General features: G+C 41.4%; 7 protein-coding genes across 7 annotated transcripts; 2 read left to right on the plus strand and 5 right to left on the minus strand.

The window, feature by feature from the left end:
• Positions 1 to 9,560: 9,560 nt before the first annotated feature.
• LOC102510547 (histone H3.1) lies at positions 9,561 to 19,080 on the minus strand. The gene is made up of 2 exons (XM_032477356.1): positions 19,032 to 19,080; positions 9,561 to 12,635 (listed from the first exon to the last, which is right to left on the minus strand). Exon 2 carries the CDS (start codon positions 12,120 to 12,122, stop codon positions 11,712 to 11,714), a length of 411 nt encoding a protein of 136 aa, XP_032333247.1. The 5' UTR covers positions 12,123 to 12,635; positions 19,032 to 19,080; the 3' UTR covers positions 9,561 to 11,711.
• A 14,536-nt stretch (positions 19,081 to 33,616) lies between these two features.
• Positions 33,617 to 35,119, minus strand: LOC102510785 (histone H2A type 3). The gene has a single exon (XM_006173127.3). The coding sequence runs from the start codon at positions 35,089 to 35,091 to the stop codon at positions 34,699 to 34,701; it is 393 nt and encodes a 130-aa protein (XP_006173189.1). The 5' UTR covers positions 35,092 to 35,119; the 3' UTR covers positions 33,617 to 34,698.
• Positions 35,120 to 35,365: 246 nt separating this feature from the next.
• LOC102511026 (histone H2B type 3-B) lies at positions 35,366 to 36,653 on the plus strand. Its single transcript, XM_014554908.2, has one exon. The coding sequence runs from the start codon at positions 35,398 to 35,400 to the stop codon at positions 35,776 to 35,778; it is 381 nt and encodes a 126-aa protein (XP_014410394.1). The 5' UTR covers positions 35,366 to 35,397; the 3' UTR covers positions 35,779 to 36,653.
• A 6,681-nt stretch (positions 36,654 to 43,334) lies between these two features.
• RNF187 (ring finger protein 187) lies at positions 43,335 to 53,090 on the plus strand. Its single transcript, XM_032468937.1, has 6 exons — positions 43,335 to 43,464; positions 49,629 to 49,870; positions 50,063 to 50,737; positions 51,731 to 51,823; positions 52,029 to 52,250; positions 52,756 to 53,090. Exons 1-6 carry the CDS (start codon positions 43,335 to 43,337, stop codon positions 52,756 to 52,758), a joined length of 1,365 nt encoding a protein of 454 aa, XP_032324828.1. The 3' UTR covers positions 52,759 to 53,090.
• Positions 53,091 to 66,314: 13,224 nt separating this feature from the next.
• Positions 66,315 to 67,541, minus strand: LOC102511739 (olfactory receptor 2T27). The gene has a single exon (XM_032468108.1). It carries the CDS (start codon positions 67,453 to 67,455, stop codon positions 66,520 to 66,522), a length of 936 nt encoding a protein of 311 aa, XP_032323999.1. The 5' UTR covers positions 67,456 to 67,541; the 3' UTR covers positions 66,315 to 66,519.
• A 30,173-nt stretch (positions 67,542 to 97,714) lies between these two features.
• LOC102509720 (olfactory receptor 2T27) lies at positions 97,715 to 99,165 on the minus strand. Its single transcript, XM_006193205.3, has one exon. The coding sequence runs from the start codon at positions 98,887 to 98,889 to the stop codon at positions 97,864 to 97,866; it is 1,026 nt and encodes a 341-aa protein (XP_006193267.2). The 5' UTR covers positions 98,890 to 99,165; the 3' UTR covers positions 97,715 to 97,863.
• Positions 99,166 to 110,690: 11,525 nt separating this feature from the next.
• Positions 110,691 to 111,626, minus strand: LOC102509961 (olfactory receptor 2T27-like). Its single transcript, XM_032468948.1, is given in 3 exon segments — positions 110,691 to 111,242; positions 111,244 to 111,443; positions 111,446 to 111,626. Coding segments are annotated over 3 exon segments (933 nt in total).
• Positions 111,627 to 125,944: the final 14,318 nt, after the last annotated feature.

Consider the following 125,944-nt stretch of genomic DNA (forward strand, 5'->3'; position numbering starts at 1 on the left):
GCAGCCTGGCTGCAAGTGTAGACAGCTGGCCTTCTCCCGCCTCCTCTCACCCCCTCCCCCTCACTGTGAGGTGGCTGAAGTGTACTTCTTGGGTGGTGTCTCTAGTAAAGTTTCTAGGACAGAGTCAGGTGGTTCATCCCTATGTGTGACTGGGCAGTGAGTGGGTATGGGAACCAGACAGCTTGCTGAATGACGGAACACTGGTTGCTCATTGGAATCCCCTGAAAGTCCCTAAGACCTCTCTTCTTGTAAGGTGACTATGGGCTGACGGTTTTGTGAGTGAAAAATCTTGCTGGCCGTATCACCAAACAAAGGATGCTGTGGCCATCAAGTCATCAGCCATTGCAGCCACACCCAACCGTGCCCCCTGAGGGGGGACTCAGGATGGGCAAGAACAGGATGCTGGCCCTAGAGAGCTAAGGTGCATATCAAAGGAATGGTTTCAATGAGCCCAGACCTTTGCACCTTCCCATACATAGAAAAGTGCTACATTCATTAACTTGAGATGTCTGATTTTCTTCAGTTAACAGTAATCTTTTGATGTTCTGACTACCTGGTCTTTGTTGCAAAAACTTCTGCATATCCTGGCTTCTCCTTTATCTCTTCAGAGCATTTCCCTCAGAGCTGTCTGAGAGGCTGCTTCCGGGGCTTGAAGTCCTAGAGGGTCCACTGAATAAAACATAATTATCAACCTTTAGGTTGTGATTTTTTTTTTCAATCAACAGCTTCTTTTAATTTAGAAAATAGAACCACAGAATTTTTTAAATATTAATAAAAAATTTCAAGAAAACACAGAGAACAGTGCAATGGACCGCATATATAAATTGCCCAGATCAGCATTTCACAGGATTTGCTTTAGCTGTCCTGTTGTTTTGTCTTGGCTGGAGAATCTGTCTTGAAGTGTCAACTTAAAAAAGATCTTCATCATGGAAAAAGAGGTTTCAGATGTGCCCTGCTGGAAGCTGGAGGTCTGGGGAACCAGAGCAGCTGACTGACTAGAATTGGGGTGTCCTGGATTGTCACTAGAGATAACAGCCTAATGTCCTGCAAGCCTGACTTGCAGTGGGCTGGCTTCCTGGGCTGGTTCAAGTACATGGTATGTTGGTTTCCTGGAGAGTTTACTATAGACTGAGCATATGCCCCTAAAATTCAACTGTTGAAACCTAACCCTTGGGAGGTGGTATTGCCCGTGGATGTGACAGGTGTTCCAGGTTCTTGTCCCATCCCAGAAAGAATTCAGAGACAAGACATAGTGCTTAAAAAAAGTAAACTGAGAATTTATTAAGGTATGGCTAGTACACTCTCAAGGGGAGAGCGGGCGGGCTCAGGTGAGCGGCTGCCCTGAGTTTCTTTGACAAGTTAGTTACATAGGGTGTAAAAATCAAAGGGCAGAATATTCACTGGGGAGCCAAGGGTCTGGAGTCGTAGTTCCTGATCATCATCCCAACTCCACCTTCCCAAAAGGAGGAGGGGTTTTTGTCTTTATTTAGTCTGGATCGGAAGTGTCACAGTGTCAGTGCATGATGGGTACTTCTGATCTGCAAGGCTAATTTTGTTACTGAAATGACAGGCCAGCCAAGAAATAAGCACCACTCGGAGGGTTGGAGTACTCAGATTGATTATGCCGGTGGGCTCAGAGGGGCTTCTGCTCCGAAGCTCTCAGCCCCTCTGAAACATGTGCATGAGGTTTTATAGGGTTAATTACAAGCTTAGGCTATTCGGCCAATAGGCATGGAACAGCTTTAGCAGCATCATTACCACAAAAGCAGAGGCAGGGAGGCAGCAAACTGACATTTCAGGGCCAGATATGTGTCTCTGAAAATTTAGCTGGCTAGCAAACAAAACAAAACAAAACAAAACAAAACAAAACAAAACACACACACACAAAAAAAAAACCTGAGCAGGAAATCAGCAAACTGACATTTATTAACTTAGATTTACCAGTTAGCCCAGCAGAACTCAGATCAGTAATCCGACACTTGTTACACTTAGATTTACCAGCAGGGCCAGCCCGCTTTTCCTTCACAAGTTTATTGAAATGAGGGCATAATGACAAAAAGATTACACTTGGACACTGGAAATTCCTGCCTTTTCTCACTTTTGTTTGTTGGTCTCCAGGACACTCATCACCCAAAAATTTGTGACCACTTCTCAACCCAAAGGTTCCTGCTTTCTTTCTCTGCCCAGGGTGCTTACATGATGTATGATTTCCTGTATTTGGCCCCGTGTCCCTCCTTTCTGCCCAATTCCTGCCATCTGGTCTGTGTCCCCCTTTCTCTGCTCATATCTAGCTATCTGCCTGCTCTCACAGTGGGACCTTTGGGAGGTGATTATGTCAGAAGGGTGGAGTCCTCATGAATGGGATTAATGCCCTTAGAAAAGAGACTCCCCTTTGCCCCTTCTGCTAGGTGAGGACAGAGCAAGAAGATGCCTGCCTATAAACCAGGAAGCAGGCCCTCACCAGACACCAAGTCTGCTGGCCCCTTGATCTTGGACTTCCATCCTCCAGCACTGTGAGAAATCAAGGTCTCCTGTTTTATAAGTCACCCAGTCTATGGTATTTCGTTATGACGGTCCTAGCAGATTGAGACAAGACTCCTGCAAGCTGTGGGTCAGAGTTCTATTTTTATATATAGCCTGGCCATTGTGTGTGTGTTCCGTCTCCCACTGGAATGAAGCTGCTGTTAGATCAGACCTTGTCTGACCCTGGGAAATTCCAACTTCTCACCCTGGCGGTGTCCGGAGGAACATTTTAAGGTAAATTTATCTTAAGGTAAACTTGTAAACAGTAGATACATAAGTTCTAGAGCATAGTGATTAGGGTCAACAATTCTGTATTATAAACTTAAAGCTGCTAAAAGACTAAGTCTTAATTGTTCCTTCCACAAACAAGAAGTGTATGATGCATTAGAGGTGTTAGCTAATGCTCCGGTGGTAATCGTATTGCAATATATAAATATATCTAATCAACATGCTGTATACCTTACATTTATGCATTGTTATATGTCAATTGTATCTCAGTAGATATAATTTTTTAAAAAGGTTCTATGAAGTCTCTTTGGAGTAAAAAGGAAGTGGCAGGTCATGACAGTGGGCAGCAAGTAACTCGGGAGAAGGAGAACCTCAAATTTTGGCCCCAAACTTGGTTTGGAGGAGGGCTTCATGGTGTAAATCATGCCTGTTATTCTGTGACCTCGAGGTGCAAGCTCTGTGCAGGTGCAATGCAGAAGTGGTCCATAAGAGCTCAGGGAGCCCTGCTAGCTGGGTAACCACTGGTGACAGTAAGGGGAACTTCAATTTTTATTTTAAATAACTTCATAGTGTTGTCTGTTAGACATAAAACAGGGAAAGAAGGAACATCTGGAAAAGTAGACATTGGCCTTTTGTTTAAAAATGAACCTGGAAGACTGAACCAAGAAGAAATAGAAAATCTGAACAGACCAAATGCCAGTACTGAAATTGAGTCGGTAATTTAAAAACTCGCAACAAACAAAAGTCCAGGACCAGATGGCTCCATGTGTGAATTCTACCAAACATTTAGAGAAGACTTAACACCTATCTTTCTGAAATGATTCCAAAAATTGCAGAGGAAGGAACACTTCTGAACTCATTCTATGAGGCCACCATCACCCCGATACCAACACCAGACAAAGCTATCACAAAAAAGGAAAATTATAGGCTAGTATGACTGATGAACATGGATGCAAAAATCCTCAATAAAATACTAGCAAACAAAGTCCAACAATAGATTAAAAGGATCATACACCATGATCAAGTGGGATTTATCTAAGGGGTGCAAGGATTTTTCAACATCCACAAATCAATCAGTGTGATACACCACATTAACAAACTGAAGAATAAAAATCATATGATCATCTCAATAGGCATAGAAAAAGCTGTTGATAAAATTCAACATCATTTATGATAAAAAAAACTTTCCAGGAAGTGGGTACAGAGGGAACATACCTCAACATAATAAAGGCCATATGTGACAAACCCACAGCTAACATTATACTAAATGGTAAAAAACTGAAAACATTCCCTTTAAGATCAGAAAAAGACATGGATCCCCACTCTCACCACTTGTATTCAACAGTTTTGGAAGTCCTAGCCACGGCAATCAGAGAAGAAAAAGTAAAAGGAATCCAAGTTGGAGAGGAAGAAGTAAAGCTGTCACTGTTTGCAGATACATAAAAAATTCTAAAGATGCCACGAGAAAACTAGTAGAACTCATCAATGAATTCGGTATAGTTGCAGGATAGAAAATTAATATACAGAAGTCTGTTGCATTTCTATACACTAACAACGAAATGTCAGAAAGAGAAATTAAGGAAACAATCCCCTTTACCATTGCCAAAAAGAATAAAATACCTAGAAATGAACCTACCCAAGGAGGCAAAAGAACTTTCCTCTGAAAACTACAAGACACTGATGAAATTGAAGACAATGCAAACAGATGGAAAGATATACTGTGTTCTTAGATTGGAGGAATCAATATTGTTAAGATGAGCATACTTCCCAAGGCAATATATAGATTCAATGCAATTCTTATCAAATTACCAATTGCATTTTTCACAGAAATGGAACAAAAAAATTAAAATATGTATAGAAACACAAAAAATCCCAAATAGCCAAAACAATCCCAAGAAAGAAGAATGAAGCAGGAGGAATCTCAGACTCCCTGACTTCAGACTATACTACAAAGCTACAGTAATCAAAACAGCATGGCACTGGCACAAAAATAGACACATAGATCAATGGAACAGGGTCGAAAGCCCAGAAATAAACCCACACATTTATAATCAACTAATCTACAACAAAGGAGGCAAGAATATACAATGAGGAAAAGACAATGTCTCACCTCACATCAGTCAGCATGGACATTATCAAAATGTCTACAAACAATAAGTGCCAGAGACTGTGTGGAGAAAAGGGAACCTTCCTACACCATCTGTGGGAATGAGAATTGGTGTAGCCACTATGGAAAGCAGTATGGAGGTTCCTCAAGAAACTAAATGTAGAGTTACTATACGATCCAGCAGTCCCACTCCTGGGCATACATCTAGAAAAGATAAAAACTCTAATTCAAAAAAAGTATGCACCCAAATGTTCACAGCAGCACTATTTACAATAGCCAAGACATGGAAGCAACCTAAATGTCCATTGACAGATGAATGGATGAAGAGGATGTGGCGTGTGTGTGTGTGTGTGTGTGTGTGTGTGTGTGTGTGTGTGTGAGTTATATGTATGAATATATTATATATATAATAGAATATTACTCAGCCATAAAAAAGGATGAAATAATGTCATCTGCAGCAACATGAATGGACCTAGAGATTATCTTACTAAGTGAAGTAAGTCAGACAGAGAAAGACAAATATCATATGATATCATTTATATGTGGAATTTAAAAAAAAATGATACAAAGGAACTTATTTACAAAACAGAAATAGACTCACTGACATAGAAAACAAATTTGTGGTTACCAAAGCAGAAAGGGGTTGGAGGAGGGATAAATTAGGAATCTGAGAGTAACAGATACACCCTACTATGTATAAACTAGATACACAACAAAGACACTGTAGAGCACAGGGAACTATATTAAATATCTTGTAATAAACTATAGTGGAAAGGAATATGGAAAAAAATATATATATATAATCAGTTTCATTTAGCTATAGATTTCAGTAATTTCAAGTGATACTTACCTTGTAACAGTAGAAATAAGACGTCTTGTAGAATTTACATTGCTGATGTTGCTTAAATTCTTTATTTTCAGAAAGGCAAACATGGAAATGGTATAAAATCTAAGAATTCTGAAAGATTTATAGTGAAATTTGAGTCTCCCTGAATTGGGAGTTTCCTCAGCCTTTAATTCCCTTTTGAGATTCAATTTCTTCTCTACACTTCAAGAGGTGTGTATTCAATCATATAATTATTATTTTCATGGAAATGATGACATTGTGCATGCCATTCTACGACTTGCCTTTTGTTAAACCTAACAATTTATCAGAACATGTCAGAGATCCCTGATTCTTCTCAATGACTTCATAATTTTCCCTTTTGAAGCTGTTGTTTCCAATTAGTTTATTATGAAGGTGATATATTTCTCAGATCAATTAGCTGGGGCATCCAAATAGAGCATAAAAAATGAATGTCTGGGACTGATGCAGCATTTTTACAAATACTTCTTGAATACCCCACATCACACTGGTATGGGGGCAACAGGCAGAGACCTGCTATAAAAGGGAAAACATAAATTAAAAATAAGAGGCTTAAATTCACTCTGTTGAAATTAAGGGGACACTTCCCCTCTTCTTCCTTTCATAATTTCTTCCTCTGTCCTTTTCAAATGTATGTAAATCTGTTAAGTGGCTAAACTTGCCAGTCTTACATCCCAGGAATGTTTCCCCAAGAACCAAGAGGCCACCTCTGAAATGTAATTATAGGGGAGGAAAAAACTTTTCCTCTACCCTGTTAGATTCTGTATTGGGGACCTGCAAATTAACATGACAAAAGACAGATTAACTTGAAAAGGCATACAAATTTTATTAATGTTAATATTTTTACATGCTTGGGAGACTCACAGAAAAGAAGTGAAAATCCAGGAAGTGGTTAAACTCAGAAACTTATACACCGTTTTATCAAAAGGTGTTAAATTTTGGAAAGATGAGTAGATGTATGGTAGATAAATGTTTACTAAGGTTTGTGTGTGCATTCATCTTGGTGCTAACTTTCCATCTTCTTCATGACTATAAAACTCCTCCAGAGAGGGGCTTTCTGGCAGTCCTAATTTCACAAAAGTCTCTGCTTTTAGTTAGATAAGGGAAGCTCCAAGAAGGCTTCTTTCTGCATCCGTTGAGCCTCAATTGCCTCAGCTCAAAATAATCCATATGCCAAAGTGACATATTTTGGGGTGGCAAATTCTGATTCTCTTCATAATCGTCAATGAAGATCATGTCCCATCTCCCAAGTTGCTGGGGGGACATGAGTCTAATTTCAGCTATCACCTGGCTCCAAATTGCAAAATGCACCAAATTACAAAAAGTATTGAATGAGTTGCATTCACTCAGCTCTGTAAAAGAGTGAGGTTGCTTTCTGTCTTTGCAATCTCTTAGCAGGTTGCCTGTGAAGCACATCACGTTCTGGTTTTGGTCTTCCTAAATATTAAAACTGTTTTCTTTCTCTTCTCACTTCCATTTTGTTTTTAACTATATTTCTCCAACAGGTGGAGGTGTGCATGTAGTCAGAGCGGACTCCTGGCATCACCACTGTCCTTCCTTTCATGGGTCCCTCCCGGCACTGGCCGCCTGGGCTCGTTGTAATAAAGTTAGAATGCATTTTAAGTCCTTTATCTTCTATAGTTGTGAATCAATCAGTAGAGTAAACAAATTCAGTCACAGTATGTCACAGAACTGTGTTATATTTCTTAGGACTCTTAGTTGCAAATGACAAACCACAATTCAAACTGTCTTTAAAAAGATGGCACGTTTTTTAAAGGATATCAGGGAACAATGAGTTCATAGTCCCTAGCACCAGCCTTCTCTGTCCTTTCTCTCCCACCTCTGCTGTTTCAGTGCCTGCTGTTTTATTCTGGTTTTTCCCTTATGACAATAAATGCTGTGGCCAACATCTCCAGAGTCTCATGCTTTTCAGCTTTATCTACCTAAGCAAGAGTAAAGAATTTCTCTTTTGCCCCCAAATCCAAAATCCCACCACTGGGTGGGAGGGAGAGAACTAACCAAGACTAATATTAATTTTACTGTATTAGTCAGCTCAGGCTGTGTAACAAATACCACAGAAAGGGCAGGTCAAAAAACAGGCATTTATTGTCTCCCTGTCCTGGAGGCTGGAGGCTGGAGGTCTGAGAGCAAAATATCAGCAACCCTGGTTTCTCCTGAGGCCTCTCTCCTTGGCGTGTAGATGGTGGTTGCTATGATAAAAACACACATCTCTGTGTTTCCTTTACTCTCAATTCTCTAGTTCACTTCTGATCACTAAATGTGTGTGTGTGTGTGTGTGTGTGTGTGTGTGTGTGTTTTTCCCCACGCCACCAAGCAATCCTCGACACCAGCTAGCATCCTACAATTCAACTCAATTCTGCTGCTATCCACCTGGAGATACTGTCATGCCACAGATTAAGGGCTTAGTCCTACAAAACTTCTCCCATTTCAGACAGCAATTGAAAGTCCAAGTTGTCACCTGTGCTTCTGACCAATCGACTGTTACCCGGCCCTGTCCAGATTCCTGGACAGCAAAACCAAAGAAATGAATATCGCCTCCATAAGACTCTTAGGCAAGCAAAGCTTTTTATTAAAAGAGATAGCCTGCGTTCAAGGAAGAAGGCGGAAAAAACGTGCCAGCCCTCTGAACAGAAGCTCTCTGAGTAGAAGAGGTCAGTTGTCTTTAAACAAAAGAAGTGAAGGTTTTTCTTATGATCAATGTTGATTTCCAGAAATCAAACATCTTTGTACAGCAATAAGTGGCTCCATGATGGCTACCAGGAAGAGAGAGTGTGTCTGTGAGGGGAAAGGGCTTCATGAGAATTTTCGCAAAAAAAAGTACCAGAACAGATAATGTTAAAATTTATAGTTGAGCTTCTTGTCTTGTGGCAACTAGGTATACTTGTTAGTAAAACAAAGATAAATTTCCTCTTTTACTCTTGTGAGCCTGGTTTTTGTCTCTGGGACTCAGCCCCCCAGGGCTTTGTTCTTCGGCTTCTAAGATCTGTTTTGCTCAAGGACGTTCCCAGGCACTTTTCCAAAATGGCTGTACTCTTGTTTTTCCTGTCTCATGGCTATAGATCAGAAATTCCCATGACCCCTCTTTGGGTTCAATTAATTTGTTAGAGTTGCTCACAGAATGCAGGAAACCCATTTATTCACTGGATTACTGGTTCATTGTAGATGTTAAAGGCGATGAATCAACAGCCAGATAAGAGAGAGACACAGAGTGAGGTGTCAGAATGCAGGATCTTCTGTTCCCATGGACTTGTTTGCGGTGTACCACCCTCCTCGCACCTGTGTGAGTTCTTGTTAACCAATCTGGAACCTCTCCAGTTGTACTATAGAGATTCTCTTGGAAGCTTCATTACACAGGCATGATTGATTAAATTATTGGCTATTGGTGGTTGAACTCAACCTCATCATTCTCTGCTTCCTGAAGGTCAAAGGTGGGAATGAAAATTTCAAACCTCTCATTGCAAGGTTGGTTTCTCTGACAGTCATTTCCAAAAATCACCTCATCGACATAAACTCTGTTGTGATCAAAGGGGCTTGTTATGAATAACAAAAGGCATCATTATCTCTCTAATCACTTAGGAAATTCCAAAGGCTTTAGGATCTTTGGGACGAATGGGGAGGAAAACATTTCTTAGTGTAAATCACAATATTACAGCTGTCTACCTTTGTTCTCACATGGCTTTCTATGTGTCATAATCTCTTTTTAGAAGAATGCCAATCATATGAGGTTAGGGTCCACCTCCTTCGTGACCTCATTTTAACTTGTTGACCTGAAACAAACTGGTAAGTATTTCTCCAGCAAAGATGGGTTTAGTCCAGATAAGCAGAGAATTCCAGTTCTGGCCCTGCACTCACGGAGAATCATGTGCAAGTCTTACACAAGGCAAGGGGAAAAGAGAATGCTTTTATAGAGAGGAAAAGGAAATTGGAAGGGCTATATTTTTAAAAGTCCATGTCTTTTCATTGGTTGAGTCCTTGTCGGGAAATATTAGCAGATAGAAGACTCCCCCTTTAGGATGGGGAGCCCACAAAAGGTGAGTCCTTGCCTGCCGGCTGGAAAGAATTCACAACAGTCAGAAGGACAGAGGGAAAAACTGCTTTATTTACTCAAGGAAATGGAAAAAAAAGGATACTCCAGTGGGGGAGCCGTAAGTCAATCCAGGTGGCTTAACTGAGAGAAGTCCTGCCCTTTGGGTCTTTCGGTTGAGTCCTCTTATAAGTTCTTTGAGGCTTCTTGTCTTCTTCTCATTGGCTGTCCTTTCCCGATCATTCAGCTCATTCTTCTCTGTGGTGGAGCAGGCAGTTTGCAGTAACAATATTAAGCAGGTGGGACCTTCAAACAACGTGGTCCAACAAGATTAAGCAGGCAGGACTTTCTGTTCCCTTAGGATAACTTTTTGTATCACTCAAGCAAAAGTATCGCCTCAGGCAGAGGTTAAATTTAACCTTTTAAAGGATTCTCTAGACAGAGTGTCTGAGTTCCCTGTCTCCTTCGGAAAGGAGTCTTTCTTTTTCCACTTAGGCTTTGCTATCATCTCAGGGCATGAGAGCTCCCCTTCTCGTCTCCCAGCTCTATTTAACTGAGGTTTCTGTTTGTCTTTTTCATTACTACTTTTTTTATCAATATCTTGCCCTAAAAGCATCAGTGATTAAAAATCAGGTTTTCTAGTTTCAGTGACTTTTTGTCTCAGGAACGAACTTTCGTGCGTGTAGTGCCTCACACTGGGAAGAAAGTGCACAGATCTATTAAGGTCATATTTGAATATGAAGGAGGGGTAGGAGGGAGAACTCTCAGAAACTTTTTATCTAAAGTCCCTATGTTCCCAAGATCATCGACATTGGAAATAATCTATAGTATGTCACCACCAAAGCCTTAGTGACAAACTTCCAACAGGCCTGATCTGGGCATCTTGGGAAATCTTCCATTTCAGATGCCATCTGCTTCATTCCAGGAAATCTTGTTTCAGATCACCAGGTGATGTGCAGATCCAGTCAGGGTCTGGTGCTTTCTTTAGGTGTGTCATGTGAATTCAAGTCTATTCCTTGCGAGAGGAAGACTTCATAAAGCACAGAAAAAGCACAAAGTGCAGACTTGAATTTAAGAGGAGTCTAATGTTAAAAGTTAGAACTGACTTCAGAACCAGTACATAGCTGTCCCTGGACACTCTTGGCTTTTTAGATGGCCCTTCAAGGACTTGTCACCCATTAACTTATATACGCTATGAAGTTTAACAGACTATTTTCAACCTTTCAACTTTCAATCTTTAAAAGTTTTGTGTACACTACTTCAATTGATGAAGATTTTGAATCTTAAACTCTCCTGGGTAAAAACCCACCCTTGCATACTAACATTGAGCTATCACCAAAGCACATTGCACAGTAACTTGCTTCTACATACAGGCTTCCTTCACACAGCCGTAAGCACCTTGAAAACACAGGCTGAGCCAGGACAGTAGGGGATGGAGTTTATCTGCTTTGTATGGCCAGTGCCTGGAAGTGCATGGCCTTTATGAACTTAATAAAACCTTAAAAACTTCCAACCAGCACCAATGGAGGATCAAACAGTCCTTCCTTACACTCTTTCCCTCAAAGCCATGCTCAGGTTATCTCTACACAACTCTACCAGGAGTACTGGTTAACCACCCTGGCTGTAGCGTTCCACAGCAACTTACGCTTCTTTTAAGAGCTGGAAAACCTGTTGACAAGTGCACCCACATTGTCCAGCTATTCTAAAAACTACCTTGCAAAGCAGGATACCCTCCCTCAAGGACTATACTAGGGACTAATCAATGATTTCCTTAAGTTAAATCCTTTTAAGGGGACGGTGTTAGCATGCAACCACATAGCTCCCTGGTTAGCTTAAGACAGAAGGAGCTAACTACAATCAAGTTGTGCACAGCACCCTTGGAGAGCAGGCAGTGGCTCTGAAAAGAGCCTTTGGGGTGAGCACAGAAGCTGCGTGCACAGCGCTTAAGCACGCTCGCCACGGATACGCCTTGCCAACCGCATGTCTTTAGGCATGATAGTTACACGCTTGGCGTGGATGGCACACAAATTGGTGTCTTCAAAAAGACCCACCAGATAGGCCTCACACGCTTCCTGCAGCGCCATCACAGCTGAGGTCTGAAGACGCAGATCCGCTATGAAGTCCTGGGTAATCTCCCGCACCAGCCGCTGGAACGGCAGCTTGCGGATGAGCAGCTGCGTGGACTTCTGGAAGCGGCGGATCTCGCGCAGCGTTACAGTGCCGGGCCGAAACCGGTGAGGCCTTTTCATGCCACAGGTAGCAGGTGCGCTCTTACGAGCCACCTTAGCGTCCAACCGCTTGCGTGGTGCCTTGCCGCCTGTAGACTTGCGCGCCGTCTGCTTCGTGCGAACCATGGCTCCGCCACCGCCCAGAGTATCACCGCTGTCACCTTCCCACCGCCGTCAAGCTCCACCGCCGTCAAGCTCCACCGCCGTCAATCGCCGAAGTGGCCCACTGTGCCCGCTTTTATAGAGGCTGCCGCCTTCCTATTGGCCAGTTGTCAGGTGGCCTGATGGCAGGCTGAGCTCTGATTGGTCCGTGGGGCATTCCGCTCAGCTGCCTGCCCTTTATCTTCACTTTACTGGCCTTGGCCTCACAGTCTGGTGTCTTGGAACTCACAGACCTGCTCACAGACTTATGTGTCGAAGCTGCCTTGCTGTGGGCGTCATCATAGGTGTTGCATTGCCATGGATGTTGTATCTTTGTGCCCAGCTCCCTTGTTTTTCCTCAGCAGTCTCCTTTTCCTCCCCCATGGGGGGGGGAGGGGCAGAAAGTTCCAGAAGCCTGCACTCCGCATTTGGCCCATAAGTAGTGACGTTTGAATTTTCCTCACTAATGGTTGAAGGAATTCTCTCATCCCTTGTGCCCTGGAAAGAACATTTCCCCCCATATGACTAAGATGAGACTCGTAATGTCCCCTTGTTGACCCATGATGGACCAAGCACAGACCCTGCAAATACCCATCCTTGCCTCATGCGTGATTACCTGAACTGTTTGTCCCGACTGATGGAGCTGAACAAGTTGCTCATTTGCTCAACTTTGATTCAGTGTCTATCCTTCCCCTCGACCCTGATCGTTGGCCCTTCCTGGGAACTGGCCAGCCTCAGGGTCAAGCCTCCCCTGACCCACTGTCCCATTGGCCGCCCTGTTATCTCACTTCCCCACACCCAGTTCTTTCTAGTCTTTTCCACTTCTCCCTATAAGAGAGAATCCCCCTTTGCCTAACCCTGCGAGATACTTGCAGATCTTAAAGCCACAGCTGAAGGGTGGCAGAATGTGCCATCCCAAAACATGCCATTTCAGTGCAAGGGTTATTTTGCGTTAAAGGCACTTGAAAAACAGCAGATGTAAGCTCATTCTTTTTCTTCCTGAAAACAGGAGTTAAAACTCCCACATGAAAGATGCCTGCCCTATACCAGGATAAGAAACAGTCTTATCATCCAGGACAGGGAATTAAGATCAAAGCGGATTCTGCACAAATTGACCTTGCTGAAATAATTCTTATCTTCCTGTAGCTCCCCCATATATTTTATTTATTTTTTCACAATTGCCTCTCTTTGTTCCACCTAACATAAAAGCATTCAGGTTTTGCCATTTCTGTGAGTCTTCATTTATTATCAAAATATGTATACATTTGTCATGCAGTTATAAATACGCAAGTTTATCAGTGCATTAAATAGCACGTTCTACTTGGGGAAGACTTGTAAGTACTGTCATTTCAAAGTGGTTATGAGTATTAAGGATTTTTAGAGATCTCTGTCATGGCTGTACTGTGATATGATTCCATGTCTTACCTACGTAGTAAACTAATTATGCTTCTCTTTAAACTTTAAAAAAAATGATTGCCCTAGAGTTTGAAATACATATTTATAACCAGTGTAAGTCCACTTTCAAATCACACTATTTTGCTTCACAAGTAGTGCAGGTAACTTATAAACAGGAATAACAGAGTATTACCATTTCTTCCCTCCCATGCCTTATAACATTGCTGTCATTATCATCCAATATATGGTTGCTGTTACTATTTTAAAAGTTATCAGATCATCTAAGAATAGAGAAATAAAGGATTTTGTTTTACTCTCACTTATTCCCTCCCTAATACTCTTATTTTCTTTATGTAGATCAGCATGTCTGACCTTCATCATTTCCCTTCTCTTTGAAGAACTCCTTTTAACATTTCTTGCAAAGCAGGTCTACTGGTGAAATTCCATCCATTGTTGTTTGTCTGAGAAAGTCTTTATTTCTCCTTCACTTTTGAAGAATAGCTTTGCTGGATACAGAATTTTAGGTTGGTGGGGTTTTTTATATCAGCATTTTACATATTTCATGCCACACTTTCTTGCTTGCATGATTTCTGAGAAGTCCAATGTAACTCTTACCCTTATTTCTCGATAGGTAAGGTGTTCCCCCTCTCCTGGTTCTTTCAAGGTTTTTTTTTCATCTTTGATTTTCTGTAGTTGAATATGATGTGCCTAGGTATGGATTTTTTTTTTTTTTTTTTTGCTATTTATCCTGCTTAGTGTTCCCTGAGCTTCCTGGATCTGTGGTTTAGTCTCCATCATTAATTTTGGGAAAATTCTCAGGCATTATTTAAAGATCTCTTCTATTCTCTCTTCTCTTCTCCTTCTGCTATTCTAATTGCATGTATGCTACACCTTTTGTAATTATCCCACGGTCTTTGGATAGTCTGTTTTCTATTTATTATTATTATTATTCCTTTTTCATTTTGGATTTCAGTTTGGGAAGGTTTCTATTAACATTTCTTCAAGTTCACTGATTCTTTCCTACACCATAGACTGATGAGCCCATCAAAGGCGGTCTTCATTTCTGTTACAATGTTTTCAATTTCTAGCATTTCCTTTTGATTCTTTCTTAGCATTTTCATCTTTCTGCTTACACTGCTCATGGGTTCCTGCATACTGTCCATAATTAGTCATCAGAGCTCTTTACATCTTAATCACAGTTTTAGATTTCTGGTCTGATAGATAATTCTAACACTCGTGTTATACCTGAGCCTGGTTCTATGCTTGTTTATCAATCTGGACTGTCTTTTTTGCCTTCTGGAATATCTGGTATTTTTAGTTGAAAGCTTGACATGATGTGCTGATTAACTATAGTTAATTGGCTTTGAATGTGAGGATATATGTTATTCTGGATTGCAGTTCAGCTGTGTTTACTGTTTATTGTAGCTCTCAGCACCAGAACCTTCAAATTCTCCTGAGGTCTTTATTTTCGTCTGTCCTGTTGTCATGGAAAACACTCTAGGTGTATTTCACAGTGGTTGCCTTTCTCCTCCCTTGGCCAGAACCAGGAGGAGATCTTTCTCCAATTTTTACAAAGAAAAATTGGTGAGATCCCTGAAAGGTAAAACCAATGACAGTGTGTGATCTTGTGATTTATTACAAAAAGTATAAATTTGGTCTATTTTTCCTGTTTCTGGCAAAGAGCTCCTAAAACACTTAGTATTTCCCATGGTAAGAGCACTAAAGGTGTCTTTTGATATCTTAATGAAGTGATTTTGGGAAGCCCCGAAGGATGGGGCTTCAGCCATGTGATTGCCAGGGGAACCAACCATGTGATTACAGAGTCCCGTTCCCCACCTCCTCCAGGGAAGGGTTGGGGGTTGAATCAGTTGCCAGTGGCCAATGATTTAATCACTCATGCCTAGTAATGGAGCCTCCATAAAACCCCAAAAGGACAGGGTTCCAAGAGCTTCCAGGTTGGTGAACACATGGAGATTTGGGGAGGGTGATGCACCAGGAGGGTGCACGTGCCTTGCCCTATGCATGTCTTCTATCTGGCTGTTCCCGAGTTCTATTCTTTCGTAATAAACTGGTAATCTGGTAAGTAAAATGTTCCCCTGAGCTCTGTCAGCTGCTTTAGCCATTCATTAAACCTGAGAAGGGGGTCATGGAAACCTCTGATCTATAGCCAGTGAGTCAGAAGCACAGGTGACATCCTGAAATTGTGATTGGTGTCCCAGGAGGGAGAAGCCTTGTAGGACTGCGCCCTTAACCTGGGGGAACTGATGCTCTGCCTAGGTAGGTAGTGTCAGAATTGAGTTACTTGCTTGGTAGTAGGGAAGAAGCCATGCCTCAGAATTGGAATTGGAATCCTAGTATGGGGCCTCCTAAGCCTGAGGGCCTTAGCGGCTATTTGCTCTCAGGGCAGGTAACATTTGGCCTCCAGCATTCATCATAATGACCAAAGGGCTTCTTCCTGTTTATGGCTCCAGCTGCCTCTGCCCCAGGTAAAGAGATCAAAGCTATGACTTTCTGCATATTCCTGTTTCTCCTGATTTGGGGGAGGCCCTGAGACCTCAGTTCTCTGATGGGTCCAAAGAAGTCATTAACTTTCAGTTTGTTTAGCCTTTCTTGCAATAACGGGAGGGATGACTCCAAGTTTTTTATGTGTGCAGCTGAAAGCTGAAACCTCTATAAGGAGACACAGAAATATCTGTGATTTTTCTGGGGGACAAACTCACAGATATGGTCAACATCAACCACCGTGTGGCTTGGCCCTAGTTTATCAGGGAGGGAATTGCTATCCCATGGTTAGGCATTAGTGAACATATACACACAGCTTTCCCTAAAGGTCGAAGTTTGTGCGTCCCACTCCAGGCAATGACTCTGTGCAACAGAGGACACTTTCTCCTCTTTGTCAACTTCCACCTTAAGGAAGACAACTGACGCCTGACATTTGTACAAGGCTGAAGATGGTCAGGATGTATCGTGAAGCAGGGGATGGATTGGGGGTCACAGCTCCTAGCTTTGCTCATTGCAGGCCTCCGATCCTAGGAAAACTCAGAGAATACACAGACACCTCAGAAAATAAAGAAAAGCAGAAAGCATCTTGTGATGATTAATTTGTGTGTCACCTTGACTACACTACGGGGTGCCCAGACTAAACATTATTTTGGGTGTGCCTGTGGGGTGTTTCTGGATGAGGTGCACTTGAATAGATGGAACTCAGAAAAGCAAATGGCCCTCCCCAAAGTGGATGGGTATCCTCCAATCCCTCGAGGTCCTGAATAGAACAAAAGGTCCAAAAAGGAAGATTCCCCCCCTTTGATTGACGGGCCAACTGGGACACCCATCTTCTCCTGCCCTTGGTCCTCCTGGTTCTCAGGCCTTCAGATCTGGACTGGATTATGCCATCTGCTCTCCTAGGCCCCCAGCTTTTAGACAGCAGACCCTGGGATTTCTCAGCCTTTGTAATCACATGAGCCAATTCTTTATAATCAATCTCTTCCTACCAGTTCTGTTTCTCTGGACAACTCTGACAAAGACACACCTTTTCAGAAGGAAAGAAAGAAAAGAAAAGGAAAAAAGCAAAAGCCTCAAACACAGGGGCTGTGGTGTTTGAGAACATGTTAAATGAAATGAAGGCAGCTGTCTTAGTGAGAGTATGGGAGGTGTTAATTGGAGAGAAATTTCAGGGCCGAGTGGTGAAGGAACCTTTTTGACAAGTTGGGGGCATTGAATTGGATCCTGTAGATTACTGGCATTCAAATTTGGAGGTGGGGGAGGTATGTTATTAAATCTTTTTAAAGAGAGACGAATTCTTTTATGAATGACATCTCCTTTTGAGCACACTCCTGCCTGGTGTCACTTCCAGAAAGGTGCAGACAGCACGCAGCTGCTGCCGCCCACTGAGCTGGCCAAGTACGCCATGTCTGAGGGCACCGAGGACGCCAGGTCCAGGCAAGCATTGGAACCAATGGCCCTCTGCTATCAAGAGAAAAACTGCGGTACCCATCAAACTTCATTCCAGTTTCTAGCAGGAAATGTAACAACATAGCATGTTGATTCAGAAAACAAGTTTAATATTGAGTTGTTTGTCTAGGGCAGTGGCTCTCCAATGCTAACATTCATCCAAACACCTGAAAAGCTTTGCAAAGCAGGTGGCTGGCCTCATCCTGTGCCTGATTCAGCTGGTCTTGGGTGGACCCAAGAGTTTGTGTCCCTAACAAGTTTGCAAGTGACACTGATGATGCTGACCCATACCATACCATACCTTGGATACACTGCTAGGGTTTCCAGGTATTAAATACTTTCAAATGCTTTGAAGTATATACCATTTGCCCCCCCAAAAACCCCCAAAACTTTGAAAAATCAAAAAAAAATCTCTTTTTCTACATTCTCCAATATTTTAGAATAAAGACCTCCTTGTCAGTCAGGTAATCACCATCATACGTCATGCTGGGCCTCTGGGAGCTACTTGTTTTATCAAGAAATCATGAATTGATTATTTTTTTTACTATTTATTAAAAAGATAGCTATCAAATTTAGTAAATATTTAAGGCAAGAACTATCCAATATTAGCAAAAATGATTTTAGTTATATTAAAAAGCAAAATTCAACTGAGTAAATTTGAAGATCTAATTGGCATATAGACTCATGCATCAGGCGGCATTCCATCTTGGCATGTAGAAACTCCAAGGGGCTGTACGAAATGGAAGTCTTTTAAAAGCAGAAGGAAGTGGGACAAGGAAATTATTCTAGCAAAGAGCTGATCATTTCGGGCAAGGTCACCTTCCTCTGGAGGAAGCGGGTGGTCTATCAGGCAGATGACCCCACTAGCGCTGACTGGGTAATTCTACATAGATTGTTGAAAGGTCACATTTTTGGGAGAGGCTGAAACTGCATTTAGGTTAGGGAGTCAATTTTGATATGTTGTCATGGGATCTAAGACAATTGGGGCCTGCTATTTCTTTTTTTAACAGTAATGATCATGAACTTATTTCATCTATCAACATCATGAGTCATATTTATAGATATCCCCATGTTGAAAAGTCTCTGCTTTCCTGTGAGTAGCCCAGCTTCATTGTGGTGACAAGAGTTCCTGGCAGAGGCGCCATCTGAAGGGCCTCTGGAAGTATCTGTGTTCTGATTGGTTGGCATCCCTGTTTTATCCAATTAGAAAGCTGAACTGCTGATACTTATTTAAATGTTCTCTGTAGTCCAATCAGATGTTCAATGTACCATCCACCTTTTCAAGGACCTGTGTTGTCTCCACTGGAAGTACATTTCTGCACTTAGGGAGGCTTAGCAGTGAGATGTGACTGATGTGCAGAAGAAGGAACACACAGGACCCAGTGACTTTGCATCCCAAGATGCTCAGATCTCTTCCAGGTTTACCAGCTGCAAAGGGGCTCTTATTTCTAAAGCAAATTCCAAGAGCCTCTCTATTAATCCAAACTCTCCCAGCTTTCTTTAAAACAGACTTCATATTAGTTTTCTTTTGCTGCTGTAACAAATTACCTCCAATGTAGTGACTTAAAACCCATTTATTGCGAGCTTGTTTGGAGATTCCAGCAGGGGAGCGCAGCTACTTGTATACCCTTGACCGAGAACTATCACGGATGGTCGTCCTCTTCCACCGAGCGCGCAAATCTTCCCAAGGGATGCACACAGAGTGGTGAGGGAGGAAGAGGACACCCGCCTAGCCAGACAGATAAGACGAATCAACCGTGGCGATCAATGAGGTGACATATGTCACAGCCAGCTCGCCCTCACATCTTTAAAACCCATTTATTATTCTGAGGTTCTGCAGGTTAGAAGTCAGGCATAGCTGGATCCTCTGTTGAGTCTCACCAGCTCAGTTCAAGGTGTCTGCATGTTTCCCTTTGGGGGATAATTGCGCCCTCAGCCTCACTCAGAATGTTGGCAGTTCATTGTGACTGTAGGATGGGTTTTTTTTTTTTTTTTTTCCCAGCTTTGAGTGCTGGGGTGTATTTTCCCCTAAAACCTGCCCGCACTCCTCCTCATGCTCTTCAGGTGATCCCTTCCAACAAGGGCAGGCCACGTCCTCTCCAACTTCCAATCTTTCTGACTTCCTTCCTATATCTTTCTTTACTCCAGCTGGAGAAAGTTCTCTGCCTTTAAGGGCTCTTGCAGTTAAACTGAAAAGCCCAGAATAATCTTTTATCTTAAGGTCTATAACTTTAATGACAGCTGCAAAGTCCCATTGGCTATGTGACAGAACTTACTGACAGGTTCTGGGAACTAGGAAGTGGAGATCTTGGGAAGGCAGAAGCTGCAGTCTGCTACCCCAGACTTCAAATTTCCCCTTAGGACCTATTTAGTTGCCCATTATTCAAACCACTGAGGAAATGTAGTCAAAAATGAAGCTCATTCCTTTACAAGTGGTAGGGTTCACATTCTCATCAGGGACATTCACAGATGGCTTAACAAAAGAGGGTATAACAAAGCTGGAAGTTTCTTTTGGAAAAAAAAATCACATGTTGAAACTGGGGTATGCCAGAGAACCCTAATGCAGAAGCAGAGGATACTATTATTTCTCTGAGTTTTTTGAGGGTAGGGGATTTTTGCCTGTTTGCATGAATGAATATGGCCATCACTGGAGACCTGTGGGAAGCTGGAGTGAGCAAATAGTATGGTGATATATGGATACAAAATGTGTTCAACTCATCTCTCAGTGCAAAGAAATGAGGACAATAACAAAATCATACCCTCCTTTGTGGGAAAAAAGGAACCCTCCTACACTCTTGGTGAGAATGTAATTGGTGCAGCCACTCTGAAGGACAGCATGGAGGTTCCTTAGAAAACTAAAAATAGAATTACCATGACCTAGCGATCCCACTCCTGGGCATATATCCATAGAAAACTGTAATTCAAAAAGACACATGCACCCCAATGTTCATAGCAGCACTATTTACAATAGCCAAGACATGGAAACAACCTAAATGTCCATTAACAGATGAATAGATAAAGAAGATATGATATACATATACAATGGAATATTACTCAGCCATAAAAAAGAATAAAATAATGCCATTTGCTGCAATATGGATGAACCTAGAGATTATTATCTCAAACGAAATAAGTACAATAGAGAAAGACAACTATCAAATGATGTAGCTTATATGTAGAATCTTAAAAAAAATACACATTTTATTTACCAGAAACCAGAAATAGACTCACAGACATAGAAAACAAACTGTGGTTACCAGGGGAGGGAAGGGGGGGTAACAGATTAGAAGTTTGGGATTTTATATACATTACTGTATATAAAACAGATAAACAACAAGGACTTACTGTATAACAGGGAACTATATTCAATTTCTTGTAATGAACTACAATGGAAAAGCAACTGAAAAAGAAATATATATATATATATATATATATATATATAAAACTAAATCATTTTGCTGTACACCTGAAACTAACATTGTAAATTGACTACACGTCAATAAAAATAAGAATAAAAAAACCCCCAAAATTACATCCTCCTAGAATGTATGCTAAACATATATATAAACCGTAACTTTGGTTATGACCATCTGATCAGGGTCAGGCCAAAAAAGTGACCTCAAAGTCTTTGTGGGTGAGAATCAAGGAGAACCAAAATAATGTATTAAATAACTGAGTTTTCTTTTTTTAAAAAAAGGGAAATTTGAAATATATACAAAAATAGACAAAATGGTAAAACGAACTAAACTTCAGCAATCAGCCTCAGACCAATTTTGACTCATTTATACCTCTACCCTTCTCTCACTCAGATTATTTTGAAAAAAAAAAAAAAAAAAAAACCTAAACTGTTGTATCATTTCACGTGTAAATATTTCTCTCAGTTCTTAGACCATCCCAGCTGACTGAAAGAATTTGGTTTAATATTTCAGGGATATAATCAATCACACTCATCAACAAATGACAACAAATGTCTTCCAGGTGTTTGTCACCAACAAAACTTCTCAAGAGTACCCTGCCCAGAGCTTATAAGCAATAGTAAAGCAATTTTATGAAACTGTTACCAGGAGCAGAGTGTTTATCCAGAGTCTTGGGATATTAATTTACTAGGGCCAGCAAAACAAAGTACCAGAGATTGGGTGGTTTAAACAATAAAAATTTATGGCCCCACAGTTCTGGAGACCAGAAGCCTGAGATCAAGGTGTGGGCAGGCCTGGTTTCTCCTGAGGCCTCTCTCCTTGGCATACAGACTCCATCTCCTCCCTGTGTCCTCCCATGGCCGCCTCTCTGTAAGGATCTGTGTTCTAATTTCCCCTTTTGAGTAAGGATATCAGTCATACTGGACTAGCCCACCTTGATGACCTCAGACTTCCTGGAGCCTGGACTGCAACACCAACTCTTCCCTGGTCTCCAGCCTGCCCTGCAGATTTCAGACTTGCCAGCCTCACAGTCGTGTAAGTCAATTCCTTCTAATAAATCTCTCTTTATATATGTCATTGGTTCTGTTTCTCTGGAGAATCCTGACTGATCACACCTGGAATCAGCCTTCTCTACTGTTTCACCCCTAGCTGTAAATGAGCCAAGTTCTTTTCTAAGCCTATCATTTTTTTTTTACTATTATTGGTAATACCTTATTGAATGCAGCTGCCAATTTCCACGTGTAGTAGCACAATCTATATGAAAACAGGCAATAATTATGCATTTGTCAAAGCTCATAGAATGTACAACATCCAGAGTGAACCCTAATGTAAACTATGGACTTTGGTTGATAATAATGCGTTCATGTTGGTTCATTGATTGTACCAAATGAGGGATGCCACTGATGAGGGATGCTGAGGGTAGGGGAGTATATATGTGCGGGTGGGGAGGGCTATGTGCGGACTCTGTATTTTCTGCTCAATTCTGCTGTGAACCTGAAACTGCTATTAAAAAGTCTATTAAAAACAAACAAACAAAAGAGCAGGCAGTGGTCTCACTCCACAAGGACGAGGGCTGGTTTCTGGCCTCTGTGACGTTTCCTACCATATGACGTAGGGACCACTTTCCCTGCTCAGCATTTCTTCTATAATAATGCCGCGTAAACACAGCCTTGGTGACTTTCAGCAGCAAGCAAGCCCCAGGGCTGCTGGGCACCGTGGCTGCTGGCTCCAGGTTACAGCTCCCATTCATTTTCTCTCTGAGCTGAGCAAGTCTCAGGGCGCAGGAGAGATGTGCAAAGCTAGAGGTAACTTTACTGCACCAGAAGCTCTTGTTCTGGAAATGGGCACTGTCCCTTCTACCCACCTACCATCAGCCAGTGAGAGCCCCCGGTGTGTTAGCTTCCCAAGGCTAACAAATCACTACAAATGGGGGTCTTCCCACAGGAATTTATCCTCCCAGTTTTGAAGGCCAGAAGTCTGAGATCAAGATTTTGACAGAGCCTCACCTCCTCCAGAAACTTGAGGGGTGGATCCTTCCTGCCTCTTCCAGCTCCTGGTGGCTCCAGGTGTCCCTTGGGCTCGTGGCTGCATCATTTATGTCTCTGCCTCCAACGTCACCTTCTCCCCTGGGTGTGGCAAAGCTCCCTCGGCCTCTCTCCTATAAAGAGACACTTAGGGCCCACATGGAGAATCCAGGATAAGCTCTTGCTTTCAAGGCCCTTTATTTACTCACATCTTTCCATGCAAGATAATATTTACAGACTCTGGGATGAGAAAGAAAGTATTTCATTGAGTGGCCACTTTTTGAACCACATGCGGCCCCAAATAAGTTCATGGGGCAGAGGAATTTACCCCTGGGAGTGAGGAGAGGGGCGTATGATTGGGAAATATTCATTAAACTCAAATTAGCACAATCAGATTTAGTTCAGGGCAAATCTGCCTATTATGACTGGAAACTAAAAGAAGGAAACAGTACATTGGTGACTTTTCTTAAACATGTGTTGCTAAATGGAGTAATTTGGATGGAAAAAAAATATGCATGTAACCCAGCTGGCTATGCCAAAGACAACGGCCATATAAGACTTATGCGGAAGAAAGGAATGTTCTTATCCTCAGTGGTGACACCAAAACCCACAGTTTTCCCCAGCATCAGTTCATGTTGGGTAAAACCACATAAATAGCAGAAAAACTGCCAAAGTTGCAGTGGTTTTCATGAAATAACACTAACATATTATTTCCCTTGAATTTTTTTTTGTTATTCACATGTGGAACCACTAGGCAGAGTCAAACCGGTGTTTTTAGAAGTATTTCTCCTTTGTTTCCACAATGTCCGCAGTGAGACAATCGAAGTCCTGGTAATTGTGCAGGACCACCAGTGATGACAACAGCTCTGAAGATCAAGCTGTCCCCACAGGATGGACACCTACCCACCACTGAAATAGAGAACAGTGAATAAGAGAAATAAGATGGCTGAGTCCCAGCTCTCCACGCAGACAAAACAGAAGCATTTGGTCCCCTTCCCCTGCAGCCTCCATGAGGTGTGCATCCAGCTCTTCAATTCTGTCTGTAATACTCATTTTCATAAAAAGCAAAGCAAATTATCCAAGGCTTGAGTGCAAACAAAACCAAAAACAAAATAGTTTTCTTAAGTCAAAAAAAAAATCCAATGTGTGTTTGCCAGAGTCACCAAACAGTTCTCCAGTTCTCAGGGGACACCGAGTGTCCCACAAATTAAACTCAATTCTGACATCACCTACCTGGTGATAGTGTCAGACCCCACAGGTTAGGGCTCAGTCCTACAAGACTGAAAATGAAAAAAAAAAAAATTTATCAATAGTCAATCTAAGAAAGAAATAGAGAATTTTATTTGAACCAGTCTGAGGATTATAACCTGGGGAGAGTCCCTCAGGAAGCCCCGAGGCCCATTCCACCTGTTAGAGATCAAAGCACAATTATGTAAGTTTTTGAGACAAAGTGTTACACCTCAAAGGGCTGTACGTCAAAGTAATATACTGACAGTTTATATGGTTCAACCAGGTGAGCAGTGGTTCCTCCTGACTCCTTATAGGATTAAGGAAGGAATGTTATCTCCTAAGGGACTACCATGCTGGCACTAGGAGGAAACTGGTCTTTTTTGTTTCTTTTGGGGTTTTGTTTTTCTTTTGGAGAGTAGGCATTCCTGTGTCTTCTCAGGGGATCTAGTTAGTGTATAATGCAGATGCACAATGCACACTAAAGGGGAGACAATCCTAGCTCAAACAGCAGAGAAGTTTTTGAGTTAAACTTCTCTTGTCCTGCCTTAACATAATTTTGTTTCATCACTACCCTCACTTCAAAAGCCAATTGCAAGGCCAGGATGTCACCTGTGCTTCTGACTGACTGATCAGAGGTTCCAATGGTTAGAGCAGGCAGACAGCTAGGTATGAGCAGAGAAAAGGGGACACAAGCCAAATGGCAGGAATTGGGCAGAAAGGAAGGGCATGGGGCCAAATACAGGAAACCCTACACTATGTAAGCACCAGGGGTCCCTGGGCAGAGAAAGAAAAGCAGGAACATTTGGGCTGATAAGTGGTCACACCTTAAAGGGTGATGGGCAGCCTGGAGGCTAACAAAGACATGTGGGAAAAGGCAGGACTCTCCAGTGTCCAAATGTAATCTTTTGCTCATTATGCCTTCATCACAATAAAATTAGCCTTGCAGATCAGAAGAACCCATCATGCACTGCTGCCATGACACTTGCGACCTGAACTAAATAGGGACAAAAATCCCTCCTCCCTTCAGGAAGGTGGAGTTGGGATGAAAATCAGGGAATATGACCCCAAGGAATATTCTGCCCATTCATTTTTATACTCTATGTAACCAACTTGCCAAAGAAATTTAGGGCAGCTGCTGACCTGAGTCTGCCCGCTCGCTCCTTGACAATATACTATCCACCCCTTAATAAACCTTCATTTTACTTTCTTAACCTCCGTGTCTTGTCTCTAAATTCTTTCTGGGATGAGACAAGAACCTGGACACTGGCTATATCTACCGGCAACACAATGACCCTCTCCTTGGGTTTGATTAATTTGCTAGAGTGGCTCGCAGAACTCAGAGAAACACTTGACTTACTAGATCACTGGTTTATTATTAAAGGATGTAACTCAGGAACAGCCAGATGGAAGAGATACACAGGGCAAGGCATGTAGGAAAAGGCACAGAGATTCCCATGCCCTCCCTGGGCATGCCACTCTCCAAACTTTCACGTATTCACCAACCTGGAAGATCTCAGAACTCATCCTTTTTTGTGGAGGCTCCATTCCTAGGCATGATTGATTAATTCATTGGCCATTGGCAACTGAGTCAACATCCAGCCTTTCTCCCCTCCTTGGAGGCTGGGGAGGGGGCTGAAGATTCCAACCTTCTCATCGCTTGCTTGGTTCTACTGGCAACCAGCCCCCATTATCAATACTTTCCAAAAAGTCACCTTATTAACATAACTAAAGACATCTTTATGGCTCCCATCACAGGAAATTCTAACCATTTTAGGAGTTCCTGTGCCAGGAACAGGTATAAAGACCAAATAAATAAGTTCTTACTATAAGTCACAATATTACACAACACAAAACAAAGCCCAAATCAAAATTCTGTGATGGAACCAAAATAACTTCTTGTCAGAAAGCAAACATGCTTTCAACAATGTCAGGGGCTAAGCTTAAAGAACAACATAGCCAATTTATTTTAAAGGGCCTCCCCGGGGCCACAGTTGAGAATTTGAGAATCACACAACAATAATAATGGTTAATTAGAATATGTTTAATTTATAAAAGAACAGAAGTTCACATATGCAGTTACAACCTTAGGACAATTAAAAGATGTAAATAATACTGTTGAATTTGTATAGATTTTGATAAATAAAGCCACTGACATATATACAAGTATTTGGTCTTAAGCATATGTCTGTAACATTTACATGTCGGCCTGTGTGTACATCTTTAAGAGGGGAATAAAGACCGACAAAAATGTGAGACAGCCCAGAACAGAGATCGCTTGGGCGCCAAGAGGAGGGGAGGCGGATGCACTTGGGATAGCAGGACGGGAGAGCGGCCTTTGCTGGCGGTACTTCCTGGGGGAACTTGGGGTGCTCCAACCGGGCGCGCACAGAACAACGTTGCCAAGTAAACTGCCACCAGACAAGGGAGAAAGGGCTTCCTTTTCAGGAAGAACACGCCGCCGTAGCCTTGATATTTCGGGACTGAGCAACCCCGTGAGAAATCGGTTACATCAGAGAGCGGCCGAGATTCTGAGCCCAGGGAAGGAGGAGGGGGGGGGCGGGGGGGGGAGGGGTCGCTGGGCGCAGGACAGCTGCCGCAGCAGGAGGCCAAGGGGGCGGATGCACGACCAACGCGGTCAGGCCGACAGCCTTTGAACTGAGCGACTAGGAAAAGCTCCCAAATGCAAACAAGGCAATAAAGGCTTCGGTGTTTCAAGCTTCGAGACCCCAGCACGGCGCGCAGGAATCAGATGCTGCAAATCCACCCCCCTCCCCACCTCGCGCGCCACATTGCGCCTGCGACCGTCCCCAGCACCCTCCGCTGCCTGCGCAGCGGTACCTCCACCACTCCCACCCCTACTCTTGCACTCCTGCATGCCCGCCCACTGTGACCCGCACACTAGCATGCCTGGGCCCACTATCCCCTTCTCGGTACCCCCGTACCCCTGCATTCCCCGCGTCTATATAATTCCGCCCCCTGTACCCACGCATCTCTGCACCCCCATGCTCCTGTATGCCGCACTCATTTGTCTCTGCACCTCTGCACTCCTGCGTCCATGCTCTCCTGTGGCCCCACCGCCGCTCCCCCCAGCCCCGCCTCCCCACGGAGTCAGCCGACCCTCCCTGTCACGCGCTGCCTCCCAGCGCCCTCAGCGTCCCACCACCTAGAACCCAAAGGCCGAGCCCCGCTGCTGTGGCGCCGCAGGAGGGGCTTCTGCAGTCACCCGGTGTGTGCGCCACCCAGCCCGGCTTGTCCCCGTCACGCCCAAGGATCCCCAGCTTAGGCGCCGCATCCGTGGGGAGCCGGCCGGAAACGGCGACCCGAGCTCCCAAGTGACATCAAGCCCACGTCCCTTTTTACCTTTCAATAAAAACGGCTCTCTCCCGGGATGGTCTCTAAAGAGGCCGCGCCTTCAAAGTCCCTGCAGGAGAGTGGCCCTCATCCTTGGTGTCTAATTTCCTCCCAACTAACCCGGGAGTCGGCTCAATGGCAGTTGTGGAAAAGGATCCAGTGCGGCAGCGGGTGGCGCCCAGCGAGGGACCGACGCGCCCCAACTCTTTGGCTGTGTGTCTTTTGGAGCTCAATTTCATTCTTTCTCTGCCTCCTCCCCCGCCTTCATCCATCACTTGGCACCTACTGTGTGCACACACCCCTTTATCCATCACTTAGCACCTACTGTGTGCACACACACCCCTTCATCCATCACTTAGCACCTACTGTGTGCCTGGCAGAGCTCTGAGCACGTGGGAGGAAACTACCTTCCTGGAGCTTACGTCTCGTTGGGAGAGGCGATGCTCAGTAAAGATGAGAGCGCGTCTAGAGGTTTACACGCTGAGCAGAAATAGCGCACCACTGGCTTGGGGCATTGTTGCCCAAGGCCGGGGAGACTTGAGTGGAGACTTGAGAGGACGTCGGAGTGGGGAGCCTGCTGCTCTGGGGACGGTGGGACGCCTGGGTTTGGAGGGACGGAGACTAGCAGAGGGTGGCGGGAGCTGGCGCAGGGAAGGAGGCGTCCTCGGAGGTAAATGGCTTCTACTGAGCGCTGCAAGATTGGGGCTTTCACGTTGAGGGCACCACGCAGCCCTTGCAGGGCCTGCCAGAATAATTGCCTTCAAGGGCTTTGCGATCCCTGTAGCTAAGGCTTCTCAGGCCACACGTGTGATGTTTAAAGGTGGAATTTTACAGATAGGAAGGTGGTGAGTGTATCACACGCAGCGTTCATTAGTCATCAGGCTCGAGGAGCTAGGTGCCCAACACAGTATGGACACTGGCTGGGCTGCGCCATTCCAAGTGTGCAGGTGTCCTTGGGAGTCAGGCCACCCACGGTTTCTCCTGTCCTGTGGGAGCTTGGCTTGAGTGTCACTACCAATATGCAGCGGTAAGGGGAAGAAACGGAGCTGTTCCATGGAAAGTACTGTGGCCAGCTCACCTGCTTGGGGTAGCCTTCCATGTCCCTAAGACGCTAGAGACAAACATACCCTCCAAGTTCACTACCGATCATGGTGCAGAAGGGCTCACAGGCTACATTAGAAAGTTCAAACTATGTAGTTAATATATTAAATTGATCTAAAACTGGTAGCAAGAAATAAGGGGGAAGAGATGGGGTGAGCTGACAAACTTAGGGCACACGTGGTCATGTGTGTCCTGTGGCTCTCTGCCGCCTGGCCTCCCTGCTGATGGTAAGATTGTGAGGAACAGGGCCCAGGTGATGCCAGGGCTCCTGGACCAGTGTGTACAGGTGCAGCCACACAGGGACAGCCAGCAGAGGCTGATTAAGATCTATGAAAACTGCCTCAGGGGTTCTGATGCTTTGTACCTATTGTATACTTAGTGAATATTTAAAGCTTCTTGTATACTTAACGATCACAAATATTTAGCGCTCAGAGGCCTCACATTTACTTAGCCTGTGTCTCAGCCCTCCCATCCCATTGATCAATTTCAGGAGAATTGGCATCTCTGCTTCATTGAGTCTTCCATGAACACGGTATGTTTCTCCATTTATTTAGATCATCTTTGATTTCTTTCATCACCATTTTTAATGATCAGCAGCATGCCCTGTACCCAGATTTATACCTGGGTTTCATTTTCTTTAGAGTAATTTTACACAGCATTGTGCCTCTAATTTCAGTTTTCACATGCTCATTGTCTGTATATAGAAATGCAATTGATTTTTGTGTTGATCTTGTATCCTGAAGCTGAACTCAGTGATCAGCTTTAGAGAGTCCTTGGGATGTTCTGTGTAGACAATCATGTCATTTGCAATTAGTTGTCTTTTTTCTGTTCTAATCTGTATGCCTCTTCCTTCCTTCCCCTCTCTCCCTCTCCCTCCTCTCTTTCTTTTCTTTTTCTTTCTTTTCTCTTTTTCTTCCTTCCTTCCTCCCTCCTTCCCTCCGTCTCTCCTCTCTCTTCTTTCCTTCCCCCCACCCCTTTTGTTCTTTCTCTCCTGCTTTCTGTTTCTTTCTGGCTTTATTGCACCAGCTAGAACTTCCAACACTACACTGAATGAGTGGTTAGGCAGACATCCTTTCCTTATTCCGATCTTAGAGGGAAAGCATTCAGTCTTTCAACCATTAATGATACTGTTATCTGTCAAATGCTTTTTCTATGCTTTTTCTGCATCAGTGGAGATGATCACATGATTTTTCTCCTCCTATTCCTTCTTTTGTTTCCCCTGCCTGTCGATATGGTGGATTCCATTGAGTGGCTTTTGGTAGATTTTAGCCTCAAGGAAAGAAACTGAAGTTTTGAGCCTCCCACTTATGTTGTAGTTTGGGTAGTGGGAGATTAATTAGTATGGAGGCCACTGAAGTAGTTCAGGTGAGGAATGATGGTTCCTGTAGCTGCAGTTGACAAATTAGCACAAGCTGGGGGATGGGGTGTGCTGTAACAACAGAAGTGTTTTTTCCTCCCAGTTCTGGAGGCCAAAGGTCCAAGGTCCAGGTGTCAGCAGGGCTGTGCTCCCTCTGGAAGAGGCAGGAAGGGGAGGGTCCTTCCCGCTTCTTCTAGCTCCTGGTGCCCCAGGTATCCCTCAGCTTGGGGCCACTTAACCCCAACCTCTGCCTCTGTTGTCACATGGCTATCTCCCTGTGTCTCCGTGTTTTTTCTTCTGCTTCTTATAAGAACAGTTGTCATGGAAATTAGAGCCCACCCCAATCCAGGAGACCCCATCTCAAGATCCTAAGTTACACCTGCAAAGACCTTTTCCAAGTAAGGTAAGGTCATGGTCATAGGTTCTAGTTCTGAGGATGTGGACATACATTTTTTTCACATTTTTGGGTGGGGGAAGTACCCTTCAACGCACTACAGGTGGAATCCAGGACTAGGAAGGTAGCAGCTGATATGGAGAGAAAGATCTGCCTCCCTGACGTTTACCAACTTGCTTCTTCATGTGGGTAACCATGGAAACGAATGAATCAAAGGTAGCCTTTATCTGTCTATTAATTTTACTTGAGTCACCAGAGGATGGTGGGACCATCTACCAACTGGAGAATAATGGGGAAGGTGGGAGTCTGTGTGTGTGGGGGGGTGTCAGGAGCAGAATGCAGTCCAACCACCACGAGTGGGTGGAAATCTCAAGCCGGAGTGTGGGAGCCTCTGGGAAGACATCTGCCATTGATGGTGTGTGCACCTCACTGAAGCCTGACCTAGATGAGATGGTGAGCAAAGAGGAAACCCCTGGGTGAACCATGGAACCTGTAGTCGTGGGCAATGTGGCCACTGCCGCTCCTGGCCTGGAGAGTGGAGGCTGTTGGTCCACACATGGGGTCCAGCAGGCCTTGTGATTTGCTCTGATCATCAGACTGGGGCATGAGTGATAGTGTCCAGGCCTCAGGGGTTCTGAGCACTTTTGTCTTCTTGGGACTGCGTAAGGTAGCTTGAATTAGCCATGAAGACAGACTGAGAAGAACCAAAGTGCCCAGACATGCGAGAGAGGCTGCCAGACCAGCGCCTTCCCAGGGACCTCCCCCCAACACTGACCCATGACTTGTCCACCAGCTGGCTCCCCAGAGGGCCCCAAATGTCTATGAGCCAGCCTCTGGCATGTCCACTAACCATCAGCTTTCTTGGGGAGCCCAACTCAAACTGCTGATCCACAGACCCACTAGAACTTTGGGGCTGCTGCCATCCTGCAGGAGAGAACTGAATGTGACCCCCAAAGGGCTGCGTGTGGCTAGCAGTGAGCTGAGGACAGGGCAGAGGGAGACAGAAGTGGCCTGGAGGCTCAAGGGCAGTGCTCAGAGAGGGGGCTGCCAGGTCCTAAGTTGACAGAGGAGGGAAGCCCCAGGACCTGATGCTCCCAGAGACCTGTGTAGGAGGCAGTAGGACCCAGCTAACCAGGAGAGAGGGAGGGGAGTGGGCAGAGAAAAGGACATGGTTTTAGAGCTTTTACTGGGCATGCACTGGAGAAAAGGAAAGCCTTCGTGAGACTGTGAGCAATGCATGGAAACAGGACCCTGGTACAGGTCGGGGGAGCATTAGGCAGATTCTGATGACCAGGACTGGGGCACCCATGTAACAGGGTGACATATGGGGAGAACAGCTCAGCTCAGCCCAGATCCGATAGAACTGGGAGCCATGTGACCTGGTCCTCCAAAAGATGGGTCACCTAACGTTCGAATCCAGAGTCTGAGGGAGCACAGAAACTCAAGCAGGGTTTGTGTGTGTGTGAGGGGTCCATTTTCTTGTTCACTTAGATGATTCTCGAATACGTTGGTGAGTGTGTGGAAACTGATGCAGCAGATTGGAGTGACCAGATGTGCAGCAGGGGCCGAGAACAGGCCACCCACCCAGGAGAGGGGTGAGGAGGGCTGTGGGACTAAGCTGAGAGTTCCGGAAACTGGCGACACTACCTGCAGTGGGCATGGAGGCTTCTGAGGCTGCCCAGGGTGCATTCTTCCTCTGGGACCTCCCACCTCCTTCCCCATCTTTCTCAATAAAGTACCCACTGAGGCAGGCAGAGGGAGAGGCTGTGGCCACCCAAAGGGACTCCAGACCCCTCTTCGCACATGGTCTCCAAGGGATGTTACTGTGCAGCCAGGCCAGCCCCTGTCCACCCCATCCTCCACGTACTGGATAAAACTGTGGAGACACCCAGTCTCCTCCTCTTCTTTTTGGTGCATATCCATGTATTAGGGTCACATTTCTTTTTAAATAAAGATGAAATTCACATGAACATAAAACCATCCTAAGGTGAACAATTCAATGACATTTAGTGCATTCACCATCATCTCTTTCTAACTTTGAAATGTTTTCATCTCGCCAATAGGAAACTGTCACTCCGCATTCCTCCCTCTACCCCAGGCCACTAATCTGCTTTCTGTCTCTATGGATCTGCCTGTTCTGGATGTTTCATATAAATGGGATCATACAATACATGACCGTTTGTGTTTGGCTTCTTCAGTCAGCACAACATTTTCCAGGTTCATCCATGGTGTGGATGTCAGTACTTCATTCCTTTTATGGCTGAAAAGTATTCCACTATATAGATAGACGAATAGATAAACAAAAATGTGGTCTGTTATGGACATTTGGGCTGTGTCCCACCTTTGGGATGTTATGAATAATGCTGTTGTGAACGTGATGTGGGTGCATGGGTATCTGAGTCCTCGCATATACCTGGGGGTGGAACTGATGGGCCATGAGGACTTCCTTCTTTAAGCATGAGTTTGACAAGCTTTCTCTTGCAGAGAGCAGGCAGCTCTGAATATTTTCTCAAGTTTTTAAACCTGATAAGCCCGACAGATGATCAAACTTTAAACTAGAGCTGCCCAACAGAACTTTCTGTAATAATGGAGACGTTCTATATCTGTTCTGTTCAACGTGGTGGCCATCGGCTACGAGTGTCTTGAGTGACTGAGAAACTGCATCTTTGTATTTAACTTCAATTAATTGCAAGTTAAATAGGTCCTGCAGCGTATAAGCTCATTAGAGATGACAAATGAAGGGCTGCCTCTTGGAGCACCTCCCACCTCATGCCTCGGCTTGTAACACACCCGTTGAAGAATTAAGTCTGGAGCTCCGTGGTGATCCTTGGAACACTCAAGCCTCCTGCTCCTGAAAAACCTTTTTTCTTGAATACCACTTAAGGGGTTGAAGATACACAGTGAATAGCAACACTTAAGTCAAATCTAAGCTAGAATTAATGTGTCCCGCTTGGCAATGTGGGTCTCCTACCTTCACTGCAGGGGAGTCAGGTGTTCCCATCCACACTGATAGAGCAGTTCCTATCAATTTTTGGTGTGAACAGTCTCATAGTGCTAGGATATTTTCTGAAGACTAGCAGATCATGATTAGCTCCAGATAGTGTCCAGTAGCCCTGGTTTGAGCACACCTAACTTTAGTCAGATAAATGTTTATTATATATGTATAATAATCCTGAATCATCTTACCAGCCTGTGTTTATGGCTATAATAAAACAAATTAATGAAACCAGTAAGGATAATGATAGCAGACATAACCAAAATTCACTGAGTGCTTATATTGTGCTATGGATTTTTTTAAAAAAGGGATTATCATGAACTCATTTAATCCCTTCACTCCATGAAGTAGGTACTATTAACATTCTCATTTCTCAGTTGAGTTTGCAGAAGAATCTCTGGGCCACTCCAACCCCCATTCATAATAGAACGTGGAATTCATGAACAGTCATCTTCTGAAATATCCACGTATGTATTACTTAATCTGGTCCTAACAGTGGTCATTTTAAATTTACTAAATTCACAAAAGTAGTTTTCCTTGTCAACAAATTCACAAATTACCCTAATTTTAGCTATCAACTTAAGGGGATCTCTGATTAATGTTTGACCAACCCAAACTTAACCATTTAAATTGCTTTAAATAATTATTCTATTTACAAGGAAATTTCCTCTAAGTTTACACGTACTTTCAAAGTATAATACTTTCATACTTTTCAAATCGGGAAAATGCCTCTAGCAAAACAAACCCTTCCCAAGACCTGAGAATTTCCAATCCAATAAATTAGACAATTCCAGTGGATCGCAGGCGCTCTAAAAACATTTCAATTTCAAATCATGCATTCATACATTTTAAAATGGAAGCCATGTTTACGTATCAGAACCTCAAACGGCAAATTCTCACTTAAGATTACATACTTGTAATACCAGATGAATCTACCAGACTTCCTGGGATAAAAACTGCTCGTACTTGGCATCTAAATGTCACCAAGTGACACTTTGCAGAGCCCGAAGTAGTTTGCCATGGGCAATAATATACACACCTCCAATGGGTGGGATTGAAACCCCAGAAGCCTATGGGAGAAATTCAACAACAAGGATTGCCTGTCGGGCAACATTCCCCACAGCTAACGAACACGCAGCCCACTGTGTCCCTCTGCGCACCCCAATCATGTCTCGGGTTCGGTTTCCCGTGTGCCCTGCCTTGCACAGGAACGCACTCAGGAGGACGCAGACCTCCACCAGTACGGCTCTTTTCTCGAGGCTGTGGGTGGCTCTGAAAAGAGCCTTTGGTGTCACGGGGCCCCCCCCCCGGGGGGCGCACGGCCGTTTCCGGCCCGCCTCCGCGGCCTCACTTGCCCTTGGCCTTGTGGTGGCTCTCCGTCTTCTTGGGCAGTAGTACCGCCTGGATGTTGGGCAGGACACCGCCCTGCGCGATGGTCACGCGACCCAGCAGCTTGTTGAGCTCCTCGTCGTTCCGGATAGCCAACTGTAGGTGGCGCGGGATGATGCGCGTTTTCTTGTTGTCGCGGGCGGCGTTGCCCGCCAGCTCCAGGATTTCAGCTGTCAGGTACTCCAGCACGGCTGCCAAATACACAGGCGCGCCGGCACCCACACGTTCAGAATAATTACCTTTGCGAAGCAACCGGTGCACTCGGCCCACGGGAAATTGCAGGCCAGCGCGCGACGAGCGAGATTTTGCTTTGGCGCGCGCCTTACCGCCCTGCTTGCCGCGACCAGACATCTTCTGCGTGAAGAGGGAAGAAAATCGGAAAACAAGACCCCGATAAACGAAGCTTCGATACTCTGTGAGCCCTTATATATGGTCTGGAGGTAGGCGAGCCGGTGCCACCCGATTGGGTAGCTATAGCGGCCAATCAGAAAAGGACACTGCCACTCCCTAATTTGCATGTGCCTTTTCTAGTGATGACGTTATGAGACGTCTCATCCTATCAGAAACTAGGAGCTCTTGATCCTTTATTTGAATACAGTACGTATAAGTTGAGTCGCTGGGAAGACAGGATATTTCGGTTTGGAGAGATCCGCCATCATGCCAGATCCGTCCAAATCGGCTCCTGCACCCAAGAAGGGTTCTAAGAAGGCTGTCACCAAGGCGCAGAAGAAGGACGGCAAGAAGCGTAAGCGTAGCCGTAAGGAGAGCTATTCCATCTACGTGTATAAGGTGCTGAAGCAGGTGCATCCCGACACCGGCATCTCTTCCAAGGCCATGGGTATCATGAACTCCTTCGTCAACGACATCTTCGAGCGCATCGCCAGCGAGGCTTCCCGCTTGGCGCACTATAACAAGCGCTCTACCATCACGTCCCGGGAGGTGCAGACAGCCGTGCGCCTGCTGTTGCCTGGCGAGCTAGCCAAACACGCCGTGTCCGAAGGTACCAAGGCCGTCACCAAATACACCAGCTCCAAGTGAGGCACGCCGCAGCGCCCGGGAACCCAAAGGCTCTTTTCAGAGCCACCCACAAGATCGAGAAAGGGTTTCGAACACGTGAACGATTGTTAACTGCAAACGTATCGCATCTCTGTTCTTGGTTCCTCGGTTACTGGGAAGCCGCCCACATTTCCCCTTCCCCCTAGACGTGTGCGCGCATGTGTATGTGAAAAGAATGCGAGAATGTGCACCTGCTTGTTAGACCAGGTATGGGGACGCGGAGACCTGAATAATGAGGATAGCTGAATAATGTGGGAGGTGATCAACGGACCGGTATCCACCCTCCCCTCCGCCCATGGCTATTAACGCTTCGCTAAGTAGAGTGGGAACCTTGAGCTCAAATGCCCTTTGATGTCCGGGCAGCGCCATTTCCGAGACTTGGGTGCACGGTCTCCAGGTCCGTTCCTGTGTGCGAGTGGCGTTTGCCTGTCGGGGAATGAGGAGAGGAGGGAGGTCGGGGGGGGTCATCTACCCGGAGGGACCTCGTGCCGGTCCCACACCCCCGTGTTTCTGATGGGTGAGCCCGAAGGTGTACGAAAGGGCGCGGCTTGGTGAGGCCCGGAGTGTTGTCGCGCAGCTCTGGCGGTGGTTTCCTGGCGTTGCATCCCTGCCTAGACCAGCCATCTTTATCCCAAAGCAATGAACATTTACAGGAAGATGTTTGTGTGGCTGGATCCTGCAATAGCAGGATGTTTTATACCGAAAGGGAAGTAGAAGCGTGGTGGAACTCAGCCCTCCGTGCGTAGGAACCTAATGTAATAAGCCGACCCCCGCTGCAGGTAGTTAACCCTTGCGGGGGAGGGGGAGCAATTTAAGAGGAAAATAACCCTTTTCTCAATAAATGTGGCTTACTCCTACTTCAGCCCCATTGTTATTTTTTGTGACGCAGGATTTCCCCTTTTTCTTGAATTCATAGCATTTATTTGGAAAGTGTCAGGGAGAGCGCTTTGTCCTGAAGAGTCTTAACTCTGGAGAGGACATTGCCTACCTTTTTTCTTAGTTTTTCTTTTTTGTAAGGAGATTGCTAATAATCTCCTCCTTGAGCCGTTTTGAGAGTTATATGTATTGAAAGTCGTGTCATTGTCTCAGGCAAGGAATAGACGTTCAGTTAAACGACAACACTCATGTTTTTGTAAATCGTCTCCAAAGGAAGCCAGTTGCATGCCTGGGCGGGCTGGGCTGCCAGGACCGGGGAGGAAACGTTGCCGCTAAGTGTCCTCAGCCACAGCGGCCAGAACCAGCACCCGCTCCCCCCCGCCCCCGCCCCCATTCCTTTTTCTACATGGGACCACTCTAAAAGAATTTCTAAAACCCCATACATTTTAAAGCTGGCACCAAAAATATTTTTATTGTTAGTTCGAATCGTCGTAAGGATGCAGATCCCAACATAGGACGTTTTACAAAACAAAATTGATCTCATCAATCTTTTAAATATATCTATTGAAATAGTAATTCGATACCATAATTAATCCATAAATACAGGATTAAATTTTTTGTTAACACTGAGCTACTTTAGACCATTTCTTTTTCACCCTGAACTCATATTTCCATTCCACTTCTGCCTCAGAATTTCATCCTGATGCAAAAATATATATATATTATATATATATATATTTCAGTGTTTTATCTACCTTCTTTCTGTATAAAAATGTAAATGTAAGTTTAAAAACACTTGTAAGGAACCAAAGTTAGTGTTTAAAAATCATCTGGATAGTACACAATTGTTTAAAACATAAATAAGTTTTTATAGGTAATTTTCAAACAAAAAATAAACCTTTAGTGAAACCTGTCTCATTTAATGAGATGAACAGTTGTCTCTCCCTCTTTCCCCCTTGTTACCTTTCTGCCCCAGTTAGTTCATGCATCCATGGGCATACGGAGTGTTGTCATGGTTACAGTGATAGCACTGTGCAGCATCATTTCTTTTCCTTTGATCTCTTTAATAGATACGAGCTCTGAGACAGTATTTACAAAAATTAATACATAGAAATGGAAATTTTGTCATAGCAGTTTTACTCAATTTTTTGCCTTTCTAGTAAAAATAAAAAAATTAAATGATCTATCATCAAAAGTCCACACCTTATCTAAAAAAAAAAAGACAAATGAACTTATATATAAAACAGAAACAGACTCACAGACATAGAATACAGACTTGTGGTTGCCAGGGGGTAGGGAGGTGAGAAGGGATAAACTGGGAGTTCAAAATTTGCAGATACTGACAGGTACATATAAAATAGATAAACAAGTTTATACTGTATAGCACTACAAGATATTCAATATCTTGTAGTAGCTCATGGTAAGAAAGAATGTGAAAATGAATATATGTATATTCATATATGACTAAAGTATTGTGCTGTACACCAGAAATTGACACAACATTGTAAACTGATTATAACTCAAAAAAAAAAAAAAAATCCACACCTTGAATCTCAATAGCTATCTGATTCATGTGAGATTTATTTGTTTACTTTTAGAGGAGGTGCTGGGGATTAGAACCCAGGACCTTGTGCATGCTAAGCACGCACTCTACCACTGAGCTATACCCTGCCCCTAATTCATGTTAAACACTACAAAATCTAGTCTTCCACTTTGAAGTAGGGGCCTGCTGACAGAGTCCAAACCCTCAGCTACCTACCAAAGTGGATTGGGAGTCAGTATTTTAATGAACACTTGTAGTCATCTGAAACCAGTCTCACAGATCCACATGAATTTTTTAAGCGCTTAAAACATATGTGTAATGAATGAAAATTGTCTCCAGCAGAGAATGTGATAGATTGGGCTAGGAGTAGGCAACAGCGCTGTTTAATACTAAAAATAAACTCAAGAAGCCAAATGAACATTTTATTCTACTCTGCAAATACAATTCTATAAAAAATAAAGTTTTCTGCGAATAATGCAAGACATTAATTTCTCAGTACTTTTTGACTCCTCTAGCACATGGAATTAGCTTGAAGAGAAAAAAAAAAAAAGTCTTTTTGCTGAACAGTCCACTGGAGGCTGTACAGGCAGCCCCAGGTGCAGAGTGGACCCCTTTTGGCCCTCTCCTAGGAGGGGAATCTGCTAAGGAAGAGGCAAGGTGATAGAGAGTCTCTGCTATTGAGATTTTATGATTAAGAAAATTGAGGGAAGTTGTATACAGAAAGTATGTCTATAATATTGTTACAACAGAGAAAGATATACATTATGTTGCATTAAGTAGAAAGTTTAGGGCAGTTAACCAAATATTTGAGAATACATAGAGGTGCAGAGAACTAAGACTCAACACATTGGAATCATTCTATAGATTTGAAATAACCAAGGTAAATGCCTAAATTAAGAATCTGGAAGGAGTGGAGGGATTTTGCAGGAATACAATCTGAAATGCCTTTAGGAGTCTCCTTTCTCATCTCAGAAATTTCAAGTCAAATTTGCTAATTATTGTAAAAAAAAATATTTTGGAGGGAGGGGACTGTCCTTTTTATAAGAAATTACAAATGCAAGACAATTTACTGTGGAAGAATTTGAATATTGACTAGTGAGTGGCAGTCACTGGAAATGATGTGTGTGAGTCCCCGAGGGAGGTGTCAAATGGCCATTGGCCACTTGAGGAAACACAGCCATGAATCCAAATCTCACAGAGCATTTTGGCTCTTGAAGACTGGGTTGTTTTCACAAGGTGTTCTTTGTGGTTTGGGAGTCACCAGCACTGTGGGATATTTTTTTAGAGTAAGAACACCATGGGCCCAGTCAGGCCTCGCATGCCCTAGTTGTTTCTTAATGTGTCATACAAGCAACATTATACTTATTCTGCATTGGTTTGCTGGTTTTTTTTAAATAAAAGTGCTACATTTGTTTTACTGAAAAGCTTCTTAAAGGAGCATAAAGGAGAAGTTACAGCTGCATCACAGAAATACAAAGGATCATAAGAGATTACTATGAACAATTAACACCAATAAAATGGACAAACTAAAAGAAATGGACAAATTCCTAGAAATGTACAATCTTCCAAGACTGAATCAGAAAGACATAGAAAATCAGGAATGAAATTAAATCAGTAATAAAAAAACACCCTCCAACAAACAGAAGCCCAGGACCAGAAGGCTTCACAGGTGAATTCTACCAAATATTTAGAGAAGAGTTAACACTACTCTTCTCAAACTACTCCAAAAAATTGCAGAGGAAGAAATGCTTCTGAACTTATTCTATGAGGCATCCATTACCCTGACACTAAAACCAGACAGAGATATCACAACAAAGGAAAATTACAGGCCAATATAACACAGATTTGATCATAGATGCAAAAATTCTCAACAAAATATTAACAAATTGAATTCAACAATACATTGAAAGGATCATACACCATGATCAAGTGAGATTTATCCCAGAAATGGCATATCTGCAAATCATTCAATGTGATGCACCATATTAACATATTGAAGAATAAAAATCATGTGATCATCTCAAACACAGAAAAGGCTTTAACAAATTCAGTAAAGTTGCAGGGTACAAAATTAATATACAGAAATCTGTTGCATTTCTATACCCTAACAAGGAAAATAAAATAAGAAAACAATCCCATTCACAACTGCATCAAAAAGAATAAAATATCTGGGAATAAATCTAACTAAGGAGGTAAAAGATCTGTACTCAGAAAACTATCAGACACTGGTAAAAGAAATTGAAGATGACACAAACAAATGGAAAGATATATGTGCTCATGGATGGGAAGAATTCATAATGTTACCATGATCAGACTATCCACGGTAATCTATGGATTCAGTGCAATTCCTATCAAAATATCAATGACATTTTTCAAAGAACTAGAAAAAAATAATTCTAAAATTAGTACAGAAACTCAAAAGACCGAGAATGTGCAAAGCCATATTGAGAGAAAAGAGCAAAGCTGGAGGTATCACACTCTGGACTTCAGATTATAATACAAAGCTACAGTAATCAAAACAGCATGGTACTGGTACAAAAAAAAGACACATAGATCAATGCAACTGAATGACTAGAGAGCCCAGAAATGAATCTATGTTTATATGGGCAATTAATCCACAACAAAGGAGGCAAGAATATACATTGAGGAAAAGACAGTCTCTTCACTAAATAGTGTTGAGAAAACTGCACAGCTACATGCAAAATAATCAGACAGGATTGCTTCCTCACACCTTATACAAAAGTAAACTCAAAATGGATTAAAAACTTAAAGGTAAGACCTGAAACCATAAGATTTCTATAAGAAAACATAGGTAGCATACTCTTTGACATTAGTCTTAGCAATATTTTTTGGAATATGTCTCTTCAGGCAAGGGCAAGAAAAGCAAAAATAAACAAATGGGACTACATCAAACTAGAAAACGTTTGCACAGAGAAGGAAACTATCAACAAAATGAAAAGCATGGCTCCTAAATGGGAGAAGATGTTTACAAATGATATATCTGCAAGGGGTTAATATCCAAAGTATACAAAGAACTCATACAACTCAACGTTAAGGAAAAAAAAAAAAAAAAAACCTAAACAACCCAAATAAAAAATGGGCAAAAAACCTGAATAGATATTTTCCCAAAGAGGATGTACAGATGTCCAACAGGTACATGAAAAGATGATCAATATCACCAGTCAGGGATATGCAAGTCAAAATCATAATGAGATATCCATCTCACACTTCTCATAATTGCTGTTATCACAAAGAAAACAAATAATAAGTTTTGGTGAGGATGTGGAGATAAGGGAACTCTCCTACACTGTTGGTGGGAATGTAAATTGGTGTAGCCACTATGGAAAAAAGTATGGAGGGTCCTCAAATTTAAAATAGAACTACCATGCGATTCAGAAATTCCACTCCTGGGTATTTATCCAAAGAAAATGAAAACAGTAATTTGAAAACATCCATATGTTCATTGTAGCATTATTTACAATGGCCAAGATATGGAAGCAACCTAAATGTCCATCAACAGATGAATGGATAAAGAAGTGGGGTGTGTGTATGTGTAGATATACACATATATATATAATGGAATATTATTCAGCCATAAAAAAGAAATCTTGCATTTTGTGACAATATGGATGGACCTAGAGGGTCATTCATTATTCTAAATGAAATAAAGTGTGATTAGTAGTGCAGTATGATCAGTAATAAGATTAAAGTAGTGAAATAAAGTGAAATCTGTATAATATCACTTATATGTGGAATCTAAAAAATAAACCAAATGAACAAACATAACCAAAGAGAAACAGTCATAGATACAGAGAACAAACAGGTGGTTGCCAGAGAGGAGGAGGGTTGGAGGAAGTAGAGAAATAGGTGAGGGACATTAAGAGGTACAACATTTTAGTTACACAATAAGTGAGTCACAGATATGAAAAGTACAGTATGGGGAATATAGTCAAAAATTATGTAATATTTTTGTATGCTGAGAGATGACAGCTAGATTATGATGATGACTTTCAAATGTATAGACATAATGAATCACCATGCTGTATACTAGGAATTAAAATAGTATTGCAGGCCAATCAGACTTCAGATAACAAGCAAACAAACTCATAGGAAGAGAGACCAGTGTTATGGCTACCAGAGTCGGGGATAAGGAGGGAATGGGGAATTGGATGAAGGTATTCAAAAGGCACAAACTTCCAGTTATAAGATAAACAAGTACTAGGGATGCAATTTACAACATGATGACGATAACACTGCTGTGCTTTATAAGTGAAAGGTATTGAGTAAATTCTAAGAGTTCTCATCATAGACTTTTTTTCTGTATCTTTAATGTATGGTAATCATTTCATGAAATATATGTCAAGTCATTATGTTGTACACCTGTATACAGTGCGTATGTCAATTATATCTCAATAAACTGGGGAGGAAAAATCTAGGCTTATGTTTTAAAAGTACACATTTTTTTTGGATGAAAGAATACTAATCTCCTAGTTGGACGGGCTTTAACTGAGTATGAGGGTCTTGACTGGTACCTGTGCTCCCGTTTTGATACTACAAACAGGAACAGCCTAGTGTTCGTAATAAGAGCTGCTCAAACTCAATGCTGCTTAAACGTTTTGGGCAAGAAGCTCATGATGCTTTGCTGTGGCGAAGGAAGAATAGCCTCCAAAGTCACCTCCTGGGCTGTGTTGCAACACCCAGATCTGATCAAGTGTCATGACCAGCACATCCCGGCCTGAGCTACGATAAGGTATGGGAGAGGGCGTTGGCATTAAGCCTTCCTGGAGGTGACTTGCGCCTCTCACCCGCAGGGCGTTTGCCACGCGCAGACGGGTGTCCCAGACAGGGTTCACGCCCGCAAGCATCAGGGTTGCGCCCTCTCAGGCTTCCGGCTGGGGCGGTCTAACTGAGCAGGTCTTTTTGTTGACTAGGCTATTAAGAAAAGCAGTTTAGCTTTATTTCAGGATTTATTCTCCCACCCGCACACTCTAGCTTCTCCATAACCCTCACTGAACAGCCACGCGAGGTGGCATGCTTCTTTATGAGCACAGACGTGGCTCTGAAAAGAGCCTTTGGGTTTGGGGCACAGCGGCCTCGCTTGAAGCTGGTGTACTTGATGATGATACTCGTACCTGCGGGCACGGCAAACTACTTGCAGGGCAACAGCAGTCGCGCAGCCATCTGCATCGCCTGGGAGGTGATGGCAGAGCACTTGCAGTACTGTGCCAGGCGGAAGGCCTCGCTGGCGCGTGAGCTGGAAAGTGCCCTTGAACGACTTCATGATACTTACGACTTTGTAATAGATGCTGGTGTCCGGGTGACCCTGCTTAAACATCTTATACTTGTAGATGGATTAGCTCTCCTCGTGGCCTCTCTCATGCTTTCTGCCGTCCTAAGCCTCGGTGACAGCCTTCTTGGACCGCTCTTGGGCTGAGCCTCTGGAGTAGAAGTGGGGCTGACCGGAAGGCGGGAACCAGTATTTAGCATCGCAATATTCAAATAAAGGCTCCAAATCCCTAGAATCGGATTGGACGGCCGGCGCCTGTACCGCAAAGAATTTATGTAAATAGCAGATGAGGGCTCTTCTTTCCTATTGGACGATCGCCCAACCAATCCAAAGGCGCGTGTGCCAAGACCCTGGAGTCAGGTTGAGCATTTTCATTCAAACCCTTTGTTGTAAAGGGGCGGGGGCGGGGGCGGGGGCGGGGTGGGGTGGCAGGGAGGTGGGAAATGGTCTTTGTCTATGTCTGGACCGGGGCAAAAAAATGAATAAGGTAATAAAAACTTGTTTTAATCCCGCATATTCATCTTTTCTGGATAGGAGACAAACACAAGAGGACATTCCTTCCTTAGCTAAAGAGCTAGGATGGGAAACGTGTTTATTCAGCACAGGGGAATGGCAACTTCGAACTGCCTTAATAACTTATTTTCTATCATTTTTCCCTCACCAAAGGCCAAGGAGATAATTCCTTTCAGAATTCAAGAGGAGATGCATATGGTTCTTAGGAAGTATAGAAAATCCTACTGAAACTATATTTAGGTACTTACATTGGAAGCAACGGGGCAGATTTTTAACTGGAGGGAGGAAATGAAAGGCTTTCAAAGGAAACGCTATTCCCTCATAGTGGTGTTGTTATTAATCCTGGCTAAACATACCACTTTGAAGTGACAGCTATACACAAAGTGTTTGATATATATGACCTCGAGTAATCTCCTAGTAACTCCAAGGGTTAGATACTCTTATTGGTCTCTAATTGCCCATCAGAACACAGGTTATGGAACCGTTAGAGGATAACCTGACGTATATTAACATTTTTAAGAGTTTGAGCAAAAATCTATTCGAGTCGGGCAGCGTCCAATCTAGCTGAATAGAAAGGAGCTCCAAGGGACTGTACAAAATGGAAGACTTTTAGAGTCAGAAGGAGCAGGAGGAAGACATACTAGGCAGAAAAGAAGGTTGGTTACTCCAAGGTTACCTCCCTTTAGGGGATAGCAGAGAAGTATCAGGCAGATTACCTAACTAGTGCTGATCGGGTGATTGCTGATTAACTGATTTAAGATTCTATTTCTAAGAGAGCTGAAACTGTAACTAAGTTCAGTCTTGGTTTGGTGATGTGGGGCTTAGCATAAGAGACTCCATTTGGGGCCTGTTGTCTTGTTTTTAACTGAGTTCACCGTCCCCAAATTGAATCCCTATTAAATTAATTTCTATACACACAAGGTCAAGTTCCCCTATTACAAGAACTTCCAAGATAGAAACAGAAGGACTTATAAATTTGCATTTCTCACTTGTTTCAGCACAGCAATACCTGGGGAGTCCATTAGAAATGCAGACTCTTGGGCCTCACTCCAAATGTATTGAGACCGAATCTGCATTTTTAAACAGATTCCTAGGCACATCACGCTTTTCGAAGCTCTGATCTGGTGGCCATTTACCTGGCAACTTTAATCATCCAGAGCATTATCGAAATAGTCCAGGAAACTTAATGGCACCCAGTAAAGACGAAGTGGCTCACTGCATTCGGAGCAGTTAGCAAGATGCTTTTAAGTTACACAAGCACAGGTTAGAAGAAGCTCAAACAGGATATTTTCTGCCCTAAAAGTTTTGGGAATGAAAAAAGTGGAGGAGGAGAGATGTTGGGGTGTGTGAGGGGGAGGGGCGGCGGGCTGCGACTCCTCAGATAGCCTGTGCTTGGACCCCTACCTAGGACTAATAATTTACCTTCTCTGCCCCTCTACTTCCTCATCTGTAAAGTGAGGATATCAGTGCCTCCCTAATGACATTGATGCGAGTGAATATGTGTCAGGCAGATGGTATGGTGTGGGTATATATATATATAGTGCTCAAGTCCTGTTGGCTCCATTTCATCCTTTCCTTCTCAGAACAGACCTAGCCACAGCCAGAGCTGCCTCAGCTGAGCTCCCTCTGTGCCGTGGGGAGCTCCGTCACATAAACATGGAGCAGGAGACTCTTTCTTGCCCACTAGGACACAGACAAAGCTGTAACCTCCAGGGAAAGGAATGTGTCTTTCACTACGAAAACCTCCAGGATGAAACATAGAGCTTGGCACATAGCAGAGGTCCAACCAGTGTTTGTTGAATGAATAAGCCTGTGAGCCAAGACAGCGCCCTCTACTTGCAAGTCTGTCTTCTGAGGTCCATCGGGCCATCTTGAGACTGTGGGTCCCCTGAGCTGCTTTGGACATGCTCAGCATTAACCATTTTCTCTGTTTCCTTAAAATATATGTAGTTGATTTAACACACATTTCCAGAGAGCTCATTACGAGCTAGGTAACCACTTAATAAATATTTAATTCAATTTAGTGCTCATAACTTCCCTTCCACATATGCACTATTATTAACTCCTTTTTGCAGATGGTAGCAAAAGGCAGAGAAAAAAAAACCGCGTGAGACAGCTCACATGGTAGAGTGTTGGCCCTGGAAGTCAGGCCAATGGTGCCAAGCTCTGCACTAACCACAACCTAGACTTTTTTTTAGTTTTTGGATATTAAATTTCATTTTGAAGAGGGAATAATACTTATGATGTGATGTGCAGAAAAAAATATTATCAAAATCAAAATGCATTGCTCTGTGTTTAAATTTAAGTTTCCAGGGGGGAAAAAAAAACAAATATTTTAAATTTTCTACTGCAGGAGAATGCTGAAGTTAGTGCAGATGAAATTTCACTCAATTCCACAATCTCCAATTCAGTTTTTAAAAAATAATCTTTGAATACAAAGCACTTTGATAAAATAGATGAATGCTTGCTCCTGGATCATTTATTCAAACTGTTTTTGTAACCATCATTATTTTTTTATGCCAGAGACTAAATGACCACTGTATACACATGACTGGTCTCACCACCCACTCTGCACTCTGAAATAATCAATATACCAAATGCAGCATATTTTGGGGGTGGTATGTCCCAAACTCCTTCAGTAGCAAAAGAATTTTCCAACACATCTGGCATTGAAAATCTGTGACTGAGGCCCTTGAGGTCTGGGTAGGATATGATTTGATTATGTTACAGGACCAGTGACATGATTTCCAGGGCCCAGAGCCAAATGAAAATGTGGGTGCCTTGCCAAAAAACGATTAAGAATTTCAAGATGGTTGCAGCAAAGCACAGAGTACTTCTCAGGGCTGCCCTTGGACCATGAAGCTGTCCCTGGGTGGCCCTCGGCCTGCAGGCTGTGCAGAAGGAGGGGTTCCCAGTTGTTTGTACTGTCCACAGTTTCCTCCCCTTGCCCAGTTCCTGCCAGCCCCTGGTGCTCCCATCAGGTCCTGGTGAGGTTTCTTGGCTTCCTTGTGGCATGAGAAAGCTTGGGAAAAAACGGAGTAGAATGGAAGTGAACATTTCTAGGAAGGGGCTTGGGTAAGGACTTTTCCATGTAGGAGCTAAGATTTGGGAACTGCTCTGCCCCCACATACAGGCTGGTCAATGCCAGGAAATCAAAACCAGAATCTCATGGGCTGAATGTTTGTGTCCCCCTCAAATTCATATGTTGAAAACTCTAATCCCCAATGTGACAGTATTTAGAAAGAACCCACCGTTCTCCCACTGTTCTTTGAAAGGTAATTAAGGCATGAGAGTGGAGCCCCTGTGAATGGGATTAGTGTGCTTATAAAAGAGACAGGAAAGAGCTTTCTTCCCCTCTTCCTCCTTCTCTTCTTCTTTTCCTCCTCCTCCTCCTCCTCCTCCTCACCCCTCTCCTCTCCTCCTTGTCTTACTACCCACCCCCTCTTCTTTCTCTGTTCCAGGACAAGATACAGAGAGAAGGCTGCCATCTGCAATCTAGACGAGGGCACTCACCAGAATCTACCCATGCTGGCACCCTGATCTCAAACTTCCTAGCCTCCAGAACTATGAGAAATAAATGTCTGTCATTTAAGCTCCCCAGTCTGTCATAGCAGTCTGAATGGACAAGGACAGTCCTTGGGATCAAGAGTAACATTTTGTATTGGCTGATGGGACACTGTAGGGCAAGTTTGAGGGTTTCCAGATAGAAGGAAAGAAAGAAAGAAGGAAAGAAAGAAGAAAGAAAGAAAGAAAGAAAGAAAGAAAGAGAAAGAAAGAAAGAAGGAAGGAAGGAAGAAAGAAAGAGAGGAAGGAAGGGAGAGGGAGGGAGGGAGGAAGGAAGGAAGAGAAAGAGAAAGAAAGAAAAGAAAAGATAAAAGAAGAAAGGAAAGAGAGGGAAGGAGTATGGGTTGGGGGTGAAGAGAAAGGCAAAGAAAGAACAGAAAAATAAAGAAAAACACAGAAACAGTGTCTCCAGCTTAGCCACCACGGACAGACCATGCTTAGGAATAATAGCCTGGATGGGTAATTTTTAAAGGGGTTTGGATGACTAAAAAAACAAAAACAAATACCTTTTCTCCCCCTTACTGTCATTTCTAGAGCAGAGAGCCTAGATTCCATAAATACATTGAATAAATGGTTGCATGCATGAAATGAGCTCATTTTATCATCCTGGATCTTTGTGCAGCAGGGATGAAGCCATTCTTTCCTCCTGGGAATGTGCAGTAAGCTCTCTTCTCACTCAGCCAAGAAGCCAAATCCCTTTAAAATACTCACAGACAAGCATTTCATATAACTGAAACATTGCAATGGCAAACACATAGATTTTGCTTTTCTGTTTCTTTTTTTTCCCCCTTCCGTCAATAGAATGTTGGTTCCCTCCATATCGGAATTGCTAAAGCAACACTTGTTACCCACACAGCCTGCTGGGAGGGAGGCAGGGATCTGCTTGGAGGCAGATACAGAAAAGACGCCACAAGGGCTCACTGGAGGAGATGTTTAATTCTTTGGGGTTGAGCGCTGCAGGAAGGTGGGTAGTTGAAATTACAGGGCGTGCTGTGCAGCTCTGCGGAGAAAAGATAAACCTCAGAATGCTGCAGGATTGTGAAGGGAAAGACGGCTTAGGCAGCCTTTGTCCTTCAACACAGCTTCCAGCGGACACATTGCAGATAAAAGCCATCCTCCCGCCACCAGCGAGAGATGCCCCTGGTGGCAAGAGGCTGGGGATCCCAGTCTCCAATACCGCCCTCCGCTGCGCTGACATCCGAGGTCCTGCCCACGCGAGATAGGCAGATGACTGGGTCGCTTCCCGGGGTCGTCTTTTCCAAATGCCCGTGTTGGCCAAAGCTACTTCTGTGCCCATTTTGTTTCAGCAAATTAGAAAAGAGTAGGGCTGCAATCTAATCCCAGAGCCAGGTGTGAGTGAAGGACAGGAGACCACAGCTGCCTAAGTGAGACAGGACTGCGAAACGGAATCTGAGAAGCAGGGCGTACAGTGATGGACACACAACTTGTGAAATGTGCGTTCCCATCTCAGCGCCCACGCAGACACACAGACGCACAGAGGCAGGGCACATCGGCTCCTGAGCTGGACAGTCACTGCCAGACTGTGAGGGCGCAGAAGGCTTCAGAGGCCAGGCTGACAAAACCCCCAACAGATCAACAAGAAAAAAACAGTTTTTATTAATGTATGTGCTGCACATCACATGGGAGAAATCTCAGTGATGAGTAACTCCCGTAAGTACTCATCAGAATAAAACTTAACTTTTACACTGTGTGTTTTTCTTCAAGTCAATACCGGATTAAAAAAAAAAAAAAAAAACCCACAAAACCAAAAAGCAATTCCTAGGAAGATTTTGCACTTACATGGAATAATAGAGTCACTTCTAAATAACTAAAAATTACATAGCTTTTTTTTTAAACCATTAAAAAAAAATTTTTAACACTACCACCAGATTGCTCCTCCCCAAAACTTTTGTCTTTTCTAAAGAAATGCTAACAAATTTCCTGGTACCAGGCCAGGAGATTAGCAGCTCTGCATCTTATCAGATGTCTTCACTCTGAATCAATGAATTTCCCTGCCTCCGCATTCCTCCGCGCCTGGGATTGCGCCAGGAACAGCGGATTTGAGGCCCGGGCCCCAGGAAGGACGCAGGCTGCTCATGCGGGTGGCCCACACAGAACGGGTGCCCCCGCACGCCACGCCGGACATGTGCACGCGGGGAGGCCCACGCGACCCCAGGCGTGCAGAACGACTCCACTCCCGAAGGTGCAGGCGAGAGGGCGCGCACAGCTGGTTTGCCAGCCCCGTCCCCACCCCCAACCCCGCGTGGGCGTTGCGCCACAAGGAGGTGCTTGTAACTCAGGTCCTGGCAGCTTACAAAAAATAAAAGGCTTTTAAAATAGACATTTCAAATAAATCTGTTTCCCTCTCGCACACGAGTCGTTTATGGGAGGAGTGACAATCCCTGTAAGATTTCAGCGTGCGAAGACGTGGGTCGGCCGGCTGGCACACCACGGCTAGCTGGGCCGGGCTGGGGCTCGTCCAGCGCTGCCAGGAGCCAGGCGGAGGGGAGCGCTCCGCTGCCAGGACACGGGAAGGTGGAGTACACCGCAGCCAGGACCCTGCGCGGTGGAGCGTACCTCTGCCAGGACCTTGCGCCGGGCGCCCCGCCATCCCGGTCGCCATTCTTGTCCTCTGTCCCTGCTCTGCGTTCCCGTCCGCGCGTTCCCATCCCCGCCTCTCCGCGGTGTCTCCGGCCTCGCCCGCCCGCCCAGCCACCCGTGCGCCCCTTGTCCGCGCCCTCCTCGAGGGCCCCGCCGCCGCCGCCGCCCTGGCGCTTCCCGGGGGCCCCGCGGAGGCCGCCTGCGCCCTGTGCCAGCGTGCTCCCCGCGAGCCGGTGCGCGCCGACTGCGGCCATCGCTTCTGCCGGGCGTGCGTGGTGCGCTTCTGGGCCGAGGAGGACGGGCCCTTCCCGTGTCCCGAGTGCGCCGACGACTGCTGGCAGCGCGCCGTGGAACCCGGCCGCCCGCCGCTCAGCCGCCGCCTGCTGGCGCTTGAGGAGGCGGCCGCGGCGCCCGCTCGCGACGGCCCGGCCTCGGAGGCGGCGCTGCAGCTGCTGTGCCGCGCGGACGGGGGCCCGCTCTGCGCCGCTTGCCGCATGGCCGCGGGGCCCGAGCCGCCCGAGTGGGAGCCCCGCTGGAGGAAGGCGCTGCGCGGCAAGGTGCGCGCGGGCGGCGCCCCGTTAGCTGCCCTTCCCCCGGGGGGTGTCCTGTCCCCCTCCCCATTTTCCGAAGGGCGCCCTGAGCCTCTTTCCATCTTCTGGACGGTTCTCCGTCCCCGTCCCTCCCCCCATACCCTGCTTGGTGTCCTGTCCCCTTTCCATCCTCTGTATGGTGCCCACTGCCCTTTTTCCCAACCCTGGATGGTGCCCTGTTCCCCCATCCCCTATTCCCGGATGTTGCCCTCTCCCCACTCCCCCACCCCCGGAAGGCTTTGCCCTTGGGGGTGGGGCTGCCACAGGGTGACGTCGTGCAGGGAGCATGGCAGTGACGCACAGGGGGCTAGATATGCGGGCGGGGCCCACAACAGGACTCCGTCTGCAAGTGGCCGGTAGGATAGGGCTGTACGAAACTGGGACCTCAGAACTGGGACCTGGGACTGCGGCGTGGGCATCGGGCATCATGGGGGGGGATGGGGAAAAAGGACACTGTCCAGGAATGGGGGCCTGTGTCAGGGGTCGGGTGCTGGGGTCCCCTTGGTGGGCAGTGGGTTGTGATGTCCAGGAGCTGTGTTGGGGTTATAGCATGTATCCAGGGGACTGGAGTTGGACCCTCCTCCTCCTGAAGGGCCCAACCCACCCAGTCAGCTGGGCAGTTCCTGGATATGGTCATTCTCACCCCAAAAGGGCCATCCTCCGTCCCTGTGCTGGGGACAGTAACACAAGAGACCCCAGGGGACGGCCTTGTGTACAGTTACCCGCTTAGATTCTTAGCATGAGTACTTCTATCAGACTTCCTCCTGGAGAGAACTTAGTGGATCACTCAGATCCAATCTGGAGCCTGCAAGGTTCTAAGGTGTCTAGTGGGCCAAGACCACGGGCTGAGGCCTTCTGGACAGTTAGACGGTCAGGGGACTCTGATGGTGTAATGTCCCCCTGGTTGGCCCCAGACCTTCAAACGTGGCCGCACACCCTGTAACAAGCGTGTTTTTCCAGGAGAACAAGGGGTCTGTGGAGATCATGAGGAAAGATCTGAACGATGCTCGGGACCTGCATGGCCAGGCTGAGTCTGCCGCTGCTGTGTGGAAGGCAAGTGGGGTGGGAGTGGAGTCCACCTGAATGAGGGAACATGGATATGTACCCTGACCCTGTCTGGCAGGGTCTTGGGACTCAGCTGAGGCGTTGTACAGCAAACCCTTCTCTCCTCCTTGAGATGGACACTGGTGGGTTGGAGGGTCTCAGGGTGTAGCCCGAGGACACGGGTGTTCCTCCCTGCTGTCCACCTGCCCTTTAGGGACACGTGATGGACCGGAGGAAGAAGGCTCTGACTGACTACAAGAAGCTTCGGGCCTTCTTTGCTGAGGAAGAGGGGCGCTTCCTGCAGGAGGCAGAGAAAGAGGAAGGGTCCCCTGAGGATGAGGACGAGGACCCGGCAGAGAGGTTCAGGTCCCTGCTGCAGGCTGTGTCAGAGCTGGAGAGGAGGCATCGCAACCTGGGCCTCAGCATGCTGCTCCAGGTGGGCCCCCTGTCCTGTGCCAGAGGAGGGAGGGCAGATGGGGCGCGGATTCCAGAATTGGCAGAGTGGTTATTTACCAACAGGGGAGCCTTAAGCCAGCTGCCTGGTTTGTTTGGTGCTGAATTTCAGGAATGAGTAATCCAGGAGACTCTCCAGTGGCCATGAGGTCAGGAGAGGCAGGGGCCCTGAGGAGAGTCGCGGTTGCCATGCCCTCCTTAGACTCTCTGCCCAAAGGCCTTGCCTAAACCTGGAGATTCAGGGCTCTTTGCACCTCCATGTCTGATTCCGGAGCAGGCAACCTCCATCTTTCCTTCCTCTGGGCTGAGAGGTGTCATTTACCTCTGCCAATACTGGCTAATCAGCTCCAAGTTGGGGGTGATTGTAGGTGATGAGGCTTTGGCCTTGGGGAGATGTGTGGGTCTGGTGGAGCTGGGGTCCCTAGTCACCTGGGTTCCAGGATAGAAGCTCCCTGTCTCCCTCTCTCCTTCTCTCTCTCCCCATGCAGTGATGTGCTGTCTGCCCAGGCACCAGGCAGAGGAAGCTTGCTTCACCCCTGGCCTGAAGCAGCTCCTCCATCCGCCTTCCTTCTGGACCCCCTTGTCATCTTTCAAGACACCCCCTCGCCCTGAGTGTCTTCACTTAGGTGTAGATGTGGCCTGTGAACTGTAGATGCCCGCCTAGGGTTGTTCAAGACAGTGCTCCTGAGAAGAGTGTTTGTGTTCCCTTCTCCTCTGGGTGTTCATGTTTTGAGGATGTAAACATTTCACTGTAGAGGTCTGTACTGAGGGTAAGTTAACCCGAGTATGTCCTGCCTCCATAAAGCTCTTTTCACTGCCCCAAGTCTTGTCGGATTTGCTGGGGTCTCCGTGGGCCGTGGTCGTCGTCATCTCCAGGCAGTCTAGGTTGTCCAGACCAGGTACCTGCCCTGTTTAAGTGCAGCCGGTGACAGAGCTGCTCTACCGGACATGCACACCTGAGCCCTCAGACCCCCCCACCCCACCCATGCACTGGGCCTGCCAGTTAAGGTTACATTTCAGATGAGCGTCACGGAAAGGAATGTCCAGGGTGCCTGGGTCGGGTGGGCTGGCTGGTCAGAACCTGTCGCCTCTGCTTACGGTCCTCAGGCTCTGTGTGTCTGCTCCTAGTGTGTCTCCTTGTCCTGCTCTCATTTCTCCTTCTGTCCCTTGGTTGCCGGCAGTCTCCCAGGAATCGGCCTTACCATCACTGTCCTTCCCTGTCTGCCTGGTTGTCCCTCACTGACCCGAGATTTCCCCCTGGGGCAGGAGGAGCCGTGCCAGGCTCAGGCCATCCCCAGGCCGCTCCGTGGTGTTTCATCTCCTGCTACCTCTGGCTTCCCCTCATATTTCTTCTGCTAGGCAGATTTAACAAACCCCCTGATTTAGTAGTAGTGTCATTGTGCAGGCCAGTCCAGGTGACAAAAACGCAGCACAAAGTGACAAGGTCACAGGGTTCAAGAATTGATGCAGACAGACATTTAGGATGGTGGCTAGGGCTGTGAGTCATTCCGGAAAGTACAGCTTTGTGACCAATGGCCCGTTTCTGGATGAAGCCTCTCAGACTTGGGAGTCACTGGCCCTTGGCACTGCTGGCCTCTTATGTTTCTGTGAGCTTGGGGGTGGCCTGTCTGCCTGGTAGCCAGCGCTCACAGAGCCCAGGAAAGAGGACCTGCTCCAGTCAGTTTGCTTGCCATCCCTCCTCCCATCTAGCTCCTCCCCATAGTCCGGCTGGTCGCAGAGGAGGCACTGTGCACTGCCCCATGTCGGGGGCTTCTGTGGGTGGGCTCAGATCAGGGGTTAGCCCTAGGAGTGCCTCTGGCCCCCTCCCTGGCTCCCGTTCCAGAAGCAGTGGGGACATGGGAGGGAGCTGCCTGGCCTGTGTCCAGTAGGCCGGGAATGTCCCCAGCACGGGTGACCTTTGATTCCAGCGAGCTTTGGCGTCCCACTTAGCAGCTCTGAATGTCCAGTGGTGAAAACTCCACACTGGCCTGCCCTCACTCAGGTCAGCTCCCACCTTTTGCTCCCCACTGACCAGTCACAGTGGCCTTTCCAACCTTGGGCCTCTGTTCTCCGTGGAAAAGCGTTCCTCTACCAGATGTCTGTCTGCATGGCTGCTCTCAGTCTCCTTCAAATCTGTGCTGAAATATTTCCAGAAACGTCATGCAGTGAAGGATCTTTACGAGCTCCTGCCCTCAACCTGGATGAGCAGTGTCTGAGTGAATGTGTGCCTTCCCCACAGCCCAGGTTCTTTTGGCTGTCCATGTCTGAGGTCCGCACAGAGGGACGAGTGAAGGGAAACCTAGGCTGGGCTTTTTGTGGGCAGACAACAAGCAGTTCTGTCTGCCAGAAGGCAGGGAGCACGTTTTAAAGAAATCGATTTATTTATTCAATACTGAGATACATTTCCAATTCTTATTATTAGAGATTAGTGAGAAAAGTCATGAATAGTTGGGACCTGTGGCCTGTTTTCTTTCTTTTTTTTTTTTTAACGAAAGCACATATTTTGCTTGTGTTGTTTGTATTTGACGGGGAGGTAATTGGGTTTCTTCATGAATTTCCTCTTGGAGCAGGTACTGGGGATTGAACCCGGGACCTCTTGCGTGCTGAGCATGTGCTCTACCACTTGAGCTATACCCTCCCCGCTTGCTTTCTTGTTTTCAACAGTAGGTTATTTGTAGTTAAGTTTTGGGGGATTCAGTAGTTACATGTGAAATTTCAAGCATACAGAGGGTTAATGCACCTTAACCCCTTGTCTTTTTTAATTATTTTATTTTTAAAAATTTTTCTATCGAAGTGTAGTCAGTTTACAACATCTTATCAATTTCTGGTGTACAGCATAATGTTTTAGCCACTGTAGCCTGTTTTCAGTGTCAGGATCCTTTGTCCAAGGGGAGTAGGGACAAATGCTGAGGGTTGTGTTCACACTCCTAGTTGAGAAATTCATTGCATTTTGATGACAACAAAATACGGAAGAAGATACTTGCATTCGTTGATGGTCTGAGACTTGCACATGGAAATGCCAGTGAGGTACTGCGCCAGCTGAGGCCTAGGTGATGTCAAGCTTGAGTCAAGACGCCCTGAGCGGGTATGGGCTAGCACTGCTCTTTGGGAGACCAGCCTGAGAGGGTCAAACTAAGTAAACTTAAGAGAGTCAGGCCAGCTGGGAGGTTAGAGGGAATTAATGCCCAAGACCTGCCTCCTCAGGCTGGAAACTTTGCTAGAAAAGCTGCCAGAGCTCACTGAAGGCTCTGGTGCTCACGGTGAAGGTTTATCACTGGGAGAGGAGACAGGTTATCATAAGCCAAGGGGAGAGGCACATCAGGAAAAGTCCTGATTCTGTTGTCCTCTCCCCGTGGAGTCAGGGCAGCGTCGCTTTCCCGCATCTGTGTGTGACCAATCCAGTGAAGCATGCAGAGCTCGGTGGTGGTGGTGGGGTTCCCTGAGTCTCGGTGTCCACAGCCTCCGTCTGTGTGGTCCGTTGCATTTGCGTGCTGACTCCCCACATGGCTGGCCTTAGCCTGCAGCCCCTCAGGAGGTGGAGCTGTAGGACCCAAAGCCCCTGCCCCACCCCAAAAGGTCAGACCACCCAGTGTGGCCCATGGCCCCAGGCACACAGACAGGCAGGGCACCCTGAGGGCTCAGAGGTCACCTCCCGGTAGTCACCTAGACAGTACACCATGTGCTGCCCTACAGTGTGGCAATTCCAGCCCTGGTTTGCTGTGCTAAAGAGATGCCAGCGTGGTTTGATGAGGTGGAGGGCACAGGACCGTTAATGAATCTTGTTGGAGGAGATCCCACATCCCTGTGACTGCGGAAGCAGGCAGGTGGCTACGGGGGATGCCAGCGTGGGGAGCTGTGCAGTGGACCTGGTTCTGCCACAGGGCGTGCGCGTGGTGGGGCCCTGACGTGACTTGCATGCCCAAGAGGTACGGAGAACTCCAGGGGAGCGAGTCTGCTGGCAATGTCCTTGGTGCAGGTGCCGCTTTGTCCCCGGGTGTGACCTGCCAGGGAGGGCAGGCCTCAGGGCTATTGCCAGTCCCGAGGATGGGGCTGAGCTCTGCGCAGACCTGCGGACTGCTGCCCATCCTCTCGCTGTGGTTGGCAGGATTTCCCCTAGCTCTGCCCTGCCATGGGGGGAGCGGGCTCATGAACACAAGAACCACCCAGTGGTTGACGAGAACACTGCCATTGCCTTTTTGCCACCATCTGACAAGCTGGGGTCCATCTGGGCCTGGGAATGGTTTCCTCAGGTGAGATGATTGGGCTTATAAAAAAAATGCTTCTTCTGCTCAACTAAGTGCCCCATGACCGGAGTCAATTCAGACAGAGCAGTAGAAGGTGTTTACAGTGTCCAGACCTGTGTGGCTCGTACCGAGACTTGCAAAGAGCTCCTGCAAATCATGAAGAGCCAAAAGTGACTGGAGTGAAAATAACATGGCAGAGGTGTGGACAAGCAAGTGCGTAAGAGGAGCCAGAGGGCTCAGAAACCCAGGAGAAGATGCTCAAACTCCTTAGTTTTGGGAGCAGAGAAATCACATGCCCTGCAAGAGCAATGACTCACACTGTTGGGTTGATGGAGATGGGAAAGCTGCCACCCTCTGTCCCCTGCACCACTGCTGCCGGATGTCATCAGATTTAGGGCGTGACCCTGGGCCCAGTGACCCCACTTCCAGGTGTTCCTTCTTTAGTCCTCCCCAGGCCCCCAGAGGGATGCACACTCGGGCATCTGCTGCACTGTAATCTTGGGCATTGGGCAAGGAGAGTGCCAATGCCCCTCACTGGGGGAGGTGGAAGGGATGGAGGCTGCAGAGTATGCTGAAGCCCCGGGGAGATAACAGAGGAGCTGGACACATGGAGTCACAGTAGCGCTTAGAGCACTGAGCTGTGGCAGCATGCTGCAGAGAAGACGGTGAAGTGTAAAACAGCACTGTTTACCTAAACTTAATGTACGCCCTGGAACACTTCATTGTTGGAAGAGTATTTCAAACTGGATAAATGAAACCCATTAGGGTATAGTTGCCTATGGAGTGGGGACTAGCAACAAACAAAAGGAAAAGAACCAAGGTGACACACAGGACCATGGGGTGGAAAATGGGAAGGGGAGACACTGGTCGTTCTTGGACCACCCTAGCTTAGGACTTCACATCAGGGAAGAAAGTTAGGTTCCAGGGTACTTTAAGTCACTTTGGGATTTCTGTAGTAGCTCTTTATCAGATCTGGGTGTCTGTGTGTGTGCAAGGAGCCTTAGAAGTTTTGGGATATTAAAGTGGTATGCAGCCTGGAAGAAGTTGGGGGCCCCTGCAATAAATGAACAAAGAATACTTTCCTTATTTTAATGCGTGAGCACACTGGTTCGACCTTAGGGACTCACTGGATCTCTCTGACCATGCTACATCATTCAGATTTCAGGCGACTATCTTCCTGACTCTTATCTTGAAACTAGGAGGCTGTGCCCTCCCACTTTGGAGTGTCTTCATTCCTTTTTACTTTCTCCGTGGAGTCCCAGCAATGGTAACTTTGAAGCCCTCTGGGTATCGGTGCTCCATCCTCCCTCCCTCAGGTGTCGGAGGGGTGGTGGCAACTGTTCTCACTTCGGGTCCAAAGGTAGCCTCAGGGCACACCTAGTGTTTTTCTCAAGGGAAGACTGGTGCCTGGGAGGGGATGGAAAGCCACAAACTAGGTAACAACTGAAGTTACTCAGAAAGTGAGGTCCCCACGGGTTCATGCTGGGCAGCGGGAAGCAGTAAGGTACCCCCTCTCCTCCCCCAAGTCCAGTGGTACAAAGTTGAAGTGCTTCATTTCTTAATGGAATCTTAACTCAATTTGGAGACGTAATTTAAATAAGACAAAGATCCTGAATTTTTTAGGGATGTGTTCATGAGCCACTTCTACTTGACAAATCTTTCAAGTATTTATAGAGCTATTTAGAAATGAAGAAATGTCAGTTAAACACTGTCATCAGTACAAATAATGATCGAGTAAGTCAACTGGTCAGAATTAAACTTTCACAGGACACGGCAGTAATTATGGATGAAAGGAGTCTGCCACAAAGGCAACCGGGAGACGTTGCTCATGTTTTGCGAAAAACAAGAGGAGGCACACAGAATTATGAAGCAGACATCCCACTTTGGGGTATATATACAAAAGAATTGAAAGCAAGATCTCAAAGAGATAACTGTACAACCATGTTCCTAGCAGCATTATTTGTAATAGCGGAAAGGTGGAAGCAGAGGAATTAAGTGGTGTATACATGCCAAAAAAAAAAAAAAAAAAAGTAGGCAGATGTGAAAAGAAGTCAGCAGAAAACCGGAACACATTGGTCACAGATACAAGAACTCCTCACGTCTCTTTTTGTCTGGAGTATATGACTGTCGTAAAATTTCTCAATGCCGCATCTTCGATCAGCCACGGAATTCGTTTAGGGACAGAGAACGATGTCTCTTCCTCTGCACGAGCAACCTCTGCTGGTTGACTTTGTTGCAGACTCCTTCGTTAATTGTAAAGATTTTATTCTCACGGTGAGGCTCCCGGTGACCACTCCCTCCACTTCCCAAGACCAGGCTGGTCTGCGGGGGCTTCCCCGACACCTCGGACTCGGGGTTAGGCTGCGTTCAGAGCTGACCGCGCCTCTGCGGAGAGCTGGCCACCGGCGCGTCCTGCCACCTCCTGGGGTCTGGCGCCCATCAGTAAGGCGACACTCTTGGGCAAGTCTTGGGCTCGGTGTTTCGCGGCTTCTGGAGGGCCCCCCTCGGCCACAGCCTGGCAGGGACATCTTTGCTCTCTGTCTATCCGCTTGGGACCAGCAACATCGGAGAGAACCCGAGCCTGAACGGGGACTTGAGGAGTGTGGCCGAGCTAAAACGTCCATTCCCCTGCCTTCCAGCCGGCAGAGGCAACTGGGCAGCCCTCGGATTCCCAAGGACGCGACCATCGGTAAGGACGCGCACACCAGACCGCTGAGCACGGCGCTGCACTCCGCAGCCTGGGTCCCGGACCGTATGCAAATGAAGCGGCTTTCCAGGTCTCGTCTGATTGGAGAGCCTGCAAAGCTCGTAGCAAAGCAGCCAATTGGGCTACGAGGCTGCAGAGCGCCCTTATCCCATTGGCGGCTGCAACATGCAACAGGGCGCCCCCCCACCTAGTATAAAGTCCACCGGTCGGCGCTGGACTCGAAGTCCGGGTGCCAAAGCAGTGTGGTGAGTCACGCGCCATCTGCTGTTGGCCTTCCGCAGCGATGAGGAGCTCAACAAGCTGGTAGGCCATGTGGCCACCGCGAAATGATAGTGTCCTGTTCAATATCCAGCCCGTGCTGCTGCTACGCCACAGGGCCTTGCAACACCGAAGGCTTTTTTCAGGGCCACCCCCTTGGCCAGGAGAAGGGCTGTGATATATCACTTCCTCATTCCTCTGTCTTTATCCTTACTTGTCTCTGTGCAGATGAAGACCCAGAGCCAAGATTGGTGTAAGAGCTGGCAATGGCCCTAGCCTTCATGCAGAAAAGGTGATGTATCATTGCTGGCCACAGCAGGCGACCTGGGCCATGGCAGGGACTCTGCAAGAATGTTGTATGGGATCGGAGACACATATGGGCATGTTGTAGCAGTGTTATGGAACAGGTTTCCTGGGGCGGCGCCAAAGGATACTTTCTGTGGCCTGGACCCGTCTAATCTGTAGCAGGCCCTGAGCCTCAGAGCAGAAGTCATCCCTGTGGCATTTAGTCTACTATTCATTGTTTATAGATTGTTTTTTTAATCACAGCAATTTAATTGTCTCACTCAATATTGGTCACTCAATATTTCTTAATTAAAAAGAGTAAGAAGAAAAATAGGACAGACATGAGAGCCATCAGATTGAATCAGAGATGTAGAGAAAAGAGAACCCTCATACACAGTTGCTTGGAGTGTAAATGGTGTAGCCGCTATGGAAAACAGTTTGGAGGTTCCTTAAAAAACTAAAAATAGAACTACCATATAACCCAGCAATTCTACTTCTAGGTACATATATGGAAAAAATAAAAACACTAATTTGAAAAAATACATGCACCCCAGTGTTTATAACAACATTTGCAATAGCCAAGACATGGAAGCAACCCAACTGCAAAACAAAAAGACAACCTATGGAATGGGAGAAAATATTTGCAGATGATGTGACTGACAAAGTCTTAATTTCCAGAATATATAAACAGCTCATACAATTTAATAACCAAAAAAGCAAACAACCCAATCCAAAAATGAGAAGACCTAAACAAGCAAGTCTCCAATGAAGACATACAAATGGCCAATAGGCATATGAAAAAATGCTCAATATCACTAATTATCAGAGAAATGTGAATCAAAACTACAATGAGGTATCACCTCTCACCAGTCAGAATGATTATCATTAAAAAGTCTATAAGTGATGAAAGCTGGAGAGAGTGTGGAGAAAAGGGAACCCTCTTACACTGTTGGTGGGAATGTAGTTTGGTGCAGCCATTGTGGAAAACAGTGTGGAGATTCCTCAAAAAACTAAAAATAGACTTACTATATGATCCAGCAATCTCACTCTTGGGCATATATCTGGAGGGAACTCTAATTCAAAAAGATACATGCACCCCAGTTCATAGCATCACTATATACAATAGCCAAGACATGGAAACAACCTAAGTGTCCATCGACAGATGACTGGATAAAGAAGCTGCGGTATATTAATACAATTTATACTACTCAGTCATAAAAATTAATAAAATAATGTCATTTGCTGCAACATGGATGGACCTGGAGATCGTCATTCTAAATGAAGCAGAGAAAGAGAAAGAAAAATACCATATGATATCACTCATAGGTGGAATCTAAAAAAGAGAAAGAAATAGGACTCTAATGAACTCATTCACAAAACAGAAACAGACTCGCAGACGTAGTAAACAATCTTATGGTTACCAGGGGAAAGAGGGTGGGAAGAGATAAATTTGGGAGTTTGAGATTTGAAAATGTTAATCACTGTATATAAAAATGAATTAAAAAAACAAATTTCTTCTGTATAGCACAGGGAACTACATCCAATATCTTTAATAACCTTTAATGATAAAGAATATGAAAATGAATATAGGTATATATGTGCATGACTGGTACATTATGTTGTACACCAGAAATTGACACATTGTAACTGACTATACTTCAATAAAAAAATTAAAGTAACAGGAGCAACAAATAGAAAACAATGATAGATGTGACAGATATTAATCCAGTATATTAACAATCACTTTAAGCATTAATGGTCTAGATTCTGGTTCCAGATTGCAATGTAGCAAGATCCTAAATTCACCTCCTCTCACAAGACATAGCAAATCTACATCTGTCTATTGAACAATTTCCTCTGAAAAAAGCTAAAAACTAGTGGAATGACTTCTTCACATCAGACATACGAGAGGAAAGCCTACACTGAATCAGGTGGGAAAGTCTGAGACAGTCTTGCCATGCACCCCACCCCCAGTGCAGTAACCCACAATGTGAAGACCTAAACTCAAAACTCAGAGCTAGTCTGAAGGGTTCATCTTTCACCCCAACTTTTAAGACAGGCATCTGAGGGATGAGTCCCAGAAAAACATCTGACCTTGAAGGCCAATGGGGCTCACGCCCACAAGACTTGCTGGGCTGTGGTGAACTGAAAAATGGCTCTTAAAGGACTTATGACAGACTCCTCCATCCCAGGGCCCAGAGTAAAAGCAGTTCTTTGAAAAGTGCTCATAGTTCGAATGAAAGACTCATTTGCTGATTTTAAAATGTTAGCCATCTGGTTAGCGCTAGATCCCAGGGCAGCTGGCTGAGGAACCCAAGGTATCTTGCAGCTGGTGTTCTGCAAGTGTATTGGCTGTCCTTACAAGGCAGGCCAGGGGCCTTAGTGGTCCTGGGGTTTATGTATGCCTGTTTGTGTTTGGGGTCAAGGCTTAGGGGATGCTGGGGCTGGTGCCTGCCCACAGGTAAGCGAAGCTGAATCCTGGGGCTAGTTCTGGCTTTCTGATGGGCAGAGCTGGGTCTTGGGTTCTCTGGCTGCAGGGCCCTGGGGATCCCAGAGCTGGTGTTGATCTACTGATGGTTGGTCCATGGTGTACTGAAGCTGGTGTTCACCCATGGTTGGTGTGACCAGATCCCACGCAGCTGACTGAGGCACCCAAATTGATTCAGAGCTGGTGTCAGCCTTCCAGTGAATCAGATGTGTCCTGCCGTGGCAGGCTGCCTGGCTGTGGTGGTCCTGGGGCTGCTGTCCATCCACTGGTGGGTGTGGCCAAGGCCCAGGGTGTCTTAGGACTGGTGCCTGCTCACTGGTGTGTGAGGCTGGTCCCAGAGCTAGTGCTGGCCATTGGGTGCATGAGATTGAGACCCAGAAGATTCCAGGGTTAGAGCTGGCTCACTTGTCGGCATCACTGGGTCTCTGGATCTCTGACTGTAGGGTCCAGGTTGTCTCAGAGTTGGTGTGTCAGGCCACTGGTGGGCAGGGTTGGGGCCCAGGGACTCCTGGAGCTGGTGCTTGCCCACGGTGGATGAGGCTGGTCCTAAGGCTAAAGCCAGCTCTCTGGTTAGTGAAGCTGGGGCCCGTTTGTTCCTGGGGCTAGTGTTTGCCTATTTGTTGATGGAACTGGGTCCAAAATCCTCTAGCAGGGCACTCAGAGACCAGGGGCTAGTGCCTGTACACTGTTGTGTATGGTTAGGTGGACAGGGCTGTGTCCTGGGTGGTCGTGGGATCAGGTGGTCTTAAGGCAACCTGCCTGCTGGTGGGTGGGGCTATGTCCCTGCTCTGCTAATTGCCTGGCCTGAGGTGTCCGAGTGCTGGTGCTGAAACTCTGGTGGGTGGGGCTGGGTTTCAGTGATACGATAGATGAAGGATTCCAAAATGGCCCTTGCCAGCACCAGCGTCCATATGGTAGGATGAGCTCCCCAAAATGGCGGCCTCTTGTCCCCCGACTATTGAATTCTGATGCTCTAAGCCAGGTGTGAGTGGAGCTTCTGCCCTTCTGCTGGACCACAGGTGGCCATGGCCTGGGGTTGACTAATGACCTCTTAACCTAGACCTTTGCCTTGCTGCCTGCAAGGGGCTTGGTTCTCACCACTCACTCTATTGACCTCTGTTTTCAGAAGTGTGTTTAAGTCATTCAATGCTAACTAAGAATCATTGTCTTCACCTCTGTAAGTGTTTGTTCAGGAAAGAAAAACACATTCTCAGCAGTTAAAGGTTCTCCACCATCCAGCCAGAGCAAAACACTATCTCCATAGCCCTGGCCTGTAGGATGTGCATGTTCCGTTGCATTTCCAGATCCTCTCATGTGGTAATTGTTTTAGGATAACAGAGAGCATCTCTGAAAATTTTCCTTTGTTTTTCCCTTCATAATTTTCTAAAATAAAGCATTTATTAGTGTCTGGATATAAGAATGTAAAATGAGTCTGTATCAATGTAAATAAATAAGATAATCAACTGCAAAAAGTTTAAAAGAAGAAGAAAAAGAAACACTTCTTAACTGGCTACTACCACAGGGCTCGATGCAGAGTGATCAGAAAGGAAATTTTATCTTGCAGTCTTTCCCTGAAAGAGGTGTATTTGCACGCTTTTAAAGCTCCAGCCGGAGGGTCTGGATTCCAATTACTAGGAGTCTAGGTGCTGACTGAGCTCCTCCTCTCTGGGGCATCAATGGGCCTTGGCACAGCCTCGGTTACTGGGAGCCACTGAGAATAAAGAAATCTGCTTGGACAATCACAAAGGTCTGAGAAACAACCAAGAATGAGAGCAAGGTTAAAATGATAAGATTCATCTCATACATGAAGCCACTCCTTTAAGACTGGAAGAGGTGGTTATTTCTCCTAATGCACAGAAATCAACACAGAGAGTCAAGGAAAATGAAGAAACAGAGGAATATATTCTAAACCAAAGAATAAGATAGAACTTCAGAGAAAGAACTTAATAAAATGGAGGTAAGTGATTTAGTTGGTAAAGAGTTCAAAATAATGGTCATAGAGATTCTCACTGAGGCCAGCAGAACACTGCATGAAGAAAGAGAGAATTTCGACAAAGACGTAAAAAATAATGAGAAAGTACCCAATAGAAGTCACAGAGAGGACAAATACAATAATAGAACTGAAAAACACAGCAGAGGGGTTCCACAGCAGAATAGTTAAAGTGGAAGAAAGGATCCGTGAACTTGAAAACCAGGCAGAGGAGCTCATCCAATCAGAGCAGAAGAAAGGAAAAAAATGAAAAGTAGCGAAGACAGCTTAAAGAACTTATAGCACAATATCCTGTGGACAAAGTTTTGCATTTTAGTGCTTTCAGAAGGAGAAGAGATAAAGGGACAGAGAACTTATTTGAAAAAAAAAATAATAATAATGGCATAAAACTTCCCTAACCTGGGGAAGGAAACACATCCAGATCCAGGAATCCCAGAGAGTTTTCTAAATAAGATGAAGGGCTGAAAGTTTCTCCAAGATCAGGAACAATACAAGGATGCCCATCCTTGCCATTTTTATTCAACATAATATTGGAAATCCTACTCAGAGCAATTAGGTAAGAAGACGATACAGCAGGCAACCAAATCAGCAAGGGAAAAGTCAAACTGTCACTATTTGCAAAAGACATAATACTATATAGGGAAAACTCTAAAGACACTACCAAAAAACTATTAAACTAATCAACTAATTCAGTAATGTTGCAAGTTACGAAATCAAGTGCTTAGAACAGATAGGTGGTTACCAGAGGCAGCAGCTGAGGGATGGGCAAAATGGGTGAAGTGGTCAAGAGAAACACACTTCCAGTTACCAGACAAGTAAGTCATTGGCATGTAATGGACAGCAGGATGATGAGAGCTAACAGTACTGTAACATATATTTGAAAGTTGCTAAGAGAGTAAATCTTTAAAGTTCTCATCACAAGAAAAAAATCCTATGTGTGGTAATAAATAATAACTAGGCATATTGTGGTGATCATTTCATAGTATGTACATATAAGAAATCATTACCTTATACACCTGGAACTAACATACTGTTACATGTTAATTATACCTCAATTTAAAATGCTTAAAAAGAAAATAAAAAAAGAAAATTCTTGGCACGTTACTGTGTCCTGGTAGAGATGGGACGCGTGACTGTGGGGCGCCAAGTGACATTGTATCTGGAACTGCCCATTAGAACTGGGTTCTGTCAGACCCACCAAGTCAAACAGGTCTAGCCGCAGTTGGAAGATGGAAATGGTGATCGGGGATCAGGCCACACAGGACCAGAGGGTCCAGCCCGCAGGCACAGGTTGCCCAGGGAAAGGAGGAGAATGAAGCTGTTTTCCTTCCCGCACTCCATCAATTCCACTGGCTTAATACCTAATCTTGAGTAAGGAAAGTCATATATGTATATAGCCATAAGAGGCAAGAAAATTTGTTGAAGTTCTTCAATTGAGACGATTTTTATAGCTAAAATGAACGGGGAGTTTTTACTGTCTAAGGGCGAGCAAACCATCCGTGGAGACTTCCTGAGGTTTCATTCCGGGGCAGCAGAGAAATGTGGGAGAGAGAAGAGGGGTAAGAGTTGCATCATGTAGTTTTCTGACTGAATACACCAAACCCACACGGTTCAGTAGACTAGTGATGTAGGTCTTATCTTCCCTTTTAAGTTAGAGTATGGGATTTGTATATATTTAATTATGGTGTCTGTAATAACTAATTATAGGCGCCAAGTACACAATAAAATGATACTTGCCCTGAAGAGTGTGTGCTTATAACATCTAACAGATACTTAAATAAGTTTTACCTCAACATCTGGTAGTTTGACATACCCCTTTCCTTAATATCTCGCATTACAAAAGGTACCAAACTTATTTAAATGTTAGACTTTGGAATTCACTCAGCCCTGGTTCACTTTAAATAATTTTTATTTATTGGATTTCAAATAATCTTGCTACTTTTAATACTAAGCCAACACAAAGAAGCTGAATTCATTTTGAGATCCACAAATGGATTCTTATTTTATTTATAGAAAATTTCTAATAACCTCAGAGATTTCAGACTAAATTTAATTAAAAGTACAAAATAATTTTATTAATTTTGCTGACTTAGTCATGCCCCAATGAAAAGTAAAGGAATCTCCACTGGATGCTTAGAAAATCACATATTTACATAGACCCGCAATCTTCTGGGCTTTCTGAAAATACACAACACCATTCTGGCATTTAAATTTTGACCCGTAGCTTTGCCCGTGGTCACAAGCATGTCCTTTTCACAGCTGGGAAGTACTGCTCGTCTACTAAGACGCCCCACATCTCCCCATCAGCTTCATAAGAGCGGCCACCACCTCCTTGTTCCTCAGGCTGTAGATGAGGGGGTTCAGCAAGGGGGTGAGGATGTTGCTGAAAACCGAGAGAGCCTGGTCCTGCTCTGGACTATGGGAGGAAGTGAAAGTCATGTAGATGAATATGTTGGGGCCAAAGAAGAGACTCACTGCAGTCAGGTGGGAAGAACAGGTGGCCAGGGCTTTTTTCCTGCCCTTCACAGAGTTCATACGGAGGACAGCGAGGAAGATGAGCGTGTAGGAGGCTGTGATGAGGCTGAAAGGCACGACAAGCAGGACAATGCTTGTAACCACCACCACTAACTGATACGCCGAGGTGTCTTCACAGGAAAGCCTAATGAGGACCGGGACCTCACAGAAGAAGTGGTGGATCTCCCTTGACCCACAGATGGGAAAATGCATGGGGTAGACCGTATGGATAAACGAACCTACAGAGCCTCCAATCCAACATGCAGCAACCACGTGCAGACAGACCCTGGGGCTCACGATGGTGGGATAACGCAGTGGGCTGCAGACAGCCACGTAGCGGTCATAAGCCATGAGAGTTAAGATGAGACATTCTGACATTCCCAACATCAGGAAGAAGAAACTCTGGGTTCCACAGCCAACCCATGATATGGTCTTTCTCCCAGTGAAGAAGTTAGAGGCCATCTTGGGGACGATGGTAGACGTTAATGTCAAGTCAATGAGGGAGAGTTGACTGAGGAGAATGTACATGGGCGTGTGGAGCCGAGAGTCTCCCCAAATCAAGACAATCAGAAGTACGTTTCCCAGGAAAACAAGGATGTAGATGAAGATGATCATGGAGTTGAGGAGAATGGCGTGCTGAAACCCAGGAAAGAGCCCCACAAGGATGAAATCAGTTGCTGATGACCCATTCCTACCCAGCATGCCTCTGAAAGAAACATGACAGGGCTGGGAGGAGGCAAATCAGGTGGGTTAGAGCCGCTGACAGTCAGCACAGGTCTCATATCCACATGTGGGTCTAAAGTTTTATACCTTTCCCTCCAAGTTTGGACTCATGTTTGCCATCCACTCATCAGCGGTACTTTGCTACCTATTGTTGAGCAATTACCTAAATGTTTGTTAAATATAGAGTATTGAAAAGAATGATCAACTCTAGTGCCTCTTAGCTTCTGTTGAGTTTATCTTTCTCTTTCTTTCTTCCTTCTCTTTTTTTGCATTTTTCTTTTCTTTCTTCTCCCTCTTTGTTTTTAGTTAAAGAATCTTGTACTAAGGGTGGATCTACTTTCTACAAAGATGAACCTCAGAATGTACATACCGTTTCTGACAGTCATGGACCCTAATTGTGAATTCCTGTATATTTGGGCAAAAGAAGAAAGAAATATCAAATTAATTCACTCAATTTAGTTTTAAAAATTACAAATCAATTATTTAACACAATTTTAATGAAATATACTCTGGGTTTCGTTTTGGCTCAGTGCCTTGACGTCATTACTACCGTAGTAGACATTGGCAGACTGACTTAATTGCCCTGCTTGGAGACCATCAATATTGCCTACTGTTGACCAAATAAAGCTCATATTTTTAGTCTAGAATTTTAGATATTCCATGACTTGGACTCAGGATACCTTTTAAAACTTAAGTTCCATGATTTTAAAACACATAACTCAAACCCTTAGTCGAATGTATACCCTCATAGTTTCTCTACATGACTTGCATATTCACATATCTGCACTCTTGCTTTTATTTCTGCTCAGGTTATCCCTCTCCCCTGCATTGTTGGAGCCTCTTTAAAGAAGATTTAAGGCTTATTCAAATACAACCTCCTGAAAGCTGAGGACTGAGACAATTTCCCTATCCAGTCATCTACAGTCATCACACATGCAATTCACTCGTCATCAGAGCTGAGAGACAGCACAGCTTGGAGTCTAAGGCTAGGCTACCAGAATTCAAGGCTTAGCTGCATCACTTCTTATCTGTGCCTCCCTTTCCTCATCTTTAACATCAGGAAGCTAATCAAGCGACCTCAAGGGGGCAGTCATGAGGCTTAGATGAGTCACTACTCTATACGTTTAGTAGCTTTCCATGTATATATATTTCTCCTCAAATGAATTTTAAGATTTTAAGTGCTAGAATTATATTTTACATATCTAATATCAATCAAATCACCATAATAACTTCAGAAGTGTATGTAGCCAATGAATATTTATTAACCAGAAGGCTGAACAAACTCCATGGCGCTCAGCAGTACACATTTTCAAGCAGAATGTAGGACAAACACCTTCACTGGACTTGCATCGCTGGTGAGAGCTAAAGCCCTTTTCAGCCGGATGACTCTCATGTCATCTTCCTGAAAGCTGGAGTCCCCACGCCTGGATAAAACAATTGCTGTCCTTGCTGAAGTTTCCACATGCATTGCTTTTCCCAGCAGACTGGCATTGATAGAACACAGATTTCAAAAACACCTGGAAACTCTGCTCTGTATTATTGGAACAGGAATTTCATAATATGTATCAATGACATTCTTTGGTTTAAGGTGATGGTTTGTTTCTGGATGCCAGGTTAACTATTGTTCCTTTAGACACAAGTCTGCTACAATACAAAATAGGAAGCTAATTATTAATCTTGTTCTGCTTCTAATGAGCAGGAAGTGTGGATCTTGCTAAACTTATATTCATATTATTTGAGGGAAACTGACAAATCAGTTCTTGAATAACTTTTCCATTCATTTATTTTTCATTCTACACTCACTGAATGCTCACTCTATTTCACACACATTCTACTCGGTGCTGAAGAGAAGACAACAGTGAGTTAGAACACGGTCTATATCTTCAATGAACTGAGTTTAGATATGAAATCATTTATATCAACGAAACACAAATCAGTGAAATAAATGCTAAAGCTAAGGCTCCTATCAGGTGATATGTCAACACAGAAAAGAGAGCTCAAGTCTGAATAAGATACGAGTGGACAATTAGGTAAGGTTTAATTTGAGCTGTGTCTACCTTAGGACACAGCAACTCATGTAAATTCAAAGATTGAGGCAACAGTTTGTTGTGGTTAAGAACATTGACTGATTGCTGGTGAAAGTCACATTGCATAAGTAAGTGAGAAACAAATCGGAATTTATATGCAAATTTCAATTCAATTATTTTGAACTACATTATAACTCTGAATGTATGCAGTTTTCTCATTCCTGAATAACCTCATGGAATTCTTACCTGGATATTTGTAGCCTGCCACATAGCTTGCCTGCCATCTGCTTCACTGAGCTGAGAAATCCAATTATCTGTTAGTATTTTATGGTGAGCTCATCTGTCTGCTAAACATACTTGATCTCTTTTGCTAGAATGAGGATAATCAAAGGACGTTCACAGTAAATGTGAGGCATGGCACACTTAAACGTTCAGTATCATCATAGCCACCCTGTTCCACAATTTCTTCTGGGTCTACACTTCCAACTTTCAATTCTACAAGTCAAAATATTCATCAAGATTATGAGTGTTTAACTTCATAACTTTGAGAATACAACTAGCAAAGATTTTAGTGAATTTGACAGAGTAACAAAGGCAGCATTTTAAAATTTTGGAGCCATACATTAAAGAAAATGCATCCCACATGCGTTGAATTATTTCTACTTACAGTTTTAATTAAGTTTTTGTAAATACTTATTAAATATTAATCAACTGCTTGAAAACAAACTGTGGGTTGGAGTTTTGGAAGTAAAAAACATGACCATAGCACAGCCACACTATAGATAATATCCTTTAAATAGAAAAACCAACGATCATTTATGAATTTTTTTTTTGCTTTTCCCCCACAAAAATAAAGCTATATTTTTCTAGTCAATTTCACACAATGGAATAAGGATTTATTGAGAGTCAACTCTTAACATATTCCCATGATTTCTTTAATATAGAAGATAAATCTAATGAAAAAGAGAGGTGCAATTTTTTATTAACCTAAAAAATTTATTCATCTTTGGAAAAATTTTCCAAATTGTGACTATTATGTCATTTTAGGAACAGATTGTGCCCTTATTTTTAGCATAATTTGAGGTTGTGTCTAGATGAGCAGATAGAAATGAAATAACTCAGTTAGTACACATCTTTTCTAAAGCAACAGGATAAATTCAAGAAATTATTAAGAGATTAACTTTTTTTTTTTACTAAGTTTAGGCATATTCTTTGATATATCACTTTTGAGTCAAAAACTATAGTAATTCTTATTCTCAGATGTTTCACTGAGCATCATATGTGGCACCTGTTCCATATTATGCTGGGTTTAATTAGAGAAGAGTATGACCCATTATTTAACTGATAAGATTCATGCAGGTGGTCAAACAGAAATATAATTCTATGTAGCTTTCCGTTAGACCTGAATCCTGGGAAACCTACAAATGACACTGTCTCACCATGCAGCATTAGACTTTTTCCTTTCCACAAAGTAAAATAAATACAGTTGGCTTGATGTTACTGGAGAGTCATACATTCTGGAAATGAGCCCAGTGACCATGATTCCATAATACTATGTGTGTTAAAGCCTGGTGGGTATATAAGCTAAGATCTAACTTGATAGATTCCTTAGAAATTTTCCATCAAGGGTCTGGAGACTTTTGCAGTGAATGACCTAAGGGAACACAGTCCCCAGACTTTAATTAATGTTGATCTCTGATCATAATAGCAAACCTCAGGAATTAATTAGAAAAAATGAGAATTGTATGAAAAAGGATTTCTCTTTATGGAAACTACTCAGATATTTTCAAACGTTTTCAGATGAAAAACCACAGTGTAAATGACCAAGTGCCATCAGGGACATGCAATCTGCCCTATACTGGACTTCAAAAACAGAAGGATAGTCAATGTGCAATATTTTCACGTTTAACTCCTCCCCCACCAAAAAAATTCCCCCAAATAAGCATGATCCTTTTTTGCAAATATCTTATAAAGACTTTTTTTTATAGCAGCTTGATCATTACATAGCTTCATCTTAACATACTGACACAATATAAATGAAATTAACTTTGCAATCAGACAGACCTAAATTAAAAGGCCATCTTGCCAACATTTTAACTGTAAGTTTTATTCAAATAACTTAAATCTCTGAATTTTTGTGTGTTGTCTCTCAATCTGGGCATAGTAATATCTGTCTCAGTAGATTATGTTTTATATAACGCATTTGAATTACAAAGAAATATGGAGTCTTTTGTAATTCCTCAGCAAGTCAATGTGATGTGCTGGTTCTGGGGTATGTTTCCTTTTGTATACAATTTAGACCAACACATGGGATCTGAAGAACCAATGTTTCCTTTCTCAAAAAGCAATCTGATTGACCATGACTGACTATTTGCCCACAAACACTCATAATCTGTTTGCAAGATAATTACATGAAAACCCAATTGTTTTGAAAATAAAAATATTCAATCAAATTCCTTCAAAAAACAACAAAAAATTGTCGAAGAAAATTTTTAAAAATCAAGCAAATATATTTCAGAAAAAAAGTTGGAGAAATAAAATATCTTACTAGAAAAAGTAACCTTGGTTCTAAACATTTTTAGCTCCTTCATCACTCATGTGAACTAAAAAGACTTGGAAGTAATAGCATAATGTTTTGTTTTATTAATAAATATGCAATAAGAAAGAAATATGTAGTATTCTGGCACTGTCAACTATTTGTAGATATAAATGTGTACATTCACGTGTTTAATTTGTTCAAGCTGTGGGAACAGACATACCATATTCTATTCATTGGATTTTTGAGCAAAATCTCTGCCGTTACATTGTCTTACTTACTTGTATATGTGCTTACACTCTCCTGTTACGATGCAGCTTTTTAAGGAAAGACAACTCTAATTTATCTTTATAACGTCTGGAATTGGAGTCGCAAACTCAGACAAAATCCTGCCTGATGCCTGTTATTTGTATGGCCCACGAGCTAAGACAATTTAATGAAATTCAAATTTCAGTGTCCATAAGTAAGGTTTTAAATACAGCCATTGTTATTAATTTACATATTAGCTACAGCTGTTTACTTTTTTTATTGAAGTATAGTCAGTTTACAATGTTGTGTCAATTTCTGGTTTACAGCACAATGTCATCCATGGATGTACATATATTCATTTTCATATTCTTTTTCACCGTGAGCTACTACAAGATATCGAATACAGTTCCCTGTGCTATACAGTATAAACTTGTTTATCTATTTTATATATACCAGTCAGTATCTGCAAAAATACTTCCTTACCTGCACAGCTGATTAGTTGTGACAGAGACCATATGGTCCACAAAGCCTAAAATATTAAATGTTTGGCCCTTTAAAAAACATTTGCCAATTTCTACTCTTTGTTATCTTGGACTTTGTAAGTTTCAAATAACTGTTCTGTGACTATAAACGGTGAGACAATATTATATTTAACTTTATTCTCCCTTTCAGTGTTAAAGGGTAAGTAAGCTATTTCCCTGGCATGCTGTCACTCAAATGTGGTGCCTTTGATGACAGATATAACCACCATCTTTAGTATTGGTATGTGAGTATTAATCTTGCAAACGTGTTCTTTTTAATCTCCACCAATAAAGAGGGTCAAAACCTATTCAGTTCTCATGTGGGAAGTATACAGTAGTCCGTATTCACAGTCTTGCTGTAGGGCAGCGTGGTAACACACCAGATCACACGGTGCTAGAGGTGAGAGGTGAATATTGTATATTCATCCATAGCAGATAGGCTATATATCAAAATGGAACTCTTACCCACAACCTTCAGCAACCATCCCAGGAGGTCAATTTACTCTAACCAGTCCAAGAGATCAAATCATAACCCCATAGCAAACAGCCCAAACCAGTCCAGACTTGATCAATGATTGTCAGTCTTCTTAGATTTTGTCCTCATTTCCAACTTAAGACCAGTTGAAAGAAGTCAAATCTCATCTCCTGATCAATCACATAGGACACCCTGTTTTCAGTTCGCCTGCTTACAGCTTCCTCAAGTCAACAACCTCCAGTACGGCATGCCTGACATTTTCCTTTTTATCCACTGGAAAGTTCCCACTCCTCTGCCTGCCCTTTATTCTCTGACAAACACAGAAACACAAGTGATGGTGACCGATTCCCTTGCTGTAAAAGCTCTGAATAAATATCCCATGCTTTCTCTCATTTGTGGTATCTTCATTTATTTCCACAGAGGTCAATAGAAATATTGTCAGGACTCGACTGGAGGAGAGTCACAATTCAGAACCCTAGGATTTTAAAGTGGCCCACATCTACTATAGAAGAGAATGTCTTATCATTTGAAACATAACCTGATGTCAGAAACTGAACACCTGTCCATGGGACAAGTGACTTTGCAACGGGAGTGGCCCATCCTGAGCTGTTATTTTCAAGTGGAGCAAATCATGAGGTCGACCAGGTGCAGCAGCAACCTAACGTGCGATGGAAATGATAGATTCAGAAATTGACTTAATCTGATTCCAGTGTCATAAGTAACATCATGAACAGTGGCCCAGTCAGTCTTCAAAGGCATCTACTCTTTTTTTTTTTTTTTGAATCAATGTCTCATCCTAAGCTCAAACCTATCCCTTCATATAAGATCAAAGTATAGAAGAGGTAAAAATGTGAACCTAGTTTACTGATGCATTGCTTCAGTACATGGGTTTAAGCCCAAAAAAGCGTGTTTTTCTGGACTATTATCCCATTCTTAAGAGACCCAGAAAAACAGTAATGTGAGGATATCTTTTCTCAGGGCAGAGGTTTACTTACTTACTCCACACAGAGGGAGAAGTGGACAGAGATAAGGACTCATAAGCAGTGGCTGATGGCTTGGCTAGTTGTTTAGTGGCCTGGAGAAGCATAACTGGGTAACCAGGAACAAAGAAGTCTATGGAAGGGGCAGGAGGCACGGATGGACCCATAAGATAGAAATAAATTGAGCTGAACTTTATTCCTCATATCAGTGCCACAACAGATCACTGATCATTGAATGGACCCTGAACAAAAAGGTAGACAGAATGACATCCCATAGAGGTCAGATAGTCTTTGTCACTGGACAACCTAGTGCTTGTAGAATAGGACGATGACTGGAGTGTTAGGAATACAAAAAGCAGGATATGCATGAGTTCAGTAGCATGGGTACCCTTGAGTCAAAGCCAATCCAATGCTGATTATTTATGCTGTCAACAGTAGAAGTCAACGCTGAATCCTCAGGATGACCAATCAGCCACTTTGTTGCAAATTGATACATCACACTGTACTACCCCAGAGGAGGCAATGATGCTTCTTTTATGGAATCAGCATCTATGGTTATGTGTTTGATTTTTATTTTCTGCAGTATCTCTTCCAGTACCTCTTTAAGAGTTTGCACAGTACTTTGTTGAGAAATACCAAATCTTACATTAACTTTGCCTCAAGCAAAGGTGCCTATTTCATGGTGATGGACGTGTGGCAGTAGGTGCATGACCAACCACATGATCCACTCATCCTACCATATGCGATTTCATCTGGAAGCTGCTGACCTGATAGAACAATGAAATGCCTTTTAAAGCTTCATCTAAGATTCTAGCTGAATGGCAACCAGATGGGGTGTTGTCCTCCAAGATGTGGTACATATACTGAATCAAGGGTTATTCCATGGTGCTCTAACACAACACCTGGAATGTATCAGTGCAGGAGCCAAAGAGGTGATTGCTCCCTCCTGCCATCATTCCATCACTTGTGGAATTTATGCTTCCCATTCCCTCAAACTGAGGTTCTGTTAAGTTGTAGGTCCTAGACTTGGGGTGTGACTTCAGAAGTTACTCCTGGGAGCAACCATTGGCCAAAGGGGACTGGGACTAGTGGGGAAATTCTTCTTTCTACTGATCTTCATTTAGATAATTCTGGGAGGTAATTTCTATGCTTCTTAGGAATCCCAGCAAAATTGTCCTCCAGTGACACACATCGACAGCCTTGATATGAAAACCCTGTATTCCCCCCTGCTTCTCTATGCCGTTCTCCTTACTCTGACACTCTTGCTTCCTGAGGCAATCTCCCAAGTCCCTGTATCAGGCTCTTTTCAGGAGAACTCAAGGGGAGAAATTCTTCAAATCTATTTGCCACCACTCTCTCCCTCTCCTATTAGTGATGATCACATAGGCCTTTATGGCAGACTTTAATCCTCTAAATCCTTTCCAATGCCTAGAATCCCCTGCATTCTATTTATTATCATGACATACATTTTCCGTCTACTTGATTTGGTTGCTCCCTATCTTTCAGATTTCAGCTTAAATAGAACTTCCTCAGAGAAGTCTTCCCTGACTCCCTAATATATATTAAACTTGTAAGTTTGCCCATCCCAATATTAAAATAAAACCCAGATTTATATGCACTTTATGGGACTTTTATTCACAAACATCTAACAGTTCCTGCATATGATATTCACAGAATATATAATATTCAATTTGATAAACATGAGTGGTAAATCTTCAAGAATTAACAATATCTCTGGAAAGAAGTTTGTCTTAGTTCTCATTTCCTTTACTTAACATAGTATTGTAAGTCCAAGCCACAGCAATAAGACAAGAAAAAGAAATAAAAGGTAAACAAATTGGAAAGGAAGAGGTAAATCTGTTACTATTTGCATTTGGCACTCTACGTAAAGAACCTTAAAGTCTCCACACAGAAACTATTAGAACTAATAAATAAATTCAGTAAATTTTCAAGATACAAAATTAATACCCAGAAATCTGTTGAATTCCTTTACCCTGATAATGAAATATCAGAAAGAGAAAGAAGTAACAATCCTGCTTAAAACTGAATCAAAAAATATAAAAAGACACCTTAGAATAAACCTAACCAAGGAGGTGAAATATCATATGCTGAAAACTATAAACCATTGATAAAGGAAATTGAAGATGATTTCAAGACTTGGAAAGATATTTTAGGATCTTGAATTGGAAGAATTAATATAGTTAAAATGGCCGTAATACCCAAACCAATCTACAGAGTTAATGCAATTGCTATCAAAATACCCATGATAGTTTTCACAGAACTAGAACAAATAATCCTAAATTTTATGCAGCACCAAAAAAGGCCCACAAACGCGAAAGCAATCCTGAGGGAACAAGGCTGGAGGATTACCCTTTCCAGACTTCAGACTATACTACAAAGCTACAGTAATCAAAACAGCATGGTATTAGCCAAAACCAAACAAAGACAAAACAGACATATTGATCAATGGACACAAGAGAGTCCAGAAATAAACCCAGGCACCTACATTCAATTGTTCTATGACAAAGGAGGCAAGAATAGACAATGGAGAAAAGACAGTCTCATCAACAAGGTGTGTTGGGAGAGCTGGACAGCTACGTGCAAATCAACGATATTAGAACATTCCCTCACACCATACACAGAAATAAAGTAAAAATATTTTAAAGACCTAAATATAAGACACGACACCATACAACTCCTTGAAGAGTGCATAGGCAAACCTTTCTGTGATATAACTCGTAGCCATATTTTCTTATATCAGTCTCCCAAGGCAAAAGAAAGAACATTAAAAATGAACAAATAGGATGTAATCAAACTTAAAAGCTTTTGCACAATAAAATGAAAAGACAACTTACAGAATAAGAGAAAATATTTGCAAATGACACAACAGACAAGTGGTTAAAAATCAAAATATACAAAAAGCTCATATAAATTCATATTAAAAAACTCGATCAGAATTGAATAGAAGACATAAATAGACATTTTCCCAAAGAAGACATACAGATGGTCATTAGGCTCATGAAAACATGCTGGACGTTGCTAATTATTAATGAAATGCAAATTAAAGCTACACAGGTCCAAGGGGCTATCATCAAAAAGTCTACAAATAATAAATGCTGGAGAAGGTGTAGAGGAAAGGGAACCCTCCTACACTGTTGGCAGGTATGTAAATTAGTGCAGCCAGTATGGAGAGCACTGCAGAGGTTCCTTAAAAAACTACAAATAGAGCTACTTTTTGATCCAGCAATACTACTCCTGGGTATATAATCTGGAGAAAACAGAAAGTTTAATTTGAAAAGATGCATGCACATCCATGTTCATAGCAGCACCATTTACAATAGCCAAGATACGCAAGTTAATCAAGGTGCCCATCAACAAATGATTGATTTAATAAAAAGTAAACATGTACAGTAGAATATTACTTAGCCATTAAAAATGAAATATCACTGGAGTTTGACACAACATTGTAAAATGATTATAAATCAATATAAGATGTTAAAAAACCGAAATATTACCACTTGCAGCAACATAGATAGACCTAGAGAATATTATACTTAGTGAAGTAAGTCAGGCCAATAAAAACAAATACTATAGCATATCATTCATCTGTGGAATCTAAAAATAATAGAAACGAATCTATATACAAAATATAAACAGACAAATGGACATAGAAAACAATCTTATGGTTACCAAAGTGGGGAAGGAGTGAGTGAGGGACAAACTCGGATTACGGGATTAAGAGATACAAACTACTATACATAAAACATATAAGCAACAAGCATTTACTGCATAGCACAAGGAACTATACTCACCACCTTTTAATAAGCTATCATGGAAAATAGTCTGAAAAATAACTGAATCCCTTTGCTGTACACCTAAACTAACTCAATATTGTAAATCAAGTACACTTCAATAAAAAAGCATGAAATCACTTACATGTGGAATCTAAAACAATGATACAAATGAACTTATTTACAAAACAGAAATAGACACACAGACATAGAAAACAAACTTATGGTTACCAAAGGGAAAGTGAGAGGAGGGAAAATTAGAAGTTTGGGATTACCAGAGACACACTATTATGTATAATATAGATAAACAACAGCAATGTACTCCATAGCACAGGGAACTATATTCAATATTTTGTAATAACCTATAATAGAAAAGAATATTTGAAAGGTATGTGTGTGTGTATATATATGGGTTAAAATCTTTAATGTGAACTTGAAACCATAAATCTCCTAGAAGAAAACACAGGCTGTAGCACATTGATATCGGTGACTGGTTTTGGGATTTAACAACCAAAGCAAAAGCAACCAAAGCAAAAATAAATAAGTGGGACTACATTAAACTTTTCAGTTTCTGGACAGCTAAGGAAATGATCATCAAACGAAAATGTAATCTATGAATGGAAGAAAATATTTGTAAGTTATATATCTGATAAGGAGTTAATATCCAAATATATAAAGAACTCACACAATTCAATAGCAATGAAAGAAACAATCTGATTAAGAAATGGGCAGAGGATGTGAATAGATACTTTTCTGGCCAACAGGTACATGAAGATACATAGAGATAGATATAGTTACAAATATAAATATAGATGCCCACATTAATTATGTATGATATGTTAATAATATTGAATACTAATATTGTTATTCCATATATTATTCCATAAATAATAAGGTGAAATACTTTTCAGCCAAAAAAAGAAAAAAAGGAATGAAATCTTGCCACTTGAGACAACATAAATGGGTCTTGAGGGCAATATGCTTAGTGAAATAATTCAGACAGGGGAAGACAAATATCATATGATATCACTCACACGTGGAATCTAAAAACAACAACAACAGATAGCTCCTCATAGAGACTGAGAACAGACTGGTGGTTGTCACAGGTGGGAGTTTTGGGGTAGGCAAAATGGGTGACGGGAGTCAAAAAGCAGAAACTTCTAGTTATAAAATAAATAAGTCACAGAGATGTAATGTACAGCATGGACACTACGGTTGATAATAGTGTATTGTATACTTGAAAGCTGCCAAGAGATTATTTCTTAAAAGCTCTCATTATGAGAAAGTATTCTGTAAACATGTCTGGTGATGAACATTGACTAGAATTACTGTGGTGATCATTTTGCCATATAAACAAATATTGAATAATTACATTATATTATGTTGTATGTATGTCACTTATCCCTCAATAATGAAAAAGAGCTACTGTCCCAAATCCAGGAGACAAAGTCAAATTTTAATCCATTGCTTTGTGAGGCAGAAAAAAATAAATCACCCCTTATCTATTTATCTCTAAAAATACGAACACTGTATTTTACATGAAGTATTTGAAATGTTTTAAAAATAATCCACTGGATCCAAAAAATTCTGTATAATTTTTTTTAAAAAAAACTATGAAATGAAAAATATAGATATATATATATTTTTTTACTGACAGTTATTGGAAGGTCCCCAGCCAAAATCAACCTAATTTCCCAGAAAGGAAGAAAAGTGTCATTTGATCCAATCACATATGCAAAGTGCCTGGCACACAGTGGCCTTTCAATAAAGCTAAGTCAGTGCTATCACCTAAAAAAAAAGTTGAATAGATAAGGAAAATGTAGTATATATGTGGAATACTCTTCAGCCTTAAGAAAGAAGGGAATTCTGACACATGCTTACAACATGGATAAACCGTGAAAGCATTATGCTATGTGAAATGAGTAAGACACAAAAAAGTAAATATTATGATTCCACTTATATGAAAAATACCTGGAATAGGTACATTCACAGAGATAGAAAATAAGTTAGGCGTTACAGTGGACTGGGGAACACAGGAAATTATTGCTTAACAGGTACAGAGTTTCTGTTTGGAGTGATAGAAATTTTTGGAAATAGTGGTGATGGTTGCACAGCAGTGTGAATGTCATTCATGCCAGCGAGTCGGACAATTAAAATTGCTAAAATGCAACTTTTAATATATTTTACCTCAATAACTTTTAAGTTGTATTCAAAATTTATGTAATGAATTGCCTTCATAAATCCATGGAGTTTAAGTCTCCCAAAATTTCTAACATGAGGGATGACCCTTTTTAAGTTGACTTCCAGTTACAAATTCTGCAGCTACCAAGGGAGTTTGGTATGACTCATGGTTGTAATTCCAGAGGAATAAATGGTTCCTCATTATGTCCAGTGAGGAATTCTTAATTATTATCTAGGGGGGAGGTGGCTGTGCCAATTACAGAAATTCAACATAATTAATGTCTAAAGATGAAATTCTCTGAAGGCATCCCCCATGAGTATGCCAAGCCTGCTACACATTCTGTGATTTTAGTCCATGATGCTCTACCAGTCACTGTGGATAACAGTGTGTGCAGAAGCCGTGGGCTGAGAAACACTGAGAGTTGTCAGTGTAGACAAACACTTATAAATCTTTCTTGGAAAATGTTTAATTTCTCCCATTGAGAAGAACCATGATTTTAAAAGGGGTTTCCAGATGATACTGGTTTTCAAAGAGGGAGAGCAAATCCAGAATACAGTCATATTTGCTTGACCTGAATATTGCATTTATAAATCTCTTTTGCTTGTATCAGTTGTATGAAAAATGTTAATCAAGTTCATTATTCCACAGACAAAACGACTTGGAACAAACATCACAGTCACTTAGAAACAATAAATGACAGTGTGTGGATTTACTAATTCAATAAATACTTCTTAAATTCACACTAATGACTTTTTTAAGCTCTTTATTAAGTTCATACTTTATATAGCAACTAATAAGCATTACAAAGACAAGTAAACAAGGGAAAGGGTCAGGGAGTACTGGTAGACTCCCATTAAAATAAGAAGTTCCAAAGAAGCTTAAATCTTGAGGTAAGATTTGAGCAGAACAATGAAAGAGTTAAGAAGATGAGTACTGAGGGTACCTAGAGAATGAGAACACTAGAAAGAACAGAGCAAGTGCAAAGGCCCTGCGGTGGAATTATGCCTAGTGTAGCCGAGTAAATTGAAGAGGCTGATTTGGCTCTAGTAGACTGAGCAAATGGCAGGGTAGTAAAGAACTAAGTCAGAGAGATGATTGAGACTAGATACTTTGGGGCTTAGTTAGTCATTAACAAGCATTACTTTTACTCTGGGTAAGATGGAGTTCCAACGAAGTTTCTGACAGATGGGTGATGTAATATTTATCATGTATTAAATCATCTATTCAATGAAAAATGTGTTGAGAACTTGCTCTCCATTCCTGGCTTATCTAGGACCCTGGAAGTGTAGACTTAACAAACCTAAAACATTCTGTGTCTTCATAGACCTAACATGCTGGTGTAGAAGACAGCAATTAAAGATAGAACTTAAGACAAAAAAATCTGAGGTATATGTATTTTAGATAATGAATGGGCAGTGCTGAGGGGAAATTACCTCAGAAAATTTTAACAACAAAGGAGATAACTTGATTTTTTAAGGTCTACAATTTAATATATGTGTACATTGTAAAATGATTACCAGTCAATTTAACTATTACAGCCATCACCTCACGTAAGTATCTTTTTCTCTGGTGAGGCCACTTAAAGCCTAATTTCTTACCAAATTTCTTATGCTCTATACTATTAACTATAATCATCACACTGTATATTTGATCTCCAGAATTGATGCATCTCATAACTAAAGGGTAAGATTGTTAATCTGTGCAAATAATTCTAGTAAGTAAAGTGAGATGAGGGATAAAAATCTATTATTAGTTTCAATTATATTATTAGTTTCTGTCGAAGGATACTTTGGTTGTTTCCATGTCCTGGCTGTTGTAAATAGTGCTGCTACGAATACTGGGGTGCAGGTGTCTTTTTGAATTAAGGTCCCCTCTGGATACATGCCCAGGAGTGGGATTGCTGGATCATAAGGTAAGTGTATTTTCAGTCTTTTGAGGGATCTCAGTACTGTTTTCCATAAGTGCTTCTGGACACTTTTGTTAAGTGCCATTTGGGTGAGCTTTGGGGCACAGGATCCAATTCACATGTTAAGAGGGTCACTCTGCTACTATATCGAGATCTGATTGTGGAAGAAATGAGCAACAGAAGTAGAGGCACGATTTAGGAGACTTTTTCAATAACAAGATAATAGCAGAGTAGTCGAAGAATGACAAGTAGTCATGTATTAGATGTGTTTTAAAGCACAACCTACAGGTTTGCTGATCGGTTTTATATCAAGTAATAGGGAAAGAGAAAAGTCAAAGTAGACTCCAAAGTTTTTACCCAAACGATCTAAATGATTCAATTCCCATGTAACACCATGGGAAGGCTACACTAGGGCAGGTTTGTGGAGGAGATCCAGAACTCAATTTAGAACATTTTAGCTTTGATATACTTACTATTCATTTAAGTAAATGTAGGGTAGGCCATTGGATATAAGAGTTTGGAGTTCTGGAGGATCGTCCAGACTGCATGAATAAATTTGAGAGTCATATCCTACAGACGAATAATTTTGATGAATGTTTGGAGAGCACCATCATATAGGTGGTATGTTAAAGTATGAACTTTGATGAGATAAAGGAATTTAGGGTAGACAGTGAAGCAAAGTGATCCAAGAACAGATCTCTGGAACACTCCAAAGTTTAGCCACCAAGTTATTAAGGATGAGTGCGGTAGTGTGGCTAAACATCATTTGGACTTCTAGATATTAATGAAAGATGCTTTATGATTACTACCAACGTAGATTCAGTGATCATCTATATGAGCAGTAATCTGGAGAGAACAATGGTTAACAAAATAAAATACCTTCTTAGGTCAGAGAATAAATTCTTAAAGTAATACAATTATATATGTAGAATTATTAAGTCTTACTAGAGAGGAAATTGTGAAATACTGTTTATATATATATATATATATATATATATATATATATATAAATTAGTTTTTATGTCCAGATTTGAGATGGGGTAAGGATTAGTGCAGGTGGCATGAAAAAATATGATCAAGGATAAAATAGTGATATTGAACCATAGGCTAAAATTTCTCCTCTCATGCTCTGACTGGTTTTCAACTCTCTTATTACCAAAAGAATCTTATAAAGCATAAATATAAGAGAAGGAAATGAATCTTTAAAAATATATATATATATATTTATGAAAGTATAGTCAGTTTACAATGCTGTGTCAATTTCTGGTGTACAGCATAATGCTTCAGTCACATAAGAACATACATATACTCATTTTCATATTCTCTTTCACCAGAAGTTACTATAAGATATTGAATATGGTTCCCTGTGCTCTACAGTATAAACCTGTTATTTATTTTTATACATTATTTAGTATATGCAAATATCAAACTCCCAATTTATCCCTTCCCACCACCTTCCCATAAGGTGGGAAAACCATAAGTTTGTTTTCAATGTCTGGGTTTGTTTCTGTTTTGTAAATAAGTTCATTTGTCTTTTTTTTTTCTTTTTTTAGATTCCACTTATAAGTGATTTCATATGGTATTTTTCTTTCTCCTTATGGCTTACTTCACTTAGAATGACATTCTCCAGGTCCATCCATGTTGCTGCAAATGCCATTATTTTATTATTTTTTATAGCTGAGTAGTATTCCATTGTGTAAATATACCACAACTTCTTTATCCAGTCCTCTGTCAGTGGACACTTTGGTTGTTTCCATATCTTGGCTATTGTAAATAGTGCTGCTATGAACACTGGGGTGCATGTATATTTTTGAATTAAGGTCCCCTCTGGATATATGCTCAGGAGTGGGATTCCTGGGTCATAAAGTAAGTGTCTTTTGAGGAATCTCCATACTGTTTTCCACAGTGGCTGCACCAAACTGCATTCCCACCAGCAGTGTAGGAGGGTTCCCTTTTCTCCACAGCCTCTCCAGCATTTATTGTTTGTGGACTTTTGAATGATGGCCATTCTGACTAGTGTGAGGTGATACCTCACTGTAGTTTTGATTTGCAGGAAACCAATCTTTCACAACAGATTTCATTTCTCTTGGACTGTATTTTGATATGAGAGGTAATCAGCTTCTCTATCTACAGCATTCTCCTGCGCTGTACCATTGCTATTTCTGGAAACACCATCTTCATCTCATCAATTCAGCTGGACCACTGACTCCACACCCCACGTGTCTGTTCTTCTGCCAACTATCCATCTTAGACTTAATTCCCGTCTTCACCACCATCTCCAGAATGGTCTGAGAGGAGAAACATCTTCTGGCTTGAGAGGAGAAACAGCTCACAAGTTTCCTGTCGAATCCAGATTCTCTTTTACGTGACTATCACTTTTTCTGAATGTGCCCGCCTGACTCCGATTTTCTTTGTGGGAGATCACAGTCAGATACTTCCATTAAGCTATATTAACTCTTGAAATATTAAAAACTGTAGTCACTGAACCCACAATGGGTTACTCCGGCCTTGGAGACAGGCTGTGTACTGTCAGCACTGTGAAACTAATCTTCACTGGGTGTTATTTTTCATGGGAAACATGGAGTTGTGATGCTGCAGTGTCTGAAGCCCTAAGAAAAATTACAGACATTTCAGATGACATCATGAACTACAAAGAGCCAATGTGAGCTTGCATGCTTAACTCGGTCTAATGAAAACTCACTAGTGATGCCCACAGAGTTAAAATGTACAACGTGTCTTTCTGATTTATCGTGTCATTTTATTTCAGGCACATATTGAGGCAGACAAGAGATTGTTGCAACCCTCTTTCTATTTAGAAAAAGGGAAAATAACTCTTAAAGTCTGTGGCGTGTTCAGGGATCGACACAATTTTCTCATGGGAACCCCACACTCTGCTAACTCATCTACGAAGGTCTTATGTCTTACAGAGATATTTGGTTGAAATAATTTATAATATTGTAATTGTGTTATATAACATAGAAAGTTGTTGGGCTTGCATGATCATTTAAAAAAAAAAACCTATACAGGTCTTCATACTATAATCATTTGTGAGATCTTTCTTTCATCCTTGAATCCATTATTTGAATTCAAACTTTTTCTAAATGCGAGAAGGGGTTATAACAGAGTGAGCTTGCTTTGACCTCATTATGAAAAGTATAAATGGAGGCCTCGTAGTCATTATCACTAAGAAAACAGCAATGCAATGTGCTTTGAATTTGGAGTATTTGGAGAAGAACCCAGTGTTGGCAGTGAGACTGGTTTTAAGCATCAGTGAGCAGTTATGATCACCAAGTGCCTGGTGTGATCAGCCTCCATGAAAGAAGGCTGCTGAATGGAGACTAGAAGCCAGCCTCTCACCTCTCCGCTGAGCAGGTAGCCCAGCCTCGTGAGGCATCACTTGCCTAAAGAGCAAGAATCAATATTGTCAGACATCCCACGAAGCCGGCAGCACCAGCAGTAACCTCCTGTGAAGGTGCTGTGTTTGGACACATTTGCATCCACCCTTGTCTGTATCCTCACACTCCCCTGGTAAGCAGGAGAGGCTTGATGAAATGCAATTCCATGGCGAAGTGGAAAGTCAGGAAAAATAATTTAACTGTAACTTCAGAAAAACACTTAATGGCATTCATTTCAGTGTGCCTTATGATAGGAGTGAGCATTAGGGAGACATTAGAGTCTAGCAAAAATAAATAACAATATTATAAATGTATTAAATTATATTTCAACAAAATGTGTAAATTTTTAGCTCCCATTTCAAAATGGCCCGTGGTATTTTAATAATTGCATGTGAAGAGGCAGATTAGAGAAGTCTAATTTTGTCATACAGTTACATACATATAGATATATGCATATATCTATACACACAAATATACACACAAAAATGATGCAACTGCAATGAGGGCAACGGTGCTAAACTTAGTATTTTTTTTATTGCAGTCAAATATATGTAACATAAAACTTAACCATTTTACCAATTTTAAAGTGTATACATCAGTGTCAGATTTTACATTCCGAGTGTTGTGCAACCATCCCTGCTACCCAGCTCCAGAAGCTTTTAGATTACCTTTCCCTTGGCGTTTTCCAGTATATACAAAATATTGTGTTTTTACATGGTTATAAATAAAAATGAGAAATGTGTTGTAAGTTTTATGGGATACTGCGCATAGGAATAAAGATAAAAAGGTAAATAGCTGTTACATTAAAATGTGCAATAAATACAGTGAATTCTAGGTAAGCTAGTCGCCCGTCCTGGTTTCTTTCTTAAATTTTATTTTATTGAGTTATAGTCAGTTAACAATGTTGTGTCAATTTCCAGCCTAGAGCACAATTTTTCAGTTATACATGAACATACATATATTCATTGCCGCATTCTTTTTCACCATGAGCTACCACAAGATCTTGTATTTCCCTGTGCTACACAGTGTAATCTTGTTTTCTAATTTGAAAGTCTCCCTCTTTCTCATGCATCTCTAGGATGCCAAGATAAAGGTTTTACTTCTGTCCGTGTTCATAAATGCGAGCCAAGTTCCTGCAGGGCCAACTTAGCCACTTCATGTGTAAATGTTCTCCACATTTTTGCATATATTCAACTCATGTCGCTTTGAGAGCCCCACCTGCACAGGCAGAGGTGGAGGCATCAGTCAGGGATCTTCTGGCGATACATTTTAGGCCAGTGACTGTCTCAAAGAAGAGCTACCAGGTACCTCACAGCCAAGCAGGCAGGGAATGCCTGGAACGTGGGGGGCAGATTCATGATTAGTATGACTAATGATACATTTGAGATAGAGGATGCATTTCTGATCACAAGTGAAGGATGCAGCCCACCTATTTACATTTTAAGTTAAAAATACAGACATATAGAGTGGGATTTCAAAATCGTAGAACAGATAAACAAGATTATACTGTAGAGCACAGGGAAATATACACAAGATCTTGTGGTAGCTCACAGAGAAAAAAATGTGACAATGAATATATATATGTTCATGTATAACTGAAAAATTGTGCTCTACACTGGAATTTGACACAACATTGTAAAAATTATAAATTTTATATTGATTTATAAATCAATAAAAAATGTTAAAAAAAAAAAGACAACAGAAAAAAAATACAGACATAAACCTGCATACTTTTTCACATATGTTTATCTATGTATAACGTGATTTTGGCTTTCTCTAGACGGTAGCAAACAAAACAAAAGGAAACAAAAACACCCTACATTTAGTGGCTTAATCTATGTCAACAAAATTTAATTCATGCTCAAGAAACAGCCTAATGTGGGGCTTTGCCTTGCCAGTGAGTTGTCCTCTACATGTTGAGTTAGGTACCCACACACTTTCCCAAATTTTCTTATCCTGAGAGAGTAAAGCTTCCCCTCACACTGCTTTCTGTAGGGCTAAATAAATGACCACATTCAAAGAAGACTGAAGAATGCAGTATGTGTCTTTGTGTCAAACGAAAAAAAGAAGTGGGTTAGTGAAAAAAAATTCAATCTGTTTCAAAGTATAGTAGGAATGAATTTAGAATAATTGTTTGAGTGCCTGAGATGTGTCAGTAATATTTATAATAAATCAAGAATAATAACTAGTTTATAGTAATGGCTTTTAACACTTGCATGTTCTTTGCAGCTTCCATCCTGTAATAAGATGCAACGCATCTGGTACAGTCTAGTTTGCATCACTAGCTTTGAGAACAATTCAATGATACACTGAAATGACGGTTTAATACAGAGGTTCTGAAGCTTATACAAACAAAAATATTTAATACATCATATTATAATTCGTTATTTTTAATGTTATTACTCTTCAGTTAAAACAGTTGAATTGGATTCAGGAAGGGAAGGAGTGAGACAACAGGAATGGACTTTAGTCACCTGGGACGCTTTCCTGACACAAAGCAGTCTGACGTCACGATCTCCCCTGAGCTATGTCGTTGCCTTCATGGGAAACTCTACCCCGATTTTCCTTATCCTGGTGGATTCCCAGCTCTCCAGGTCCACGTACTTCCTTCTCAGCCAGCTGTCCCTCACCGACTTGCTCTTTATCTTCACCGCTGTCCCCAAGTTGTTGGCCACTGCCTTTTTCTCAGGGCATAAGAACACCTCAAACATAGCCTGTGGGACCCAGATCTTTTCCTACCTCATGCTGGGGGAAGCAGAGCGCATTCTTCTGACTCTCAAGGCTTGTGATCCCTACCTGGCCATCTCTCAGCCTCTGAGATACCCAGCCATCATGAACAAGATGATGATTAGTGGGTCCTGGGTTGGGGGTGCCCTATATTCTATCGGCCAGACTGTCACACCATGCATTTACCTGCATGTAGTGACAAGAAGATAGAACATTTCTTCTGTGACTTATGGCCGGTTTGAGGATCTCCTGTGAAGATACCTCTTCATGTAGGTCTGCACCAGTTGTGTCAGACATGGTGCTGCTCTGTACTCACTTCATCATCACCCTTACCTCCTACACCACCGTCTTCCTCACTGTCCTCTGCATGAATTCCCCCAAGGGGAGGAACACAGCACTGGCCACCTGCTCCCCCCACCTGATAGTAGTGAACATTTTTTATAGCCCAGTCATCTTCACCTGCATGACTCCAGGTGGTCCTGGGGCTTGTGTCTACCTGCTTGTGTTGTGGTCAGGGCCCTGGGCATCTCAGAGCTGGTACCCATCCACCGGTAGGTAAAGCTCAGTCCTGTAGCTACTGCTAACCTTCTGGTGGGCAGAGCTGGGTCCCGGAGTCTCGGGCCATGGGGCCCTGGGGGTCCTGGAGCTGAGGTTGGCCTGCTGGTGGCTGGGTTCTGGTTCCTGACACAACCAGCTGCAGAGTGCATGGTGTACTGAAGCTTGTGGCAGCCCACAGGTTGGTGGAACCGGATCCCAAGTCAGCTGGCTGAGGGGCTCAAGGTGATTCAGAGCTGGTGGCGGCCTGCTGGTTGGCTGCTGTGTCCTGTCATGGCAGGCTGCCTGACTGTGGTTGTCCTGGGGCTGGTCTCCATCACTGTGTGTGAGGCTGTCCTAGGGCTAGTGCAGGCCCTCGATAGCAGAGGGCTGAGACTCAGGGGATTCCTGGGTTCGTGCTGGTTCATTGGTGGGCATCACTGGATCCTGGAGTCTCTGGTTGCAGGGCGCAGGGGTCTCATAGTTGGGGGGGGGGGTCATGCCACCGGTGGGCAGGGCTGGGACCGGAGCTCCTGGGGCTGGTGTCTGCTTATCGGTTGGTAGGAATGGGTTGCATGATCTCTGGCTACCCGGCCCTGAGTCCAGGGGCTAGGGTATGTACACGTGTGTGCAGCTGGGCCCTGGGTCCCCTAGTGGACAGGGCTATGTCACAGGGTGGCAGTGGGCTCAGGAATTCTTAAGGCAACCTGCCTGCTGATAGGTGAGGCTGTGTCCCCATCCTGCTAGGTGCCTGACCTGAGGTGTTCCAGTACTGGTCCTCACAGGCTAGTGGGTGAGTCTGGATCCTGGTGCTAATAAGGCAGATGGAGGATTCCAAAATAGCCCTTACCAGCACCAATGTCCACGTGGTAAATTAAGCTCCCCAAAATGACTGCCTCTTGTCCCATGACAGTGACAGTTGAGTTGTGTTGTTCAAAGCCTGGTGTGAGGGGGAGTGCCTGTCCTTCTGCTGGACCACAGGTGGCCATGTCCTGGGGCAGACTAATGGCCTCTTAACCCAGGCTCCTGCCCTGCTGCCTGCCAGGGGCTTGGTTCTCACCACTCACACTGTTGACCTCTGTTTTGAAAAGTGCATTTAAATTATTCGGTGCCATGAATCATTGTCTTTTCCTGTGTAAATGTTCATTCATGAAAGAAAAGCATCCTCAGAAGTTGAAGGTTCTGGACCGTCTACCCAGAGCAAAATACTGCTTCCCCAACCTTCACTTGTAAGATGTGCGGATTCCTCTGTGTTTCCAGATACTCCTGTTGTAGTAAGACAGGATAACGAAGAACATTTCTGAATAGCTTCTTTTTTGTTTCCCTTCATAACTGAATAAAATAAAGCATCTATTACTGTCTGATCAAATAATGTAAAATGATTCCATGTCAAAGTAAATAAGATTATTGACTTCAAAAAGATATTAAAATCTAAAAAAAAAAAAAAAAAAAAAGGAAACAGTCCTTAACTCACTATCGCTCCAGGGCTCAGTGCAGAGTGAGTAGAAAGAATCATCTCCCCTGTCTTCCCCTGCAAGAGGCATATTTGCCTATTTTAAAGCTCCAGCTGAGGGTCTGGATTCTAACCACCGGAAATCTAGGTGCTGACTGAGCTCCTTCTCCCTGGGGCACTGACGGGCCTTGGCACAGCCTCGGTTACTGGGAGCCACTGAGAATAAAGAAATCTGCTTGGACAATCGCAAAGGTCTGAGAAACAACCAAGAATGAGAGCAAGGTTAAAATGATAAGATTCATCTCATACATGAAGCCACTCCTTTAAGACTGGAAGAGGTGGTTATTTCTCCTAATGAACAGGAATGAATACAGAGTCAAGGAAAATAATGAAACAGAGGAATACATTCTAAATTAGAGAACAAGACAAAACTTCAGAAAGGACTTAATAAAATGGAGATAAATGATTTATCTGATAAAGAGTTCGAAATAATGGTCATAGAGATTTTCACTGAGCTCAGGAGAACAACGCGTGAAAAAAGAGACAGAAAATATGAGAAAGTACCCAACAGAAGTCACAGATCTGACAAATGCAGTAATGGAACTGAACACCACAAAGGCGAGCAGACCAGAAGAAGTGAAAGAAAGGACCAGCAGACTTGAAAACCAGGCAGTGGAACTCATCCAATCAGAGCAGAAGAAAGGAAAAAGAATGAAAAGCAGCAAAGAGAGCTTAAGTAACTCATAGGACAATGTCAAGTACATGAACTTTTGCATTTTAGGGCTTTGTATGGCAGAAGTTTTTCCTTACCTGGGGAAGGAAGCTCATATCCAGATCCAAGAATTCCAGAAAGGCTAAATAAGGTGAAAAGTTTACAGTCATTTCTTCTAAGATCAGGAACAGTATGGAGCTTCTCACTCTAGCCACTTTTACTCAACATATTATTGGAAGTCCTAGCGAGAGCAATTCGGCAAGAAAATAATACAAAAGGCAACCAAATAGAGGAATAACTACAACTTTCACTATTGCATATGGCATAATATTATATGTAGAAAGCTCTACAGACATCAACAAAAAGAGAGAGGGTCCAAATCATTAAAATCAGAAATGAATCTAAGTAGAAGTTAAAATGATAGCACAGAAGTACAAAAGATTATTAAGACACTACTACAAACAACTATATGCCAATAAAACAGACAAACTGCAATAAATGAGCAAATTCTTAGAAATGTAAAATCTCCCAAGACTGAACTAGGAAGAATTAGAAAATATGAACAGCCCAATTACCAGTAATGAAATTAAATCAGTTAGAAAACAAATCTGATCAAACAGAAGTTGGACCAGATGGCTTCACAGGTGAAGTCTACCAAATATGTAGAGAAGAGTTAACACCGCCTCTTCTCAAACTATTCCAAAAAGTTACAGAGGAAGGAATGCTTCTGAATTCATTCTATGAGGCCACCATCACCTTGATACCAAAACCAAAGATATCACAGTAAAAGAAAATTATAGGCCAATATCACAGATAAACATAGATGGAAAAATCCTACACAAAATACTAGTGAACCAATTCCAACAACACATTAAAAGGATCATACAACATGATCAAGTGAGATTTACCCTGGGATGCAAGGATTTTTCGGTATCCACAAATCAATCAATATGAAACATTCATTAACAAACTGAACAATAAAAACCATATGATTATCTCAATGGATGGAGAAAAAGCTTTGGACCAATTTCAAAATCCATTTATGATAAAAAAATATCTCCAAGCAGTCAGTTTAGAGGGAACATATTTCAATGTAAGAAAGGACACATATGACAAACCCATAGTTGGCATCATACTCAATGGTGGTAAGTTGAAAGCCTTCCCACTAAAATCTGGAACAAGACAACTATATCCACTCTTACCACTTCTATTCAACATAATACTGGAAGTCCTAGCCATAGCAATCAGACAAGAAAAGAGATAAAAGGGATCCCAACTGAAAGAGAAGAGGTAAAATTATAACTATATGCAGATGACATCATACTATATAAAGAAACCCCTAAAGACTCCACACAAAAACTACTAAAGCGGATGAATGAATTCCGCAAGTTAGCAAGATACAAGGTTAACATACAGAAATCTGCTGCATTTCTTTACACTAACAATGGAATATCAGAAAAGGAAAGTAAAAAAAAAAAATCTCTTTTAAAATTACTTTTAAAAAAACACACCACATGTTCGTGGGGAACCTGGTGCTAAACCATTCATAGACGACCTGCTTCTGGGTTGGGGTTTCGTACATAGCAGGGCAGCTCCATCGCTGTGATCTATTGAAAGTCAGCCCTCGACACAAGTGTTTGTAAAAAACAAAAAAGTAAATTAAATAAAATAAATACATATATGCATAAAAAATAAAATCACTTTAAAAAACAGAATACTTAGGAATAAACCTAACCAAGGAGGTGAAAAACTTATATGTGGACAACTATAAAACACTATTGAGGGAAATTAAGTATGATTTAGAGAAATGGAAAGAATCCATGTTCTTGGATTGGAAGAATTAATACTGTTAAAATAGCCATGCTATCCAAAGCAATCTACGGATTTAATATGATCCCTATAAAATTACCCAGGATATTTTTCACAGAACAAGAAAAATAATCCTAAAATTTATATGGAATCACAAATGACCCAGAATTGCCAAAGCAATACTAAAGAAAAAGAACAAAACTGGAGGCATAACCCTTCCAGACTTCAGACAATACTACAGAGCTACAGGAATCAAAACAGCACTGTATTTGTACAAAAACAGACATATAGATCAATGGAACAGAATAAAGAGCCCAGAAATAAAGCCACAGACTTCTGGCCAAGCAATCTTTGGCAAAGGACACAAGAACATACAGAGGAGTAAAGACAGTGTCTTCAGCAAATGGTGTTGGGAAAACTGGACAGAGGCATGTAAATCAGTGATGTTAGAGCAATCTCTTACCCCATATACAAAATAAATTCTAAATGGCTTAAAGACTTAAACATCAGACAAGACACTATAAACCTCCTAGAAAAGAACATAGGCAAAATGTTCTCTGACGTAAATCTTAGCAATGTTCTCCTAGGGCAGTCTATCAAAGCAATAGAAATAAAAGCAAAAGTAAACAAACGGGACCTAATGAAACTTATAAGCTTTTGCATGGCAATTAAACTTACAAGCTTCTGTTAAGCAAAACAAAAAGATAATCTATAGAAATGGAGAAAATATTTACACAAGATGCAACTGACAGGGGTTTAATTTCCAGAATATATAAACTGCTCCATACAACTTAGTAATAATGAAAAAGAAACAGCCCAATCATAAAATGGGCAGAAGACCTAAACACACATTTATCCAATGAAGACATACAAATGGCCAATAGGCACATGAAAAAATGCTCATTATCACTAACTATCAGAGAAGTGCACATCAAATGTACAATGAGGTATCACCTCACATGAGTCAGAATGGCTACCATTAAAATATCCACAAACGATAAATGTTGGAGAAGGTATAGAGGAAAGGGAACCCTTCTACACTGCTGGTGGAAGTGTAGTTTGATGTAGCCACTATGGAAAACAGTATGAAGATTCCTTAAAAAACTGAAAATAGAATTACTCTATGACCCAGCGATCCCACTCCTGGGCATATATCCAGAGAAAACTCTAATTCAAGAAGATACATGCACCTTTATATTCGTAGCAGTAGTTTTTACAATAGCCAAGACATGGAAACAACTTAAATGTTCATTAACAGATGGCTGGATAAAAGGGGCGTGGTGTATATATATACAGGTGTGTATGTGTGTGTGTGTGTATATACACACACACACACATATATATAATGGAATACTACTCAGCAATAAAAATAATAAAATTATACCATTTGTTACAACGTGGATAGATCTGGAGACTGTCATACTAAGTCATACTGAGCCAGAAAGAGAAAGACAAATACCATAGGATATCACTTACGTGGAATCTAAAAAAAATGCCACAAATGAACTTATTTACAAAATAGGAACAGAGTCACAGGCATAGAAAATGCACTCATGATTACCAGAGGTGGTGAGGGGAGGCATAAATTGGGAATTTGGGATTTGGAGATACTAATTACTCTAGATAAAATAGATAAACAACAAGGTCCTCATGTATAACACAGGGAACTACATTCAGTATCTTGTAACAGCCCATAATGAGACAGAATATGAAAAAGAATATATATATATATGTAACTGAATCACTGTGCTGTACACCAGAAATTAACACAACATTGTAAATTGACTATACGTCAATTGAAAAAATCAGTTGTGTTTCTACACATAATCAGAAAGAGAAATTAAGGAAACAATCCCATTTATAATTATGTCAATGAGAATAAAATACCCAGGAATAAATTTAACTAAGTTGGTGAAAGATCTGTATGCTGAAAACTACAAGACATTAATGATAGAAACTGAAGACACAAATAAATGGAAAGATATTCCATGCTCACGGATTGGAAGAATTAATGTTATTAAAATGTTCAGACTATCCAAAGAAATTCTAAGGATTCCATGCAATCCTTATCAAAATTCCAACGGCATTTTCTAAAGAAATAAACAATGCTAAATTTTGATAGAACTAAAAAAGACCCAAATAGCCAAAGCAACCTCAGAAATAAGAACAAAGCTGGAAGCATCATGCTTCCTGGCTTCAAACTCTATTACAGAAGTATACCAGTCAACATCATGCTATTGGCATTAAAAACAGGCACACAGAGGTTTCTGCACGCTTCCCTTGCAGCAGCATTGGCAGCTGGAATGATGCGGGGCCGGAGTTGCCTCACCTTCGTTCTCCTGAATGTGGCCATCACCAGTGCTGTGATGCAGCATGCACTGCCATGGACAGAATATTGAAAGAAAAAAAAAAAGACACACAGATAAATGGAACAAAATACAGATCCAAGGAACAAATCCATGCGTATATGGTCAGTGAATATACTACATTGGAGCCAAGGCTATTCAGTGGGGAAAGGACACTGTCTTCAATAAATGGTGTTGGGAACACTGTGCAAGCACATGCACGAGAATGAAACTGGACAAATATCTTTCTGTGTGTGGGCATCACATGGTTTTGTTTTGATTTTTTTTGAAGTGGACCAATATCTTAAGACCATTCGGAACACTTAACTCTAAAAGATTAAACACTTGAACATAAAAGGTAAAACCATAAGACTCCTAGAAGAAAACATAGGCAGTTAGTCACCAAAAGCAAAGACAACAAAAGCAAAAATAAAAAAGTGAGACTACTTAAAACCACAAAGTTTCTGCACCACAAAGGAAATCACCAACAATTTGCAAAGCCAGTCTACCAAATGAGAGAGAATATTTGCAAATCTTATATTTGATAAGGGGTAATATCTCAAATATTTTATTAAAAACTCACATGATTCAATAGCAGAAAACAAATAACCTTATTTTGAAATGTGCAGAGGATCTGAATGGACGTTTTCCAGGGAATACATGCAGATAGCCAACAGGTGCACAGAAAGATGCTCAACATCACTAATTATCCAAGATACACAAATCAGACATGTCACCTGACACCTGTTAGGATGGCTGTCATCAAAGATAAGAAATAACAAGTGAAGGTGAGGAACAGGAGAAAAGGGGACCCTTGTGGTCTACTGCAAATGTAAATTGGTGCATCCACTCCGGAAAACAGTACGGCATTTCCTCAAAAAATTAAAAATAGAACTACGCTATGACCCAGCAATTTCATTTCTGGGTATTATCTGACAGAAATAAAAAAACACTAACTCATAAAGATACCTGCACTCCCATTTTCACTGCAGCATTATTTATAATAACTAAGACTTGGAAACTACTTGGATGTCCATTGATAGGTGAATATATATAGTGAAATATTATTCAGCCATAACAAGGAGAAAAGCATGACGTTTGCATCAGCATGGGTGGACTGTGAGGGCATTTTGGTAAGTGAACTAAGTGAGACAGAGAAAGACAAGTACTGTATGGTCTCACTTACGTGTGAAGTCTAAAAAAGAAAAAAGAAAACAAATGTCGAGAACAGATAGGTGGTTATCGGAGGCAGCAGCCGAGGGATGGGCGAAATGGGTCAAGAAGAACACACTTCCAGTTACCTAACAAGTAAATCATGAGCGTGCAATGGACAGCAGGATGATGAGAGTTAACAGTACTGTAATATATATTTAAAAGTTGCTAAGAGAGTAAATCTTAAAAGTTCTCATCCCAAGAAAAAAATTCTATGTGTGGTAATAAGTATTAACTGGACATATTGTGGTGATCATTTCATAATATGTACATATGTGAAGTCATTACCTTGTACACTTGGAACTGGTATACGGTTATATGTCAATTAAATCTAAATTTTAAAATTCGAAAAAATAAAATTAAAGACAAAATTCTTGGCATGTTGCTGGACACATCACCAAGTGATATTGTATCTGGAACCACCCATTAAAATCTGGGTTCTGTCACCCCACCAAGTCAAAAAGGTCCAGCAGGAGTCTCTCACAAGATGGAAATGGTCATTTGGGATCAGGCCAAAGCAGGACCAGAGGGTCCAGCCTGCAGGCACAGGTAGCCGAGGGAAAGGAGGAGAATGAAGGTGTTTTCTTCCCGCACTACATCAATTCCACTGGCTTAATAACTAATTACATCTTGAGTGAGGAGAGTTGTGTAATTACATATAGCTATAAGATGCAAGAAGATTTACTAAAATTATTAAATTGAGACTATTCTTATAACTTAGAATGAGCAGGGTCTTTTCACTGGCTAAGGGGGACAAATCAGCTGTAATGATTTCCTGAGATTTCGTCCAAGGGCAGGAGAGAAATTTGGGGGACAGAACAGGTGTAAGAGGAGTACCTTACATTTTCCTGATGAATCCACCAAACCGCAGATGTTCAGCATACCAGTAGGATAAGGTTTCATTCTTCCCTTTTAAGGTAGCGTATGGGATTTGTATATATTTATAGTTATTATCGTAACTAATTATAGGAGCCAAATACACAATAAAACAAATTTATACTGAAGAGTATGAGCTTATAACACCTAACAAATATTTAAATAAGTTTTACCTCATCATCTGGTAGTTTAACATGCCCCTTTCCTTAACATTACAAAAGGTACCAGTTAATATTAATTTTAGACTTTGGAATTCATCTAACCCTGGTTCATAAAGTAATTTTTATTTATTGCATTTCAAATAATCTTGCTGCTTTTAATACTAAGCCAACTCAAGGAAGCTGAGTTCATTTTGAGATCCAGATGTGGATTCTTATTTTAGTTGCAGAAAATGTCTAATAACTTCAGAGATTTCAGTCTAAATTTAATTAAAAGTACAAAATAATTTTATTAATATTTTCCTAATTTAATAATGCCCCAATGAAAAGTAAAGGAATCTCCACTGGATGCCTAGAAAATCACATATTTACATAGACCCGCAATCTTCTGGGCTTTCTGAAAATACACAACACCATTCTGGCATTTAAATTTTGACCCGTAGCTTTGCCCGTGGTCACAAGCATGTCCTTTTCACAGCTGGGAAGTACTGCTCGTCTACTAAGACGCCCCACATCTCCCCATCAGCTTCATAAGAGCGGCCACCACCTCCTTGTTCCTCAGGCTGTAGATGAGGGGGTTCAGCAAGGGGGTGAGGATGTTGCTGAAAACCGAGAGAGCCTGGTCCTGCTCTGGACTATGGGAGGAAGTGAAAGTCATGTAGATGAATATGTTGGGGCCAAAGAAGAGACTCACCGCAGTCAGGTGGGAAGAACAGGTGGCCAGGGCTTTTTTCCTGCCCTTCACAGAGTTCATACGGAGGACAGCGAGGAAGATGAGCGTGTAGGAGGCTGTGATGAGGCTGAAAGGCACGACAAGCAGGACAATGCTTGTAACCACCACCACTAACTGATACGCCGAGGTGTCTTCACAGGAAAGCCTAATGAGGACCGGGACCTCACAGAAGAAGTGGTGGATCTCCCTTGACCCACAGATGGGAAAATGCATGGGGTAGACCGTATGGATAAACGAACCTACAGAGCCTCCAATCCAACATGCAGCAACCATGTGCAGACAGACCCTGGGGCTCACGATGGTGGGATAACGCAGTGGGCTGCAGACAGCCACGTAGCGGTCATAAGCCATGAGAGTTAAGATGAGACATTCTGACATTCCCAACATCAGGAAGAAGAAACTCTGGGTTCCACAGCCAACCCATGATATGGTCTTTCTCCCAGTGAAGAAGTTAGAGGCCATCTTGGGGACGATGGTAGACGTTAATGTCAAGTCAATGAGGGAGAGTTGACTGAGGAGAATGTACATGGGCGTGTGGAGCCGAGAGTCTCCCCAAATCAAGACAATCAGAAGTACGTTTCCCAGGAAAACAAGGATGTAGATGAAGATGATCATGGAGTTGAGGAGAATGGCGTGCTGAAACCCAGGAAAGAGCCCCACAAGGATGAAATCAGTTGCTGATGACTCATTCCTACCCACCATGACAGGGCTGGGAGACAAATCAAATGGATTAGAACTGTTGACATTCAGCACAGGTCTTATATCCACATTGGACTCTTTAATATTTGCCATCCACTCATTAGAGGTATTTTATACGTATTGTTAAGCAACTACCTAAATGTTTCTTAAATATAGAGTATTGAAAAGAATGATCAACTTTAGTGCCTCCTAGCCTCTGTTGAGTTTATCTTTCTTTCCCTTTCTTCTTTCCTTCCGTCCCTCCTTCTTTGCTTCTTCCTATCCTTCCTTCCTTCCTTCCTTCCCTCCCTCCCTCCCTCCTTCCTTCCTTCCTTCCTTCTTCTCTCTCTTTGTTTTTAGTTAGAGAATCTTATAATAATGATGGGTCTACTTTCTACAAATATGAACCTCAAAATGTACATATTATTTCTGATAGCCAGGGACCCTAATTATTAACACTTGTATATTTGGGCAAAAGAAGAAAGAAATATCAAAATAATTCACTCAATTTAGTGTTTAAAATTACAAATCAATTATTTAGCAAAATTTTAATGAAATATCCTACAGATCTACCTTTTGGCCAAGTGCCATGATGTCATAAATACAGTACTAGAAATTGCCAGACTTACATAATTGCCCTGGCTGGAAGCCACTGATACCCCCCTACTGTTGACCGAAGAAAGCTCACAGTTTTAGTCTAGAATTTTAGATCTTCCATGACTTGGACTCAAGAAACCTTATAAATCTTAATTTGTATTATTTTAAAACACATAACTCAAATTCCAGTCAAATGTGTAATCTCATTATCTCTCCACGTGACTTGCGTATTCACACATTTGCACTTTTGCTTTTATTTCTGCTCAGGGTTATCCCTCTCTCCTGCATTGTTGGAGCCTTTTTAAAGATGTCTTAAGGCTTATTCAAGTACAACCTCCGAAAATGGAAGAATAAGAGAGTTTTCTATCTATGCTCCTACATTCCTAATCACATCACACATAAAATTATGTATCATTGTAGCTGAGAGACAGTGTGGCTTGGAGTCTAAGAGGATTTATCAGGGGCTAGGCTACCTGAATTCAAAGTCTATCTGTATCATTTACTATCTCCGACTCCCTCTCCTCATCTTAAAATAAGGAAGTTAATCAAATGACCCCAAGGGGGCAGTCATGAGGCTCAGATGAGTTACTACTCTATACCTTTATTATAGTTTTCCATGTGTCCATGTTTCTCCTCAAATAACTCTTAAGATTTTAAGTGCTAAGGTCATGTTTTACATGTTTATATCTCAATAAAATCAGCAGAATAGCTTCGGCAGAGTATGTAGCCAGTGAATATTTATTAACCAGGAGGCTGAGCAAACTCCGTGGAGTTCAACAGTCCACATTTTGAAGCAGAATATATGACAGATAACATCACTGGACTTGCATTGCGGGTGAGAGCTAAAGTTATTTCCCTCCATGTCCTGTTATTGAAACAGAGCACCCCTCTCCGGAATAAGACAATTGCTGCACACGTGGAAGTTTTTCCATACTCACTGGTATGAAATAACACAGACTTCAAAATACCTGGAAACCCTGTTCTCCGTTATTGGAGAAGGAAGTTCATTATGTAAAACAATGCCATCCTCTGGTTTAAGGTGATGGTTTATTTCTGAATATGTATATTCAGATTCTTTTTTTAACAAAAATATCAGTTAAGAAAAACTATGATTGTTCCTTTAGACACAAGTCTGCTACAATATAAAATATGAAGCTAATTATTAATCTTGTTCTGTTTCTAATGAGCAGGAAGTGTGGATCTTGCTAAACTTATATTCATATTACTTGAAGGAAACTGACAAATCAGTTCTTGAATAACTTTTGCCATTCATTTATTTTTCATTTTACACTCACTGAATGCTCATTCTACTCGGTGCCAAGAGAAGGCAACAGTGGGTTAGAACATGGGCTATATCTTCAATGAACTGAGTTTAGATATGAAATTATTTGTATCAACTAATCACAAAAGAGTGAAATAAATGCTAAAGCTAAGGCTCCTATCAGGTGATATGTCAACACAAAAGAGAGAGCTGATATCTGAGTAAGATACGAGTGGACAATTAGGTAAGATTTAATTTGAGCTGTGTCTACCTTAGGACACAGCAACTCAAGTAAATTCAAAGATTGAGGCAACAAAGAGTTTGTTGTGGTTAAGAACATTGATTGATTGCTGGTGAAAGTCACATTGCATAAGTAAGTGAGAAACATTGGAATTTATATGCAAATTTCAATTCAATTATTTTGAACTATATTATAACTCTGAAAGTGTGCAGTTTTCACATTCCTGAATAACCTCATGGAATTCTTACCTGGATATTTGTAGTCTGCCACATAGCTTGCCTGCCATCTACTTCACTGAGCTGAGAAATCCAATTGTCTGTTGGTATTTTAAGTCTAACTCATCTGTCTGCAAAAAATACTTGATTTCTTTTGCTAGAATAAGGATAATCAAAGGACGTTCACCATAAGGTGTGTGTGAGGCATGGCACACTCAAAACATTCTAAGTGCCCCAAATCATCCACTATAATTATAATCACCAGTATCATCATTGCCACCCTGTTCCACAATTTGTTCTAGGTCTATTTTCCAACCTTCAATTACACAAGCCATAATATTTATGACTATGAGTGTTTAACTTAGAGAATGCAACTGGCAAAGAGTTTAAAAATGCGGAGGACAAAGTAAAGCATGCAATGTTTAAAATTTTTCAAGCTAAACATTAAAGAAGAAGCATCCACATGTATCTAATATATTTTCCTTAACATTTTCACTTAGTTTTTGTAAATATTTATTAAGTAATAATCAACTGCTTGAAAACAAACTATTAGTTGGGGTTTAGGAGGTAAAAACCTTGGATCATAGCACAGACAACAGACCATATCCTCTGAATAGAAAAATCATCTGTCACTTAATAAAGATTTCTGAATTATTTACCAAATTGTTCCCACAAAAATACACCTGTTTTTTCTAGTCAATTTAATGCAATGGAATAAGTATTTACTGAGTCAATTCTAAACATACTCCCTTGATTTCTTTAATATAGAAGATAAATCTACCAAAAAAGAGAAATGCAATTTTATATTAACTTATAAAATTTTATTTATTGACTTTTGCAAAATTTTTCCAAATTGTGACTATTACATCATTTAGGAACAGAATGTGCCCTTATTGTTAGCATAATTCGAGGTTGTGTCTATGGGGTACATACAAGGCAGACAGAAATGACATCAGAACTCAGTCACCAAATAGCTCTTCTAAAACAACAGGATACAGTCAAGAAATTAACAAGAGATTAACTTGATTACTGACTCTAGGCACATTCTTGGGTATAACAGTTTTGAGTCTAAAAGTATAGTAATTCTTATTCTCAAACGTTTTACTTAACATCATAAGTAACACCTGATCCATATTATGCTGGGTTTGATCAGGCAACAGTATTTATGACCTGTTATTTAACTGATATGATTCTTGCAGATAGTCAAACAGAAATGTAACTCTATGTAGCTTTCCCCTAGACCTGGATCCCGGGAAACTTACAGAATATACGTCTAAGACTGTCAGATTTTTATTTTCCTTTTACAATAACCAAAGTCTGACATTTGTGAGACTTAGCAATAAGTATTAGGTTTCTCTATAAAATTTCCATCGCCAGGCAAAATTCAAGAAACTTAGATTTTCTTTTATTTGTTTGTTCGTTTTTTCCAGTTTGGTATCTACCTTATATTCTGTTTATCTCTGGTCACCTCTGCCTCTTGGAATTGCTGGTAACTTCCAGATTTTCTGTGACTAGGCACACTGTCTCACCATGCAGCATTAGACCTTTTTTTCTGCATAGAAAAATAAAACCAATTGGCTTGATGTTGATGGAGAATCAAACATTTTAGAAATGAGCCCAGTGACCATGATTCTATAATACTATGTATATTAAATACTGGTTGGTATATCCGCTAAGATCTAACTTGTTAGGTTGCTCAGTAATTTTCCATCAAGGGTCTGGAGACCTTTGCAGTGAATGACTTAGGGGAACACAGTCCCCAGACCTTAATTAACCTTGATCTCCAACCGTAATTGCGAACCTTAAAAATTAACTGGTAAAAGTTTAAATTGTATGAAAAAATATTCCTCATCATAGAAAATATTCAGATGTTTTCAAGTGTTTTCAGATGAAACACCACGGAGTAAATGACCAAGTGCCATCAGGGACGTGAGATCTGCCCTATACTAAACTTCAAAAGTAAAAGGAGAGTTTAATATGCAATATCTTCACATTTAATTCACCTTTCCCAAAAAACCTCCCCCAATTTGTGCATGATTCTTTTTTAAAAATATATCTTACAAAAATTTTCTTTTTGTAGCAGCTTGATCATTATATGACTTCGTTCTAACATACTGACACAATATAAATAAAATTAACTTTGCAGTCAGACAGACCTAAATTAAAAGGTCATCTTGCCAACATTTTAACTACAAGTTTTATTCAAGTAACTTAAATCTCTGAGTTTTTGTTATATTGTCTGTCAATGTGGGAATAATAACATTTGTCTTACTAGATTGTGGGGGTTTTTTTTAAACATTTTTTATTGACTTATAATCATTTTACAATGTTGTGTCAAATTCCAGTGTAGAGCACAATTTTTCAATTATACATGCACATATATATATTCATTGTCACATTTTTTTCTCTGTGAGCTACCATAAGATCTAGATTGTGTTTTATATAACGTATTTGGTTAAAAAAAAAATAGAGTCCTTTGTAATGTTCCTCAGCAAGTCGATGTGGTGTATTCTCTTGGTTACTCATTACTTGGTTTGAGGATGTTTCCTTTTGTATACCTTTAGGCTAACACTCATCATCTGAAGAAAGTCTCCTTTTTCTAAAGCAGTACGATTGACCCGGAGTGAATATTTGCCCATAAATACCCAAATACATTTGCAAAATAATTAGCATTAACAGACAGTTGTGTTTTTCTTTTTTTGATATTCAGTTCAATTCTTTAAAAAAAAAAACAACAGAGAATTATCAAAGAAAATTTAAAAATCAGGCAAATATATTACAGAAAAAAGTTGGAAAAATTAAGTATGTTAGTAAAAAACCTTTGTTCTAAATATTTTCAGCTCCTCCTTCACACATGTGACTCTCAAAAGAGTTGGAAATAAAAGCGTAATATTTTGTTTTGTTAATAAAATGCAATAAGAATGCAATATGTAGTATCTTAGCAATGTCAACTATTTGCATATAAATTAATAAGTGTTTAATTTGTACAAGCTGTGGGGACAAACATACCGTACACTACTGATTGAATTTTTGAGCAAAATCTCTGTCTTGTTATATTGCATTATTTACTTGTATACACTCCCCTGTTATAATGCACCTTTTTAAGGACAAAGACAACACCAATTTATCTTTATATCGTCTACATTTGGAGTCAGCAAACTACCAACAAATCTGGCTTGCTGCTTCTATCTGTGTGGCCTATGAGCTAAGAAAATTATATAAAATCCAAACTTCAGTGTCCAGAAGTAAGATTTATTAGAATACATTAACATTAATTTATATATTAGGGACAGCTGCTTCTTTACCTGCAGAGTCGGTTAGTTGTAACATAGACCCTGTGGTCCACAAAAAGCCTCAAATATTAAAAATCTGGCCCTTTAAAAAAAGTTTGCCAATTCTAGTCTTTGTTATCTTGCACTTTATATGTTATAAATAACTGTTCTGTGAATTTGAAAGGTGATACAACATTATATTTAACTTTATTCTCCCTTTCAAGGATAAAAGAATAAGGAGGCTGGTGATATTCCCGGACATGTTGCATCCAAATGTGATACTTTTGATGCGAGAAATAACCACAGTCTTAAGTATTGTTATGTGGCCGTTAATCTTGCAAATGTGTTCTTTTTAACCCTCACCAATAAACAGGATCAAAAACTACTCAGTTGTTATGTGGGAAGTATACAGTAGTCCATACTCACAGTCTTGCTGTAGGGCAGTGTCATAACCCACCAGATCAAATGTTGCTAGAGGTGAGAGATGAATATAAAAATGGGTAACAGCCAGACTATATATTCAAATAGAACTCCTTCAGCAACCAGCCCAGGAAGCCAACCTACACTCCATAGTAACCAGTCCCAGAAATCAAGTGATAACCCAACAGCAATTGGCCCAAGCAGTCAAGACTTGATTAATAGTTATCAGTCTCCTCAGTTTTTGTGCTCATTTCCAGCCTCAGGCCGACTGGAAGAAGTCAAATCTCATCTCCTAATTAATCACATAGGACACCCTGTTTTTAGTTAGCCTGTTTACAGTGTCCTCAAGTCAACACTCTCCGTTACAGCATGCCTGACATTTTGCTTTTTTTGTTTTTGCACCATACAGCTTTTCCAATCCTCTGCCTGCCTTTGATTCTCTGCCAAATACAAGTGACAGTGGCTGATTCCCTTGCTGTAAAAGAGCTGAATAAATATTCTTTGCTTTCTCTCATTTGTGGTATCTTCATTTATTTCCACAGAGGTCAACAGAAATGTTGAGTAAGGACCCTTAGACAAGGACTGGAGGAGAGTCACAATTCAGAACCCTAGGATTTTAAAGAGGTCCATGTCTTCTACAGCAGAGAATATCTTATTGTTTGAAACACAACCTACTGTCAGAAACTGAACACTTGTCCATGGGACAACAAGTGACTTTGCAACAGGAATTGCCCATTCTGAGCTGTTATTTTCAGGTGGATTGAATCATGAGGTCAACCAGATGTAGCAGCAACCTAACAAATGATGGAAATAAGATTCAGAAATTGACTTAATCATATTCTGAGATTATAAGCAATATCCATGAGCGGTAGCCTACTCTGTCTTCAAAGAAATCTACTTTTGTTGAAACAATGCCTCTTCCAAAGCTCAGACATACCCCTTCATATAAGATCAAAGTAAGGAAGAAGCAAAAATGAGAACCTAGTTCACTGATGCATTGGCTCATTACATTGGTTTAGTAAAAAAAGGGGCTTTCACTACACTATGATCCCATTTTTAGTGTGAGAAAAATCTTTCCTCAGGGCAGAGGTTTATTAACTCCATATGGGGGGAGAAATGGACTGAGTTAAGGACATACATGAACTCACAAGCAGTAGTTAGTGGTTTGACTAGTTGTTTAGTGGCCTGAAGAAGCATAATTGGGTAATCAAGAACAAGCAAACCTATGGAAGGGGCATGAAGCACGAATGGACCCATTAAGATTGGAATAAAGAGGGCACAGCTTTATATCTCATATCAGTGTCACCATAGGTCACCCATCATCGAATGGACACTGATCAAAAAGGTGGACAGAATGACTGATCCAGTAGAGGACCTGCTTCCAGAAGGATGGAGCATCCAAAATGCACATTCAGTAAGCAATCAAACAACAAATGGCCCAGTTCAATTCTCATAACTGATATAAGAACTCTGCCCCCAATCAGAGTTATCTTTGGTGTATTATATGGGTAGACTCCTTCTTTTGGGAAAAGATGATAACATGATAGCTGGTGATAAATGATCATCCTGTGAATTTCTCTAAAGCTGGAGGATGACTCTACATTGACCACCTTGGTCTATTATTTCAAGTGTGGAAGAATCATATCAGGGATAAAGGAAAACTTGACCTCAAATTTCAGTTAAAGGATTGATTACTTAAATTCTAGACTACAAATATAATGTCCTTCTTTAATAATTAATCAACTATGAAGCACATTCATTTATTTTTAGGGCTCTACTGATTAATTAGGAAAGCTCACACAAGTTGAAGTGTCTTCACATTAAAGGACTTTGTCTTTCCTGGGAGTTAGAAAGTTAAATTTTAGTCTCTGGCACATTTACATGCCTATTCTATTTTTCACTCTTACTAAAAATATTTGGAACATATTTATTGGAGGTTCACATCAATTAGATCAAGTTATTGTCATTGAAGACCTATTGCTGAATCCAGCAGCCGTCAGTAGTCTTTGTTAGCAGCCAACCTAGTGCTTACATAACAGGACCATGAATGGAGTGATCAGGATGCAAGGAAGCAAGGCATGCACGGTTCATTAGCATGGATACCCTTGAGCCAAAGCCAATCCTATGCTGATTATTTATGCTGTCAACAGTAGAAGCCAATGCTGAATCCTCAGGATGACCAATCAGCCATTTTGTCGCAAATTGATACATGGCTGCACTACCCCAGAGAAGGCAATGATGCTTATGGAATCGGCATCTATGCTTATGTGTTTGATTTTTATTTCTGCAGTACCTCCTCCAGTACCTCTTTAAGAGTTTGCACAGTACTTTACTGAGAAATATCAGATCTTACATTAACTTTTGCCTCAAGCAAAGGTGTCTATTTCATGGTGATGGACGTGTGGCAGTAGGTGCATGACCAACCACATGATCCACTCATCCTACCATATGCGATTTCATCTGGAAGCTGCTGACCTGATAGAACAATGAAATGCCTTTTAAAGCTTCATCTAAGATTCTAGCTGAATGGCAACCAGATGGGGTGTTGTCCTCCAAGATGTGGTACATATACTGAATCAAGGGTTATTCCATGGTGCTCTAACACAACACCTGGAATGTATCAGTGCAGGAGCCAAAGAGGTGATTGCTCCCTCCTGCCATCATTCCATCACTTGTGGAATTTATGCTTCCCATTCTCTCAAACTGAGGTTCTGTTAAATTGTAGGTCCTAGACTTGGGGTGCGACTTCAGAAGTTACTCCTGGGAGCAACCATTGGCCAAAGGGGACTGGGACTAGTGGGGAAATTCTTCTTTCTACTGATCTTCATTTAGATAATTCTGGGAGGTAATTTCTATGCTTCTTAGGAATCCCAACAAAATTGTCCTCCAGTGACACACATCGACAGCCTTGATATGAAAACCCTGTATTCCCCCCTGCTTCTCTATTCCGTTCTCCCTACTCTGACACTCTTGCTTCCTGAGGCAATCTCCCAAGTCCCTGTATCAGGCTCTTTTCAGGAGAACTCAAGGGGAGAGATTCTTCAAATCTATTTGCCACCACTCTCTCCCTCTCCTATTAGTGATGATCACATAGGCCTTTATGGCAGACTTTAATCCTCTAAATCCTTTCCAATGCCTAGAATCCCCTGCATTCTATTTATTATCATGACATACATTTTCTGTCTACTTGATTTGGTTGCTCCCTATCTTTCACATTTCAGCTTAAAAAAAATCTTCCCCAGAGAAGTCTTGCCTGACTCCCTAATATACATTAAACTTGCAAGTCTGCCCATCCCAACATTAAAATAAAACCCAGATTTACATGTGCTTTATGGGACTTTTGTTTGTAATCTTCTAACACAGTTCCTGGCACAAAATATGCCTACAATATATAGTATTTAATTTGATGATTATGAGTGGTAAATCCTTAATAGTAACAACTGCTCAGTAGAGAAATGTATCTTAGTTCTTATTTCCCTTACTTAAAGCTGGCACTTAACGTGGTTAGGATGTGCTAAAAATCACTATTGTAGGGAGCCATAAAATCGATGATGTTTGGATTCTAATTAGAATATTTTTGCAATTATTTCAGCTGATAAGTACATTATGAATACAACAAAGTATTACTGGGATGCTATCAACACAAAACAACTTTTAAAAATTATTTTTATGAGATGATAGCAGAATTGAGAAGTAGCAAACAGTGAGAAAACAGTTTTAAATATATTTTTTCATGGGCAATGAATTAACTGGTTGAGATTCAATCTGGTTGCTGCCTGTATATTTTTCAAAAATATTTTAAAAGCAATTATGTAATTTCCCTCTGATTGTACCTTGCTTTTGCGGAGTTGGTCCCTTTTAGAGCTTCTCCCTTTCAATAACTGAGAGTATATGTGTTATTCTGCTGCTTAACTGTTTTACTGAAACCAGTGACTACATTATTGGCTCCTTGTGCCAAGACATAATACACAATCATTTTGCTAAGTGTCCACCAAAACCACTTGCTTTTCCTCTGGGGACACGGCCAGAGGATATTTCTCAGCCTTCCTTTCTGAGGTGCTGTACAGAAGACCAGATTCGGACTGTGGGTGGACATGATGCTTGCCACTCCCTGGCCCTTAGGACCCTCTCAGACACTCCTGCCCTCTGTTTGCTGGCTGTACATTAATGCCCAGTCTCAGAAACCACATGTTGATGACAGAGCCTCCGTCAGCCTGGATCCCTGAGTGACTGCAAAAAGCAGAACGATATACCCCACCAATCTCTATCGATTTGACTTTCATGAGCAAAATAGAAACCTTTATTGCATTAAGGAACTAACATTTGGGAAGCATCTCTGTTATATCAGCTAGCATTCCCTTTTCCTAATACTCATTCTCTCTGGGTCTTGAGGAATCATTAGAATTTTCTCCTAGCGTATCAAGACACAGTTTCTTTGCTTTGCCTAAGTATTGTCACAAGATCCTGATAGAGTGATGAGCTCCAATCTACTAACAAAGCACCGCACTGCCCTCGTCTCTCTTCTCTCTCCCTCGCCTTCACCCCCAACCTTTTCTCACGGGAAGTAGGGTGGGATGGGAAGCCCATGTCTCCAAAAATATATTATTTATGCCTGTCCTTTACCTGAGGATTATTGGCATGTTCTGCCCAATTTATGCCTTCATCATGCTGTGCTGTGCCAATGTGGGGAGGGAAGTGGGAGCCATCTGCCCAGTAAGAATTCTCTTCAGTTTGTGTTTGGTTCAAAAACTGCCACACGATGCCATATTGCCTGGGATGGTAGCACATTTACAATGAAGAAAGAAACAATCCACCCTTTTTTAAAGTCAAGTTCTAGTATATCTGGAAGCTGTTGAGTCTACAATAGGTACCCCTTAATTCATTTAATAGACATTTATACAATGCATACTACGTACTGTTTATCAAACCTTTTAAGAGACTGGGGCTACAGCAGTGAACAGGACAGGAAAAATCCCTACCCTGATGGGGTCTACTTTTGGTAGGGATAAATATGATGAAGAAATAAACACATCAATGCTGTACCAGATGGTAACAATCAGTAAGAAGAAAAAAATTGGCAGGGAAAAGGGATGTAAAATATTGGAAGAAGATTAAAATTTTAGATACGGCAACCTGGACTTTTGAATAGGTACCCAAAGGAAGTGAAGGGAAAGCATTCTAGTTTAAGGGAAGAGGGGAGGAGGAAGTGGGCTGGTGATATACACTTAACCCATCTTGTGCTCACTGTAGCTGGAGTGGAGCAAAGGAGAGAAAGAGAGTAGGAGGCGAGTTTAGAGGACTAAGTGTGCATTGTATGCTAGCACATCTGTGACAAGTTCTAGTGTAACCATGAGGTCAGAGTGAAACTTTATTAGACTGAACAAAAGTATGAAATAAAGGCAATAGATAATTGTTCCTTAATAATTGTCAAAGTATTGAATGTGCGTTTCACTCAGTCAAAAGATATATCATTAATCTGGAGAAAACAGTTCTTCCTGGAGAAAGTGAACGTCCCTGTCTTCCTCCTTTGTTCTACTCTCAGACCAGGCGGATAGTCAGTCAGAAATTAGAATAAGCAGTCCCAGCTTTCTCTGTCTCTGTGATGCTAGAAAACAGAGTGATAAGAACCTTCATCCACTGTTGTGGGTGGATTATAAGAAAGAATATACATGCTTTCATCTACTTGCTACCAAAGTCTTTTTTCTCCAAATGTTTCTACGTGGTATGCGTTGTATAATGAACCCAATTATTTCGTTTCAAACACAATAAGGTAACTGGAGATTCAATGACCCATGCCTAAAATAATCTGTGTTCCTAAATAGGAATTCTGCGTCGATGAAGAAATATGGAAGCCGGGAGCCTTGACTGCCACGTTGAAACTAATTTTTATGGCAGTGATATTTCTTAAACTACTTGGATAAGAGGTTCTTCCTCAAGACCTTCCTCAGAGCCCGCACCACCTCCTTGTTCCTCACGCTGTATATAAGGGGGTTCAGCATAGAAGTAAGTATAGTATAGAACACAGAAACACCTTGATCCAGTGCTGGGGTGTGGGAGGAGCCAGGGGTCATGTACACCACCATGCCTGGCGCCAGGTAGAGACTCACCACCATCAGGTGAGACGTGCACGTGGCCAGGGCTTTGTTCCTTCCCTCAGGAGAGTTCATCCTGAGAACAGTGAGGAAGATTCGAATGTAGGAGGCCATTATGAGGCTAAAGGGGATGAGGATAAATACGATACTTACCACAAACACTACCATCTCATAATCTGAAGTGTCCTCACAGGATAGCTTCAGGATGGCTGGCATCTCGCAGAAGAAGTGGTTTATCTCCGTCAGACCACAAACCGGGAAGTGCATGGTGTAGATGGTTTGAGTGAGTGAATTCAGAGCACCCCCAGCCCATGAGGCCACAGCCATCAGCACACAAACCTTAGAGGTCATGGTGACTGTGTAGCGCAGCAGGGTTGCAGACAGCCACAAATCGGTCATAGGACGTGAGGGTTAGAAGGATACACTCGGCACCACCTAGACTCAGGCAGAAGAACGTTTGGACACCACAGCCAATGAAAGAGACGCTGTGCTGCCCTGAATAATGGTTGATGACCATCTTAGGAACCGAACTGGAGTTGCGGAGCAAGTCGACGAGGGAGAGCTGGCTAAGAAGTACATAGGAGTGTGGAGGTGGGCATCTACCCAGATCAGGAAGATGAGGACAGAGTTCCCTGTGAGGGCGATAATGTAGACCAGAAGGATGAGGTAGACCAGGAGGCTGGCGTGTCGGAGCTCAGGGAAGAGGCCCGAGAGGATGAAATCTGTGGTGGATGTGTTATTTCTTTTTGTCATATCTCAGCCTCCTCTGTGGCAGCTGATGTGTGGTAGGAGAAGAACACAGGCCATCTGTTAAATCTGATGCCCAGTTACCAGCCTTTATTTTTCAATGAGCTTTTTTCCTATCCATTCTTTTTACATCTTAGCAGATGAAAATGATATTTAAAACACCTTGAGGTGCTTCTGGGTTGGTGAACATGTGGAGATTTGGGGAGAGTGGCAAATTCAAATAGGGCACGGAACGTCCACACCCCTCCTCACATATCATGCCACACACATCTCTTCCATCTGGATGTTCATCTGTATCCTTTATCACATCCTTTTATGATAAACCAGTAATCTGGTTTTAAAAATGAGGTTTACTAATCTTAAACTTATTTTTTTGAAAAATACTAAACGCTTATCATTTCATTCCACTATTTAGAAATTGCTTCATATCTACACAGTTATAGTACTCGGCCAAGAATTAAAAATCCATTATTTGGCATTTCCTGGCATAATGAGGCTCCATATTTTTGTCTCCTTTTGGTTTTTGACTTACCAGTGGGAACATTTCTCCAAATGTCTCAAATAGATCCTCTTCTCCTCTGTCTATATTATCTCCTTTGTCAATCTTTTGTGGCCCCCAAAGGGCAGGACCTGCTGCATATTTTACATGACAAGTGAAAATGGAGTGCCCTTTGTTCAAAATTAATAAAAATTTCAACACAGCAACATCAGAGCATTAAACCACGCATGAGGTCTTGCTAATTACAGAACGTAGTATGGTTGCATGAATGAAAGCTGATTTCATTCACTCCTGATTTCACAGGATCAAGCTCTCAGAACCACATGTTAAACTGGCCTCCTCTAAGCTCATTTCTGTGTTTCCAACCACTTCTTAAACATCTTCACCACATAACCCTGCCAACACTTCTGATTCATCAATGCCCAAACTGAACTCAACATCCATCTCTTACTATTTGACTATTTCTGCCATCACCTTCCCTTTAACACAAACACGCAGGCTTATAACCTTGAGAACACTTTTGATTTCCTTTCCTTCTATATTTCATTACTTACTTGGCCTTGCTGTATTAATGTCTCTCAGACTCTTCCCTCTTTTCCAAACATATTATTTCATTCAATTCTAAGCCTTCAGTGCCCCGTCTTCTGACTGTTCAATCTCATTTTCCTTCAAGCCATAATCATCTTAAGTCATAGCTGTTATTAAGTTACTCTCGAGATCAACTTCTGAGATATTCTCCATAAGTGAGTGAATTAAGCTCAGTGCTGTTTATATTGACATTTAGATGCTCAACAAATTTGTCACTAATTTACGAGGTCAATTTTTTTTTGTACTATAATAAATTGTCCCCTTATAACAACTTAAACCACAATCTCATGAAATGTCACAGCTGTCAATCTCCATGCATTTACTTATAGTTTCCTTTTTGTTTAGGCCAATCCCCCTCCAATACAACCTGTATCAAATCCTTCCCATCATTTAATTTCCTGACTATTTGTCAGCACCTCACTGACGTCATCTCAAAACTCTCTACATCCCCTGCCAAATCAAAAAGCAGTCTCTTCCTCCTCTAAATTTTGGCAGCACACGTTAATCTGTCCCGTCAGTGGTACATAACAGATTTTACCTACCCTTTTAAATATTTGATTCCCCTTGAATTGCAGCAGTTTGTAATAGAAAAGTAACATATATATATTAATCTTTCAATACAATTTAATAGGGTGGATCATAAAATGGATGAGTGTAGTAGAAAGTGTTGGGATGTAGACATTTCAAGATTATTATGTCCCTGCTATTTTGTGAACTTAATTAAAGTCAAAAGCTGTTGCATAGCAAAGGAAATCATTGACAAAATGAAAAAACAACCTACTGAATGAGAGAAAATATTTCCAAATGACATGATCGATAAGGGATTACTATCCAACATATATAAAGAGCTCATACAACTCAACATCAAAAAATGAAAGGTTACTTTGACAAGCTCAGTTCTCAGGAGTTATGTCTGCCTGCTGTCAGAGATCATTCAAATCTAGAGTTAAAATAACTTATGGAAAAAGGAGTTGAGCAAGGATTGGGAGGAGAAAGAGAAGGAGGTGGAAGTGGAGTTAAAAGAAGTAAAAGAAGATGAGGAGGAGGAGGAAAAAGAAGTTAGAAAAAGTCAAGGAGAAAGAAGAGAAAAAAATTGTCAATGAAATAATGCCCAATTTTATTCTTTTGTGGCATTGTCAGCACATACCATAGATGCTAATACTATGAAAACTGGGCCACATTGGATGCTTCTCAGGACCTGGGTCTCTCTACTCAATATTCAGTATCATTTATGTAAATCAATCAACTGGTTAATTAAATGTTCACTTTAACAAATTGTCTTTATGGTTCTTTGTCATAATCAAAATATAGTTTGTGAGAAATGTGTTTCTTCTAATGATAGTGAATTAGATTCAGAGAATCTATTTTCTCAATCACAAAAATGTTAAGTTATAGAATCAGAACGCTCACTGTGACAAAATCTTACTACTTTTTAATGACTTAATTGTACCTTTTAATCAAGAAATCAGAGCTTTCCACGAGGAGAGTTGGAGTTGGTGCTGAGCTAGATAAATACACGCACTCAGATCTTCCAGGTGGGTGAGAGTTATTATTCATCCACTTAATTCCAACTGTCAACCTGCTTCCAAGCTTAGCACTAGAACTGGACCAAATCCTGGAATCCCGCAGCCAGATCCTATTTCCAAAAGCAGTAGATACAACGTTTCCAGTTTGCCTAACTCTTTAGAACTAGAATGTGTTGTTGAAATCACTGCCCATTTATCACCAACAAACAGAAAAGAAGTCCCCTGCTCTTGGGTCGCTACTTTTTCACTGAGGTTAATTCCTGTTGGTCATTTTATACCATAGGAACAGGAAAACAGGCGGGTGAGGCACGTTAGAAATGGAGAATAAGTGAATAATGCAATTGATGAGGAAGAGGAGGAAGGAAGAAGAGGAGAGAAATAACTGGGCTCATACCAAACATTTCTACCCTGAGCATCAGTGGCCTGTGTGTCCTCTCTATAGAATCCTATGATGCTTATCACCCAGCTGCTTCTGGAGGAAAACATGTTTAGAACACTTCCCTGAGCCTCATCCAGAGCTGAGTTCCTCCCCGAATCATCTTAATCCCCACTGGAGGGAAAGCAGAGTAAGGGGTGGGGCTGATGCAGAGAGATTCTTCTCACTATTCCATCGTGTAGAGATGGCTCCTGGAGCCTGGTGCCATGGGAGACCTAACCTAATGGGACCAGAGAATGAGGTGGGACATAGGACATTTACCGGCACTGTGGAAGTCATCCAATCCAACTTCCCACCAAAGAATGCAATCTTTGCAACAACAGACCCAAGAAAGCAAATGGCAAGAATTGGTTTACCAAGCATTAAGCAGTACCTCCTAAAGATGCTGCAAATATTAATTTGAGAAATAGGTTCATAATGTCAGGATTAGTTTCATTTTTTGGTGAAGCAAAACAGAGGCACAGCCAGGTATATAATTTCCCATACAGCTATCAGGGAGCAGAGTCAGGTTTCAGATCAGGTCCATGGGCGGCTCTGCAGACTGGATCTACTGCCTGTCAAATGCCATAGAGCAGCTCAAGAGTGTTTTCCTTCTTATAAACTGCTTTCATGATGGCCCACAATGAGTAGGGACACCTGAGTGCTGAGAACAAGAGGATGGGGAACTGAGGTGCTGGAAAGGTGAAATGTGCTACAGGTCGGTTAGAAATGGCACAGATAGCGATAGTGATGTCAGCTGAGCAGAAAGAGGATGGTGCAAATGGGCAAAGCACTGAAGTGAGACGGAAAAAAATGAGAGGCTGCAGAAATGTTGATAAGGGGCCTTGACAGGTGGCTGAAGGAAGGAATGATTGCGCCTGATAATGTAAGGAAGTATTAGTTTCTTAATATTTCTAAAGAAGCTAACAGTTTTCAAACAGTCCTTTGTAATAAATCATTATTCTCACCTTTTTTCAGTTTTAATTTCTATCTATGCATCTGTCTCCACCACTAGTCCATAAGTTTCCTGAGTGCTGTGACCACATCTCAATTATCTCGATAAACTCCGTATTTAATATTATTCCTGGAACATCAAAGATGCTAGTAAATGACTGAAAAATGAATAAACCACAACTCTATGAAGAAAATAATATTATTATCTCTACCTTTCAGACAAGGCAATTGATGCTGAAAGATTCAGATATTTGCCCAAGTTTTCACAAGTATGCGACACATCCTGAGTCCCTATTTTGTCATGTCATGGTTCTATTTTTCATCTCTATTTCCAGAACATTGAGCAGGTAATGAGAACACCAGAAGTGTGGCCCAAGGTATATTTGTGCTGTCAAGGTGACCTCACATGACTCATTCGTTGCTATGCAGTAAAATATAGCCTGAGAAAAAGATAAACTAGACGGTGTCCATATCTTTTTAGAGCTTTAATTATGAAAACACTCTAACAGACATCAAAAGTGGCAGGAGTCTTTCTTTTTTGTAAAGGTATAGGTACTTAGAGAGGGGCTGAAAATAAAGTACAGGTTGATTGACTATTATTACAGCAGTTCACAAATTTCTGCCTCTGTCCCCAAGCCCCAACTCAGTTGTCTGTGTCTGATGACCGGAATTTCATGCATCACAGGATGCTTATAATGATTTTTAAAAACGCCAAGAAAATGACCAACCTCAGGAGACTGTTGTAGCAAGTTCATAACCTTTTAAGCTATTCAAGTCCTGCCAATCTTTTTTTTTTTTCCTTATAAATGTTGGTTTTCAGAATGTTGTTCACTGGGTGGTGACTATTCTCACAAGGAGACACTTTGTGCCTCTAAGGAATAAAAACATACGCAGCTAATGTGATATTGACAGAGATCAACGCATCTTCACTTCTACTGGTTTGCAGGCTTGGCCCTGGGGCCGGTTTGTGCCTCCAGAATAAACTGAAGGTTAAATACGAGCTGGGTTTCAGGGAGACTGAGTCAGGTGTTGCATAACAGGAAGCCAGCCTCCTTCACGCTGGTGAATTAAGAGCGGCTCAGAGCCTCATTTTAGATGCCCTGTGGGATTTCTGTCTTTTCACTTTAATTAACAGAATCTTCCAATTGCCTGAACTGTCAGAACTTCTCAAAGGAGTATCGAAAGGAAAACAGCCTCCTTTTTCCCCCACAGGACACTGGAAAATATACACAATATCGCCTCTCTTGGGACCCCAAGCCTGTAGTCACCTCCAGGATTCCCTCGGGTTTTGTTCCTTGCTGATAAGCAGAAGACCTAATGAATTCCCTTTTCAGAGCAATGTATGTCCACTTTGAGAAACAAGAAAAATCTCAAATAAACAGTCCAAATATATATTTAAAGAATATAGAAAAAAAGAACAAACAAAACCCCAAATTAGTAGAAGGAAGGAAATAATAAAGATCAGAGCAAAAATAATTGAAATAGAAACCAAACAAAACAAGAGAAAAAAAATCAATTAAACTAAGAGCTGGTTATTTTAAAGGGTAAATAGAATTAATAAACCTTTAGCCAGACAAACCAAGAGAAAAAGAGAGCCCAAATAAATAAAACCAGAGATCAAAAAGGAGAAATTACAGTTGACACCACAGAAATAGAAATGATCAGAAGAGGATACTATGAACAATTATATACCAACACATTAGACAACCTGGAAGACTGAATAAAGATCTTGAAATAGAATCTTCTGAGACTGAATAAAAACCTGAATAGATCAATAATCAGTAACAAATTTGAATCAGTAATCAAAAAATTCCCGAGAAACAAAAGTTCAGGCCCAGATGGCTGCAGAGGTGATTCTACCAAATATTTTAAAAAGAGTTAATACCTGTCTTCAAATTATTCCAAAAAATAGTAAGAGGAAGAAGCACTTTCAAATTAATTTTATGAAGCCAGCATTATCCTGATACCAAAACTAGACTAAGATGAACATCAAAAAAGAAAAAAAAAGAAAGAAATTATAGGCTAATACCCCTGATGAACGTAGATGGAAAAAAATCCTCAAAAAATGTTAGCAAACTAAAATCACCAAAGTACTAAAATGATAACAAGCCATGATCAAATGGGGCATACAAATGGCCAATAGGCACATGAAAAAATGCTCAGTATCATTATCAGAGAAATGCAAATCAAAACTACAATGAGGTATCACCTCACACCAGTCAGAATGGCCATCATTCAAAAGTCCACAAACAATAAATGCTGGAGAGGCTGTGGAGAAAAGGGAACCCTCCTACACTGTTGGTGAGAATGTAGTTTGGTGCAGCCACTGTGGAAAACAGTATGGAGATTCCTCAAAAAACTAAAAGTAGACTTACTATATAATCCAGCAATTCCACTCCTGGCATATATCTGAAGAGAACCTTAATTCAAAAAGATACATGCACCCCAATGTCCATAGCAGCACTACATATAGTAGTCAAGACATGGAAACAACCTAAATGTCCATCAACAGATGGCTGGATAAAGAAGCTGTGATATACTCATACAATGGAATACTACGCAGCTATAAAAAAAGAATAAAATAATTCCATTTGTTGCAATATGGATGGACCTGGAGATTGTTATATTAAGTGAAGTAAGCCAGAAAGAGAAAGACAAATACCATATGACATCACTTATATGTGAAATAAAAATATCACACAAATGAACTTATTTACTAAACAGAATCAGACTCATCAGACTCACAGACACAGAAAACAAACTTATGGGTACCAAAGTGGCAGATGAGGGAGGAACAAATTATAAGTTTGGAATTAGCAGATACAAAATACTATATATAACAGATAAGCAACAGGGTGTTACGGTATGACACAGAGAACTATACTCACTATCCTGTGATAAACCATAATGGGAAAGAATATGAAAAAGAATATGTATATATATGTAAAGCTGAATCACTTTGCTGTACACCAGAAACTTACACAATACTATAAATCAACTATAATTTAATAAAAAATTTTTAAAAGAATAAAGATATTAAACAATCTAATTTTCACCTTGAAGAACTAGAAAAAAAAGAAAAAGCAAAGGTGAGGAAAGTAACAAAATAATAAAGATGAGACAAAAATAACTAAAATACAGACTAGTAATCCTGTATAAAAGATCAAGGATGGCAAAAATTGTGTCTTTTAAAGATAAAAATTGAAAAATCTCTGGTTGAATCGTGCAAAAAAATATAAGAGGACTCAAATAAAAAAGCAGAGATTAAAGAAGAGATATTGCAACTGAAGTAACAGAAATTCAAATGATCAAAACAGACTACTATGAACAATTATATGCCAACATATTGGAAAATCCAGAAAAGAATGGATAAATTCCTACAAAAATACAACCTACCAAGACTGAATCATGAAGAATTAGAAAATACGGACAAATAATGAATAAAAAGATTGAATCAGTAATCAAAACAAAACAAAATAAAGCAAAAAAAGCCCATGAGCAGATGGCTTTATGGGTGAATTCTACAAAATATTTAAAGAATTAATACCAATTCTTAAATTATTTGAAAAGTGAAAGAAGGGAACACTTCCAAACTTATTTTGTGAGGCCAGCATTATCCTGATAGCAAGGCCAAATGAGGACGGTATAAGAAAAAACATCATCAAAAATCATCAAAAACATACCAACAAACAAAATCCAACAGTACATTAAAAGAATCATATGGCATTATAAAGTGGGATTAATTCCTGGGATACCAGGATAGTTCAACACATAAAAATCAATGTTTATTGATTTGCTACACCACACTAACAGAATGAAGGATAAAATCATGATAATCTCAACAGGTACAGAAAAGTCATTTAACAAAATTCAACTGCTTTTCATGGTAAAAAATATTCTAAGTATAGAAGGAATGCAATGCAACAAAATAAAGACCGTAACAACGCAACAGCTAACCTCATACTCAAAAAAAAGCTTAAAGGCTTTTCTCTAAAATCAGGAAAGACATAAGAATTTCGACTCTCACTAATTCTACTCAACATTGTACAGGAAGTCCCATCCAGAGAAATCAGTCATGAAAAATAAATGAAAGGCATTCAAATCAAAAAGGAAAAATAAAATTTTATCTTTTGGTAGATTACATAATCTTTTTATTGAAGTATAGTTTATTTACAATATTGTGTTAGTTTCAGATGTACAGCAAAATGACTCAGTTTTTTTTTTCAGATTGTATGTATATATATATATATATATGTATGTGTATGCCTGAAGACTCCAGCAAAAAGAGTAATAACCAATGAATATAGTACAGTTTCTGAATATAAAGTAATGTACAAAATTTACTTGCATTTCTATATATTAACAATGAGCTTATGTCCATGAATAACTGAAAAATTGTGCTGAACACTGGAATTTGACACAACATTGTAAAATGATTATAAATCAATAAAAAATGTTAAAAAAAAAAAAAACAATGAGCTATCTAAAAAGAAATTATCAAAACAATCTCACTTCCACTGGAAATATATAAGCATGTATGTATGTATGTATGTATGCCTCATCTTTGGGGTGTGTGTAGTATATATATATCTCATCAATGAATTTGGTAAAGCTGTAGGATACAAAATTTATATACAGAAATTAGTTGCAGTTTTATACACTAATAATGAAGTATCAGAAAAAGAAATTACGAAAACAATCCCATTTACCATTCCAACAAAAATAATAAAATACCTAGGTGTAAGCTATCCTAAGGAGTACTTGTCCTCCAGAAACTGTATGACGCTGAGGAAGGAAATTGAAAATGACATGAACAGCTGGAAAGTTATACCATGTTTTTGGACTGAAGAATCAATATTGTTAAAATGACAATACTACCTAATGCAATGTACAGATGCTATGCAATCCACATCAAAATACTAATGGCATTATTCACAGAACTAGAACAGATAATTCTAAAGTTTGTATGGAAACACAAAAGACTCAAGTAGCCAAAACAAACTTGAGAAAGAACAAACCTGGAGAAATCATATTCCCTCCCTTTAGACTATACTACAAAGCTACAGTAATCAAAAGAGTATGGTACTGGTGTGAAACAGACACATATATCAATGGAAGAGAATACAGAGTGTAAAATAAACTCATGTGTTTATGATCAATTAATCTATAACAAAGGAGGGAAGAATATAAAATGGAGAAAATACAGTCACTTCAATGAGTGGTGCTGGGAAAACTGTATAGCTACATATAACAGAATGAAATTAGAACATTCTCTAACACCATATACAAAAATAAAATCAAAATCAGTTAAAGATCTAAATGTAAGACTGTGTACTCTAAAACTCCTAGAAGAAAACATAGGCAGAACACTCTTTGACATAAGTCACAGTAGTATTTTTTTGGCTCTGGCTCCTAAAGTAAAGGAAATAAAAGTAAAAATAAACAAATGGAACTTAATTAGTCAAAAGCTGTTGCATAGCAAAGGAAATCATTGACAAAATGAAAAAACGACCTACTGATTGGGAGAAAATATTTCCAAATGATATGATTGATAAGGGATTAATATCCAACATATATAAAGAGCTCATACAACTCAACATCAAAAAATGAACAACCTGATTTAAAAATGGGCAAACAAATTGAATATACTCTTTATTCCCCAAAGAGGACATACAGATGGCCCATTTCTAATCATCAGGGAAATGCAAATCAAAACCACAAGGAGATATCACCTCACACTTGTCAGAGGGCTATTATCAGAAAGAACATGAGGGGTGGAGGGTGGGAAGGGATAGATGGGATTTCAAAATTGTTGAACAGATAAACAAGATTATACTGTATAGCACAGGGAAATATACACAAGATCTTACAGTAGCTCACAGAGAAAAAAATGTGACAATGAATATACATATGTTCATGTATAACTGAAAAATTGTGCTCTACACTGGAATTTGACACAACATTGTAAAATAATTATAAATCAATAAAAAATGTTTAAAAAAAAAAAGAACATGAATAACAAATGTAGGTGAAAATGTGAAGAAAAGGGAACCCTCTTATGATGTTGGTGGGAATGTAAATTGGTGCAGCCACTGTGGAAAACAGTATGGTGGTTTCTCAAAAAAATTAAAAATAGAACTACCATATGACCCAGCAATTCCATCCTGGGGTATATATCTGAAGAAATCAAAAACACTAACTCAAAAAGATACATCCACCCCAAAGTTTACAGCAGCATTATTTACAATTGCCACGATATGGAAATAACCTAAGTGTCCATCAACAGATGAATTGATAAAGAATCTGTGGTCTATATATACAATGGAATTCTACTTAGCTGTATAAAATAACCAAATTTTGCCATTTGCAGCAACGTGGATGGACTTGGAGGGCATTATGCTAAGTGAAATAAATCAGACAGAGAAAAACAAATACTGTATGATATCACTTATATGTGGAATCTGAAAATACATCAAACTACTAGTGAATCAAACAAAAAATTAGAGGACTCACAGATATAGAGAACAAACTGGTTATTTTCAGTGGCGGGGGGAGGTACAACACAAGGGTTGGGGAGTGGGAGGTACAAATTACTGGGTGTAAGCTCAGGTCAAGGATGTATTGTACAAGATGGAGAATATAGCCAATATTTTGTAATTATTGTAAATAGAAAGTAACCTTTCCAAGTTTTATAAAAACAATAAATAATAAAAATAAAAATTTTAAAAGAATGGATTTAACTTGAACAGAAACAGACATAGACTTCTTATTCTTTCAACACAGATTATTGGTTAACATTTATTTTCATTATGTAAGTAAAAAAATCAGTTATTATAATTAACAACAAACTATTCAAAAATGAAATTAACAATCCCATTTATAATAGCATCAAAAATACATAGGAATAAACTTAACCAAGGAGATGAAAGGCATATACTGAAAACCGTAAAACATTAATGAAAGAATTTAAGGAAGACACAAACAAATGGGACAACATCCCTGTTTATGGATTGGAAATATTTAATATTATGAAAATATCTATACTATCCAAAATGATCTACAGATTCAGTGCAATCTCTAAGATAATCTTAGTGGATTTTTTTTTTTTTACAAAAATAAAAAGAAATCCTAAAATTTATATGGAACCACAAAAGATCCAAAATAGCCATAGCAGTCTTGAGACAGAAGAACAAAGCTGGAAGTATCACATTTCCTGATTTCAAAATATAATGTCCATCAACAGATGACTGGATAAAGATGTTGTAGTATATTTATACAATGGAATACTGTTCAGCCATAAAAACCGACAACATAATGCCATTTGCAGCAACATGGATGTACCTGGAGAATGTCATCCTAAGTGAAGTAAGCCAGAAAGAGAAAGAAAAATACCATATGAGATCGCTCATATGTGGAATCTAAAAAAAAGAAAAGGAAAGGAAAAGACAAATGAACATAAATACAAAACAGAAACAGACTCACAGACATAGAATACAAACTTGTGGTTGCCAGAGGGGAGAGGGGTGGGAAGGGACCAACTGGGAGTTTGAAATTTGTGGATACTGACAGGTATACATAGAATAGATAAACAAGATTATACTGTACAGCACAGGGAAATGTATACAAGATCTTGTGGTAGCTCATGGTGAAAAAGAATGTGACAATGAATATATGTATGTTCATGTATGACTGAAAAATTGTGCTCTATTTTTGGAAATTGACACAACATTGTAAACTGGAAATCAACACAACATTGTAAACTGACTATAACTCAATAAAATAAAATTTAAAAAATAATGTAAATCTCAGTAAATTAAAACAGTATGATACCTGCATTAAAGTACATAGACAAATGGAACAGAATGAAGAGGCCAAAAATAATGCCACACATATATAGACGACTTGTTTTTGACAAAGTTTCCAAAAATAGACAATGGGGAAAGGTTAGTCTTTTCAACAAATGGTCTAGGGAAAAGTGGATGTCCACATGACGAAAAGTGAAATTAGACCCTTATTTTGCACTATACTCGAAAGTCAACTCAAAATGGATTAAAAACTTAAATGTAAGTCCTGAGTTTTAAAAATCCTTAGAAGAAAACATAAGGAGAATCTTCACAACACTGGTCTTGGCAATGATTTGTTGGATATAACACCAAAAGAATAGGCAACCAAGAAGAAAATAGACAAGTAGGACTGCATCAGAAAAAAACTTCTATTCACAGAAAGGAAACAATCAATGAAGTGAAAGGCAACGTACAAAATAGGAGAAAATATTTTCTAATTTTATATATATATATAATGAAATTAATATCCAAAATATATAAGGCATATTAACAATCAATAGCAAAAAAAAAAACCCACCACAAATAACCCAATTTAAAAATGATCAAAGGACTGAATAGACAGTTCTCCAAGAAGATAGACTAACATGTATATGAAAAGATGCTCCACATCACTAATTATCAGGGAAATGCAAATAAAAACCACAATGAGACACCACCACATACTTGTTAAGCTGGCCACTATCCAAAGCAACAAACAACAGAAAATAACAAATCCTGGTGACGATGTGGATAAACTAAAATCCTAGCAGAATGCAGAATGGAGCAACTGCTATACAAAACAGTATGGAAGCTTCTCAAAAAATTAAAAATAGAGCTACTATATGATCAGCAACCCTATTTCTGGGATTATTCAAAAGAATTGACATGAGGGTCTTGAAGAGATATATGCATTCCCATGATTATGGGACCTGGCTTTATTCAGAATAGCCAAGAGTTGGAAACAACCTAAATGTCCATTGGCAGTTGAAAAGATATAGAAAATATGGTACACAGTATATACGATGGAATATTATTCAGCTTTAAGTAAGAAGAAATTCTTCCATATGCGATAGCATGTGTGAACGCGGAGAACATTGTGTTAAGTGAAATAAACCAGTGACAGGAGGATAAATACTATATGATCCCACTTACATGCATTATAAACTATAAATTACAAAACTGTCAAATGTAGAGAAACAGCAGAGTGGTGGTAATCAGTGGCTAGGGAGAAGGGAATACGGGGTGTTGCTCTTCGACATGCTCAAATTTTTAGTTACACAAGATAAATTAGGCGTCTGTTGTACAACATTGTCCCTATAGTTAACAATATTTGCAATTAAAAATTGTGAGAAGATGTTATGTGTTCTTACCACACAATAAAAAAAGACCTTTTCAAGAGGGTCAAAGTTACAGAATGAGAGGAAACATGTATAAACTACATATCTGACAAAGGTCTTTACTTATAACATATAATAGGCTTTCAAAATTCAATAGTAATAATCTAATTCGAAAATGGGGGAAAGACATGAATGGACATTTCACTGAAGAAGATGCACAGATGGCAAATAAGCCCCTGAAAAGCCATGATTAGCCGTTAAGAGAAGTGCAAACCAAAACCATGAGATGTCACTGCACCCCTGTTAGAATGACTAAAAGGAAACGTAGTGACATCACCTGCTGAAAAGGATGTAGGAATATCAGATGTCTCATATATTTTTCTTGGGAATATAAGCAGGCATTCTGGAAATATGATCCAGTAATTGTACTCCTGGGCACATATCCCAGAGAACGAAAACTTATGCATACGCAAAAAGCTACCCATATCCACAACAACCTTGTCCAAACGGCCAAAACTGGAAACAACCTAAATATCCTGCAACAGGTGAATATTTAAGCAAACTATGACACGTTCACACTATAGACAATTACTTAGCAAAAGAAAATAATAAGTAAGTGACTAGTACACTATACATCTTGAGTAGACCTTAAGGGAATTCTACTGAGCGAAATAAAGCTAGTATCAAGGAGTCTGTCACATGATGCATTATTCTATGTATATATCATTCTTGAAATAACAAAACTATAAAGACGGAGAACCGATTAGTGGCTGTCAGGGGTTAAGGAATGGGGAGAAAATGAGATGGCCGTGAGCATCAAAGGGTAGAATGAGGCACCCCTGTGATGGGATCCTTCTGTATCTTGACTGTGCTGGTCGTTACACAAATTTACAAAGGTGAAAAAAATGCATAGATATAAATACACAGAAATGGGTGGATAAAAAACTGCTGAAGTATAAATACGGTACTTGGACTGCATTAATTCCTGATTGTTACTGGGGAAAAGTGTCTGAAGCACAGTGGAATTGCTCTGTATTATTTCTCATAACTGCATGTAAAACTCTCTCTCAAAATTAAAATTAAAAAAGGGTAGTCGAAGACTGTACACACTACTTGTGGCTTTTTGGAGAGAAGAGAGAGTAAAAATCTGATTCGTTTTTTCCAAAATATAAAATCCATGAG

The sequence above is a fragment of the Camelus ferus genome, chromosome 3, assembly GCF_009834535.1.
Source record: "Camelus ferus isolate YT-003-E chromosome 3, BCGSAC_Cfer_1.0, whole genome shotgun sequence".
Classification (NCBI taxonomy): Eukaryota; Metazoa; Chordata; class Mammalia; order Artiodactyla; family Camelidae; genus Camelus; species Camelus ferus.

What these genes read in the sequence shown, in the direction of transcription:
- LOC102510547 (XM_032477356.1), bottom strand. Translation starts at nt 12,122, where the DNA reads ATGGTTCGCACGAAGCAGACGGCGCGCAAGTCTACAGGCGGCAAGGCA.
- LOC102510785 (XM_006173127.3), bottom strand. Translation starts at nt 35,091, where the DNA reads ATGTCTGGTCGCGGCAAGCAGGGCGGTAAGGCGCGCGCCAAAGCAAAA.
- LOC102511026 (XM_014554908.2), top strand. Translation starts at nt 35,398, where the DNA reads ATGCCAGATCCGTCCAAATCGGCTCCTGCACCCAAGAAGGGTTCTAAG.
- RNF187 (XM_032468937.1), top strand. Translation starts at nt 43,335, where the DNA reads ATGATACTCGTACCTGCGGGCACGGCAAACTACTTGCAGGGCAACAGC. An exon ending in GCGGAAGGCCTCGCTGGCGC is followed by an intron (nt 43,465 to 49,628) that starts GTGAGCTGGAAA and finishes GGATTGCGCCAG; the next exon opens with GAACAGCGGATTTGAGGCCC. An exon ending in GGAAGGCGCTGCGCGGCAAG is followed by an intron (nt 50,738 to 51,730) that starts GTGCGCGCGGGC and finishes GTGTTTTTCCAG; the next exon opens with GAGAACAAGGGGTCTGTGGA.
- LOC102511739 (XM_032468108.1), bottom strand. Translation starts at nt 67,455, where the DNA reads ATGCTGGGTAGGAATGGGTCATCAGCAACTGATTTCATCCTTGTGGGG.
- LOC102509720 (XM_006193205.3), bottom strand. Translation starts at nt 98,889, where the DNA reads ATGGCAAATATTAAAGAGTCCAATGTGGATATAAGACCTGTGCTGAAT.